The following is a 121,159-nucleotide window of genomic DNA, read 5'->3' on the forward strand; positions in this document are numbered from 1 at the left end:
CTGGTCTCTATTTGCTTCCTGTGTGCAGATGAAATGTGAACAGCCAGCATCCTGACTGTCAGCCAGCCTCACATACCTGCCTCCATGCCTTCTCTACCTTGACAGACTGTGTCCCCTAAAACTGGAAGTCAATATATAAACCCTCTCTTCTTCCCTAACTTACCTTTTGTGGGAGTATTTTTTTTTTAATCACAACAGGAAAGTTACTACTGCAATGTTCATATAGAAATGTAACCGCTTAGTTACAGAAAGCGAAGATTGAATATTTTCCTACCATTATTCTTCAACATGCAACATCCTTGTTAGATACCTTGCTGGGTGTGCTGGTGCAAGTCTGTAATCTCATCACTGAGGAGTCTGGGAATCAGGAAATCTGCCTTGAAATTTTATCTCAAAATATTACCACACCCCAGCATCGTGGCACATGCATTTAATCTCATTACTTGGGAGGCAGTGTGAGTTCCAGGACAGCCAGGGGTGTACATAGGACTTGGGCGGGCGGGGAGTGTTAAAGATGGTGTCTGAAGGGCGTGGTGAGCAGTGACCATTTGCTGTTTGCTAGTAAAGGGTGAATTTTAAGGAAAACTAATGTTCATCAGGAAGAAATAAGACAGGTTTGCCCATAAGCACCCAAGAACCACAGCTACTGAGTGCAGCCTTGGAACTGCTGTTGGTGGACAGCCAGCTCCCGAGGCTCTAATTTACGGGGACAGCATTCCCTAATCTGTTTCCCGGGTGGTCAGGCAGGCAGGAACCAACACTCTGATCTTTACCCAACATTCGGCTTTTGGAACAGTGCCACAAAGCAGGGATGCCAGGGGACAGGGCAGGACTTACGCTGTTTATGAGACCAGATAGCACAGCAAGGGTCCCTGTGTCTGGTGTAGCCTAATGTCCAGAAGCTGTGAACCAACTTCATAAAGAAAAAGAAATGTTGAGGATTCAATGAAAATATGCATCTTAGCCGGGTGTGGTGGCGTATGCCTTTAATCCCAGCACTCCGGAGGCAGAGGCAGGTGGATTGCTGTGAGTTTGAGGCCAGCCTGGTCTACAAAACGAGTCCAGGATGGCCAAGTCTACACAGGGAAACCCTGTTTCAAATAATAAAAAAAAGAAAATATTTATTATTTGTACAGTATTTTGCCTGCATGTGCCTGCACACCAGATCTCATTGTAGAGGGTTGTGAGTCACCATGTGGTTGCTGGGAATCTTTGGAAGAACACTGTGTTCTTAACCTCTGTGCCATCTCTCCAGATCTCATTTTTGCGTTTTTAAAATATTTATTTATTATTATGTATGCAGTGCTCTGCAGGCCAGAAGAGGGCATCAGATCACATTATAGATGGTTGTGAGTCACCATGTGGTTGCTAGAAATTGAACTCAGGATCTCTGGAGAAGCAGTCAGTGCCCTTAACCTCTGCGCCATCTCTCCAGCCCTATTTTTGCGTTTTAAAAAAGCACAATTTAGAGCAGGGTGTGGTGGCGCACACCTTTAATCCTAGTATTCAGGAGGCAGAGCCAGGAAGATCTCTGAGTTCCAGGCCAACCTGGTGTACAGAGGGAGTTCCAGGACAACCAAAGCTACACGGAGAAAAAACAGCAAACAACAACAAAAAGGAACAAACAAAGAAAGAAAAGATAAAGAAATGAAAGAAGAAAAAACCAAAACGAAACAAAAAAGGGAGTGGAGAGATGGCTCAGTGGTTAAGATCACTCGCTGTCCTTCCAAAGGACCCGGGTTCAATTCCCAGCACTGACATGGTGGGCCACAGCCTGTTGTAGCTCTGTAATAGATGCGTCTTATCATATTTAAGGTATTCCCATAACAAAAATAAAAGAATGAATGTGTTCATATTGGAGACTGAGTCTGAGAGAACAGAAGGGTAGTAACAGAATTTCCTGGAACGCAGGCGCGTACACAACTTCCACACAAAGAGAACATCTCTGGAAACCATTATATTCTGAAGAAATTAACAGGCAAACACCGCCTAGTGACAGGCGGGAGGGGCTAAATGGACACTAGGGAGGAACCAGGCTGGAGAAACTTGTAGGCTTGAGACTCAAGGCGGGGTCAATAGGTAAGCCCGGCAAATTAATGTCCTCCCCCATCGAGTACGTGCTAAGGTCCGTCAACGTCACTTCCGGTTTGGTGGTTGGCGCGGGAAACAAAAAGGAGACCGAGGACGCATGCGTTACGTTGGGTCCCGGATTCTGGTGGGTTCTTCCGCTCAGCCCTGGCCAAGCGCTTCCGGGTCGCCGCCGTCTGCCGGCTCTTGGCGCGGTAAGTGCGCAAACGAGACTATTGCCGTTTCTTTGCTCGTTCTTTTTTCCTGCTTCCAGAGAAACCCAGTTCCTTTGGCTCGCCTCTCCAGCAGCTCACTTCTCGCTCCTTTACTCTTAAAGACATCTGCTCATTGGGCTCTTCCTTGAGTTTAAGCCCCACCCATCACGCAAGTTCCGTCATTTATTGGTTTCACTTCCTGTCACCTAGTAGTTCTTTCAGTTAATTGGCTTCAGCCTGGCCGCGCGCATTTTGCGATTAGCATCCCTATATGGTCAAAATCCTGACGGAGACCCGCCCCTGCCTCCTTCCTGTTGGTCAAAGCTCATAGTCATTATCATAATGAGCAAAGAATGGGCAGTGGTGGGTAGGATTTTAGGATCCAGAATTTGTCTGTACTTTTGGGTTAAGGGTGCTCGCTGTTTACCAGTCACACGGCTCTCAGGAGCTTTGGTCTAGGGAGTGGTAGCGTCTGTTTCTGCGTGGGTCAATTTAAGTTAGACCAAAGCTAGAGTCGGGTGTGGTGGCTGGTGTACGCCTTTAATCCCAGCATTCGCGAGCTGAGGCATGCGGATCTCTGTGAGTTTGGGTCTAGCCTGGTCTATATAATGAGTTCCACGCCAGTCAGGGCTACATATTGAGACCCTATCTCATTTGGGGGAAAAAAAAACGGGGGAGACATCAATTCTGTTTTTCCTGGGCTCTTCCTACAGTGCTGGGCCAGGGTCCCTTATGTGTGTTCTTAACCCCAACCCAGTGTGTAAACGAAAGTCAAGCTGTATCTGTTACTGGGTTTGTGAACTGATGGATTTTAATTCAGCTTCTTGGTGACCTTGGTCAGCAGCTTCAGTCCACAAAGTTGATTTTATTTATTCTCTTACACGTTAGTTCATCATTCATTCTTCCATTTATTTGTTTATCAATTTATCCATGCCTCCTGGAGTATCTTATCCTTGGTCATGTGTAGTGCTGTTTGACTGGTTGTGAGAGAGGCGGTTCATGTTCAAAACATTTTTTGCACTGGTTGGATGGCATGAATCAAAAGAGCAAAAAATAAGTTTTATGGTGTGTATGTGTGTAAAGAGGATTTCACTAGATCTCTGCTATTACTTCTGTACTTTATCACAGTGCCACGTTCCATCTCTGGCTCCCAGTCTCTTCTCTCGATGAGCAGCATACAACTTTATCCATTATTTTATTTTGTTGTCAGAATAGCCTTGAGGATGATTTAATTGTAATTATCCCTGTTCTTACAGATGAGGAAACTGAGGCCCAGAGAGGTTAAGTGTATTGGCCAAAGTCAAACAGCTAGTAAGTGATGGAGCCAGGACTCAAGCTCAGGTCTGTCTGATTTCGAGGGGGAAGGGCAGATTCTCTGCTACCTCCCTCTTCCCCCTCCCCCCCCAAATCAAATTACAACTGCATCAAAACAAAGCAAACCATATTCACTTGACCCTTCCCCTCAGCTTAGGAGCCATGTCCACCTTGTTTCCTTCTCTCTTCCCTCGTGTGACTGAGACACTGTGGTTTAATCTGGACCGACCCTGTGTGGAGGAGACAGAGCTGCAGCAGCAGGAGCAGCAGCATCAGGCCTGGGTGAGTGAGGACCTAGCACAGCATGAAGCTGCAGCATCTGGGGCATGAGCATGACGGGACACCTGCTTAGAAGAGGCATTTTTCTCTGAGTTGGGAGTAATCCAGTTGGGTACTTGAGGGATAAAGCTCTCACCTTGTGGTAGCCTAACTTGCTAAAGGAACACAGGACTTCAGGCTAGATTAGATAGATGTCAAGCTTCTGACAGCCTATGTTCTAGAAGTCACAGGACTTAACCTCCTCCACACCCCCCACCCACACAGCCCTTGCTGTCCTGGAACTCTTTGTAGACCAGGCTGTCCTCGAACTAACAGATATCTGCCAGCCTCTGCCTCCCAAGTGCTGGGATTAAAGGCCAGGATTTAATTTTTTGTTTTGTTTTTCAAGAAAGGGTTTCTTTGTGTAGCTTTGGCTGTCAGGTGGACTTGCTCTGTAGATCAGGCTGTCCTTGAACTCACAGTGATCTGCCAGCCTCTGCCTCCCAAGTGCTGGGATTAAAGGCGTGCACCACCATGCCCAGCTTAATTTTAACTCTTAATAAGGACAAGATGCCACATTCTAGGTTGTGTCTCATTTTCACCCTCACTAGAATTATATGAAAAAGTTGACGCCAAAAGACTTTACATATGTCCATCAAATTTATAAGGAACCGATGACAGGAGAAAAGGGAACTGAATCTTCCTGAGAACTGGGGGGAAGAAGCTTTGTTTAAACATTTTGGGGGTAGAGTAAGTAGTCCCATGCCCCTGATCTGCTTTGCTTGGGCCTTGGCCCTGCTCTTCCCTGTACTCCTTTGCCCACAGCTCCAAAGCATCGCAGAGAAAGACAACAACCTGGTACCTATTGGCAAGCCTGCCTCAGAGGTGAGTGGCTCCTGAGGGCGGGGCCTATGTGACGCACAGTAGACCAAGGCTTTAACTTAATGCCCTTGCTTCTGGCTCAGAACAGCTGTGGTTTACAGCTTGGGTAAACAGCAAAGGTGGGAACCTGTGGGCTAAGGCCCTTCAGGTTATGCAGCAGCCTCCCAGACTCAAGGTGGGCAGGGCTGGGAAGGAGGAGGCTCCAGGTAGGCCAGCGCTTCACCTGGTCCAGGAGCTCTGAGGCCTACAGACTCTCTTTTGTCCCCCTAGCACTACGATGACGAGGAAGAAGAGGATGACGAAGATGATGAGGACAGTGAAGAGGATTCAGAAGATGATGAGGACATGCAGGACATGGATGAGATGAATGACTATAATGAGTCAGCTGATGACGGAGAGGTCAATGAGGTAGGCGGGGTGTAGGGGAGCCTTTGTTCCCAGGCTCCTGCCCCTGAGCTAATTGACGGCCCAGGGATACAGTAACCCTGGCTCTACCCAGGGGCAGGATCTGGGCTGAGGCTGGCTGAGGCCCCTCCCCACCCACACCCAGCCTCCTCTTCAGGTGGACATGGAAGGCAACGAACAGGATCAGGACCAGTGGATGATCTAGGTAGACAAGCCAAGGTGGCCTCAGGGTGATTCCAGGCCACCCCAACCTATTTTGCATCCACAGCCTCAGCCCCTCAACCTGAAGAACCAGCTTGTGGCTGTAGTGCCTAAAGCTTTGCCTTAGGCACTTTCTCAGCTGCTGCCAGGACAAGGCCTCCTTGGGCCCTTGCAGGCCATCAGTCTTCCCTTGAATCCCTAGAGCCTGAGCCCACCCCACCTTCCTGGCTGGTACCTCATTCCTTGGTTGCCAGGTGTGGTCCCTTTCTAACCCTCTTAATAAAGACACAGGAGTGACTCTTTCCCCCAATGTCTATTCCCTGTTTGTTGGTGGGACCCAGAGGCGTTCAGCATCTTCTCCTGGACTCTGGGAAGGGGTCAGGTGAGGGATCTCAAGCAAACCTAACGGGTCATGTGGCTAGGATGGAGCCCAGGCCTCTGTGCTTGATAATTCCTGTGGCCTCACTTCCACCCAGAAGTTCCTACAGGCCTCATTGTCTGCAGCTGCCTCTGACCCTATCTAGAAGCTGAGTCTCACAGCAGGGAGGCTCTGGGTTCTGCCAGCCAGGCGGCTGCTTTTTGTTTCATTTATCTTATACATATAGGTGTTTTGTCTGTCTGTGTGCATATCACACGTGAGCCTGTGCCATGTGAGTGCTGGGGACTGAACCCAGGTCCTTTAGATAGGGAGCAGCAGACAGTGCTTTGAGCTGTTGAGCCATCTCTCCAGCCCCTTCAGCCATCTGTGTTAGGCTGAGATAACAGACTGAGTCTTAAAGCACGGAAGGACTCACACGAGGCCGCAGGCAGTAACACCTACGTTGAGAAACAGGCGTCTTGCTTCTAGTTCCCGATTTTCTAGGGGATCATGTGGGACCAAGAAGGCTGATAGGATTTGACACTTTGGATCAGTATGGAGGTTGGAGGGGGACAAAGTTGAGAAGAAAGCCTCCCCAGACTGAGCCTAGCATGTGTTGGATACTAAACAGAAAGGGAAAAGGGATAAAATTCTGAGATCTGCTTGAGTGGGGTTGGGATTGTGTTAGTAAGTACCCCGGGTCCTGGACCTCAGCCAGGTCCAGTATAAGTGAGTTGGGCTATGCCATCCTTGATGGCAGGGAAGTCTGGGAGGCTGGTGTGGTGGAGGCGGCAGCGATAGCGACCACAGCTCTTGGTGTATTGTAGGAAGCGGGGTGCACCAGGAAAAAGCACATGGTCAGCCAATACAGTGGCACCATGTGGGAGCAGAGCGTGGGCCTCCAGTAGCTGCAGATCCCTTAAGTAATACCGAGGTCTGTGTGCCAGGAGCACCAGGTCTGCCCGATTCAGCTGGTGCTGAGCTCTTAGGCGTGGGATTACTTCCTCTGAGCTGCCTGCAATGAGCTCCACCTGTGGGGAAAGGCGTAGCTGGGGGTGAGGATCAAGACTGCTTTCCCCCTCCAGCCCCCAACAGGCTCTGGCTGATTTAATGCCAGTTACTACTCTAGACCCTCACAGGTGTCTCACATTTCCTCTGGCCTCAGAAATCCAGTAGTTAGCACCAGTACTGTAATTTCCACTATGTGCCCATGATGAAGCTGAGACTCAGAGGATGTGTGTTTCACCTGAGGTCCCACAGCAAACCAAAGAGTACCATTTAAACTCAGATTTGCTGGGCTATGGAGAGCTTCCTCTTAGCTGCTGTGTTTGTACTCCAGCAGGAAGTAAGTGCAAATGATTTGGGATGGGGGTGGGAGGCTACATGCCCTCCAGGATGCCAGGTGCCTGAGTGGAGCTGCTTCCTCGGGTGGGAGTCCCTCACAAGAGAGGCCTGGTCAGAGCAGTTCCTGGGGCAGTCGAGGAGAAAACAGCTTTGGGGAGATAGGGAGGCTGACCATTTGCTCATCGAAGCCAGCGAGCCGGATGAGTTTCTCAGCTACCGCTGCTGTACGTGGGTCCCGCTCCACAGTGAGAAGGCGACTCCCAGGGGGCAAGGCACGGGCAATGAACAGAGTAGAGTACCCGCAGTGTGTGCCCAGCTCCAGCACGCAAGCAGGGGCCTTCTCTTCCACCAGCCGCATCAGGATCTGACCTAGGGGGCAGGATGGCTGTTATAGAGGACATCAAAGCAGAATCAAACGTGCTGCGCTTTCTGCGTGTTGTATTTATGTATGAGGCTGACTTTGCCCTTTCCCACCCCTGTCTCCATCCACCTGGCCAACTTGAAACAAGCCTTCTAGACTCAGTTCAGACGTTCCTTCCTCCAGGAGGGCACAGGCAAAAGCATCCACCCTACCCTCCAGCTTCCTGAGACATTTGAGTTTCACACTTGAACTACTGTGCTCCATTATTGCTGGCTGTCCTTTTGATTTTGGAGTTGGATACATCGCTTAATGCTTTGAAGTACTTGTGCTGTCTTGGCAGATAGCTAATCTGAATTGGATGTGGGAGCCTCTTTGGTAGGGAAGAAAATCTAGAACAGACCCTGAGTTATGCTATCCCCCTGTGTTATGCTCTTTTTGACGCCAGCATTTGTGACTGGTTCACCCTCTGTGATCTCTGCCTCCTCCCTTAGCACCTGGCACAGAAGAGTGGCAATAAATGTTTGCTGGATAATTGAAAAACTTGGTCGAGACTCCTCATTTCTAAATGAGAGAAAAAAAAAAAGAAGTCATAAATACAATCACGAAGCTACCTAATTTACCCAGTTAAGCAGTGGCTGATGCTCAATGTTTCTTTACCATCTTGGGATTATTTCTCAAACAGAAGGCTAGGGAAAGGGACACTGACCTTTAACAGGGCCCATGTGGCTCAGGTACTCGCAGCAGCTGCTCCAGTGGTCTAGGGTGGTGAGGATGTGACTAGGGTCTCCAGGCAGGCCATGGGTGAGCACATAGCTGAAGGCCCGCTCCTCAATTCGCAGTCCTGACAGGCTATCCCGGAAGCTTCTTAGCAGGACTGTACGCACCAGTAGTCGGAAATGGTGTCGGTATCTCACCAGCAGTGTCACCACGAGTGGCAGGAATGCCAGTGCAATGGCAGGGGACATTGTCCCTACCTGGGTCCTAGGACAGAGGGGGGCTGGGAGGGAAACCTACATGTGCCATTTGCCTGTCATTTGTGCAGCTTTTATCAGTTGCAATGACCACGCCTATACAAGCCACGGCCGAGAGGCTGTTTTGCCAGAGACACAGCAGAACTGGGATTTGAATCCAGTCTGTGCACTTTACAACCTCGTGCCATTGGTAGCACCCAACCACAAACCATATCTCTTTCTAGTCCTGGCTCCAGATCAATTACTACATTGTTCCCTGTCCTAACATCACTCTTTGTCAGGACCGTTTTGTTTTGAGACAGGGTTTCTCTATGTAGCCTTAGCTGTCCTGGACTCGCTTTGTAGACCAGGCTGGCTTCGAACTCACAACGATCTACCTGCCTCTGCTTCCCAAGTGCTGGGATTAAAGGTGTGCGCCACCAGGCTTCCTCAGGACCTTTTTCATCAGTGACTTGAGGTGTCTTTCTCCCACCGTACTCTATCTGCCTGGACTCCTCTTATCCGTTATAGTGTAGCAAAAGAGAAAAGCTCTCTTGTCAACCCCCTTCACATCCTCACTGTGCTCTGCCTCAGTAAAAGGTAATTAAGACACTATACCTGGGGCTGGAGAGATTGCACAGTGGTTAAGAGCACTTGCTGCTCTTGTGGAGCACCTAGCTTCTCTTCCTAGCACTCATATGATGGGTCTCAACCATCTATCATCCCAGTTTTGGAAGATCCAACCCCCTCTTCTGACCTCCAGGGGCTCACACAGGTGGTGAACATGAGTGTAAGCAAAAACACTTATAAAATCTTAACAGCAGCAAACAAACAAGAAACAATTGAGAGATGCTCAGTGGTTAAGGGCACTGGCTGCTCTTCCAAAGGTCCTGGGTTTGATTCTTAGCACCCACATCTGGTTGCTCACAGGTCTGTAACTCCAGTCCCAGGGGTCCAGTGCCCTCTTCTCATCTCCACAGGCATTGAATGCACAGGGTGCATAGATGTACATACACCCATACATATAAAATAGAATTAAATAAAATATTGAAAACAATACGGTAGGCCGGGTGTGGTGGCACACACCTTTAATCCCAGCACTTGGAAGGCAGAGGCAGGCTGATTGATGTGCGTTTGAGGCCAGCCTGGGCTGCAAAGAAACCCTGTTTCAAAACAAACAAACAAACAAAAAATTTTAAAAAGGAAAAAAAGAAAAAACCAGTACCATCCATGGTATTTTGGTGCACATTTGAAATCCCATCATGAAGAAAGCCAAGGTAGAAGAATCCCAAGTTTGAAGCCAACCTTAACTACATTTGAGACCCTGTCTCAAAAATAAACTCACCCTCTATACCATGTAAGATTATTTTCTACCCAGTGACTTCCTGTCTGCTCTTCCGTGGAGGTGTGGGTCTCCTTGGTTCTACGTATTTTCTACAGCCCTATGTTTTTCTATTTGTCTTCCCCTCCACCAAGAATTCTCTTTCTAAGTGCAGACATGCACATACACACCCCACACTTCCTCACCATTCAGCTTTCTTCTCCAGACCCACTGTAGGGAATAGCTGTCCTTCCCTCCCCCCTGCCTGACTCCCCCAGACCTGAGCTTGGTGTGATGTTTTTGCAAGACCCCTTGGTTGGTGGGGAAGTGTATGCTAAAACTTAGAGTGTATGAACGGATGTGAGGCATTTGTGATGTGGCCATGAACTGGTGTGCTTGGGAACCCACAAGGCCCTGCTTACCTGGGCTGAAGGCTCCTAGGAAAGACCAGGGTACCGGAATGGGAAGTCCCTGAGAGGAATAACCCTGCAGGAGGAGGCTGGACAAGTTCAATTATTGATGCTGAGGCTGTTGTTACCTGAGACCTGCAGTTCAGGTTACCAGACGCAGGGGACAAACTCCAGCAGCCTCATATTCTTCAGAAACCTTAGAGAAACTAGGCAGAACTCTAGGGTCCTGATTTGGAGAACTAATAAAGACTGCTAGGCCTGGTGACTTCTCCAACCTCTTGGGATCAGGATACTGGGCAGGACACAAGCCAAAATAGTTGAGACTTATTTACTCAGTTCGAAATCCAAGTCTTTTGTAAGTTTTAGGGCATCAGTCACAGAGAGGAGTCAGACTCTGTCCCTTCTTCCTGTTACATTTGTTAGAAGAGATGAGCTCAGAAACACAACTGTAGGCTACACTGTGACCACCAACCTAGGGATTCCATGACCAGGACTTTAGGCAGTTCCCTGACCAGCTGCCTATCCAAATTCAGCATTGGAGTGGCACACTGTAGACAGAAAAGTGTTTGGGTCTTGTTTATGTTTTGGTTTACTTGGGTTTTTTTTGTGTGTGTTTGTTTTTTGTTTTTTTGAGACAGGGTTTCTTTGTGTAGCTTTTGCTGCCCTGGACTTGCTTTGTAGACCAGGATGGCCTTGAACTCACAGAGATATGCCTACCTTTGCCAGGACTAAAGGCGTGCACCCCCACACCTGTCCCAGTTATTTTTACTTACTTTATGTGTATGTGTGTTTGGTCTGCATGCCTACTTGTGCACCATATGTATACATGCTTGCTGCTAGAGGCCAGAAGAGGGCATCATTTCGCCTGGGACTGGAGTTACAGACGATTGGGAAGCGCCAAGTGGGTGCTAGGACTAGAACTTGGGTCCTCTGGAGGAGTAGCACCCAGTGCTCTTAGTCACTGAGTCGCCTCTAGCCCCAACATTTGCTAATTTAATACGTGAATGACAGCAGGGTGGTAGTGGCAGCTGCAGTGCAACGCCTTTAGTCCCAGCACTCGAGAGGCAGAGGCAGGTGAGTCTCTTAAGTTCAAGACCAGCCTGTCAGAGGAAGATGGATCGCTGTGAGTTCGAGGCCAGCCTGGTCTACAAAGGGAGTTCAGGATAGCAAGGCTACACAGAGAAACCCTGTCTCTGTCTCTCTCACACATACACACAGACTAACCTGGCTACATAGCCAAGCCTACACAGAGAAATGGTCTTGAAAAACCAAAAACCAGCCGGGAGTGGTGGCGCCTACCTTTAATCCCAGCACCTGGGGAGGCAGAGGCAGGCAGATCCCTGTGAGTTGAGGCCAGCCTGGTCTACAAAGTGAGTCCAGGACAGCCAAGATAACATAGAGAAACCCTGTCTCAAAAAAACAAAACCAAACAAGAAAAGGGAATGACATGGGATTAAGTAAAGAGATGGATATGCTCAAAACCGGATCAGAAAAGGGAAACAGGATGAAAAGTTTGTATTGAGACTTTGAAGACTGTAACCATGATTTGGAGGGAGGCGCGTCTGCTATCTGCCTGTACTGACAGAATTCACCTTCATCAGGAAACTGCCATAGTAGAGCAGTGGTAGCGCACCTGGCACTCAGGAGTCAGAGGCAGGGGGATCTCTGAGTTGGGGGCCAGCCTGGTCTACAGAGTAAGTTCCAGCACAGCCAGGCCACACAGAAACCCTGTCTCATAAATAAATAAATAAAATTTAAAAAGCTGAGAGCTGGGTGTGGTGGTATGCGCCTATAATCCCAGCACTTGGGGAGGCAGAGGCAGGTGGATCTCTGAGATCGAGGCCAGCCTGGTCTACAAAGGGAGTCCAGGACAGAAAGGCTACCCAGAGAAATCCTATTTCGAAAAACCAAAAATAAATAAAATAAAAATAAATTGCCAAATACAGGACTAGAGAGATGCCTCAGTGGCTAAAATGTGCCTGCTGGCAAAGCCTGACAACCTAACTTCAATTTCTAGGACCCATATAGTGGAAGCAAGTAACTCCCACAAGTCGTTTCATAACCTCCACATTCATACAGGTACTCAAATAAAACTACAATTTTGTTGGGTCTGGTGACATAAGCCTTTAATCCTAGGAAGGCAGAAGCAAGTATCTCTCTATATTCAAGGTCAGCCGGGTCTACACAGCGAATTCCAGGACAGCCAGACCTTGGACACACCACACACACACACACACACACAGAGCTCTGAGTGAGGCACATCTCCCTCCACTCCACGCTGCTACTCGCCCCTCGCGTGGTATTGGAGAGTTTATCTTTGTTTGTTTGTTTTTGGTTTTTCGAGACAGGGTCTCTCTGTGTTAGCTGTGGCTGTCCTGGACTCACTTTGTAGTCCAGGCTGGCCTTGAACTCACAGCGATCCGCCTGCCTCTACCTCCCGAGTGCTGGGATTAAAGGCGAGCGCCACCACGCCCGGCCAGGAGAGTTTATCTTGATGGGTCTCGGGCCCACAAAGGTGGCCTTGACACCACGTGTTCACACAACTCACACCGCTACGGCCACTAAGGCCAGAGGACGGATAGGATTCACGTCCAGAGACTAGAACAACAAAATCATGTGACTCGCCCCGCCTTCCTAGGATCACGTGCGCCGCGGCTTGTCACGTAGGACGCACTTTTCCATTGGGTAGCAATGGTCACGCGGCGGGGCGGGACCGGAAGCCGGGATTTGGCTGTGGTGCCCCAGCGGCTTTGGGACAGGCTGGGCTGGGGGAGGGGAGCGGGAGGCAAGCTGCGGGTCATGTGACCGGAAAGGCTCCTGACGGACGCCGTCCCTCCTCGGCGCCGCCTGAGCGCCCGGCCCGACCCCGCCATGGGGTGCTGCTACAGCAGCGAGAACGAAGACTCGGACCAGGTGCGGCCGCGGCAGACGGGGTTTGGGACTGTGGGCTACGACCGCGGGACTTGGGGCCCAGAAACAAGCCCGCAGCGTTGGGGAGTCGGACTGCAGGCTCACTAAGTACGGAGGCCTGAAGGGGACAGATTACAGAGAGGACGGCAAGCCGGGCTTCTACCCTCTTAAAGATCTTAGTCTTACTCCAGCCTGGGGTGACGCCGGCCGCCGCCTGACTCGGCCCCTCCCCTTCCACTTTCCAGGACCCTCGTCCTCTCAGCTTGAATCCTCAGACTGAGTACCTGGGAAGCATTCGCTTTCCCAGATTCCTTTGCTTTCACTGCAGCTTGTAGTAGTGGACTTTGCGTACCCATTGTATAGCTAGGTAGTTTGAGGCTCATAGTCTCCCGAGATAAATCAGGAAATTTATGTATGTTCGGTCACTGGTGTTGAGATGTAATGTCACAGCTGGCTTGGAGTCAGAAGGCCTCTGGAAGTTGGTGGCATTTGAGTTGGCCAGTGAAGAATTTAGTAGAGTGAGGACATTAGGACTTGGGGAAGGCGGTAGAGTTTTGCTTTGACCGATATAGAGGAAAGAGGGATTGGGACGCACACTTGGTTTATGAGTTTGGCTTGCTGTTGCCTGCCTGGTGTCCTAAGCTTCCTCTAGCTAGAGAGTACCTCGCTGAAGAATCTGTAGCTCTTACTCCTTTCAAGAGAGCCTTAGCTTGGAGAGACTTAGCGTGTTGTGTTTTGTTAGTTTACTTTTCCCCCTTGGAACATTCTCATTCTCCACAGTCCCTGCTCTGCCTGGCCACTTTGGAGAAAGGGGAGACTTTTGTAAGACTGGGTGTCAGCCTACTGGCCACACCTTTATAGTTGCCTCAGAATCTTTGAGTTCTGCTTTCTACACCCGGTAGGCACCGGGCCACAAAGGACAGTTTTCACCCCGTCTCGTGGAGGATACGGTCAAGAGAAGTGAGTGATGTCACTGTACTTAGGCAGCTGTTCTTTCCCCAGTTCTTTCTTTGTGTTAAGAACTGCAGTTTGCTCTGATATGAATTCTGGTGCCCCATATTTGACCACTTCCCCTTGATAGCAAGATGAGACTTGGTAGCCTATGACCATACGGTGGGGGAGGAGGGCCCCCTCGGTCATAGACATAGGGGAAGGGAATAGGGTGAAAGCGGGAGGGAGGAGCAGCAAGATACAAGTGATGGGATGACAGTTGAGATGTAATTGGATGGCTCACACCTTCAATCCTAGCACTCGGGAGGCAGAGGCAGGCGAATTGCTGTGAGGTCGAGGACAGCCAAGACTATACAGAGAGACCCTGTCTCGAAAAAACAAACAAACTGCAGTTCAGGAGGCAAAAGCAGGCAGATCACTGTGAGTTCGAGGCCAACCTGGGCTACAAAGTGAGTCCAGGATAGCCAAGGCTATACAGAGAAACCCTGTCTCTCTCAACAACAACAACAAACCCCTGTAGTTCAGGAGAGTGGTTGTGAGCCTGGAACACATTTATTCGTGACCTGAGTTTGACATGCCTTGTGGCAAGAATCATTCACTTTCATCCTGTTCCGCTACAGGAGAGAACAGCAAAACAAAAACAACAAGAACCAAAAAGGAGACTGTTTCAAGTTTGTGGCCAGTCTGGCTACAGAGTGAGAGTTGAGGGCCACTTTTAGGGTGCATAATGAGTTAGTCTTCAGCAGGCTTTTACATGTACCTTGACTCTTGCTGGCTGCCTGTGACATGAGAGGCAGGCATTGGAGGCCAGTCTGGTTTACAAAAGCAAGTCCAGGACAGCCAAGGCTAACACAGAGAGACTCTGTCTCAGAAAAAAAAAAATCCTCTCTCTCTCAAAACAAAACAAAAATCAACCAAACAACAACAACAACAAAAAAAAGTAGTTTAGCCTGAAATAAAAATAATAAAAAATTTTAAAGAGAATCCAGCCATAGATGACTCGGGGGTTTAGAGCACTAGCTGCTCTTCTAGAGGACCCAGGTTCAATTTCCGACACCTACACAGCAGCTCGCACCTGTCTCTAACTCCAGTTCCAGAGGATATAAAATCCTCACACAGACATGTAGGCAAACACCAATATAAAATAAAATAAAAAATCCCCACAAAACAAAACTACTCTAGCCAGGGTGTTCTAATAACAAGCTGGGCTTTATGTAATGGGAAGCTCTGAAGTAGTCTTGGGGGAGACACCATGTGTCACTGCTAAAGTAAATAGTGAAATCTTGACTCAGGATGTATTGGCTTGGGAGGCAAACTGCCCCCTCCCCAAATACACTCTGTGTAGCCCTGGCTGTCCTTGAACTCACTATGTAGACCAGGGTGGCCTGCAACTCAGAGACCTGCCTGCCTCTGCCTCTGAAGTGCTAGGATTAAAGGTGTGTGCTACCACTGCCCAGCTGGAAGGCAAGCTTTGATGTGACAATCTTATCTCTGTACCACTCACTTTTTGGGTGTCAGGTGATGTCATTAATTTTTTTTTTTTTTTTTTAGGTGGGGCGGTTTCACTATGTAGCCTTGACTGGCCTGGAATTTGCTTGTAGACCAGACTGGTTTCATCTCACAGAGATCTGCTTGCCTTCCCTGAATGCTGGGGTTAAAATTGTGCACAAGTCCTGGTGCAGCGTTTTGTTTTTGTTTTGGGGGTTGCTGGGCCTCTTCAGGGAATTAGAAAGACCAACTTGTTCTTGAACCCCTGCTGGGGGGAATGGGGGGTGAAGGAAGATGTCAGGAATGGGGGTGGGAAAAGGATAGGTAGACAGCAATATAGGTCTCATTATGAGCCAGTTTTCCTTATAGATCCTTTTACCTTTGGCAAAAAATTTCTCTTTCTAGCCTGTTAATACTGAGGATGGAGAAAGAGTGTTTGGGAACCTAGAGGTAATGGGGCAGACCACCATATCTGTTTTCTTTTGCCATAGTGAACTGGGTCAAATGGCTTGAGGATGGGCAATCTAGGCGTGAGAAGGAAGAGCAAGGTGGGAAGGCTGAGCCTTTCTTGGGTGGGGCAGACAAGGCAGGAGGAAGTATCCCTCTGTAGGGAGAGTTGTGGACACGGGCTCCTGAAACGGAAACTGGTGAGGACTGGGACAGGCTGGGAGGACAGTACTGAGACTGGCAGTTGGCCACTGGAAGTTGATGGCTCAGCATTGGCCAGCGTTCGTCTTTTACACACTATATTCCTTCAGAAGTGGCCTTGTCCTGAGCCTTCAGTGGCCTAAATAGACACCCAGCGGGTCTGCTGACGTAGATTGCACCTGACACAGAGCCAGCAGGGATCTGCTGTAGCTGATGGACTTGAGGCAGTGTTGAGCCTGGAAAGCAGTAGATTAGGAGAAGGGTCTGAACCAGGATGAGAGGAATACAGTTACAGAAGATGGAGTTTTAGTTTAATTCTCAATTGATTCTGGTGGTTGTGGTTGTCTGTGTAGGCTAATAGTAGCAGGGCTGCTGAACACTGAGGAGGCTGTGTTGGCGAAAGAGTTTAGTTTGTCATGTTCCTCTCAGGTTAGCATATACCAGGTACCAGGCCACAGGAAGGTGAACACCTGAGAGGATAAAGAACAGTCAGCATGGGGCTGGAGAGATGGCTCAGAGGTTAAGAGCACTGTCTGCTCTTCCAAAGGTCCCGAGTTCAATTCCCAGCAACCACATGGTGGCTCACAACCATCTGTAATAAGATCCAGTGCCTTCTTGTGGTGGGCAGGAGCACATGGCAGGCAGAACACTGTATAAATAACAACAACAACAACAAACTTAAAAAAAAAGGACACACAGCACATACCTGTAATCTCAGCCCTGGGGGAGGGGAGGGAGAGAACTGGTCAATTCCAGGCCAGCTGGGTTATGTAGTGGGTTATATAGTACCAGAGCAGCCTGGGGAATGAAGAAGGACTTGTCCTGAGTGCCCGTGTGTGTTATATTCTTGTGGTAGCTTTACAAAGATCCTGGAGACGAAGAAAAGAGTGGACATTGGTGGCCATGGGCTTGGAGTTTCTACACGAAGATAATGTGAGGAATGGCAACATACAGTGGGCCTGCTTCCTCTTAGGCCTCACCAGGCCTTACAGTATTGGGGCAGATGTCTTGGCTGGGGTGTACTTTAGCCACAGAACTGAAAGGATGCTCTTGGGCTTGACTTGCGCTGATTTTGCCTCTAGGCCCTTATCTTGGTATTTTCCCACTTGTCTGACTTCCAGCCTGTTTCCAATAGTGCTTGTCCAGCAGGTGTTTGATCAGGTCCCGAGGCTCAAGTCTGTACCTGAGTGCTGGCTTTGTTCCTCCTGGAATGCTGGTCAGGGTCTCTAGCTTCATCCTATACCCTGAGCTTGAGGCCAGGCAGAGAGTGAGTGAGCACTGACTTTCTATCCATCTGGACACTTTGGATCATCTTTATAAAAATACTTTTAGTATTTAAAGGTCAGAGCTGGTCTGAGGAGAGAACCTGAGAGATAGATGAAAGGAAGGTAAACTTACGGTCCTAGGGCTGACTTTTCTCTGCTGGCCCCTCCTAGGATCGGGAGGAGAGGAAGCTGTTGCTGGACCCCAGCACCCCTACCAAAGCCCTCAATGGAGCCGAACCCAACTACCATAGCTTACCTTCAGCTCGCACAGATGAGCAGGCCCTGCTTTCCTCCATCCTTGCCAAGACAGCTAGGTGAGTGTCACAGGACCAGGATGGGGCAGAGGCCGCCAAGTTTGGAACATAGGGCATGGGACAAGGTCACTAGAGTTTTGACCTGTTACAGTAAGCGGGCGGGAGTACAAGTGTAAGCCTTGGAATTGACACCTAGCACTTGTTCTGGTCTGTGCGTCTCTGAAGCATCTGTCATGTTTTTTCTGTCTCGTCTCTTCAAAGCAACATCATCGATGTGTCTGCTGCAGACTCCCAGGGCATGGAGCAGCATGAGTACATGGACCGGGCAAGGCAGTACAGGTAAGCACAGGGCCAAATCCTAGATATTCCTTCCCAGCTTTGGAGTCTGGTCCACTGTCCAGGCTGTTCATTTGGGTGCAACCCAGAAGACTGGCTACAGATCACTTAGGTGGCTCGGGCATTCAGGTCAGCCCTGTTTGCACAGTATGTTTGGTCAAGGTGATCAGGTTAAAGGAGTACAGTCAGAGTGAGTGTGTGATGGGCTGTACCCTGTCACCTTGGTCCCCTGGCCTGAGGGGTAAGGCTTGCCTGGGCAGGGCAGGGCAAGCTTTGTCTTAATTGTCTTTCCCTGTCTCTTCCCTCTTGGCCAGTACCCGCTTGGCTGTGCTTAGCAGCAGTCTGACCCATTGGAAGAAGCTGCCACCGCTGCCATCTCTCACCAGCCAGCCCCACCAGGTGCTGGCCAGCGAGCCTATTCCTTTCTCTGACTTGCAGCAGGTGAGCACTGCCGGCCTGTCCCACAGCAGGGAGGGAGCCTGGCATGTCCTGAGCCCTTAGTTTATATTGCCTTCTTAGTTCCTCCCCGTACCCTTCATTCTCCCAGCATCTGCCCTTGCTTCTGTCCTCTCTCCTACTTCCTTCCAGAGAGAAAACCCAGGACTTGGTGCATGCTAGGCAAGTGCTCTACCAGTAAGCTAACCTAACCCTTGGTTTTTGAGAGGAGGCTGTTTTTCTAAGATGTATTTTTATTATGTATACAATGTTCTGCCTGCATGTGTGCCTGGGCACCAGATCTCATTACAGATGCTTGTGAGCCACCATGTGGTTGCTGGGACTTGAACTCAGGGTCCCTGGAAGAGCAGCCAGTGCTCTTAACCTCTGAGTCATCCCTCCACCCTGAGGGAGTCACGGTTACAGCAGAGGCTGGTGTTGAACTTGTGACCCTTCTCAGGGGTGGGATTATAGGCAAAGGCAAGCACCACCACACCCAGCTCTTTGTGGCTTTCAGTCCTTCGTCATTCCTTCTTTCCTTTATTGCCATCCATCACCCACCTTCCCAGTTCTCCCTCTCATATGGCTGTTCTATTCCTCCTTGGCCTCTGTCTCAGGTCTCCAGGATAGCTGCTTATGCCTACAGTGCACTTTCTCAGATCCGTGTGGACGCGAAAGAAGAGCTGGTTGTACAGTTTGGGATCCCGTGAAGAGAGGGGTCCTGGGACAGCTCTTCCTCGTCTTCATCCCGTCTCCACCCCACCTCTTCTGGCCCCCAGCCTCACTGTGGCTTTCTACAGTACCTAACCTGCTATTAATCACGGAGAAGAATGTGGAGGAAAAGAATAAGGCTAGAAGCCGGAGCAGTGAGGACTGAGCAAGGGAAGGGAGAGCCCATTGCCATCGGCCTTCAAGCTCTGGCTAGAGTGAGGTTGGGGCCAAGAGGACGGGGCCTGGCAGATCTTCAGTCATTGGGAAAGTGCGGATACCACTGTAGGGGTGAACACTGGGAGACCTAGGCAATCCCCCGCCCAGCCTTTCTCTTGGCCTCCGGTTCACTCCTGTCCCCAGTCCCTGACTTGGTGCTCAGAGGCACCTCGTTAGGGATGATGACCAGGGTCTAGATGAGCTTGAGGCTGAAGTGAGTTTGTATCTCTAGCACCCTGGGTTTTTACATGTTTGGTCTTTTTGTTTTTGTTTGTCACCCCTCGATAAAGGAAATATATTCATTTGTGTTGTTGGTTCAACCCGCTGTGTCCTGCTCACCACTCCACTATTTACTTTTGGCTCTTCACGTTGGCAGGCAGTGAGATGCAGAGGGCTGTCTTCAGCAGCCGGAAAGAGGAATCCAGGAGGTAAAAGTTCAGGGTTCCCAGGTCTTAGCTGACAGTGTGGGATAACCCCAGGTAGCATGATTTACAATTGCCCCTAGATGTGGGAGGAGACCTACTCAGCGGATCATTCTTTTCAGAAAATTATTTCCCCCCTATTAAGACAGCATCTCACTATGTAGCCCTGGCTGTCCTGGAACTATGTAGACCAGGGTAGCCTTGAACTCACAGAGATCCTCTTGCCTCTGCCTGCCAAGGGATTAAAGGCGTGTGCCACCACTGCTCTGGCTAGGAAATGAGATCTTAACCAGAATCAAGCTGAGAGTAGAGCTACCCTGCTCTGATAGAAATAGATCACAGCTGTTCTCTGTGCCTACTCTAAAGGCTGAAGGCAGCTCCACACCCCCTTGGCACTTTATGAAGATTTCTCGTGAAGCTTAGCCAGCATTTAGGATGCTCAGGCAAGAGGATTGCTACAAGTTCAAGGCCAGTCTGAGCTACAGAATTAGAATCTCTTGGGGAAAAAATTAGCTGGGTGTGGTGGTGCACACCTTTAATCCCAGTACTAGGAAGGCAGAGGCAGGTGGGTCTCTGTGAGTTCAAGGCCAGCCTGGTTTACAAATAGAGTCTAGGACAGCCAGGGCTGTTACACAGAGAAAACCCTGTCTTGAAAAGCCTTTAAAAAAAAAAGTTGTTGGAAATTGCTGATCAGCTCTATTCCCATGGTATCCCATGAAGGCTAAAGAGTACAAAGAAAGGATAGAAGTTTCGTGTATGGTAAAACGAGGCTCCCGGGTCCTAGGCCAGCGGGCTGGTACCTCCACTGTCAAGTTTTACTGGTAGTTGTTGGGCGAGGAGAGCATCTTTACAAGGTACAGGTGACTTTTAATCTGCTGAACAGCTTAAATCATTTATTGTCAAATCAAGCAGATCATCCTCAGGGCATTAGATGTGCTGGGGTCCTGCAAGTCTCAGAGTACATCCTGCTTGACCCGGGCCTTCTTGGGCTTGATGTTCATGCGTTTCCAGACTTCGGCTGTGGTGCGGTCTGCCTTGGTGACTCCACTGAAGTCAAACGTGGTGACACGGGGCAGGTTGCACAGCACATACTGCCTGTGGGAAGACTTGGGCTGGGGGCTAGCCCCTGCACTAGAACTCCCTCCCCTCCCCAGTTGCTGCTGCCGCCTCTTGTGATAGTGAGGAATGGGGAGGGCTTTGACTGTGATTGGGAGACTAGGTTCATCCTGAGCGCAAGGGCGTGCTAAGAGTCTGCCACTTCCTCTGTGGCCCACAGGGGCCAGAAAAATGGCCTTGAACTTCTTGTTTCCTCTCCCCTTGTTCCTTAGGGATGCTCATTTGAACCCCAGCTCCAGGTACTTACCTGTACCCCTTTTCTTCCTCTATGGGGTTCCCGTGGAGGGTCAGGCTCCGGAGACGAGGGAGGGCAGATAGCTTGTTCACCTCCCCTAGGCGATGGATGCTGTTGCCATGAAGGTAGAGGACACTCAGGTTGAAGAATGTTGTTAGGACCTGTTAAGGCAGAGATCAAAAGACTGTGGGTCTCTGCTCAGGGTGGACTACTTAGCAGAGAAAGAAAAGATTGGAGAACAACTTGGCCCCCTGTCCAGTCCTCACAGCCACTCAATAGGACTCTAAGATGCTTTTATTTTATTTTTTGGTTTTTCGAGACAGGGTTTCTCTGTGTAGCCTTGGCTGTCCTGAACTCACTTTGTAGACCAGGCTGGCCTCGAACTCACAGCGATCCACCTGCCTCTGCCTCCCAAGTGCTGGGATTAAAGGCGTGCGCCAGCACTGCCCAGCTCTAATATGCTTTTGATAACTTTTAAAATTACCGGTTTTTTTAGCTGGACATGGTGCTGTATTACAGAGGGAGTTCCAGGGAAGCCAGGACTACACAAAGAACTCTGATTTGAAAAACAAAACAAAACAAAAAAGTGTGTGTATGTGTATGTATGTATAGGTATATGTATATGTATGTATGTATGTATATATGTATATATGTATATATACATATACATACACACACATAATTTTTACGGGTATTTTACCTGTATGTCTGTATGTAAGTAAGCCACATGCATGTCTAGAGGCTGTTGAACCCCCTATAACTGGAGTTAACAGTTTTGAGCGACCATGTGTAAAGTGGGAATTGGAGGGGCAGCTAGTGCTCTTAACTGCTGAGCCATCTCTATAGCCCTTATTTTATTTCATGTGCATTAGTGTTGGCCTGCATGTATGTCTATGCCCGCATAAGAGCCTATTGCCTGTGAAAGTCAGAAGAGGGCATCAGGTCCTCTGGAACTGGAGTTATATGGATGGTTGTGAACCTCCATGTATGTGCTGGGAACTGAACCTGGGTCTTCCTCTACAAGAACAACAAATGCTCTAAGCCATTTCTCTAGCCCCATCACTCAGTTATTCATAGATGTGTGTTCATTCATATATACACATACGTATGAGGAAATTAACCTTTAAGTTCCTTTTAGGGAGAAAACCTCAAAATAGAGCTGGCACCCATCCAGTTATCCATTTGACTGGTTGGTTAGGTGAGAGCTTTCCTGCTTCTCCTTGAGTCTTATTTGCCCTTTAAGGCCTTTCCAACTGTGATGACCTAAGATTCCATGTGCAGGGGAATATCAGCACAGAATATAGGCTTTAAAGATCCCAGCTGAGTTCATATCGTTGTATATGACAAGGTAACAGTCTCCAAATCGTGCCCCAAAACTTCTTTGTTTGCTTCTTTTCCCATCTTCTCTCCGCCCCACCCCCCACCTGCCTTTTTTTTTTTTTTTTTTTTCTTCTTCAAGACAATGTTTCTCTGTGTAACAGCCCTGGGTGTTCTGGACTCACTTTGTAGACCAGGCTGGCCTTGAACTCACAGAAATCCACCTGCCTCTGTCACCCAAGTGCTGGGATTAAAGGCGTGCTCCACCACACCTGGCCCTTCCCCTTTCTTTTTTTCTTTTCTTTTCTTTTTTTTTTTTGGTTTTTCCAGACAGGGTTTCTCTGTGTAGCCTTGGCTGTCCTGGACTCACTTTGTAGACCAGGCTGGCCTTGAACTCACAACGATCTGCCTGCCTCTGCCTCCCCGATTGCTGGGATTAAGAGTGTGTCACCATGCCAGGCCTTATACATTTTTAAAAAAAAAGATTTTTTACTTATTATATATACAGTGCCCTGTCTGCATATATACCTGCAGGGCAGAAGTGGACATTAGATCACATTATAGATGGTTGCTCGAACTTGAACTCAGGACCTCTAAAGAGCAGCTGGTGCTCTTAACCTCTGAGCCATCTCTCCAGCCCCAGCCAAACTGTTTTTAAAACATATTTCACAGAAAGTAACTGGTGGTGTTTGCTGTCCCCTCTTCCTCAGTAGAGCTCAGCACAAGACTGTTAAGTGCCTAATGATGACTGCCATGGTTTTTCTTTAGCCACTGACAGGCAAGTTGGTTCACATACATTTCATTTCATCCTTACAAAACCATGATAGTTACAGCATCTTATTCCCATTTAAAGGAAGGCTGAAGCTTTAAGAAACTGTAGCTTGTGAGACTCGGGAGGCAAAGGCGGGTGGATCTCTGTAAAGGCCAGCTTTGTCTATATAATGAGTTCTTAGACCAACCAAGGATACACAGTGAGACCCTGTCTCCAAAGAACGACCAGGTATGTACCTTGCTGACAGTCACATAATAAGGGGGAAACTCAAATTTGTGCCTACATCTATGTGTCTCTACAACTATGCCCTATGAACCGCACCATACTGCTTCTACGTCCCTGATGAGGGAGTAGAAAGGCTGTGAGCTGACACGCTGGCTTCAAGCTCCCCTTTGACTAGATGTCCAGGGCTAGGAACTCACAGGGTCAATGGAAGTCAGGTCATTGAAGGAGAGGTCAATCCAGGCCAGGTTCTCTGGGTGCTGTAGAAGCTGTGACACCACCTGGGTGAAGTCTTTGAGATCATTGAGGACATTGTTGTTGAGCCACAGGGACTGGGTCAGTGATTTTCCTGACTTTGAGTGCTTCACTGGTCGTAGGCCTGTCCTTGGCTCCTCGCTTACCAGATCTATGATGACAAAGTAAGACTTGTTTATTTGTATGAGTATTTTTCCTGTTATGTTTGTATGAGTGTACATGCCTGGTGTCTGCAGAACTCAGAAGAGTGTGTGAGATCCCCTAGAAGTGGGGTTAGGGGTGGTTGTGAGCCACTGTGTAGGTACTAGAGTTTAAGCCTGGTACTCTGTAGGAGTGACACATGCTCTAAACCTTCACGCCATCACTTCAGCACAAGGCTTGGGTTTATCATCTTTGTTTTTCTGCCTTTAGGGAGGTAGAAGGAAGAGCTAAAAAAATGAGCATACAAGTGCTACTTTGAGGGTTTGGCAGGGGCCCAGCACTAGAGTCTAGTGAGACCTTCCCTGTCTCGAGCTCCAAAGATCAGAGTAAGTTTAGAGTAGGCCAAAGCATTTTAGGTCAGATGGCCTCATGTCCGTTGCATTATTGGGCTCTTTGTATACCACCCCTGTGAGTGAAGCAGATCCTTTCCCATTTTACAGATAAAGAAAGTAGGAACCTTGAGGCTGATGTGTTGATTACTTTTGAGAACAAAGTAGTAAGCGTGTCTATTTGAATAGCTTCAAATAAAAAGAACACACTTTGTAGCCTCACAAAGGCGCATTTCCTGCAAGTTGCTTAGATCTTAAAACACAAATAAAATTGCATAAAACTGTATTTAAAAAAAAAAAGTAGGAACCAGTTGTTGGAGTAAGCGAAGATAGTATCACAAAATGCAGACTCCTATTTCAGTATTGCTTACAGAACTCACTTCAGTGGAACACATCCTTTCCGTCATTAATGACAAGCTGTGGAGATACACAATAGTAAACAGAGAGAATGTATAGGCTCTGGATAAGCAACAGGGTAGGGACGAAGCTGATGTGTGTATTGGAGGAATTTCTGTGGGCAGGATGGAAACAAACTGGCAGTGAGTTAATGTCATAGGCCACAGTTGTTTCAGCAAGGAAGAGGCCTTGGTGCACTGAGAGCACAGGGAAGGTGAGGCCTGAGCTGGGCTGGGTGGGCTAGGAGGTGTCAGCCAGCCAAAGAGGGGAGAAGGGTGAGAACAACATGAACAAAAGGCACAGGAAGAGAGCAGGATGGGGACACATGTCTGCCCACACCAAGCACATGGGCACAAGTAGAGAAAAGCAGAGCCAGTCCTTAGTCCTAAATGCTAGGCTAAGATCCCAGGCTTTGTCCTGTAAGTAATGGGAAGTCACTGCAGGGCTTGAAACAGACAATTCAGCTTTTCTCTTTAAAGAAAGCTTTGAAGTTTCTATATAGACAGGATTTAAAAGGCAGATAGCATTCAAGGATCACATCTGCTCTTGTTAGCACAAGACAAAAAAGAGAAAGAAAGTTGAATGAATAAACCTAACAGACAGATGCAGGAGAAAATGGTTTTATTTGTTTTGTTTTTTGAGACAGGGTTTCTTTGTGTAGCCTCGGCTGTCCTGGACTCACTTTGTAGACTAGGCTGGCCTCAAACTCACAGAGATCCACCCGCCTCTGCCTCTCTGAGTACTGGAATTACAGATGTGCACCACCGGGCCTGGCTGGTTTTATTTATTTTTAATGAAAATGTTATGTGTATGTGTGTTTTGCCTACATGTATGTGCGCCATGCTTTGTAAGGCTAGAAGAGGTCATCAGATCCCTGAGAACTAGAGTTCTAGATGGCTGTGAGCCGTGTGAGTGCTTGGACTCCTACCAGCTTCTTTGGGAGAGCAGCCAGAGTTCTGACTTAGCCAGTGCTAAGTCATCCCTCAAGCTCCTGAGAGGATAGTTTGAAGGTGTTGAGAGAGTCTGCAGAATAGGGAGGAGGATGTTCCAGGAAAGACAGGACTCAACACTGTCTTCCCTGGCACCTCAGAAGTTGGAGGGAAAATGAATAGGATGTGCAAGCAGGTAGCCTGAATACCCACACTGGAAAACAAGGGTGCTGTCTTCTTTTCTTTTTGGTTTTTCGAGACAGGATCTCTCTGTGTAGTCCTGGCTGTTGTAGACTCACTTTGTAGACTGGCTGGCCTCAAACTCACAGGGATCCACTTGCCTCTGCTGGGATTAAAGGTGTGTGCCACCACACCTGGTTGTGCTGTCTCCCCACCCCCACCCTCTGTTTTTCGAGACAGGGTTTCTCTGTGTGGCCTTAGCTGTCCCGGACTCACACTGTAGACCAGGCTGGCTTCAAATTCACAGAGATCCACCTGCCTCTGCTTCCCGAGTGCTGGGATTAAAGGCGTGTGCCACCACCGCCCGGCAGTGTTGTCTTTTTCAAATGAGATTCATAATGAGGGTGGGTGCGCTCTGCCCAAGCTGGCATTAGTGGGAGAACCAGAACCAGACTACAATTTAAAGTGGTTCCATTTCCCTACTGCCTCTAAGCCTTTAGTACATCTTAAGTAGCCTATAGGGAAAAGCACCTTAGCATTTGCAAAATCTAGCCAGCCTGTCCTCTCGCACTTCCACCCCAGCTGACAAGTTTCTCTCAGCTGCAGGTCAGACAGCATCCACCAGGTGGCTCTCTGCCTCAGTCTTGGAATGAACAGGGCCCAAGGTTGGGGCCTGCTGGGGTGTGTGTAGGGATAATGGAACAGTGCTTCTGTCCACGAGTAGGCTCCAAATCATGTATCCCTCTCATACCTTCCAGAAACTGTCAAATGATTTGACTTAGATGAATAGAAATATCAGAATAACTCCACATGAACCAGCATCTGTTCTAATAACGCATGTCACATACAAAGGCTGGTCCTAAGGTGTGAGGGAATCACTGAATAGAGTTACCTATGATATAAGGCAGCCTGAGCTCCTGTTACCTTGGGTAAAAAGGGTGAACCTAAAATTGCTATAGGTACCTGTCCCCTCAGGTTACACCAGGGTAGCAGATTACTTGAGCATGTGTTAAAAGGTTCCTAGTTTGAGCTGGGTGTGGTGGTACATGCCTGTAATCCCAGCACTCAGGAGGCAGAGGCAGGCAGATTTCTGTGGGTTCGAGGCCAGCCTGGTCTATAAGAGAGTCTAGGACAGCCAGGGCTCTGTAGCAGAGAAACCGTATCTTCAAAAACCAAAAACCAAGCTGGGCATAGTGGCATACGCCTTTCATCCCAGCATTAGGGAGGCAGAGGCAGGTGGATCACTGTGAGTTCAAGACCAGCCTGGCCTATAAAACGAGTCCAGGACAGCCAAGGCTACACAGAGAAACCCTGTCTCGGGGAAAAAGAAAAAGAAAAAAGAAAACCAACCAACCAAACAAAAATTGACAATTCCTGTGCTATAGTAGGAGTCCTTACACTCCACTCCCCAGTCACCTTCGCTTTCCTGCACAAAGCTATTGTTGTAACTAAAGCCCTTTTGAGATATGTACTACATGAGTCAGAAATAATGTAGAGCACAAGAAAGGTCACAGTAGGCGAGTGTGTGCTGGGGAGAGACAGACATGAGTTGCCAGTGTGGTGGATACTAACTGAAGTAGTGCCCGGAGCCAAAGCCCGGGCTGCTAACACTGAGCTGATGGATGGCTATCTGACAAAACCAAAAGCAGCTAATGTAGCTAGGTTAGTGAGTTTGTGAGTCATCACCAGAGGCAGGGGTGGCAGAACTGGCTGCTCCTTGAGCATATGGTCCTGTGAGAGCCTCGACATGAACCATGGAAGGGTGAGCTGCCTAGTTAGGAAGACATTAAACAGTAAGATGAGATTGCTTGTGGGCAGAGCTGGAACTGCACTGAGTGTTGGTGATGATGGAATACGTTTGGTATGTATGGAATGAATGGAAGAAGTTGGTCAAAAATTTTAACTGGAAACATACCAGTTTGTTGCTAAAAAGACCTCTTATGTTTTACCAATAAGCAGAATAGGCCCATGTTCCTAGATAAGAGACAGGGCTCTGCCAATGTGGGAGAAGCTGGCAACAGCCTATTTTTTTTTTTCTTCTGACTAGTTTTCTCCTCTTTTCAAGATAAGAACAGAGGACTAAGACTTCTTCCGGATAGGGTGATTGCTCTGTATTCTCCATGAATCTCCTGCTACAGCCTGGCTTCTTCTGAAGATGGGTCTACTACCATAAGAGATGCTCTGGTTCTTTCAGATTTGCTACTTGAAAACGCTAGAGGCGGGGGAGGCTCGGTGGTTAAGAGCACGTGCTGCTCACGGAAGTCCTCCTGGTGGCTCACAGTCATGCCTAGCTCCATTTCTAGGTATGCTCTTCTGACTTCCCTGGGCACTAGGCATGCATGTGGCTCATATACACATTCATTCAGGCAAAACACTCATAAACCTAGAAGAAATTAAAAAGAAAACTCTCAAGGGAGCTGGAAAGGATAGTACAGCAGTTAAGAGCATTGGCTGCTCTTCAAAGGACCTGGTTGAAATTTCAGACTCTCATAGAGGCTCACAGCCATCTGTAACTCCAGATTCCAGGGTTCCAATACCCACTTCTGGCCTCTGCCTGCACCAGATACAAGGGGTGCAGATATACATGGAGGCGAAACCGCATACATGTAAAGTTGAAAAAAAAATTTTATCTCAAGGCTGAGGATGAAGCCCAGATGTAGAGCATTTACTTTATATGTCAGAGGTCTTGTATTCACTCCCTAGCCCAGTAAAACAAAAAATTCTCACCCCACCCCTTCAAAGACAATCAGAAGTTGGGGGAAATCTGTTTAGGCTTTTTTTTTATTAATGCTTTTTTTAAAAAAAATGTTATACAGAGTTTATTAAATGAGCATGGGGGGAGGCAGAAAGGGGGGAGGGGTACCCCAGAGAGAATGAGAGAGAGTAGAGACAGAGTGAAGAGTAGAAAGACAGTGCTTTAAAAAAAAATAAAAAGGTAGATTTATTTATTTACTTATGTACATGAGTGCTCTATATGCCAGAAGAGGGCATCAGATCTTATTATAGATGGTTGTGAGCCACCATGTGTTTGTTGGGAATTAAACTCAGGACCTCTGGAAGAGCAGACAGTGCTCTTAATCTCTGAGCCATCTCTCCAGCCCCCTGTTAAGGCTCCCCGCCCCCCCATTGAGACAGGGTTTCTTTCTCTGTTTTAGCCCTGGCTGTCCTGGACTCACTTTGTAGACCAGGCTGGCCTCAAACTCACAGCAATCCACCTGCCTCTGTCTCTGGAGTGCTGGGATTAAAGGTATGCGCCGCCCCCACCACCTGGCTCTGTTTAGGCTTTTTAAAAAGCCTTAAGGATTTTTTTTTCTGTACCACACTGCCTGCTGTCATGATGTGTTGAGTACTGTGCTCTGTGGGCTGACCTTGGATCACGTGGATGCTTTTAAAGGAGTAGTCAAGAGGAGGCTCCTGTACCGAAGTGTTCATATAGTCCCGTTTGCTCATAGTTCAGGCCATCATTCATCAGGTGGAAGCCTGGACCCTGGGAGTCTGCGTTCAGCCTAGGAGGACAAAGAATGAATGTTCCAGATCTGGAGTGTCTACCCTCAGGATTCCCACAGCCCTCTACACTGCTTTCTGTTCACTAGAGCTCTAGGCCTACCTGGTTGCATTTCCACTTTAAGATACCGGTGCTTTCCTCGGGAGGCAGAGGCAAGCGAATCGCTGTGAGTTCGAGGCCAGCCTGGTCTACAAAGTAAGTCCAGGACAGCCAAGGCTACACAAAGAAACCCTGTCTCCAAAAAAAAAACCCAAACAAACAAACGAAGATACTGGTGCTTTCATGTAGTATACTTAGTACTTCTCAGAGCAACTTCATGACACTTTGAACTCATCCAACAGAGTACCACTTTCTTATTGGGGGGTTTTGTTTTATTGACACAGGGGCCAAGGTAGCCCAGGCTAGCCTCAAACTAATGATCCACCTGCCTCAGCCTCCTGATGCTGGGATTATGGGTATGCACCATCACATATGGCTATAGCACCCATTTCTATTTTCCAGACGAAGAAACTGAGACCCAAAGGGTAAAGGACTTGCCCAGAGTTAAGCCGAGTCAGTTGTGGATGGCAGACATAGTCTCTAGAATCCTACTCTGAGAGCCCTCTTGCTACTCCACAATAGTTACCATGGAGACTGTCCTGCTGCCTAGGCTCTGTTGACATCAGCTGCACTATTCTATTGCTTAACAAACCCTGGAAGGCCTTCGCTGGACCTGGTTGGTGTCTGAGTGCCCTTCACTTTCTGACACAGATTTGGTACCTTCTCTGGAAGCTCATCTATTAGCCCTTTCCGTCTGAGAGCCCTACTTCCTGTTACATCTTGGATGCAACATGTAGAAACAGAAAAGCAGAGTCTCCCTCACTCACCTGTCACTGAGGCCTGAAACTCCACCATTAGTGATTCATTCCTTTGGGTTCAGGGATTGTTCCCTGTTAAAATGGAAACACCCCAGAGAGAGGTGAACACAAAGTTATCAGTCATTTGTTGTGTGTGATGTGTCCTATCCAATCCTTTCCAATATGTTAGGTAAAGCAAAGCTGAGAACAGGTTTTTCCTGGAGAGGAGGAAGAGCCGTGGACTACTACTCACCTGGGATGAAAAAGAGCTGGGGCGTTTTGTTTTTGTTGTGTGTGAGTCATATAAACAAAGGGCAAGCCAACAAAAGGTATGTCTCCAGGCTAGAGTCCCTCAGTTCACTCTACTCACATATGTCACTTCCTCTGCCTTACTTCCTTGCTTTACAAAGGGATGAAGTTTACAGCATAACATGCTCATAAAGCAAGATGCTTTGTAGAGCAGTGCTGTAAGACAGTAAGTCACAAATGCAAGCCTCACATAGGATTTTCCAGATACATAATTTCAAGATTTTAGGAGCTAGCCAGATGGTGGTGGCATGTGCCTTTACTCCCGCACTTGGGAGGCAGAGGCAGGAGGATCTCTGAATTCAAGGCCAGCCTGGTGTACAAAGCGAGTCCAGGACAGCCAGAGAAACCTTGTCTGGAAAAACAAAGAAACAAACAAAAAAAGATTTTAGAAGCTATTTGGGCTAGTGAGATGGCTCAGCAGGTAAAGGCACTTGCTGCACAAGCCTGGCAACCTGAATTTGATCCCTGAAACACACATAACAGGAGAGAATCAACTCCATAAAATTGTATATGACCTCCATATACTGGTTCCCCCCAACCCCCCACCACCACACAAGTAAGTAAATAGATAATTTTAGGAGCTATAATTTCTTTTCTTTTGGTTTTTCGAGATGGGTTTTTCTTGTAGTCCTGGCTGTCCTAGACTGGTTGTTGTTGTTTTTTAAAGATTTATTATGTATACAGTGCACATTAGATCACATTATAGATGGTTGTAAGCCACCATGTGGTTGCTAGGGATTGAACTCAGGCCCTCTGTAACAGCAGCTGAGCCATCTCTCCAGCCCGCTGGACTGGCTTTGTAGATCAGGCTGGCCTTGATCTCACAGAGATCTGCCTGCCTCTGCCTCTTGAGTGCTGGGATTAAAGATGTGTGCCACCACGCCCGGCTAGGAGCTATACTTTTTATTTTTTCCGAGATAGGGTCTCTCTATGTAGCCTTGGCTGTCCTGGACCTGCTTTGTAGACCAGGCTGGCCTCGAACTCACAGAGATGCACCTGCCTCTGCCTCCTGACTGCTGGGATTACAGGTGTGAGCCACAGGAGCTATACTTTTAATAAAATGAAATGGGTGAAATTAATCCTAATATTTTACTTAACTAAGCATATTCAAATTATTGAACATGTAATAAGTATTAGGAATTATTGAGCTGTTTTGGAGCTCAACCCCAGATGAACCAGCTACGTGTTGAGTGAGGTGCTTAATTGCCACATGTGACTAATGGTTATCAAACTGGACAATGCTGACATAGAAAATTAAAAATGTGGGCTGGAGAGATGGCTTAGCAGTTAAGAGCACTATCTGCTCTTCCAGAGGTCCTGAGTTCAATTCCCAGTGACCACCTGGTGGCTCATAACCATCTATAATGAGATCTGGTGCCCTCTTCTGGTATACAGGCACACATGCAGGCAAGCACTGTATATGTAATAAATAAATCTTTTTAAAAAAACATTAAAAATGGAAGACAAAGGGCCAGGTGTGGTGGTGCATGCCTTTAATCTCAGCACTCGGGAGGCAGAGGCAGGTGGATCGCTGTGAGTTCGAGGCCAGCCTGGTCTACAAAGTGAGTCCAGGACAGTCAAGGCTACACAGAGAAACCCTGTCTTGAAAAACCAAAAAAAAAAAAAAAAAAAAAGGACAAAATCTGGGCATTGTGGTATGTGCTCTTAATCCCAGTGCTCACAAGGTAGAAGCAAGCTGATCTACAGGCCAAGTTACAGGATAGCCAAGCCTATATATACAGAGTAAAAACCAGGCTGGCTCGACTCACAGTGATCTGCCTGCCTCCCTGAGTGCTGGGACTAAAGGCGTGTGCTACCACGCCAGGCTAAAAGGGACTATCTTGAACACTCCTCCATTGTTGGTGGGAGTGCAAACTTGTGCACTTTGGAAATCAGTCTGTCCATATCTCAGAAAACTGGGAACAGTGCTACCACCACAAGACCTAGCTACAAGATATTAATCCCACTACTTGGGAGGCAGAGGCAGAGGCAGAGGGCAGCCTGGTCTACAAAGAGAGTTCCAGAACAGCCAGGGCTATTTTCTAAAAACAAAAACAAAACAAAACAAAACAAAACAAAACACCAACCCAAAAAACGCCAGCTATACCACTCCTGGACATACACCCAAAAGATCCTCCACCATACAGCAAGGACACTTGCTTAACTATGGTCATAGCAGCTTTATTTGTAATAGCCAGAATCTGGAAACAACCTAGATGTCCTTCAACCTCAGAATGGATAAAGAAGTAGAAAAAAACAGATATCTGAAGTAGATGGAGGGAGGGAACTGGGTGATAGAGGGGGTAGGGAGGGCAGCAAGGGGGGGGGAATCAGGAGGGGGGAAGTGGGAGAGGGCTGGGAGATCTAAAATCAGTAGAGGGGACATCTCTGGGAAGAGGGAGGCTCAGGGCGTCTATTTTGGTGACCTCAGCTGAGACTCCTAGCAGCAGGTGATAATGGAGCCTGAAGTGACCACTTCCTGTAGCCAGGCAGGACTTCCAGTGGAGGTAGGTGTACACCAACCCACACACAAGACCTTCAATCCAGCCAATCAGTGACTGGCTCAACTTGAGTTGCATGCCATGAGAGAGCCAACCATGGGCACTATTAATAATATTCTGTTCTTGCAGACAGAAGGTTAGCATAATAATCATCTCAGTGGCTTCTCCCAGCAGCTGATAAAAACAGATGTAGAGACGCACAGCAAAAGATTAGGCAGAGCTAGGGGAATCTTATGGAAGATGGGGGGGGAAAGATGAAAAGTCAGAAAGGTCAAGTACACAAGAAAACTTATGAAATTCAACCAACCTGGACCCATTGGGGTCACAGAGACTGAAGCACCAACCAGAGAGTATCCATGGGATGTTTCTAGGCTCCCCACACATGTCTAACAGATGTACAGCTTGGTCCTCATGTGGGACCTCTAACAGCAGGGGCTGCCTCTGACTGCTGCTTGTCTTTGTATCCCTTTTCCCTAACTGCACAGCCTTGTCCAGCCGCAATAGAAGATGGGCCCAGTTCTACTTGCTATGCCAAGGCAGGCTGATACCTATGCGAAGTCTCCCCTTCTCTGAGAAGAAAGGGAGGGGGACCACAGTGGGAAGGGAGGAGAGGTAAGAGGAAGGGACTGGAAGGAGAGAGGGGAAGGAATTTCCTACAGGGATGTAAAGTTAATTAACTAATTAATAATAAAAAAAAAAACACAGTATCTTAAGCCAGCCATAGTGGTGCATGCCTTTAGTCTTAGCACTCAGGAAGCATAGGCAAGTGGGTTTATATGGGTTTGAGGCCAGCCTGGTCTGCAAAGAGAGCTCCAGGACAGCCAGGAGAAACCTGTCTGGAAAGACAGGTGGGCGGATTAGCAGTCTCCCTGGGCATAGTGGCACACAGCTGTAACTCAGCACTTAGGAGGTAGAGGCGTGGTCATCAGGCACCAAAGTCACTCCTGATACACAGTAAGTTTGAGGGCAGACAGGGATACATGAGAGTCTCCAACATGAGACATAATGGTCTCAACTGACCTTTTGTCAAGTGTCAGCCTAAGCTACACAGCATCAGAATTCTGTCAAGTGTTTTGACAGTCCCCATGGACATGGACTGTTCATTAGGAATAGGGGTATGTGTGTGTGTGTGATACTGATTTTTATTGCAACCACTTTGTCTACTTTTGTTGGGACTTAGGCTCCCACATCACACTGCTCTGGCATGATCTGAATATGCGCATCACAGCAACAGACACACTTGGATAACAATTCATGGCCACACTGGTGAGATGGTTAGGAAAGAAATGGTGAAAATACTCTTATATTTATGAAAATAGCATCTATTTCAGTGTAGGTGGGGCCTAAATGAGATAGTGAATGTTCACTCTTCCGCATGCTGTGCCAAGCATTTTGTCAACCGTAGTGACATTGTCATGTGCCAGGTTCATGACTGAGAACCACATTACTAAAAGGAACAGCAATTGGGAGTTGCCATTTCCATTATTAGAGACAGACCATGGTGGGAAGACAAAGCCTAGTAAAACTAGGAGAAGAAACTTATAAAAGTCATGTTCAAGAGGGAAGAGTTTAGTTGAGCGTAGTGGTCTCCCTCCCACTTAGAGGGGAGGCTAAGACAAGATCTCAAGTTCAGGACCAACGTGGGCTACATAGTGAGATCCTTTCTTAAAACCAAAGTAGCTGTGGTAGCTTATGCTTGTAATCCTTGTACTTGGGAGGTGGAAGCAGAAAGATCAGGAGTTCAAAGTCACTCAGTTACAGAGCAAGTCTGAAGTAACCACTGGCCTACAGAAACTGTATCTAAAACTAGAAACAGATAAAAGGGGAGATCTGGAGCTGATGCTAGAGATGAAGACCCCCTAGGCAGCAGCAAAGTCCAGCTAGGAGGAACACATGGACAACATGCTGGGGTCCTCACTGTCCTGGTCGGCAGGTGTTTTTTCAGCCATGCTAGATAGATTTAGGCAGTTTTTTTTTTTTTAGGTTTATTTATTATTATGTATACAGTGTTGTGCCTGCACATACACCTGTAGGCTAGAGAGGGCATTGGATCACATTATAGATGGTTGTGAGCCACCATGTGGTTGCTAGGAATTAAACTCAGGACCTTTGAAAGAGCAGTCAGTGCTCTCAACCTCCGAGCCATCTCTCCAGCCCCAGTTTTCTTTTTTTTTTATAGTAAAAATGACTTTTTATTTGTTAATGTCACATAAGAAATTTAGGCATGTTACACTATCTTAAAAAAACAAAACTAGTATAAGCCAGGCAGTGGTGGCACATGCCTTTAATCCCAGCACTTGGGAAGCAGAGGCAGGTGGATCTCCGTGAGTTTGAGGCCAGCCTGGACTACAGAGTGAGTTCCAGGACAGCCAGAGCTGTTACACAGAGATACCCTGTCTTGAAAAACCAAAAAAAACCAACCAACCAAAAAAACAAAAACAAAAAACCAAACAAAACCAAACCAAAACAAAAAAACACACAACTAGCACATTTGAAGAGAGGCAGTTTCCTTTTGGTTTAGGAAAACCTATGGCATCCAACAACTCATTCTCCTGCGCTCCCTGTGGTGTTAGGAATAGCATGTACAGCCATTGCACATCCTGGGTGGGCGAGCCACATCTGCAACTTTGAGTCTTCTTTTGTAGAACTAGAGGAACCTAGCTTAGGCAGAAGCACAACCTACTTTAGCACCCACATTTTTGTTTGTTTAACAAATCTATGCGTATAAGCCAGGCATGGTGCACACCTATAATCCCAGCACTTAGGGAAGTAGGGGCAGGTGAATCATTGTGAGTTAAAAGCTAGCCTGGTCTACAAAGTGAGTCCTGGATAGCCAAGGCTACACAGAGAAACTGTCAGAAAAATGTGTATGATGCTTTGCCTACATGTATGTTTGTACATATGTTGGGCACTTACGTGTCTGGTGCCTAGAGAAGCCAGAGGTCAGATCCTCTGGGACTGGAGTTATAGACTGTTGTGAGTCATCATGAAGTGCTGGGAATTGAACCTGGGTCCTTTAGAAGAGCACCAGTGCTCCTGACTGCTGAGCCATCTTTCTAGCCCCTATTTTTGTTGTTTTTTGAGATAAAATCCCACATATCTCACCCACTGAGTAGCTATGGATAACCTTGAACTCCTGAGGCTCTTGCTTCTACTTCACGTGCTGAGAGTACGGGAGTGCACCAGACACCCCATTTTCCTACGATAGGTTTGATGCCTCTGAAGAGACTGAATCCTTATCCTCAGACTAAGGGCTAGATTGGAACCTGACTTCTGTACCATTGAACATGTATTTTAAAATACCAAAGAAAAGGTCTTTTACTGTCCTCTGATGACTAGAACCTTAGTGCAGAAAGGATTTTGTGTAGTACCAGCTTCCAGTCAATTTTTTTGAAGAAGTTAACACTGAAAGTGGAGCTCTGGGATGGTGGCTGACACGGCCTGTTGGTACCTGGTATTGTGTCTTATTCACCATCACTTGAAGAACGTGGCTTATAAGAGGAAGAAGAGGATGCCCAGTACATGGATTTCTGTTTGGGCAGAGTTGACACTGAGCTATTCTAACAGCTGGCTCCCAGGTCCAGCTGTTTAATTCTACAGCTCATTTCCAGTAAGGTATAAATTCAACACTGCAAGTATTTGCTGAGTGCCTGCTGCCCTGTGCCTGACCAAAAGGAATGAAAGCCAAGGAACAAATAATAGAGCCTTGTCAAGAGCACAGAGAGGCCTGCTGGGCTTCTGTTGGTTGTGGCAGAGCAATCTGTAGCCAGTCCCAACTTACAGTTGCCCATTTAGTGAATAGTGACTACTGTCGCACCAGCCTGGTGTACCTGTACCAGCACCTTCATTTCCTCCTTCCCTTTCCTTGCCTCCCTTGTGTTGGGATTAAAGGCTTGAACCACCACGACCTCTTAGTTTTTGTTTTGAAGATTTACTTATTTATTATTTATACAGTGTTCTGCCTGCATATATGCTTACACGACAAAGAGGGCACCAGATCATATTATAGATGGTTGTGAGCCACCATGTGGTTGCTAGGAATTGAACTCAGGACCTCTGGAAGAGCAGACAGTGCTCTTTTTTTGTTTTTGTTTATTGAGACAGAGTTTCTCTGTGTATCCTTGGCTGTTCTGGAATTCATGCTGTAGACCAGGCTGACTTCGAACTCACAGAGATCCACCTGCCTCTGCCTTTTGAGTGCTACAATGAAAGGTGTGCACAACTACCGTGGCCCCCTGTGCCTTCTTATATACATCTTTAAAGCTGTATATGTATGTATATTTAACATATTTAGATTATGTGTATGTGTCTGTATGAAGGTAGCCATGGATGCCAGAAGGTAGCATTAGATCCCCTGGAACTAGGCTTACAGGTCCTGTGAGTCACCCACTGAGCAAAGCTAGGAACCTAAATGCAGGCCCTGTTCAGGAGTAGTGCGTACACTTAAACACTGAGTCGTTTCTCTGGCCACACCAGCCCCATTTTGAGACCAGTTCTCATATAGCCTAGGCTGGCCTGGAACCCACTCTGTGGCCAAGGATGACTTGAATTCCTCATCCTGCCTGTACTTCCTAAGATTACAGGCAAGGGCCGCTGCAGGTGGTTTTTTTGTTTTTTTGGGGTTTTTTTGTTTTTTTTTTTGAGACAGGGTTTCTCTGTGTAACAACCTTGGCTGTCCTGGACTCACTCTGTAGACCAGGCTGGCCTCAAACTCACAGCAATCTGCCTGCCTCTGCCTCCTAAGTACTGGAATTAAAGGTGTGCACTAGCAGATGGCTTTATCAATTTATGCATTAAATCTGGAAAGATTAATGACTGCTCTTCAGTCTCTCCTGTATCCATCCCCTTTGAACTAAAATTTTATAGTTCCACCCTACTCTGATGCTGAGCTCAGCCTCTGAACCAGCCAGGGAGATGCTGATAAAATGAAGAAAAGAGAAGATTTAAGGTTTTGATTTGGGCCCTGAACTAAAGACTCTTTTAACTGCTAGGCCAGTGCTCTATCCTTGAGCTCCTTTTCCAGCCTGGAAGCAGGAGCTTTATAGGAAGACTTGCTCTCTCGCTCTCTGCCATGCCATGTGAGCTGGCCAGAGTGCTAGAGGGATGTGAGCCATATGCAGGAGGTAGAGGGGAAAAGGAGCTAATAACCTCAGCTGCGGCCAGCTTAGACTAGGCTGGGAGGGTCACCTAACCCACAAATTACTGCAGGCGGATGGATGAACTCAGCCAGGGTAAGAGCCATCCAGGTAACTCAGAGTCATCAAAGTAAGAATAAATACTGTTTTAAGCCACTGTGGTTTGGGGTGGTTTGACACACAGCAGTAGCTAACTGACCCATTCATTCCCCAGCTGCACTTCGGACAGAATTTTCTCATCGTGCTGTCTCACTTGTGAAATGCAGACAAGCCAGAAGAGCTGCTGGCTGGCCTGCAGCTGATGCTCAGTAAACCAAAGTAGCCATACTATCAGCCCTTTACTCTGTGTGCGTTCCTGGGGGCCTTGTGCATGCCAGGGCAAGTACTCTAGGAACTGAATTACACCTTTAGCCCTCCACACGCATTCCTTTATTATTTATTTAGTTTCTGTTTTCTCTCTGTAAACTTGAGGACAGGGACAAAAAGTTAGACTTCTATTTTGATTAAAAACTCCACGCTGAAGCCAGGCATGGTGGCGCACACCTTTAATCCCAGCATTCTGGAGGCAGAGGGAGGTGGATCTCTGAGTTCGAGGCCAGCCTGGTCTGCAGAGCAAGTCCAGGACAGCCAAGGCTACAGAGAGAAACCCTGTCCTGAAAAACCACCACCACCACCACCACCACCAACAACAACAACAAACTCCACACTGACCTTGACAAAGACTGGGAACTGGTTTGATGGATAAATGGAGTAATTGAAGAAAAAGAAGGAATAAAAGATGACTTAAGTGTGTCCCAGAGGCGGCCTGACTTGCAGTCCTGATGCTGCACCTTGGAGGCAGGCGCTTCCCCAGCTGCTCTTTTTTTTTTTTTTTTTTTTTTTTTTTTTTGGTTTTTCGAGACAGGGTTTCTCTGTGTAGCCTTGGCCATCCTGGACTCACTTTGTAGACCAGGCTGGCCTCGAACTCACAGCGATCCGCCTGCCTCTGCCTCCCGAGTGCTGGGATTAAAGGCATGCGCCATCACGCCCGGCTCCCCAGCTGCTCTTTTGAGAGAAGATTCCCCATATGGTAGTCATCTCACCAGGCCGATGACCCACCGAGCTGACCCGTGATAGGGCTAAGGCGACACTTGTTTTGAATTGAAATTTTTCTTTTCAAAACTTAAAAAAATTCTAAAAACTGTAGATATTGCCAGGCAGTGGTGGCGCACTGGTCTACAAGGTGAGTCCAGGACAGCCAAGGTGACACAGAGAAACCCTACGTCCAAAACCAAAAAAAGTGTAGCTGTTAATATGCTAGCTGACATCAAGTCAAACAACAGGAAGATGTACAAGCAGATGCAGGAACAAAGTCTTAGTTTCCATGAAGAGTTTAGTACCTTCTAGAATACATGTAAAAGAGACTTTTTTTTTTTTTGAGACATGGTTTCTCTGTGTCCTGGACTTGCTTTGAAGACCAGGCTGGTCTTGAACTCACAGCGATCCACTTGCCTCTGCCTTCTGAGTGCTGGGATTAAAGGCGTGTGCCACCACGCTCACTAAGAGACTAGATCTTTATAAATAAACCCTGTGTATTCCTTTGTAATTCAGTATTTTTTCTTTCTGCATATGTCTGCATATTTTCTTACTTTTTAAAATAGCTGCTAAGTGGTACATAGTATACATGGTATTTCTAACTTCATTGTTTTTTTGTTTTTGAGAGACAGGGTTTCTCTGTGTAGCATTGGCTGTCCTGGGCTGGCCTTGAACTCACAGAGATCTGCTTACTTCTGCCTCTCCGAGTCCTGGGATTACAGGCATGTGTCACCTACTTGATTATTTATTTAACCAATCCCAGGTTAACAAAACTTTTCCAGTTTAGAGAATTACTAAAAACTTGAATCTACTTCATTGATTGATGTTCTCTTTCAAGCGGGTTTTGACATGATGTTGTAGGGGGCTTGCAGCAATAGTAAGATGAGGAAAGCTGATAGGAGATTGAAAGCCTAGCTCAAAGAAGGTTTCTGTCTCTGGGCTGCAGGGGGAGGGGGAATCAACAGATGCCATAAAATATCAGCTACACAGCCAGTATCATCTGGAAGATTACATCCCCAGGTGCTAAGGAAAGCCAGAGGATAACTTGGCCCCTGTCTGCCGACTCGCATCTCCTCTTTATCTTCTCCATACTCTGCAGTCAGCCAAACCCAACACCGCACAGTCCGGTCCCTGTTCTCCCATGGGCCTCTCTGATTGGAGGAGTCCCTTTCCAGATTGATCTGCTTGGAATAAAGTTTCTTTCAACTTTTCCCTTGTTATTCGTGTTTTAGGAGTCAGCTCCAGTTTGAACTTTCCTGAGAAAAGAATTCCTTCTCCCCAAATCTGGATGTGGAATCTCTCTAGTTGGCTCTCATTGTACCCTATACTTATTGCCATGGTAGCACTCAGAACACTCTAATTATCGGCTCACTGTCATCTGACCAGAAACGCCAGCAGGTCGGGAACCATGTTCTTCTCATAGTTGGATGTCACAGTATACTCAACCACCTGCCTGCTACGACTGAATAAAATGATGGAGGACACAGGCACTATAATTGCGGGATCTGACCTGGCCATTTCTGAAGAAGTGACTGAGAGCCCTCTGAAAAGAGAAATACAGTTGAAAAGTAGAGAGTAACAAGAGGAAAAGATGAGCATTCCAGGGACTTGATTGTAGCATATGTGAGACGCCGGGTTTACTTTCACCACCCACTCCCCCCCCCCCAAAAGACAAGTACTACAGCTGAGGGAAAAGACCAAATCTCAATAAAGTGATATAAACTACAATGAAAAAGCAGGAGTACATATGGTTAAAGTATAGGCTGGAGAAGAGGTCAAAAGCTACCCAGGATGTTCCTTTATTCTAAAAGCAGCTGGAAGCCACAGGATAGAGAATATATATTGAACTGGAGGTAAGGTGAGTGAATAACAACAGATTTTCATTTTAAAAAAGTATTTAAAAAATTATTTTGGTTGAAGTATGTAAAATATCTTGACAGGAGTGCAGGAAGAATAGGATGGTAGCTAGGACAGAATAAAAATTATGTACAGGTAGGAGGCAGAGGCAGGATGATCGAAAAATTGAAGACAGCCTGGGCTATAAAGGAAGACTAAGTCTTTAAAAGAAAGTAAAAAACAACAAAAAACCAAAACAAAACAGAAAAAACAGTGGGGCTGGAGAGATGGCTCAGCAAAGAGCACTTGCTGCTGTTGCACAGGGTCTGAGCTCAGTTCCCAGCACCCTCACTGGTAGTTTACAACCACTCTAACTCCAGCGCCAGGGGACCAGATGCTCTCTTCTGGCCTGAGCACCCCTGATATATATATATCATACACACATTTTATTATTTTATGTGACACACAAAAAATATTTTTAAAAAGACATGTAAGCCGGTGGTGGTGGTAGCGGACGCCTTTAATCCTAGCACTTGGGAGGCAGAGGCAGGTGGGTCTCTGAGTTCGAGGCCACCCTGGTCTACGAAGTGAGTCTAGGACAGCCAAGGCTACACACAGAAACCCTGTGTAGACAAACCAAAAGAAAAATAAAAATCTCAAGTGGGTGTGGTGGTTCAGGCCTTTGATCCTAGCACTCAGGGAGGCAGGTGGAGCTCTGAGTTAGGGGCCAGCATGGTCTACAAAGGGAGTCCAGGACAGCCAAGACTATACATAGAAACCCTGACTCAAGAAACAAACAAACAAAAAAGAAACAAAAAAAAAAAAGGAACGGGAGTTATTAAGGTTAACAGTTGGGGGTTTGGCTTCTATACACCGTGGGAGTTCTGAGTGAGACCTAGGTTTGGTAGAGAGGGTTGGAATTCCTAAGAGAGATACTAAACTTGACATTCCTCATGTATATCCTGAAGGAGATGTCAAGGGCACAATTGTTTATATAGATATGGAACTTAAGAAATAAAGGCTTGGGGCTGGAGAGATGGCTCAGAGCTTAAGAGGACTGACTGCTGTTCCAGAGGTCCTGAGTTCAATTCCCAAAAACCACATGGTAGTTTACAGCCATCTATAATGTGATCTAATGCCCTCTTCTGGCCTGCAGAGCACTGTATACATAATAATAAATAAGTCTTTTTTCCCCCCTCTGATACAGGGTTTCTCTGTGTAGCCTTGGCTGTCCTGGATGCACTTTGTAGACCAGGCTGGCCTCGAACTCACAGTGATCTGCCTGCCTCTGCCTCCCCAGTGCTGGGATTAAAGGCGTGCGCCACCACACCCAGCAATAAATAAATGTTAAAAAATAAAAAGAAAGAAAGAATGGCTTGCCTGTAGACATGCAGGTGGCAAATAAAGGTATGTAGGTGCCAACGAGGACTAAGAGGATATAGTGAGGTGGGAAACAGAAGACAGCCCAGAAGAGTTTTTAGACAGTAAGTGGACAAATCAGGGCCAATGAATCATGGTAGCTTCAGACCTCAGGTTTCCTGTCAGCTGTTTTGTTTTGTTTTGTTTCTTTCTTTAAATGCGTTTGATTCTTCTTGCCTTCAGTCTCTAGTTTCCTTCATTAATAATTTCAAAGATGTTTTTGAAACTCACTCATGTTGAAGTGTACGTAACTCACAATGGTCCTACAGGTTCCTTATTCTTCATGCAGTTTAATGTAATCTTTAGGACAAGTACAGGGTACAGACGCAGCCAGGTCAAGCTGTCTCAGGAGGTGGTCTGACTTTAAAGAACTGGAATTTACTTCTAGCTTTTTCAATGGTGTGGTGTGTGGCCTTGGGCAAGTCACTTATCTCTGGGTTTCAGTTTTTCAATCTGTGAAATGGGGATAAATATCCATAACGCATAGAGCTGCTTTACTAGAACAAGAGAGGCTGTAAAGGAACTTGAGAAGTTACTAAATGGACTAAATCTTTTATGAGGAATGTAGAGGAAATGAAGATCTAAACTGTTAGCTTCCAGAAGCTGACGAGGCAAGATGTAGGAGGAAGAGGCGAATTTACAGACAACACTCACAAGCGTGTGGATAAGAGGAACCTGCTGATTCCCTGAAAAGGGTCTTCTTGCTTGGAAGAGTAAGCAAAGGGGGACTTTTAAGCCCTGTGACATTTTCTACATCTCTAGAAATGAAGGTCTGAATTACTCTGAGGTAATCAAGGAGTCCTAGTTCCTCGGAGGACAGCCAATACCATGCTCGAGGGCGGTTCTGATTTCCCAGGGGACTTGAGGCACCCATACTAGGAAAGCTTAAGTTGAGGCGCAAAACCCAAAGTCCTGAGATTTATCTTGAGTGTTGGGCTCACTGGTGAACAGGAATAAAGATTTGGGGAGAATCTCAGGTCTCCGTCCGCGAAAGTTCTTATACTTTTTATGGAGTTCCTCCCCTTTCAGAAAGCTCTAGTGTCCTACAATAGTTTTCCTGCCCAACTCACCCGCAGTGGCTTACCCTCCGGCTTCAGCGTCTCACTACTTGAGAGTTACTTAGCGCAACTCCATAGCAACTACCTTCGACTACGCCCTAGATGGCGCAGAGAACATGCTCGTGCTACCTTCCGGGACTTGTAGTTCTTCGGGGCAGGACGCTGAAGCCGCGCGGTTTGCTGGGATTTGTAGTTCTTGTTCCCTTCAAGGCAAGACCAGGATCCGGAAGTAGTAGTACCCCTTCTTCCTTTGGAGTGGCCTTCGTATTTCCTTTTCCCGGGTCCTCCAGGTTGCCCAGCTAACAACAGCCGGGGCCAATGAGAGGGCGGCGAGACGGGGCGGGACCATAATTTAAACTAATCGTGTCTTCATCGTGCGGGGCATCTATCTCGAGGTGAGGTGCGATCCGAAGGGCGCGTGGCGGAGCAGTGCGCGGCCAGGTAACCGGCGCGGGCCCTTGGCTGGGTGCGGCTAGGTGCTCATGGGATGGCCAGGCCCAGAGGGGGGGGTGCTGACCACGCCGGTGCGAAAGGAAGGCCTCCTTCGTAACCGAGGGAGAAAAAAGAACCTACAGGGGGCCAGTTTGTGGGAGCCGGCAATGTTCGAGGGGGTGGGTCTGTTTGGGGCTTTGCTAGTGGGATTACGGCTGACCACCGCGGGGCGTCTCGGGTTTGTGGATTGCTCAAAGGATTGTACCTGAGGGTCCTGTGACGCCAGGTGCTCGTTTATTGTTAACGATAGCAACAGTAGCATCATCTTCTTAGCCTCCATCCACTATGTTTCTGACATTGTGTTGCCGCTATAAGAGGATCATCGTTTTAAAGTTCCAGACAGCCTTATTCATGTTTTATAGGTGGGGACACTGAGGTTTATGGCTTACCTTGGCAAGGGTTGCACAGCTGTTGCGAGTTTTGGTATACTTGGGCACTGAGCGTAAATGGTGGCCAAAGGGCTGTGTTGGGAGGCCTTTTCCATGTAAACAATGAACTTTCCTGCCTTACCTACTACTTTTTGGTTTGGTGTGAGAGGCAAAGCAGAGAGTATGTCTGCGTAAGTACCTTTGAGAATACAAATTTAAGATTTTGTTGCTGCTGCTGCTGTTTTTGTGTTTTTCGAGACAGGCTTTCTCTTTTTAGCCCCGGATGGCCTGGAACCCGCTCTGTAGCTTGAACTCACAGAGATTCACCTGCCTCTGCAGGGACTTAAAGGTGTGCTCCACCATGCTGGGCTGGGCAACCCTCTTTGCTTACTTCTGCGGTCGCACTTGTCATCTGTATTATTTGAATCTCTTTCTGTATTTGTCTGCCCTTGTAGGTAGTAACTATGTATTTGTTACTATATCTTGATGGCTACTCAAGATTTAAGCATGGTTATGGCCATTACTGTACATCTTGGAATGTTGCTTTTTCTTTGGCTGGAGGGGGTTAAAAGCCTAGCTTACTCAACTTTTTCTTTTTTTCTTTTTTTGTTTGTTTTGGTGCATGCTAGGCAAGCACTCTATCACTGAACTATTTGTTAGTGCCCCCCCCTTTTATGGTGGTATTTGTCTTAAATTAAGCATAAAGTTATCCTTTGTTGTTGTTGAAATGAAACTGCCTCCTGAAAACATAATTTACCTGCTTGTTTTATTTTTTTCTTTTTATTTTTTTGCTTTACTTGTTTTTTGTTTGTTTTTCGAGACAAGGTTTCTCTGTGTTAGCCTTGGCTGTGCTGGACTCACTTTGTAGACCAGGCTGCTTTGAACTCACAGTGATCTGCCTGCCTCTGCCTCTCATGTGCTGGGATTGAAGGCTTAGAAGTTTCTTTGTAAGTTGTAGGATATGGGAGTGGATGAATGCCTTGAACTAAGAATTGTAGAATTGTTAGGATGCAAACACAGTTCTACCTAGGATGCTTAACCAGCTGAGTAAGGTTAGTTTTGATATCTGTGTCTAATTGCTAAGAACAGATGGTCAGAGCCTGGTGGTAGTGGCACACACCTTTAATCCCAGCACTTGGGAGGCAGAGGCAGGTGGATTGCTGTGAGTTCGAGGCCAGCCTGGTCTACAAAGTGAGTTTAGGACAGCCAAGGATATATAGAGAAACACTGTCTCGAAAAACCAAAAAAAAAAAAAAAAAAAGGGTGGGTGGGGAGCAGGGCTGGAGAGGTGACTTAGTGGTTAAGAGCTCTGGCTGCTCTTCCATAGGATGAAGGCTCAACTCCTAGCACCAACTCACAACTATTTACAACTCCAGTCCCAGGGGAATCTGATGGCCTCTGTGGGCACTGCATATATGAGATACATGTACATACAAGCAAGGCAAAACATTCATATACATAAATTGAAAATAAGAAATAAAAACAAGCCAGATGTGGTGGTGCACACCTTTATTTAGTTCCAGCACTCGGGAGGCAGAGGCAGGTGGATCTCTAAATTCAAGGCCAGACTGGTCTACAAAGTGAGTCCAGGACAGCCAGGGCTACTCAGAGAATCCCTGTCTTAAAAAAACAAAAATAAATAAATAAATAAATGAATAAATAAATGCAATAAAAAAAATGTCTACTTTTGTGCTTTGTGCCCAAGGAGGCCAAGAGAGGGTGTCAAGCTCTGGAACTGTTGTTAATGACAATTGTGAATCACAGTGTAAATGTTATCCCCACCCCCCCACCTCCCTCCCCTTTGGTTTTTTCGAGACAGGGTTTCTCTCAGGCATCTCTGGATGCCCTGGACTCACTTTGTAGATCAGGCTGGCCTCGAACTCATAACAATCTGCCTCCCGAGTACTGGGATTAAAGGTGTGTGCCACCATGCCTGGTTTAGAGGCAGTACTCTTAACTGCCAGCCACTTGCCCTACATTTCTGACACTACTAGATTGTTGTCACCCTCCCCTTTTTAACTTTTAAGTTAAACATTTAAGGGGCTGAAGAGATAGCTCAGCAGTTAAGAGCACTGCCTGCTCTTCCAGAGGACCTGAGTTTGATTCCAGTGCTCACGTGGCAGTCCACAGTTGCTGATAACTGCAGTTCCAGGGGTCCAGTACCTTCTTCTGGCCTCTGTCAGTTTATTTCTAACTCTGGAGTTTTCTTTTCTTTCTTTCTTGCCTTGCTTGCTTTTGCAGTAGTGGGTATTGAACCTAGGGTCGCTCACATGCTAGGCAAATACTCTGCAGTCCTTCCTTCTTCCCTCTCTTCCTTTTTTCTTTTTCTTTTTCTCCAGACAGGGTAGCCATGTGTAGCCTTGGCTGTCCTGGGTTCTCTTAGTAGACCAGGTTGGCCTTGAACTCGTAGTTCCAGCTGCCTCTGCCTCCTGAGCGCTGGGTCACCACCGCGCCTGGCTTCCTTCTCTTTCTTTCTTTCTTCCTTTTTTAAATTAATTATTATTATTATTATTTTTTTTTTGAGACAGAGTCCTTCTAGCCTTCCACAACTGGTTCCTTTCTTTCTTTTGAGCTCAGTTTATTTATATATGTGTCAGTTTTGGTCCAGTCAGCAAAACAGAAACCTCAGCAAAACAGAAACCACATGCCATTTCATTTAAGAGTGAACTCAATAAAGGATATAGTTTTGAGGCTTTGTTGGAGGGCTTAACTAGCCAAAAGGACTCTTAAGGAAAGTAGTTTTGGTATACTAACTGTATGAAGTGGTTTCCTCATCCAGAATTGAGAGCAAACAGAGGAAGATTATCAGACTCAAGAAGCCTGGAGGGCTATGGGACGGCTGCTGTAGCTGGATTCTCGAGGGGGTGTATGTTGCCTGGTTGCCAGTGGTTTCTTGGGAGCTCCCAGGAGGTCCTTGGAGAAACCAGTCTTAGTGCAAGCCTGCCCAGCTGGTAGGAAGGCCAGGGAGGGGCACTGCAAGGCTGGTGCCAGGAGTTTAGATAGAAACTGAGTAACTGATGGAACCAATTGCTGACATGAGGAAGAGCTTTGTATATTCCTTTTGTTTTTTATTTTCCCTTTAGCCGCCACTTGACAGAGTAGGAGCTAGCTGGAAAAGTGGAATGGAAAATGATGGTGTCCCAGCCCCATTATCAGAAAGCAGAGCCCAACAGGATGGTCATGGAACTGAGAGACAGTAATAAATGGCACAGTCTAGAATGATGCTCTTTCTAAACATTCAGACATGGTTAATGGTGTGAATGTGTTCTGCTCATTATATCAATTGAAATAGCAAGAGCTAACACTTTTTTCCCTCGCCTATCATGTGAACCAGGCACTATTCTAAGTACTTTATGTTAAAATTATTTGTACAAAATTGTGTTTGTTTCTCAGTTTCTCTTTTAATCCTGCTATCACCCATATAATTGAGACTCTATCATATTATTTGTTAAACAAGCTTTACAGCACAGTAACTGAGCTGTTAATACTCTAGTCTTAACCCTCTAAGCTAATCTGACTTCCTCCCAGGGTCCATCCCAGAGACACTTCTACTCTGTGCCTTTTCTGATCTAGCTCCTTTCACCTGATGTCACCTGGACATCTGCCTGTGGCTGAATCCCCTACTTCCTCCTCTATCTCCTCCTCTAACTCCTCCCCTGACCGACAAGAAGTCCAGCCCTATTCTTTCCTGCTCAGTGATTGGCTGTAAGCTGCTTTATTGACATATCAGGGAACAATTGGGGAGCAGTATTTACACAACATTGAGACAAGAGATTCTCAGAACAAGGATTACAACTATATATGGGGGGCGGGGCAGATACAGAAATCAGCATTTGAGTTATGCAACAATCTTATGCCTACAACTTTATATGAACTACTTTCTAAACGTATGTGAGGTATATTCTATTATTACTATTCCCCTTAAAAAAAAAAAGATTTACTTATTATTCTGCATGCATGTATACCTACATGCCAGAAGATCACATTGTAGATGGTTGTGAGCCACCATGTGGTTGCTGGGAATTGAACTCAGGACTTCTGGAAGAACAGTCAGTGCCCTTAACCTCTGAGCCATCTCTCCAGCCCACTGTTCCCTTTTATAAGGAAGGAAACTTGAGATATAGATAGATTAGGTCATCTGTTCAAAGCCACACAATATGTAAATAACGGAATTGCTTTCTTTCTTTCTTTCTTTCTTTCTTTCTTTTTTTTTTAACTTATTTTTATTTCATGTGCATTTGGTGTTCTTCCTGCGTTTATGTCTGTGTGAGAGTATTGGGTCCCCTGGAACTGGAGTTACAGACAGTTGTGAACCATCATGTGGGTGCTGGGAATTGAACCCAGGTCCTCTGGAAGAGTAGTCAATGCTCTTAACTGCTGAGCCACCTCTCCAGCCCCCTGGAGTTGGTTTCTTAATCGAACCATTCAGAGTTTGTTTCTATGGGCTGGAGAGATGGCTCAGTGGTTAAGAGCACCGCCTGCTCTTCTAAAAAAAGGTCCTGAGTTCAATTCCCAGCAACCACATGGTGGCTCATAACCATCTGGAACGTGATATGGCGCCCTCTTCTGGCTTGCAGGAGTACATGCAAGCAGAGCACTGTGTACAGAGTTTGTTTCTACTTTTAAAGCATTAAAAAAAAAAAATCTGGTCAGGTGTGGTGATGCACGCCTGTAATCCCAGCACTTGGGGGGCAGAGGCAGGCAGATCTCTGTGAGTTCCAGGACAGCCAGGTCTACAAAGCGAGTCCAGGACAGCCAAGTCTACAAAGCGAGTCCAGGACAGCCAAGTCTACACAGAGAAACCCTGTCTTGAAAAAAACAAAACAACAACAACACCCTTATATTTTTGTCTCTGTGTGTGTGTGTATACCATGAAGGCCAGAAAAGGGTGCTGGATCCCCCGAAAGTGGAGTTTCCGGCAGTTGTGAGCTGTGTGATAGTGCTGTAGTGCTAAGAACTGAAAGGTCCTCTGCAAGAGTAGTGTGTGTGTGTGTGTGCACGCTTGTGTGTGTAAGAGATGGAGACTGACTCACTAATTAGGCTTGCTTTCATGAGCATGGGGGTGTTATTTGCTTGAGCAAGAACAGTTTACTAGTAGCTACATCACTGAAGAACATGACCCTTTTTCCCCAGCAGCCGCCATTGCTTGTTAGCTCCTCAGGGAGGGGTGGAGCCTCCTGACTCCCTCAGTCATGATGGACTGCTGTTGGTGGGTCCCCTGTTTTCAACACTTACAGTGTGCTGAAAATTCTTCCCCATGTTAAAGCACAATCAGACTCCCTCCCCCCCCCCCAAGAGCTGAGGACTGAGCCCAGGGCCTTTCGCTTACTAAAGCAAGCGCTCTACCACTAAGCTAAATCCCTAGGCCCCCAATCAGACTTTCTATAACTGCCACTCTTCAGTTCAGGTTTTGTCTTCTCCTACTAGGGCCATAAAAATCGTCCTAGTCTTTTTTTTTTTTTTTTTTAAGATTTATGTATTTATTTAATGTATATGAGTGCATGTACGCCTGCAGGCCAGAAGAGGCCATTAAATCACATTATAGATGGTTGTGAGCCATCATGTGGTTGCTGGGAATTGAACTCAGGATCTCTGGTGCTCTTTACTGCTGAGCCATCTTTCCATCTGACTAGTTTTTTTTTTTTTTAAAGTCTTTTTCGAGACTGGTTTTCTCTGTGTAGCCTTGGCTGTCCTGAGCTCCCTTGGTAGACCAGGCTGGCCTCGAACTCTCAGAGCTCCGCTTCTGCCTCCTAGAGTGCTGAGGTTACAGCTGTGTGCTACTGTGTCCGACTTCTTTTTAGTCTTTTACAGGACAAGTAGTCTCTGTGTTTAACGTTGTATGTGTTTTATTTTTATTTGACTGTACATTATTTGTATACCATGTACACATAATGCTTATGGAGGCCAGGAGAGGACACTGGATTCCCTGGAACTGGAGATATATATGGCTAGCCACAGTATGGGTACTCGAAATCGAACGAGGATCCTATGAATGAACAGCCAGTGCTCTTAACTGACAGGGTTTCTCTGTGTAGTCTTGGCTGTTCTGGACTCGCTTTGTAGACCAGGCTGGCCTCGAACTCACAGTGATCTGCCTGCCTTTGTCTCCCAAGTGCTGGGATTAAAGGCATGTGCCACCACACCCAGTGAGTTTATTTTTGCTTTTCAAAGGTGGTATTGTTATGTTCTACTAAGTACTTTGAGACTGCCTGCATGTATTAGATAGATAGCTCAGTGTGCTAGTGATAGCCTTTCCATTAGGGCAGCATTTTTCTTACAGGCAGCCCTTTTCATATAAATGTAAATAGAATCTTCCATTTTGCATTTCATTTGTTTGACTTGTTATTTTATTCTAAATTACACATACACACATTTATACTTAATTTTGTTAAATATGCTTGTTATTTTGGTAACATCAAAATTTTTTTCTCTTTTTGGACGATTTAAAAAATTTATGTTGGTTTTTGCCTGCATGTATGTCTGTGTGAGGGTGTCAGATCTTGGAGCTACACACAGTAGTCAGCTGTCATGTGGTTGCTGGGACTTGAACGTGGGTCCTCTGGAAGAATAGCCATCTCTCCAGGGCACTTAAGTGATGTTTTGAGAGAGGGTTCACTTGGTAGCCCAACCTGGCCTGGACTTAAAAATTCTGCTTTAGCCTATCCCCAGGGTGCTGGGATAACATGTGTGAGCCACCATACCTGATTTAATATCCATCCCATCATATATAAAAGCATGCTATTGCCTCTCTTTATAGTTTTAAGAAATTATTTAAAATCAGGTTCTCATGTAGCCAAGCTGGCGTGGAACTTTCTCTGTAGCTGAAGGTGACTGTGAACCCTTCCTGATTTTCCTGCCTCCACCTCCCTAAATGCTGGACTATGGGCATTTTGGCACCACGCCTGTTTTATGCTGTGCAGCTTATTTATATTTGCTTTTTATTATTATTAGTTTGTTGTTGTTTGTAGCCTTGGCTGACCAGGAACTTGCTGTATAGATAGGTTGGTCACAGAGATCCTCCGGCCTCTGCCTAAAGTGCTGGGATCATAGGACATGTGTCAGTATTCCTCTCACACATAGTTTAATTCTATGGAAAGCAGATTTCATGTGTCTTCATTCTGTGTTTTTTAAATAAAAAAATTAAAAAGAAATTATGTATATAGGTGTTTTGTTTGCATAGAAGTCTATGTGCCACCTGTGTGTAGTGCTCTTGGTCAAAGAAGGGCATGAAATTTTCTGTGGACTTAAAGTTAGGGATGGTTGTCAGCTGCTGTGTGTGCACTGGAACTGCTGTGCCCTCTGGAGGAGCAGCTGGTGCTCTTAACTGTTGTATCGTCTCTCCAGACCCTCATGTGATTCTTTTTTTTTTTTTTTTTTTTTTTTTTTTTTTTGAGACATGGTCTTTCTGTGTTAGCCTTGGCTGTCCTGGACTCGCTTTGTAGACCAGGCTGGCCTTGAACTCACAGTGATCTATCCACCTGCCTCTGCCTCCCGAGTGCTGGGATTAAAGGAGTGTGCCACCATGCCTGGCTTCATTTTGATTTGTTAGTAAAATTTTAAGCATGGTATGTTTGAAAAGCAAGCTCTTTTGTACAGACTCCTATAGATAGCTATTACCCTAATTAATGGAGGTTTTTATCCTTTCTTCTGATAAACTGGGGGAAGAGCTATTTGGAAAAGCAGTATCTTGGCTGTCATTGATTGGCTGTTAGGTAGAGCCGCCCTAATAAGGGACCACTTGCAGAAGTAGAGTGATCCAATGGTGGTATAAAGAAGAGGGGCATTAGCGTGCTCCTGGATTGAGGCTCCTCTTGGCAGCTGCGTCATGCGCCTTTTCTCCCTGTCCTATTTAAGGGCCAGTTTCTTTGAAGTCAGTTCAGGAAATGGCAGTGACTCAGCCTTGCAGATTTCTCCTGCCTTTTTTCAGCTGAGGACTGGTTTGTCTGGTAAGGAGGAAGACAGCATATATTCTAGCACACTTACCTGACCACTGCAATGCCTTCCTGTGCCTTGCCGGAGATACTTGTTTTTCAGACTGTTAAGTTTTTGGTGCCCTGTGGCAAGGTGGATTCAGTCTTTAACATGTCTGTGGTATCCACGTCTGTAATCTTAGCACTTGGGAGGCTAAGGCAGGAGGATCATGAGTTTGAGACCAGTCTTGATTATTCAGCAAGTTCCGGGCTGCAGGCAGTATGGTCTCTCCCTCTCTCTCTCTCTCTCTCTCTCTCTCTCTCCCTCTCCTCTCCTCTCCTCTCCTCTCCTCTCTCTCTCTCTCTCTTCTTGACACAGGGTTTCTCTGTGTAGCCTTGGCTGTCCTAGACTCACTTTGTAGACCAGGCTGGCCTCTAACTCACAGAGATCCGCCTGCCTCTGCCTCCTCAGTGCTGGGGTTAAAGTCGTGCGCCACCACGCCCGGCTAGAGACACTATCGCAAAAGGCAAAGCAAGCAAAATGTAAGGATCAATTTAATCCCCACATTTAGGAGGCAGAGGCAGCAGGCAGCTGCATCTCTTTGGGTTGGAGGCCTGCCTGGTCTACAATGTGAGTCTAGCATAGCCAAGACTACACAGAGAAACCCTGTCTCAAAAAAAAAAATCAACTTGGAGGAACTATATACTTGGTGGTTTGTTAAGGAAGCTGAATCTAAAACACACAGAAGCAAAATACAATTTCTCAAGGCAGTGTGATTTGGTTGTGTTGTCTACTCTGAAACCCTATAGGAATTGTGAGATTCTTTCAGTAGCTCTTGGAATAACTAGGAAAAAACTTTGACAGGAAGATGGTGTTTGAGAAAGGGTCAGAGCTGGTCAGTAGTGGTGTATGCCTTTAATCCCAGCATTAGGAAGGCAGAGGCAGGAGGATGCTGTGAGTTCGAGGCCAGCCTGGTCTACAAAGCGAGTCCAGGATAGTCAAAGCTGCACAGAGAAACAAAAACAAAACAAAACAACCCCCAAAACAAACAAACAAACAAACAAAAAAAGAAAGAAAGAAAAAGAAAAGGGGTCAGAATTAGAGGCACGTAGATTATGGTTACTTAAGTAAGCTGTGATTTGGGTTACCCACCACACTATTTAGGCTTTATGTCATGAACTATGAATGATGGTTCTGTGGTATTCACACTTTCCTACTCTAATGGTACAGAATTTTTGCTTAGGCTTCATACAGGTCTAGAAACTGTTACCAGCATTGAGCCAGCTGCTTGACTTTGGAGAAGTTTCCTCACTTGCAAGACAGAAAGCCTACTGAAAGTTATTTAAGAGGTTATTGTGATGTGCACAGTAAAATATTGTATAAATAGTTGGCTATGCCTTAGAGGGGGTGGTGCTCCCTCATCTTGTCATATGACTTGCCTAATGCCTGAAGGGCTGTCTGTCCCCCTGGATAGCCGAAGGCATGAGAACGAGCCAGGCTAGAGTCACACACAGAGAAGTGAGCACAGTGGCTGCAAAATAAGGGCGAATAAGTAGCTGGAGGCCAGACAGTGAACTTGGAAACCCCAGCCAGAGAACTCAGATCTCGTGCTTAAGAAAAAACATTGCAAGGTTTTTGAGCCAGAGAGACACCTTTAAAAAGGAGAGTGGTGTAGAGACTCCTGAGGGACATTCTCTGGTTGAGACATAGGAATCCTCACAGGGTAGGGCCTCCCGAAGTCTGACCCAGTGGGTGTGGTTCGGCATTCTTGCCACAGGAGGCCAGTATTCCTGCCTAGCGCCTCTTCCTGCTTTGTCGTTGACTCACCTCATTGGCCTGGGCCTCACTGCTTCCCTTCTTGTTGCCTTCTGACCCACAGAGCTCCAGAGCTGCCCAGCAGTGGGTGGGGTGTGCAATAAACAGCAGCATTCTCATTCCTTCCCTTCTTCCCTGAGCAGAGCAAAGGTCACGTTAGCCGGCTGTGGCCTGCTGTGCAGGGTTACAGGGGCTGCCTACCGGGAGGCGAGTCAAGATGACTCCTGCCCTTTTCTCTGTTTTTGTATGGATTGGCTTTTTTTTTTCTTTCTCCCAAGTTTTCTGTTTCTTTTCCCCTGATCTAGGTTCGTCAAGATGTCAGTCAGGAAACAAAGAGGTTACTGTAGGAGGGGCAGATGTATAATATATATTTTTTCTAATTGTGGGGACAATGCCCAGAAGTTTTCTCTGGCCGCTGCTGTGGGGTAGTTTGTCCAGAATTCATGTGAGCCAGACGTTAAGTCTGTTGGAGTCACTGTAGAAAGGTTCTTGAAAGTACATTTCTCAGCTTCTGGGTTTTGGAGCCATTCTATGTGTGCTGTACTATCCTGTGTCAGCTCCCATCTCCCATCCCTTTGGCCCCAGAGGAAAAGGTAGTGAAAAGATGGAAAGGGGAAGCTGTGTGGATGAGCATGTGCTTGTTTTATGCAGGGAGCCATTATAACTGGGTTTTCATATTCTTTTTTTTTTTTTTTTTTCTCAAGACAAGGTCTCTCTGTGTTAGCCTTGGCTATCCTGGACTCATTTTGTAGATCAGGCTGGCCTCGAACTCACAGCAATCCGCCTGCCTCTGCCTCCCGAGTGCTGGGACTACAGGTATGCGCCACCACGCCCGGCTGGTTTTCATATTCTTGCTAATTAGTTGTGTGACCAGGCACCTAACTTCCTTGGAGTAGAATTTCCTTATATTTAAAAATGTACAGCTTGGATTGTGTAGTCTTGGAGAGTTTTTTCAGAGTAAATATTAAAAATATTAAAGTAAATTTGTTTGTTTGCTTTTTTGAGACAGGATTTCTGTGTTCTGGTTGTCCTAGATCAGGCTGGCCTGGAACTCAAAGCGATCCACCTGCCTCTGCCTACAAATTGCTTGCGCCACCATGCCCAGCTGTAAGTTTATTTTTTATGTGAAAAAATATTTAATATAGTTTTGACTGGACTCCTATATTTGTTGGCAAACATCCAGAGCATCATAACTAGGAGGCAGCCAAGCATACGCCTTCTTCTCTCCACCAGGCCTTCCCAGGGAGTAGACGTGGGCCACAACACTGTCAGAGAGTTTTCATAGCCTGTTTGATCTGCTGCTTGTTAGCCTTGATCTCCACAATGAACACAATCATGTTGTTGTCTTCTGTCTTCTTCATGGCTGACTCAGGGGTTGGGGTGAACTTGATGACAGGATAGTGCTCAAGCTTGGCCTGGATTGCTTTGTAAACCAGGCTGGCCTTGAACTCACAGAGATCCGCCTGCCTCTGCTTCCCAGCAAGTGCCACTGCACCTTGCTTTCCTTTGTAGACTCACAGCATTCCGCCCGCCTCTGCCTCTGGGATTAGAGGTGTGTGCCACCACACTCAGCTCTTTTCTTCTTTTTTAAAAGCAGTGCTCAGAATTGAACCCACAGCATGCTAGGCAAGCGCTTTACCACTGAACAACCTTCTAGCCCCAGAGGCAGTCTTTTGCGTATCCTCAGAGGTAGCAGTTTTTACTTGTGGTGGGTAGATTCAGTGTTTGGAAACCATCAAAAAATCTTTTGTGTCTAAGACTCAAGTTACTTATTTATGTGGGGGGAAAAAAAAGAGATGTGACTGACTATACAACATGTAATTTTTCTTTTTGCTTCTCACATGGAACAGTGTTTAAAAGTAGTTTTTCCAAAAAAAAATTGTAAATTGTTTAAGCAGTGATTAAAAATGTAGGAACACAACTCCAACAATTCCATCCATATAAATATATGTAATTAAAGTATTTGGTTACAATTTTCATGTGGTTTAATAAGATGGGGAAACATTTGAATAGAGTTGCTTTCCTGTATAATTTATATATATATATATTATATATATATATATCTTGTTTCAATGTCAAAGTGACTAGATAGTGAAGAAAGTCAGCCCTTTTTCTGGTAGGCTTCTGAAATCACAGGTGTTTTAAGGGTCAAAAGAAGGGTGGAACATGTACTTCTAGGAAGTTGTGGCTGTCGAGCTGAGGCAGGTGCATCTCTAGAAGAACCACCAAGAAGACTGAAGCATTTTCAGTCCGACTGCTGATGCTCACCAGCAGGCTGAAGGTAGCAAGATCCTCAGAGGGTGTGGCTGAAGCACAGAGTTGAGAGTGCCAGAGTATCGGAGGAGAATCACACTGATTTTTTTTCCTTCTTTCCTTCAGTAGTTGTAGGTTTGAAAGTGGGCTGGAAGGTTGGTGGGGCAAAGCAGAGGGCTGTAACTGAAGGTGTTCATGTATTCCAGTCATATACCTGATCCTCTGCTCCGGACAGTAGTTGAAATTGGTTAGTAAAATAAAGTTTGGCAGCGTGGCCAAATGAGTCTGTTGCCAAGTCATTGTATTAAATAAACATTTGGACTTCTCCTTCTTACTCTGTCTTGTTTTGTTTTGTTTTTTTCTCTCTCTCCGTTGTTGTGTTTTTCTCTTATCTTCCCCCCCCCCCAGCTTATGACTGAACCCAGGGCCTTGCACTTGCTACCACAGAGCTAAATGCCCAACCCCTTTTCTCTCATCTTTGTGTTGAGTATCAAGATGCTAAAACTTCTAGATCTAGGCAGTGGTGGCTCACGCCTTGGGAGGCGGAGGCAGGCAGATCTTTGTGAGTTCAAGACCAGCCTGCTGTATATACAGGACAGCCAAGGCTACACAGAAAAACCCTGTCTTGAAAAACAAACAAACAAACAAAACCCAAACAAAACAAAACCAAAACCAAAAAAAAGAAAAAAGAAAAAAACAAAAACAAAAAAATGTTCTAGATCTGAAAATCAGGTCTGAGGGCTTAGCTAGATGTGATGTAGTGTATCTATAATTCCAGCAATAGGAAGGTAAAGGCAAAGAGCATTGTCAGAGTTTAAGTTCAGTGTGCTCTGTAAAATGCGATCCAAGCAAGCCAGGGAAAGTAAGACCCTGTCAGAGAGGGAGGAGGGAGAGAGAGGAACCCAAGAAGGTTTGATGTAGGCATAAGGTTGTTGTGTACAAATCCGATTCCTGTACTCTTCCCCCAACACCCCCAATGTCTTGTTTTGAGACTCTCCAGTCTTAATGTTGTGTATACACTGCTCCCCAGTTGTTCCCTGATATGCCAGTAAGGCAGTTTATAGCCTACCGCTGAGCAGGGGAGAGAATAGGGCTGGACTTCCTGCCAGCCAGGGGAGGAGGAGTTAGAGGAGGAAGTAGGGAACTCCCAGAGAGCCATTTGCCTCAGTCTTCCCGAGTGCTAGGATTACAGGCATCTAATATATATTTCTTTTCTTTCTTTTTTTGGTTTCTCTGTGTAAGTGTGGCAGTCCTGGAGCTCATTCTGTAGACCAGGTTGGCCTCAGACTCACAGAGATCATCCTGCTGTGCCTCTCTGAGTGCTGAGATTATAGGTATACGCCACTTCGATGCCTAATGTGCATTTCTTAATTATTCTAAACAGTTGGTAATAGTAGCTTTGAAAAGAACTCGAAAGCCTGCCATGGTGGCGCACGCCTTCAATCCCAGCACTCAGGAGGCAGGTGGATGTTTGTGACTTCGAGTCCAGCCCGGTCTACTAAGTGACAAAGTGAGTCCAGGACAGCCAGGACTGTTATATAGAGAAACCTGTTTCAAAAAAAAATGTTTTAAGTAAATAAATAAATAAAGAAATAAGGAAAGAAAGAAAGAAGAAAAGTAAAGAACAAGAATTTAACATTGCATTTCTAAGAATCACATAGCTACAATACCTTATCATGTTGTAACCAACTATAATCTTTTATTTTTTATTTTTTTGAGGCAGGGTTTCTCTGTAGCCTTGGCTGTACTGGACTTGCTTTGTAGACCAGGCTGGCCTCAAATTCACATCAATCCACTTGCCTCTGAGTGCTGGGATTAAAGGCGTGTGCCACCATGCCCAGCTTCAACTATAATCTTAAATCTGTATTAATACACAAAGATTTATACCAATGTAAGATTTTTGGCTTATTAATGTTCTTTGGCCTAAAAGAAGATTTAATAATCTACCCTTTTACTTATCATTTCTATAACCAACCAATTTAAAAACAATCTCAAAACATCTGTCACCCCTAGAATGATCAAAAACGATCCACTCCTCTTGGGAATAGAGCATAGTTTTATTTCTTTAATTTTTTGGTGTGGCGTAGTAGTTTTTAAAAATTGCTTCCTGCAGATTTGGGATGTAGTTTTTCTTTTGAGGGGCCCAAGAAAATTAGGATATTGTCCAGTCTAAAGAAAACTAGCTATAACTTTGGGTGTTCAGTCTTTGAATGCTGAGAAAGTTCAGAGCTTAACTGAAGTCCTGTCTGGAACAGTCTGTGATGCTTGGATGATCTAGCTAGCTGTCTTAAAATTGTCCCAGATGCAGATTTCTGAGGAAACAGTTATTGGGGCCATCTGTGAGGTTGCATCACCTGAGTTTCTTGTCTTTTTTGGTGTCTGGTCCTCTTGGCTTTGCAAAATATTAACTTTCAAAGGTATGAAATATTTTTGTATTAATGTATGTATGGATTGTGCACCGAGCAGAGTTTAGTTAACGTTTGAAGAGGGAAAGTATCTGTACGAAGCTGCCCAAGAGCTGGGGTAGCAGGGGGTTTCACCCCTACATTACAGTGACAGTTCTACTTGCTGCTACGGTGGGTAATCAAACTCAAAGCAGCTGTTTAATGAGAAGCAGCCTCTGGGACTTCGCCCCTGAAACACAATCACAGGACGTGCTGGGGCTGGGAGAAGCCCTCCTTAGGACTATTGTCTGAAGAAGGTGGGGCGGCATTCATTAGAACATAGTGTAGATTTTGTGACATGAGCATCGGCAGGGCAGCCTTTTCTGCTGTTAACTCTGAGCCCTTCATGGAAGGAGTTCTTTGGCGCAGTAGGATTCATTTAGAGAAAAGGCCCCATGGACCCAGTTAGAGGTTAAATGCCCAAGAGCAGGGCTAGTTGCTAGAGAAACAACACAGCCCAACCAGTTGCTTTTCTATCCTTTTGACCTGTAGATAACCCCAAGAAATAAGCTCACAAGGCGCTCGCTTGGCTGGAGGATTGCAGCCAAATCTTCCTGTGTCTCCTCTTTCCCTCAGTGCCCTTTCCTTTTAGTCGTGATGGTGCAAACACACTGAGCTGGCAGTTCCCCTGAAGCTGCAGGCTCTTGGCATTTTTTTCTTGCTACCCATTCATGCTAGGTGCATGACTTACAATTACAGGAACTGTCCTGTTTGACTGGCTTTGCTGGCTGCATAATGAAGGAAATCACTAATTCCTTCAATTATCTGTCATTCTTCCAGGAAACATGAGCAGCTACCTTGTACAGGTGTTGTAGGGAGTGCTTTTTTTTTTTTTTTTTTTTTTTTTTTTTTTTGTCTTCTAGGATCTTAATTTGGATGAAGCAGATACACAGTTAGCATCCTTGTAGAGGAAGTGCAGTAAAGTATGTAGGGGAACAAGCGATAGGGGCTTCGTGGAAGGAAGAGCAACTGTTGCCTATTGTGGGAGGACTAGGAGAGCTGAAGAAAGAAGGCACAGAAGCTCCAGAGGTAGAGAGGACAGCGTGTTGCAGCAGAGTCCCACCATGGCCAATGACACAGAACCTAGGAGAGATCAGGCATGTTGGGGGAAATACACTTGAATTGGACAGTGTTTTCAGAGAATGAGCTGGACGTGAGTTTGGAAGGGAAACTGGAAAGTAGGACCTTAGAGAACTTGGAGGTTTTTGTTTGTTTTGTTTTTTGCTTTTTTTGAGACAGGGTTTCTCTGTGTAATAGCTCTGACTGGCCTTGAACTCACAGATATGCGCCAGCCTCCACCTCCCAAGTGCTGGGATTACAGGCATGCGCCACTACGCCTGGCCCGGTTTATTTTATTTTTTAGTGTAGGAACGTTTGCCTGCATGTATGTGCCAACAAAGGGCAGAAGAGAGGGTTGAATCCCCTGGAACTGGAATTATAAATGATTTTGAGCTGCCATTTGGGTGCTGGGAATCAAACCCAGATCTTCTGGAGGAATAAGTGCTTTAAACCACTCTCCAGCTCCAAATACGCTAAGGAAAATTTATTTTATTCTATATATGAGAGCGAGAGAAAGGGGAGGGATGGGGAGGGAAGGAGGGAGGGATAGTTTATCATGTCCCAATTCACTTAGGTCTTGGTCTTTTTTGTTGTTGTTGTTGTTGTTTTGTTTTTGTTTCTTCAAGACAGGGTCTCTTTATGTTAGCCTTGGCTGTCTTGGACTCACTTTGTAGACCAGGCTGGCTTCGAACTCACAGTGGTCCACCTGCCTCTGCCTCCCAAGGGCTGAGATTAAAGGTGTGCACTACCATGCTCTGCTTGCAAAATTTTAATGTCCCAGTGGTAAGAGGTAGTCTTTTGGCTTCATTTGTGTGTTTTGAAGTCTTTCTATCTATCTATCTATCTATCTATCTATCTATCTATTTGTTTATTTATTTATTTTTAGTATTTTGAAGTCTTTTTTTCAATATTGAATGCCAGACCTATGCTGTATTTAAATTCATGTGACAATGAGCCATATTACAGTATAGCTGGACTGTAGCCAGTTTGGCCTTTAGATGTTAAGTGTGGATTATTGTTATTTGTGCCTAGGAAGTATGTTAGACTTTCCAGGCCATGTGGTTATAGCTACTAACTGCTATTGGAGAAAAAATGCAGCCTTAAACAGTACAGAAATGAGTCGGTGTGGCTGTGTTTAGTCTTAGAGAAAGATTAGCTTGCATGTAGAAAGAAGTCTCTCATACTAGGGTTATCATCAGTGCAGTGTGCTTTGCATTGATGAGCTTGAATGTTCAGGCATAGCAAAATGGGAGAAGAAAGTTAAACATTCTAAGACTTTTCTCAAGGCTTTAAAAGTTGGGAATTTTTTCTATACTAACATGGAGATATATTAGAGACTTTCAGAGGGAGTGGTACTGGGAATTAAACTTGGGGCCATCCCTACAGGCATGTGCCACCGTGTTCATCTTTTTATACAGGTGTTTTGGGATCCAAACACAGGTCTTGCTGGGCGTGGTGGCACACGCCTTTAATCCCAGCACTAGGGAGGCAGAGGCAGGTGGATCTCCGTGAGTTCAAGGCCAGCCTGGTCTACAGAGTGAGTCCAGGACAGGCGAGGTTACACAGAGAAACCCTGTTTCAAAAACAACAACAACAAAACAAAAAACAAAAACCCAAACAGTGGTCTTCATGCTTGCACAGCAGGCACTCTACCAACTGAGCTGCTTCCCAGGGTCGCAGAGATAATTGTGTGTTCCAGTGTCTTTGAGTGTGTAATACCAGAGGCCTGTGTCTGGTGTTTCCATCTGTCACACACTCTCTTTTGAAAACTTATTTTTAATTATGTATGGGTATATATTGGTATATTCACATGAGTGCTGGTGGCTGTTTCGTATTTTATTATAGCTACTTCTGCATTATATTATTTTGCAGCAGTAATATATCTTTCTTGTGCAATTGTTCAGATAACTAAGCTGGTGGGCCTGTTTGTACTTGTCAGAATCAGGAGTGTGACAAAGTAGGATTATGTCCCCAAGCCAGATCTGTCTACATGAGTTGAGTTAGAAGCAGCTGCTGAGATTAGGACACAGGACCACATGTTGATGTGGAGGATGGGGTGGCACATGCAGGTAGCTAGGAGAGGAGGGTAAAATAGGTACTAACAGTAACTATCTTGTTTTCTTTCTTCCTTTTTCCTTTCTTTTTTCTTTTCTTTCTTTCTTTTTTTTTTTTTTTTTTTTTTTTGGATAGACTCTGTAATCTAAGCTTGTCTGGTCCAGACTTCACGTATGTCCTCTTTCAGCTGGCATTGAACTCAAAGAAATACTTCATCAGTCTCTAAGCAGGTGCAGGTGTGAGTCACCACACTTGGCTCCATGCCAGAGCTTAGCATCCTCCAAGTTGCTTTTTCTTTCCGTGATTATACTGGACTCTGGATAGTTCTGAGTATGGTAGGCAGAGTGTTTGGATATGGTTGGCATATTCTGGTAATTGTAGTAATCAGGAGAGTAAGGCAGGAAGATCATGAGTTTGGCCTGGCCTACACTAAAACAAACAAACAAACAACCAAGGTGGCTCACTAGTTAAGGCACTTCTGGTAAGCTTGACCATCAGTTTGGTCCTTAGTATCCATAAATTACAAGAAGAGAACTAATTCTTGAAATTGACCTTTGACTATACATGAATACTTCCCCCCCCACACTACATACAGTTTTTAAAAAAGCCAGATGTGGTACATGTCTTAGTTCCAGTGCTTGGGAAGTAAAGGCAGGAGGAGCAGGAGGAGCCAGGAATATAGAGAGTGTGAGGCCAGTGTGCGCTACATGAGGCTTCTCTCAAAAGAGCCAGGTATGGCTTGTCCCAGCCTGTTCCCTTAACACTTTGGAAGCCAGTGCACGAGGACCGAAGGTTAAGTTCAGTCTGGGTTACATAAGAAGACCATGGCTCAACAGCTCTGACCACCCAGAGAAATCCAAGAAACAAGACAAAGAAAGTTTGTAAAAATAGTTTTGTTTGTTTGTTTTATAAGTAGTATATACAAGCCAGGCAGAGATGGCACTCTCAGCACTCAGGAGGTGGATGCTGCCAGATCTCTAAGTCTGAGGCCGAGTGGTCCTCAGAATGAGTTCTAGGACAGCCAGAGCTATACGGAGAAATACTGTTTTGAAACACCCTCCCATCCCTCCCCCAAAAGTATATGAAAGAATTCTTTTTTAAAAGATTAATTTATTTATGTATATTATATGCATGGGTGTTTTATCTGTGTGTACATCTGCACACCAGAAGAAGGCATTGGATCTCATGGGACCACAGTTATAGCTGGTGGTAAGCCACTTATGAGTGCTGGGAATTCGATTTAGGACTTCTGGAAGAGCAGCTGTGCTCTTAACTGCTGGGCCATCTCTTCAGCCCCAGGAATTTTCATTGCTGTTTTGTTTTGTTTTGTTTTTAAAATGGTAACAAATTGTGTCACCAGGCATGGTTTCACATGCTTGTAGTCCTAGTTATTCAGGAGACTGTGGCCAGCTTGAATTCCTGGCTCAAAAGGAAAATAGCCATGCCTATCAATAAGAAAATAAGAAAACACACCATAATATTTGCTTTATATACAGCTTTAGAAACATAGGAGTTAGAGTTTTATTTACTGATACCTGAGTAGATAGATGACTGTCCTTGTGGCTGAAGAGATGGCTCAGTTGTTAAGAGCTCTTTCTGCTCGTACATGGATGAGGGTTTGATTCCCAGCCCCACATGGTGGTTGACAATTGCCAGAACTCCAGGGCCTTGTCTTACCTCTGAGGATGCCTGCAAGCGAGTGGTATACATCCATGCATCAGGCATACATATAAACAAGTTCTAATAAAAACTTTTTAAAAAATGTGCATGGCAAGGACTCTACTACTGAGCTACCTCCGTAATGCTTGGTGAATTATTAAGTGAGATAAACAGATTGCAAACCAAAGTATCAAAGTATAAAGTATAAACCTGGTATTCTAAAGATGGAAAACAACAAAATCCATATCTAATACGTTTATACTTATGTGTTTAGAGGGCATAGAAATATGTCACATTTCTCATCTTGGGGAGAACTTGGAGAGGAACAGAAGATTAATTTTTGCCTTATCCAACATTTTTTTAAAAGATAAAAATCCCCCCCCCCTTTTGTTTTGTTTTGGTTTTTTGAGACAGGGTTTCTCTGTGTAGTCTTGGCTGTCCTGGACTCACTTTGTAGACCAGGCTGGCCTCGAACTCAGTGATCCGCCTGCCTCTGCCTCCCGAGTGCTGGGATTAAAGATGTGCACCACCATGCCCTGCTCTTAATTGATTTTTACTAAATGAGTTAAAGTAAAAATAGACTTAACTATGCAGAACGTGTTTTGCGTTTTCAGGACCCATTCGGGAGGTAGACAGAATCATTAGTGAGGGAATCAGCATTGTAGTTCTCAGCTTTCCAGTATGTGGAGTTTAATTTAATGACCTTCTAACCTCACCTAAGAAACAAGAATTTGAGTGGGGCATGGTGACACATGCCTGTAAATCTAGCACTTGGGAGAAAAGGGTAGGGGGATCAGGCTTTCAAGGCTAGCTTTTGCAACAAAGCAAGTAAAGGTGAGCTTTGGTTACATGAGATCCTTTCTGAAAAAAACAAACAAAACCACTAGTTTGTATAAACAGGTAAATACTTCCCATGTCTGTGTTTTCAGAATGCTTCTTGAGATCCAAATAATGTATTTCATTTGAAAAATTTTAACACTAAACTGGGATACATTTTATTGGTAAATCTTTTTTTCGGGGGGGGGGCACTTTTTGAGACAGGGTTTCTCTGTGTAGCCCTGGCTGTCCTGGACTTGCTCTGTAGACCAGGCTGGCCACGAACTCAGAGATCCACCTGCCTCTGCCTCCCGAGTGCTGGGATTAAAGGCATGCGCTACCACGCCCAGCTATTATTGGTAAATCTTAAAACATTTTGTCACTTTTTTTCCCCTGCTTTTTGATCATTTCCCTTTGGTGGAGCCGCCTCACCAGGTCACAGGGGAAGAGGATGTGCTCAGTCCTGATATGACTTGGGAGGGCTGGGGGTGGGGCTCCCCTTTTCTAAGGAGTAAAGGAGGGGAAAGGGGAGAGAGGGAAGGAGGGGCTGGGAGGAGAGGAGAGGGGCTACGGTTGGGATGTAAAATGAATAAATTAATTAATTAAAAAAATTTCATACGCAGTCTTGTTATGTATCCCTGGCTATTCTTAAACTTGCTATATAGACCAGGCTGACCTCAAATACACAGAGGTCCATCTGTGCTGGAATTAAAGTCTTACACATGGCTTTTTATCACACTGTGTGTGTGTGTGTGTGTGTGTGTGTGTGTGTGTGTGTGTGTGTGTTTGAGAGAGAGAGACAGAGAAAGAAGAGAGGTCACGTGGCTGCTATGACACGTGTGGGGGTTACAGACAGCATCTGAGGATCTGACTCAGGTTGTCAGGCTTGGGCAAAGCCTTTACTCAGTGAGCTGTTTTGCCATACCTATTGACATTGCCCTTTTTTTTCCCCTCCAATATATATATTTTGGTTTTCAAGACAGGGGTTCTCTATGTAGCCCTGGCTGTCCTGGAACTTGCTCTGTAAACTAGCCAGGCTAACACTGGCCATTTTTATTACCTCAGAAATTGAGCCAGGCTTAGTGGCTTATGCCTGTAACTCAGTGCTCAGGAGACTGAAGCAGGGTTACAGTAAGTTTGAGGTCCAGCAGGCTACAGAGTGAGTTTCAGACTAGAGTTGAGAATATTTCAACAAAACAAAACAACAAAAATTGAAGTATTTAAGCAGTAATGATGCAGAATGGTTACGTTTTTCAGTGTCATTTTTTCCCCTCATTAGCTAAACTTGCCTCAGCTTCTTTGCCCTAATCTCACAGACTTCATTGATGTTACCAAGATATTCTGAATGGGAGAATTGGGCTCATAATTTGATGTTGTGTACTCTCATATGACTGGGAAATCTTATACGTACCTGCTGTTCAAGAAATTAGGTATGTGTAGTCCTGAGACATACAGCTTTAGTGTATCTGAGCTGTAATTACTATCTTAACTCTGTCCATTTCTTTGAATGAACAGTTTCTATTTGGTAAACTGAAAATAATACCTCTTTATAGAGCTGCTATGAGGAACACTGAAATACTTTGTAAATGTTGGACACATGATCAGGGAGTGATACAGAGCTATACCCAAGTACTGATTGATTGTTCTGGTGAGGGCAATAGGTTCCCAATGGTATGTGCTTTGGACCAAAAATGAGAGAGAATGAATGATGATCTTCAAATTTGTTTTCTTAACTACATGTACTGTCTTTATAGATAACACTCATTTGGTTGCTAGCTTTCTGGTAAATATTCCTAAATGAAAACACATTTCTCAAAGAAATTGTAGAAATTGGGAATTTCTCCTAACGTCCATAGTGAGATAGGCTCACTATGTAGCCCTGGCTGGCCTGAAACTCATGGACAAGCCTGCTTCTGACTCCTGAGTACTGGGATTAAAGGCATATGCCCTATGCCCAAATTCCCTTCCTTTTTTTTCTTTTTTTCTTTCTTCTTCTTCTTCTTTTATTTTAATTTATGTTTTTCTGAGACAGAGTTTCTCTGTGTAGTCCTGGCTGCCCTAGACTTGCTTTGTAGACCAGGCTGACCTTGAACTCACAGAGCTCCACATGCCCCTGCGTCTTTAGTGCTGGGATTAAAGGTGTGCGCCACCATGCCTGGCTCTTTTCTTTAAATTTTAAGTTTTTATTAGCATTAATTTATACATAGTAGTAGGTTTCATCCTGACATTTTCATACATGTACATGACTATTTTGATCATCTTTACCCTCTGTTATACTCTATTCTCACACTCCAACAATCCCCTTAGCTAGCTTTACCTATTTTAATGTTGTGTTTTATTTTGTTTTGTTTAAATGACACAGTGATTTTTCCTTAGGGTTGGTTTCAGCAACAAGGGCACCTTACCAGTGGCTATACCATCTAAAAAAATGTCTTCTTGGGCTGGAGAGATGGCTCAGTGGTTAAGAGCGCCGCCTGCTCTTCCAGAGGTCCTGAGTTCAATTCCTAGCAACCACATGGTGGCTCACAACCATCTGAGATCTGTACATGCAGAAAGAACACTGTATACATAATAAATAAATAAAGGTGCTTCAAAACCCATCTATAATGTGATCTGATGCCCTCTTCTGCAGATAAAGCACTCATATACAATAAATAAATCTTAAAAAAAAAAAAAAGAAGAAGAAGAAAATGTCTTCCACAGCCAGGCCTGGTGGCGCATGCCTTTAATCCAAGCACTTGGGAGGCAGAGGCAGGCAGATCACTGTGAGTTGGAGGCCAGCCTGGTCTACAGAGCGAGTCCAGGACAGCCAAGCCTACACAGAGAAACCCTGTCATGAAAAAACCAACCAACCAACACACAAAAACCCAAACCAAACCAAAACAACCGAAAGTCTTCCTCTTTCACCATTAGAGCTTATAGCCTATGAGATCCTCAGGGAGGGGTGGGTCTTCATCTCTCTTCTCCATTCCAGGATGCTGTCAGGCCTAGTATTGGATTGCTCTGTAATCACAGTTGCTGTGAATTCTAAAGTACAGTGGCCCCCAAGACAGCGATCTACCACACTCCACCCTTCTGACTCTTAGGTTGTTTCTGTCACCTTTTTCTGCAGTGTTCTTTGAACCTTTGGGGTGATACTTATTCTCAGGGTCTGATCAGTTATGAATCTATGTGTCCATGTGTCCACTGCAAAAAGAATCTATTTCCTTTCTTTTTCTTTTTTCTTTCTTTTTTCGAGACAGGGTTTCTCTGTGTAACCTTGGCTGTCCTGGACTCACTTAGTAGACCAGGCTGGCCTCCAACTCACAGCAATCCATGCCTGCCTCTGCCTCCTGAGTGCTGGGATTAAAGGCATGCGCCACCACGCCCGGCTCTATTTCCTTTCTTAATGCAGATACTACAGCTGTGTGAGACAAAGGCTTTGGAAGATGAATAAATTTCAATTATGGATTAATATACTAGCCTTTTATTTTTTAAGTAAGTGAGCATGATCATCCTATCTTAGACTTTCTAGTTATTGTCACTGTTTCAAATGGGACCCGAACCTGTGACTTCAGAACCAGAGTTTTCACTAGTTCTTGATTACTTGTAACTAAGAGACAACCCAGAGACCTAACTCTCAATCTGCTTGGTTTAGATGATGAACTTTGAAGTGAGACAGACTAGGGTTTAAATATTAATTCTATATGAGTCTCATGATAATTGGATTGTTGGTCAACATTTTAAAACCTCGTCAGTAAGGATAACAATATTAATGTTTGCTTGATAAAGTTAATACTATTCTCAGTGAAAAGGAATTGTTACTACTTTTACATACACATACTTTTTATTTTGTTTTGTTTTCCCTCTAGACAGGGTTTCTCAGTGTAGCGTTGGACTTGATTTGTTGACCAGGCTGGCCTTGTTTTTTGGTATCCATTCACAAGTTTAGAAATTTAAAAGTATTTCTAGAATTTTACTTTTCTCATTCTTATAAGTGATTGTCTAAACTTCTCAAGTAATTCTCAAAGTTGTCTCTTCTTTTTTATAGTCAGTTCTTTTGGACATGTGCCATTTCCTGTTTGGGACTGACAGTGATTTTATTTTATTTATTTGAGACAGGGTTTCCCTGTGAAGCCTAGGCTGTCTTGGACTTGCTTTGTAGACCAGGCTGGTCTCGAATTCACAGAAATCTGCTTGCCTTTGCCTCTCTGAGTGCTTGGATTACAGATGTGTACCACTGCGCCCTGCTTATAAGTCATTATATAAAGACTTTAAGAACCAGCTGGAAACAAAGGCACGGAGCTCCAAATATTTTTACATAAACCTTCTGCTTTTATGTGTATCCCACGGCTGTATATAAAGACTTCATTTAAGAAGGATTTACTTTTTCTTTACTTTCTATTTGATTGTTTATTTTTGAAACAGGAACTAATATAACTCTGGATGTTCTTGAACTTTAAACTCTCTGGTAGCCAAGGTTGGCTTTGAATACAACCTTGATCTTACTTGTTTCAGCTTCCCAAGTGCTGGGATTACAGTGTACTACCATGGCTGGCCAAGTCTGGAGAGCTGGTTCCCTGGTTGGCAGTTAAGTCTCTGTGAGCCCCTATGAGCCCAAGTTGGTTGATTCTGTGGATTTTTTTTGTGGTGGTGTTGACCCTTCTGGCTCCTACAATCCTTCCTCCCATCTTTCACAGGATTCCCCAAACTCCACCTAATGTTTGTCTGTGGGTGGTTGCATCTGTTTCCATCAGTTTCTGGGTGAAGCCTCTCTGATGACAATTGGGTAGGCACCAATCTGTGATTATAGCCGAATAGCATTAGGCATCATTTTATTAGCCAGTCACCTTTTCAAAAGCCCATGTAAGAACTGGCTAGGTAAGCTGGGCGTGGTGGCGCACGCCTTTAATCCCAGCACTCGGGAGGCAGAGGCAGGAGGATCTCTGTGAGTTCGAGGCCAGCCTGGTCTACAAAGTGAGTCCAGGACAGCCAAGGCTACACAGAGAAACCCTGTCTCGAACCCCCCCCCCAAAAAAAAAACCCAAAACCGAAACAAAACAAAAAACCTCAAAGAAGTGGGTGTGGTGGTTCAGTCCTTTGATCCTAGTGCTCAGGAAGTCAGGTGGAGCTGGCCAGGTAGCTGTTTTAGGTGAAGGGTGTCCTAGTCACTGTTCTATTGCAGTGAAGAGACTCCATGTCCAAGGCAACTCTTAGAAAAGGAAGCATTTAAATGAGGGATTTTTTACAGTTTAAGATGGGTGGTAGTGGCACATACCTTTAATCTCAGCATCCAGGAAGCAAAGGCAGTTGAATCTTTGTGAGTTTGAGGCCAACCTGGTCTACAGAGTGAGTTCCAGGACAGCCAAGACTAGGCAGCAAAATTCTGTCTCAAAAACCAAAAAAAAAAAAAAAACAAAACAAAAAAAAAAAACAAAAAAACCCAACAACAACAAAAAACCCAAACAAACCAATAACAGAGGTTTAGTCCATTATCTTCATGGTGGAGGTCATGGTGGGAGCATTGATGCACTCATGGTACTAGAGCAATAGCTGAAAGTTATATCCTGATCTGCAAGGAAAGGGAGAGAGTTTGAGCACACCTGGCCAGTTGTGGGCTTTGAAACCTCCAAGCCCATCTCCAGAGACACACGTCCTCCAACAAGGCCACACCTCCTAATTGTTGTTAAATAGTGACACTCCCTGACCATTAAGCTTTCTATGAGGGGCATTATTCAATTTACCACAAAGTGCTGGCCACCAAGCAATTAAAAGTCCACCTAGTACACTTCTCTCAGGCTTTTACATCCACCTCATCTCCACTGTGCCTCCTAGCCTGGCCAGTGCTCTCCCACTGCTTTCAGCCTCCTACAAATCTCTTTCTTTTTTGTTCTGTTTGTTATTTTGAGACAAAGTTTCTCTGTGTATCCTTGGCTGTCCTGGAACTCTCTCTGTAGACTAGGCTGGCCTCGAACTCACAGTGATCCACCTGCCTCTGTTCCTGAGTGCTGGGATTAAAAGTGTGCACCTATTCCTTTCTTTAGGCATGGGATCCATTATGATCACAAATACAGTGCCTGTTTCTGGGACAGTTATTTGGAAAGGAATCTCTAACAGTGATACTTTGTAGGAATTCTTAGAAAACTAGTTTTGTGGCCAGATTGGTGGCAGGAGGTATTGCGTCCTTTGAATAGAGTCATGGGCACTTTGGGGCGTGGAAGAACACTTTAGATAGACTGTCCAAATCTCATTTGTTCCAGAGACCCAAGCTAGGGACAGTGACTTGCACAAAGTCACATAGGTAGGAGGCGACCTGTCCAGAACGTACCTCCAAGGGCTTTCAACATCAAATACATGTTTTCTGCCACTGTGGATTGGAGGCTGTCTCTGGAACATATAGTCATATTTCTGCTGATTTGGTTTCTTTTGCACCTTTTTCATAATTCTGTGTTTATAAGTAAATACTGTGCCAGATATATTGCCTGTGGGGACATACAGGCACTGTGGCACTTAAACAGGGCAAACAGGTTCCTAGGAGTTTTATAGAAAAGCCTTTTTGAGGGAGAACTGACTGCAACCTCTTGGACTTACTGATCAGTCCTCTCTGGGTATTGCTTTGCCCTTGCTTTTCTCCCCAGGAAGCTCCAGGCTTTCCAACAGTGACTCATTAACCAGCCACTGCCCTCTGGAGAGAGAAGAGGGTGGTGGCAATGGCAGTCAGACCTCTGACACTACATCCCTCCAGCCAGCTCCTGTGACAGCTTTTCCTTTCGGCTCCCTTTTCTTCCCCTTCTAGTAGAAGGCTTTTCTTCAATGCTTGTTGCTTCTGATGAGTTTTGCTATATTTGTTTGTTTTTTTGAGACAGAGTCTCACTTTGTATCTCTGGGTGGCCTGGAACTCACAAAGATGGCCTTGAGCTCACTCACAAAGGTGCGTCTGCCTCTGCCTTCTGAGTGCTGGGATTAAAGGTGTGTGCCACCATACCTGGCTATGATTACTTTAAAAATATTTATCTTATATGGGTAAATATATAATATATAAAATACATATTCTATATGGGTAATTTTGCCTGCATATATGTCTGTGTAGCATGTGTGTGCCAGGTGCCTATAGAGACCAGAAGAGGCCATCAAATTTCCTAGAACTGGAATAACAGTTGTGAGCTGCTATGTAGGTGCTGGGAACTGAACCTAGGTCCTCTGGAAAAACAGCCAGTGCTCTTAACCACCAAGCCTTCTCTCCAGCCCTTAGTGATTATTTTTAAAGCTATGTGATTGTTTTGACTTAAAGACATGATTCTGAGAAGATAGATGTACACGTTCCTTTGAGCTGTTGATAATATACTATCTTATTTATTCAATGACTTTCTTCTCTCTCTCTTTTTTAAAGATTTATTCATTATTTATTAAGTATACAGTTTTTTTTTTTCCTGAATACAAACCTGCATTCCAGAAGAGGGGACCAGATCTCATTATAGATGGCTGTGAGCTACCATGTGGTTGCTGGGAATTGAACTCAGGACCTTTGGAAGAGCAGTCAGTGCTCTTAACCTCTGAGCCATCTCTCTATCCCCGACTTTCTTTTCTTGAGCAATAGAGAATAGTGCTGGGCATGGTAGATAACTCACTGCTTAAACGACTAGCTCATGTAAACAAGCCACCCAACCCCTGAACCTTAGATTTTCTGAACTTTTTTTGTTTTTTTGAGATAGGGTTTCTCTGTTTAGCCCTGTATATCCTGGAACTCACTGTAGACCAGGCCGTTCTTGAACTCACAGATATCCACCAGGCATGTGCCACCACCACCACCCACATAAACTTTATAACAACCACATGCAGTGTCTTCTGGTCTTTACTTTGCTACTTGCTATCCTGGCATAATAAATACCTAGACCATCATTGTTATTGCTGCTATTATTGTAATTAATAGCATGAGGCACTATACTAAACACTTGTCATATATATATATATATATATATATATATATATATATATATATATATATATATATATATATAAAATGTATTCGTCACATTAACTCAATGAGGTAAATACTTTGGTTATCTCTGTTTTAGAGAAAGTGCACCTGAAACTTGGAAAGATTAAATACCTTGTCTAAGGTAGCTAGTAAGTGTTAGAGCCAACAGTTTGGATGTAGAGCCCAGTTGCCTATGACCCGAGAGCCAGTCCTCTATACAAGACATCCCCACTAATCTGCAGAAAAAAAACCTATAACCTTAAAGACCTACCTGGCAGGATTGAGAGAGCTTGGGTAAGAGCATAAATGACCGGGAGGTACAACTGGAACCAGGTTGTAGAGGCCTTTACTTAGATTAAAATAATGCCAGTTCTGGGCTATCTCAGGGACTGACTTTCTTTGTGCCTTTACTTGTTTTCATTGCTAAGGGTCTAATCAGAGCCTCACATACCTCTAGCCTTTCCCTGCCATTTGTTTACACTGTAACAAAAGGATAATATGCATAAAGACTTTCCCCCCTGAGACAGAGTTTCTCTGTGTGATAGAACTCTGGCTGTCCTGGAGGTGCTCTGTAGGCCAGGCTGGCCTCAAACTCCCAGAGATCTGCCTCCTGAGTGCTGGGATTAAAGGCGTGCACCACCATGCCCTCACATTAAAACTTACAACACTGACTTTTTTCTTTTTTATCTTTTCAAGACAGGGTTTCTCTCTGTATCCTTGGCTGTCCCGGACTCGCTCTGTAGACCAGGCTGGTTCTAACTCACAGTGATCCGCCTGCCTCTGCTTCCCGAGTGATGGGATTAAAAGTGTGCACCACCATGGCCAGCTACAATACTGACATTTTAAAACAAGAATAATAAAAGGAACATTAAATGTTGTAGCCTACTGATTACAATGGGAGATGGAATATTGCCAGATCCTTGAATGCTTTTATCAGAACTCACTCCTGCATTGAGTTCCTCTTTAAATATTTTCAGCATTTCTATTCCCGCCCCCACACCCCCTTTTTTTTGGTTTGGTAATAAGTGGCTTGAAGAACCAGGCAGGAGCTAAGTGATATTTCCTGGCTGGGAATGTCTGAGGTAATTTTGTTCTGCACAGGAGAAGAGAGAGTAGTGGAGAAACTCGCTAAACTTCCTGGCTAGCCCATACGTTAGTTGGCCTAAAAGTTTAAGGACTTGGCAGAGAAATTCCTGAAGAGATTTCAAGCCTTTTAAGTCCATTCATCTGGAACCTGTTACCTTGTGTTTAGAGGCAAGATGGGGAGATAGAGTCTCACTTCTGTCTTGGCTGTGAAGTTTCAGGTCTGACAGTTCCAGATGGGGCTGCAGAGACTGGGTGGGGAGTTTAGCAGGCCTTTTATTTTCACCCCATACACTTTCTGGGATGCTGGTTGTGACAGTCTTTAATTATTTTTGCCACTTTCTTTTCTATAAACGGGAGCATTTGTATTTGTGGTAGTCCTTTGAATACAAGCTTTCTTTTCTACAAATAGCGGTTGCTAAGTCCAGACTGCAGAGGAATAGTGAGAAGAGGCTGTGGCCTCAGCAGGGCCTCCGAGGTGCTGGGCATGGATCTCACTAAACCTCATCTCCTCTACTCAGCACACGTTTCTATCGGTGGCCAGAGGTTGTGTTTGGAAAGCTGCCATCCAAATGTAGTTCAGTGGAACAGATTCAATGAGCCTTGGTAAGCTGGGGACTGTGGCTGCTCAGAGAGAGGGAAGTGGGGTATGTCCTTGAGGGATTGACATTCTAGATGGAAGATAAGACTTTTGTGCACATACATATAAGATCATATTTTGATCAGTGTACATGGCTGTTACAAATTTTAAATACTTTAAAAAAAACGTGTGTGTGTGTGTATGTGTGAAAGAACCTCTTCTACTGTGGGTTCCAGGACTTCAACCCAAGCCAGACATACCTGTTGATCCATCTTACCTTCCTGTACATGCTTATTAAAAATAGATCCTGCTGGTGTGGTGGCGCACGCCTTTAACCCCAGCACTCGGGAGGCAGAGGCAGGCGGATCGCTGTGAGTTCGAGGCCAGCCTGGTCTACAAAGCGAGTCCAGGACAGTCAAGGATACGCAGAGACCTTGTCTCGAAAAACAAAAACAAAAAACAATTAAAAAAAAAAAAGAAATCCAAACATAAAAACATGCAATGTCTTAGGAAGCAGAGGCAGGTGGATCACTGTGAGTTTGAGGCCAACTTGGTCTACAAAAGTGAGTCCATGACAGCCAGGACTGCTACACAGAGAAACCCTGTCTCGAAAAAGAAAAAAGCAAAACAAAACAAAACCAAAAAAACCATACAATGTAGTGATTGTCCCAATTATCTACTGTTAACTGTTGAATATCGGAGGAATTGAGATTTGAAGTGTCCTTATAAAGTAAGGCCTAAAAGGAGGACTGATGGAGAAAAGGCAGTCCTACTGGAGGTACCATCCCCTGTTTCATGAGGAACATCTCCAAATTTTTCAGCACTGCTGGGACACTCTGGTGACAGGAACCAACCTTTGTGAAGTACCCACTAGCAGCTTATGTGTTGAAAGTCAGTGTGCTGGCCACTTTGTAAATGTTACTGAGTTAATATTCATATTCCTAAAGCAGAGGAGATTGCTGGGCTTGGTGGCGCACGCCTTTAATTCCAGCACTTTGAGGCAGAGGCAGGTGGTCTCTGAGCTCGAGGCCAGGCTGGTGTACAGAGTGATTCCAGGACAGCCAAGGCTATATAGAGAAACCCTGTGTGTGTGTGTGTGTGTGTGTGTGTGTGTGTGTGTTTGGGGGGCGTGGTTGAAGCCTAATAAAATGTTACTCTTACGTCAGTAGAAGGTTTGGGGTGTATTAGTAGGTACTTAGTAAGCGTCAGCTACTTTCTTATATCCTTTCTCTCCTTCAGACCCTCATCACCTCACATTTGATTTCACATTTTCAATATATTTTCTTCCCCTGTACAGTTAGTTCCGTCAGGTTTTGTTTTGTTTGAGATAGGGTCTTACTTTTGTCCTGGTTGGCTTGGAACTTTGCTAGTAGCCCAGGCAGGCCTTGACCTTGCTTTCTGCCTGTCTCCTGATTGCTAGGGTTATAAGCATGCAGCAGCATGGTGGATTTGAGTCTCTGGCTTTTGTCAGCTTCTCTGTCTTCAGTGCTTTTCATTCCCCTTTTAGCTGTTGTCTTTTATTCTACCATCTGTGTCCTCAGTTCCTTTCCTACCTATTGGGTAGCCTCCTAACTCACATTGTCGTCAGAGAGCCATTTATCAGGTAAATACCGCTCACACCACAACTGTTTTAAAACACTCTAAACCCTTTTTATTTGCTTCCTTGAAGTTTAAGATTTTCCAGTTCTGACCTCAACTCACCCTGGGTACCTGCTCTTTCACTGCTACCCCACCTTTCTGTTTTCTCCTCCCTTTCCCTAGAGGAAAATTGTGCTTTTGTGCTTTGAGATCCAGATTAAAATATCATTTCAGTTTCCTAATCTAAACTGGCTAATTTCTTCTTGTCTTTTATATGCGTTAACATGTACCATCTTGGAATATAACCCTGCCTCAGATACTGGGTATAATTCTTAGGGGCATTCCCAGCAACCCTTAATAGCAATATGTTGCGTATAGTTCAATAGATGTTTCTACTTGGAAGGTTGAGGGGACTCCTTTTAACTCCCTGGTCGGCTTCCCCAGAGGCTTTGCCTGTCCAGTGGGTAGACACGCTGGTGGGGTTTTGTCTGAGTCAGACATCTTTTCTTTTAGTCGTGTATTTGCAGCAGACTCTGGGGATGAGTCCCTGTGCCTGTGGAGGGCTCCAGCCAGTGCCTGCCGTATTCAGAACTGTGCCTTGGCCCCTCAGCCCCTCCCCACAAATGCCCAGAGGAACTGGGGATTAGGTTCTGGCAGCACAGCTGGGATTTTGGCGGCCATTCCAGTCAACAATAGCGCAGCAGCAACCCGGACAGGACAGCGCAGGCCTGCGCTCCGCAGCTCGATTCGGCCTGGGCTGCGTGTTTGGGTGGCATGACACCCTGGCCTTGCTACGCAGAAGGTACTGGCGGAAGAGATTGCCGGCAGGGAACGGGCTCGGCTGCCAAGTCCTGGGGCAGGCGGCGCGGTGGAAGGAGGCCTGCGCTTTGTGTGCTGGGGAGCTGGCGGGCGGCTGTGAGTGTGCCTGCAGGCACGCCCCCGGCACGGGCGCCGCAGGAAGCGGCCCCTGTAAAAGGCCTGCGTTGTGCGGCTCCTTTGCGCTCGGCTCCCAGGCTTCCTCTGCGCCGGGCGCGTTTCCCGCCAGGGGCTGGCCTTAGGTCGGTGACTCTGGGCCTGCCCGCCCGGGCTGGTCTCAGAGGTGGACAGGCCATCACTGCTGCCTTAAGCCCTGGTGGAAAGCAGCGAAGGGGGAGTGTCTTGGCCATCTCAGGTTGGTGAGGCCGGCCTCGGTGGGTGCGCTTTGTCTGTGTACTCCACAGCTGGCCGCCCTTGCTGCGCGTGCTCGCTCTTAAGCAATGGTGCCTGCCGCCGTGCGCCCTGCCCCCACACGTTCTGCTGTGTTTTAGGGGACGGGCAGGCTTCGCCCGGGTCCTCCTGGCAGGCGCTCCCCCTCCCCCAGCGCTCTTGGCTTCGCTGTTGCTCCCAGACCGCGCGGAAGCTCGCTGTGCCTTTAAAGAAAGCAGACTCCTGGCTGTGACGCACTTCTGGCTGTCAGCCAGGAAGATTGCTTCTGCCTGGCGGACTGAGAAGAAACCCAACAACTTTTCTTTTGTGTGTGGGGTTACTTTCCACTGCCCCCCATGCTTCTGTCCTTTCAAGATTTAAATGCTAATGGAGGATTAAAACCTGTAGATACGTTTGGCTTTAGGAGTCCGGTAAGGCCCCGCAGCTCTAAGACTTTTTCTCCCTCACTCTTTCTCGTTTTGTTTTTTCAAAAATGGACGAGGGGGTGGGGTGGTTCATCCCCCTCACCTCCCTTTCCTGCGCCATCCTTAAAGGGGAGGGAGAGGAAAGGGAGAGCAAGCAAACACACTGAGAAACAGGCGCTGGCAGCAGAGCTTGCCAACATCCGGGAGTTGGCGCCTTTCTTTCCCCTCATAGATGTCAGCGTGTTTTTGTTTGGAGGGAGTAGTGTGTGCGCCTGCCTTAGAGCTGTAGCGACAGCCCAGTAGAGTTCTTCCCTGTTTCCTTTTGTAGTCCTAGGTGCGTTTGCGGCGTTGGACAATGAAAACGTGTCCGTTTTGTCAGCTGCCAGGGATCAGAGTGTGTGAATGTAGTAGCTGTGTGTGAGTGTGGTAGATGAACTGCCCCAGAGGGCTGTGTATGTGCGCCTGCGCGGGCACTTCACACATCTGTGCCTGTAGGCCGCCGTTGATGAACGCAGCCTTCCTGCTAACATCTTTCAGATGTTGACGTTACAGAAGATGGGGAAAGGAACAGGTATCAGTATTTATAGCTCCGGATCAAGCCAGGTGATGTTAGAGACCGACCTCAACACAAGCAGATTGTCCTTTAGTTAGAACAATGAAGGGCAGCAGTCTCTCGCGGGAGTGGAGACTGCAGAGATCCTGGGGCTCGGCTTTTATAGGGCAGAAAAGGGAACTTTTGGAGGTGGAAGATTCCATCTGCAGATCTGTTGGTCTTCAGTCTCAAAGTTATAATACCGAAGACGTTGGTGTCTTGTCTTTCTTGTCAGGAGCTTCCCAGTTCCTAGATGTTATTTGCTTGTCAACTTTACTTTTGGCAGTTTCTTAGTCACCCGAAGCTTTTAGGTCATTAACTCTTCAGGCATGATTCCCCTCCTCACCCGCCTCTTTTGAGACAAGGCCTTGCTATGAGGCCTTGCCTGCCCTCGAACTCAGAGCCACCCTCCTGCCTCAGCCTTTCCAAGTGCTCTAGAGGTGTGAGTCACCAAGGACAACTAATAAGCAACCTTTGAAGAAAGAAAGGAATGTGGGTTCTCCCTGAAGTCTTTTCTTCATTCCTGTCCAGAGCCTCAGGACTCTGAGCCAAAATCTAGCTTACAAAGAGGGTGGGCTGTGTGAAGAGGAAGAGGCCCGAGCTGAAAGTTAGTTCCTTAGAGCAAGTAGAGAATCCATCCAGCAGGCTGCTTTACTTCTGATTGCAGAAATGCAGAGGGACGCTTTATACTTGGTCCACATAGCCTACTCAGCACTCTCCCCCAAAACAGAGGAAAGACTGACTTTTTCATGGAGTAGTTGTTGGCCTTTTTTTAAAAAAAAGATTTATTATGATGATGATGATGATGTATGCAGTGTTCTGCCTGCATGTACACCTGCAGGCCAGAAGAGGGCATCAGATCACATTACAGCTGGCTGTGAACCACCATGTGGTTGCTGGGAATTGAACTCAGGACCTTTGGAAGAGCAGGTGGTGCTCTTAACCATTGAGCCATCTCTCCAGCTCGGCCTTTTGTTTTTTAAGCAGCCCCCCTCCCCCGCTACCATTGGGCCGGGTGGTGGTGGAGCACCCTCTTAAACTCAGCATTCAGATGCAGAGGCAAGCAGATCTCTGAGTTCCAAGGCCTCCCTGGTCTACAGAGCTAGTTCCAGGATAGCCAGAACTACACAGAGAAACTTTATCTTCAAAAAAACAAAAACCAACTCTATTTCTTTTCTTTTCTTTTCTTTTTTTAAGACAGAGGATACACAAACGAGACAGCTCCTTTTTGTTGCTTTTTTGAGACACAATTTCACTGTCCTGATTGTCCTGGAACTTGGTATGTGGACCAGACTGGCCTTGCCTTGAACTCACAAAGATGTGCCTGCCTCTGCTTCCTTAGGGCCGGGATTAAAAGTGTGCACCACTACACCTGGCCTTTTTTTTTTTTTTTTTTTTTAAAGACTGAATACTAGCAATCTTCCTGTCTCAGCCTCCCTTGTATGGTGAATAAACACTTTATCAGGGTACTTTGGCCTTTGCCAGGGTAAGGTCCAAATGGTTGTTTGCTTGTGGCTTTTGATGTATTCGTCCCAGAGGAGCTCCCAACCTCAGTGTTCAGTGGGTGCAGAAGTTGCTCAGGTGGAGGAGAGGGTAGCTCTTTAGGGCAAGGTGCAAGAGCCTGGAAGTTTTACGGCTATGGGCCAGGTGGCTTCCAGGGTAAGTGATGGTGAGTTTTGCTCCCGAGCTTGGGCGTATAGATAAGGCAGCCATTTTTTTAGCTGTGAGTCTCTGGGCCTTTGGAACCTTGAGTTGGCCTGGGCTGAGTTTGAGGAGTAACACCTTGAAGTGGAAGCCTCTGTGGCCTCAAAAATTCTGGGAGTCAGAGCAGTAAAAGAATGAGGGTTCAGCGGTGACAGGGGCCCATAAATTGAGAGTTAAGACAGGTGGTAGCTCTCTTAAGACTAAAGTTCACTTTGATGTCATCTTGAGGTGAGGTGGTGGTATTCAGGCAGTTGGCTGCTAAGAGAGAGCTGGAGCCCAGACCTGGGGTGGAGCATGGGAGGAATGCTGCTGTGCCGCAGACTTTCCGGCATCATTTGATTTCTCCTAAACCTACAGTTTTCTCAGAAGAGACCCCCAGAGCTCAGCAGCCTGACCCTCTGGTCTGCTCTAGCAGGTGGTTTAGATTAGCCTCAGCCCTTGTAGGAAACAATGGCTAGTCTTAAACTCCTGATCCAGACAGAGTGCAAACCAGATGGCAGTGTATTTCTTGAGTGTCACTCTCACATCTTTTGTGGAAACATAGGAGGTTTCTTTTGTTTTGTATTTCAAGACAGGCTTTCTCTGTGTAGCCCTGGCTGTCCTGGAACTCACTCTGTACACCAGGCTGCCCTCAAACTCACAAAGATCCCCCTGCCTCTGTCTCCCCAGCGCTGGGACTAAAGGTATGAGCCACCACTGCCCAGCTCATAGAGGAGTCCTTGTAAGTGTGGAAATTGGTCATAATATAGGGAATTATGGTATAGCTTAAAAAATGTAAAGCGGACAGAGGGGGAGCATACATTTACAGGGTCACTACTTCTTTTCTGTCTTCCTTGGAATGGGGAAAAGAGAGGGTAGGTACTTTATCAGCTTTGGGATGATGCCTCAGTTTTGAGTTGTGGATACATTTCATTTTCAAATAAATAGGTATGTGGGACCTGGCCTACCATCTGAATTTTGTTGTTTTTATTTCTGACATGCCCAGTCAGAGTGAGTGGGGGTGGGTCTCAGATCCTTCTGTGAAATGGTTCACAGAAGGCTACAATTGCAGGGAATCTGTTTTTCCATCACCATCACCCAGTCTTCTGGGTGGGGCCTGCCTCAGATTTCAGGGGGAGGGGAGGGACGATGGTGCTCTGGCTGAGAGCCCTTGGCTGCTACACCAAAGTCTGCTTAAAGCTATAGTCCCAGTGCTGAGCACTATCTACCCCTGGCTTCAATGTTGTTACTCACAGAAGCGAGCATTGCTAAACTGTGGCTATGCCTCCCCAAAGCTGTGCACCCTAGTGTCTTGAGGAAGTGCTCTTTGCTAGCTTTGATGACAAGAGCTTTCAGCAGTTTCTAGTGTGAGCACTAGATTCCTAAGGTCTGTGCCTGGGGACCTCAGAAAAGACATTTGACCTTAATGCAAGAGTTTTTGAGCAGTGAACTAGTTTTAGATAGGGTTTTCTGGGGAGGACACCAGGAATTGTAAATTTTGCCTCTGAGATGAAGAAAAGAGATTGCTTAAACCGCAGGTGATTTTTTTTTTTTTTAAAGCAGCACAGCTGTAGAATCTTTGAGTGGGCAAGATTTATTTCCTGTTGTAAATAAAGTGTCTGCATAGTGAGGGTTCCAGGGGCTCTTGTTACTGAAGATTGCAGAGACTTTTTTTCTTTACTCTAGTTCTGGGAGTTGAACCCAGGACCTTACACAGATTAAGTGAGCATTTCATACTGAGCTGTAACAACCCCAGTTGGCACCCCAGTTGAGTAGTTGACTATTGCCCCCTTCATCCTTCAGGCTAAGCCTGCTCTCTCCGCTGTAGGCTGGCCAGCTACACAAAACAAAGCCCAATTTCAGTGCACTGGTTGGTCTGGTCCCAAGAGTTGGGCACCCAGTCAGTGCCCACAGAGAAATCTTCCAGGACTGAGGAACACATGGGCCCCTTAGCATATCTGTCCTTCTGAGAAAACCTTAACTGTGTCCAAAGACCATATAAATTGGCTCATCTCTCAGTCTGTGTCACTGATACGACAGGTGGTAGTTATCATGTTGGGTTTTGCAGGGTCAGGAAGTAGTTAGTTGTAATTAGTGTTTACTTATAGTTAACATTTAATTATTTTTTTTTATTAGTGATTTAGGTATTTAATTTTATTCCTCACCCTCCTAAAAACCCCTCAAAGGCAGTGATGATGTCATTGTCTTCTGTTTCTCTTGTAGCTTTCAGGACAGGAAAAACAAGTAGGGACTAAAAAGAATTTCTTGGTTGGTTGGTGAGTAGAGATTCCAAGGGGTGAAGGGAAGTGGGTTACCAGTTTATGAATCTCTTCTTCATTACTTGACTGGGTGCCTTATTGTCAAAAAATGGTGTCTTTCTTTATTCCTTGTACTTTGTGTTCAGAAAGCACTAGGCAGCTGTTGGTTCTGCTGGCCTTAGGTTTTAGAGATGCTAATACTTTTGGTGCTGTGTAGGTGAAAGTCCTTTCTGTTCTTGCCACTCATAGAGTAGTGATATAGTGGGCAGTTGTTACAGGAGGTGGGAGAGGACAGTTGTGTTCTTGAAGATTTTGGGAATTATGGGGCTGATAGGTCCTGGGAAATACTTACACAATTCTGATTCTGTAATCCCATGGGTCTCTTGGCAGACAAGTGGCAGGTTCCCAGGGGCAAAGTGAATTGGGGGTAAGAATACTGGGACAAGTGCCTACTCTTACATTAAATGTCCCCTGGGGGTTATAGGTGTTGGCAAGATGGCTCAGTGGGTAAAGTTGTTGCTGCCCAAGCGTATGAACCTGAGCTCCTATCTTCAGTCCCCACCTAAAAGCTAGGTGCTATGGTTTTCTCTTTCATCTCAGTGCTGGGACGACAGAGACAGGAAGTCCATGGCTTGGTTATAAGCTAGAACCAGAAATTAACCTCTTCTATTTAAGAACAAAGGTCATATATATATATTGATTATCTATCATGTGCCAGGCACTGTGCTATTTGCATTACTACAGTAAGGCAGGGAGATTTATATGGATCCATTTTGCAGATGAAGAAACAAAGGAAAGGAGTTATATTAATTGTCTAAAGTCACATAAAGATGGTTCCATGGAATCAATATTCAGACCCTGATGGTTTACAAACCATGATTGTTCCTTGTTGAAGGCATCATGTACCAAAGAGCAGGACACAGACTAACCTTGAATGCTGTGTTTTCCACCAACTGGGAGATTATGAGCGTTTAGTTGAGTACAAGATTCTTTGTAGTCAGCCCTGACAATATAAGCTTTAGAGTAATTTATGCAGATGTGTATTCTGACGTTTCAAACTTTCTGTGTTGCCTTAGTGGATTGAATGCTAGTGGTTTGTTGATATGTTCAGAGCTGGTAAATGGAACTGCTTTTCTTCTCTTTATTGAACAGAGATCTCTAATTTATTAACCATGCTTTTTCTCTTGGGTTCCAGGTGTGTTGGAGTGACTGACTGGGATCACCAAGATGACACTCCATGCCACCCGGGCAGCCACGCTCCTCTCTTGGGTAAGTAGCTTTCTTTTTTTGCTGTACATCTTCAGGAAACTGCAGACATGCAACAGAACATTCTATAAGCCAGGGCTCTGCAAAGGCTTCTCATTTGCAGACTGGTTAACTTTTCATATTGCCAAAGATGCTGCTGCTGCTGCTGCTGACAACAATGACTTTGTAGCTCAGCGCAGGCTTCTCTGAGGTATTCCTTTGCTCATGGAACAGAACATTGGGACACCATGTGAACCCACTCTGATCTGTTCTGGGGTGTGTGTGTGTGTGTGTGTGTGTGTGTGTGTGTGTGTGTGTGTGTGTGTCACTCACTAGGTAGCTAGTCTTGCCTGGCCTGGAACTTAGAGAGCTCTGCCTCTTGAGTGCTAAGATCAAAGGTATGGACTACCACACCAAGCTGTGTATTTTTCTGACTAAAGGATTGACTGTGAACCTTGATGCCCATGTTGGCAGGAACTTTGGTCTTCAAAGAACTAATCTTCAAACAACATTGTCTTTATTATGTTTCTGTCTGGTTCCATTGTTCTGTTTCTTCCTCTTTCTCCTTTTAAAAACGAAGACGAATATTTTATGTATTTCTTACTGTGGTGCAAAGGTGTTGCTTCACTGAATAAAAATGACGGCAGCCAAACATAGCATATTGTAAAATTAAGACAGGATTGTCCTTCACCTGGCCCAGTACAATACATACTTTCTTGCACTCCCGGTGGGAAGGTCAGTAAATCTTTATCTAAATCCAGAATTGCATGTAAATGAGTTGTAATATTATGTGATACTTTTTTTTTTTTTTGGTAGACCAGGCAAGCCTCGAACTCACAGAGATCTGCCTACCTCTGCCTGTCTCCTGAGTGCTGGGATTAAAGGCATGTACCACCATGCCCTGCTCGAAATGCAGAACTTTTTAAAGGTTATCTTGGCTGTCCTGGACTCGCTTTGTAGTCCAGGCTGGCCTCGAACTCACAGCGATCCACCTGACTCTGCCTCCCGAGTGCTAGGATTAAAGGCATGTGCTGCCATGCTTGGTCAAAATGCAGAACTTTTACAACTACTTTTTATCATAGATAACTCAAAATATTTGAATACCGGAGTTTATAATAATCTAAATACCTAGTCTCTGGTTATTATGAAAATGATGTACATTGTGTTTATCTACAACCATTAGGCAGTTAAGGGAGATTTTTTTTTTCCAGTAGCAGTATTGAGAGTTTTCCATCAGTATTCCTAAATGTTATTTAAAGTCTCCTACCCACCATTAATTTAAGACAACAATGCAGAGCAAGTCACTTTGTAATAGTTTATTTAGGGGTGCCATGTTCAGTCCTCACTATAATTCACATATTTCTTTCCATTTCAGGGTCAGGAGCCTTATCAATTGAGCTATCCAGGCCTCCTTTATTCACATATTTCTCAATGTGTTTCTTTACTCATTTGTTCTTCCAGTTCTGAAAGGCTGCTCAGTGTTCTTGATCAGCCAGCCATATTCATAGCAGGATTTGTTGATGAGCCCTGGTGTTTCTGAAAATGCTTCATTGACTTTTCCCAATAGAGGAGAGTAGAGTTCACTGGCAGCTTTCACACCACCCAAAGTTAGTCTTGTTAGAGTGGATAGAAGACTAGGGTTTTTGTTTTTTGTTTTGTTTTAAGAATTATTTATAGGGGGTGGGGACATGGCTCAGCAGTTAAGAGCATTTGCTGCTGGTCTTGCAGAGGACGCAGGTTTGATTCTCAGTCGTCGCATGGTGGCTCACAACTGTTTATAACTCCAGTTCCAGAGGAGCCAACTTCTGGCCTTTTCATATGTACTGCATGCATTTGATGCACTTAAGTGCAAGGAGGCAAAATGTTCATGAATTAATTTTATGAAATAGCAGCTCAAAACAGTACTTTCATTATGTGAAGAGAATGCTATGAAATATACACATAATAGGGTTGGAGAGATGCGCAGTGGACAAAACATGAACATGAGGGCCTGAGTTTAGGTCCTCAGAACCCACTTAGAGTCAGGCATGGCAGCCTGTGCCTGTAGTCAGTGCTCCTGCGGCAAGATGTGAGGCAGAGACAAGGCTCCCCAAAGCTCAAAGGCCAGCTAGCCTGCTCTGTGTAGCTGAGAACAGTTATAACAGAAAAGATAGCCTGTCTCAAACAAGGTTGGTAAGGATTGATGCCAGAAGTTGCCTCTGACATTAATACATATACCATGTACTTTGTGCTCATGCACACACACATTCCATATGCACACACACATAGATCATATATGTAGTCACACACAAAATAAAATATATACATGTACTTGATAATTAAAACTATCTTTAAAAAATTACTCAGAGGGAAGTGGCTGGAAAACACTCACTCATTCCATTTGCAGAGGACCAGGGTTTGATCCTAGTACCCACATCAGGCAGCTTACAAATTGCTTATAAATTCAGTTCTAGGTGAAGGCATTTGCTGAACATAAACTTACGCAGGTATAATTATATACATAAATTAAAAATCTTTGTTTGTTTTTCGAACAGGGTTTCCCTGTGTAGTCTTGGCTGTTCTGGACTCGCTTTGTAGACCAGGCTGGCCTTGAACTCACAGTGATCCGCTTGCCTCTGCCTCCCAAGTGCTGGGATTAAAGTCGTGCACCACCATACCTGGCTATGAAACTATTTCTGGAATAGTAAAAAGCACAATTTTAGATTGAAACCTGTTTTGTGAGTTAACCTTTCTCTGCATGAAGTTTGTCATCGAGGTAAACCTTTCTATGAGTTTGCCCTTCTCATCAGGAGACTTAGTAGCTCTAGGGAAAACAAGGCCTGGTTTTTACATAAGAAACCAGATCAGTAATTGGCATCAGTAATTGTCCTCAGGTTTAGAGCCTTTTCATTTGAGAGACTCATAATTTAGACTTTCCCTTTGAAGTTTCTCAAATGTGAGCTCAACAGTGGTAGCACACGCCTTTAATCCCAACACTTGGGAGACAGATCTCTGAGTTCGAGACCAACTTGGTCTGCATAGTGAGTTCCAGGACAGCCAGGGCTTCACAGAGAAACTCTGTCTTGAAAAACAAAAAAAGCAAAAAACAAGAAACAAATGAGAGAGAGAGAGAGAGAGAGAGAGAGAGAGATCTCAAATTTATATCATTAGCTAGCATCATATACATCTTTTGCACCCAGAGTTACTGTAAAGCAAAATGTTTTTAAGGTGAGACAGACTTTCTAGCTATGATTTGGCAGCAGCAGCCTACAAGGAGGGGTTGGTTAAGGTTAGCTAAACTGATAACGATAGTGTGCACCACCATCATCATCACCATCACAGAAATCTGAGAAGGATAACTTTGAGTAGGGAATATAGACCAGATGTCCTCTGTGTCACTTTAGAATGACACAGATTTACTGGCTCCCCAGGGAGCCAGCCTGGGTTCTTCCTGGGGTCTTGACAGCTTTGTTAGGGGCAGAGGTCCCAGGGCTGCATCAGTCTTAGGCTGCCAGGCCCAGAACGTCGTAGAGACTTTCCTCCAGAGGACTTGAGAAACTGACCCACCTTGGTGAGGCAAAGAGGGGCAGTATACTTTTTCACACGTGTCTCAATTGCCCACAGTTTGGGCAGCTTCCTGGTGCCAGGTGAGGTGAGTGTTCATTGCAGCCACATTGAAGAAAGTTACAGGTGAAGTCTGCTGTCTCATCTTCTAAAGAAGACCTCAGTCAGGGCTGCCACTAGGAGCTGGCACTTCTGTCTATCATGAAAAGCCCTTTTTTCTTGAATACTTAAAATGCCATATTTAGCATTTTTTTAAAAGAATTTGAGAGCCATCATCTAATATATTAAGTATACTTGATTTTAAACAAATTTTGTTTCCTTTAAATTGTTTTAGGCTTAACTTGACAACATGGACAGAAGGTTTAAGCTTATCCTTGTAGATGAATTACGTTTGTACTTAGCATGATTACAAGCACAGTTCTGAGCACATTAAAAACTTTGATCATTTACAGAGTGACTGACCATTAACTTGTGTGTCTTAATTATTTTTAACAGACTGACAAGTTAGTACCTTTTAAAAGAGTAGGATTTTACAGTTTTATTCCTATTAAGTTTGAGCCTGAAAGATTTGAATTGAAGACCGGGCATGGTGGCACACACCTTTAATCCCAGGACTTGGGAGGCAGAGGCAGGCGGATCTCTGAGTTCAGACCTGGGTCTTCCCATTGTGTTTAGTGTGCTTCAGATGCTAGGGCCCCGGGAGAGCTCGGACAGTGGGCTCTTACTGGTAAAGCCTTCGGTGGCTATGTATGGGCACATTCACTGGGTGAGGAGGGACAGCTTAAAAATCTTGGTGGCCGGGCAAATGCTTGCAACCCCAGCATTTTGTAAGTAGAAGCTAGAGGGATTAAACATGTTTTGAAGCTGGGCGTGGTGGCGCACGCCTTTAACCCCAGCACTCGGGAAGCAGAGGCAGGTGGATCTCTGTGAGTTTGAGGCCAGTCTGGTTTACAAAGCGAGTCCGAGACAGCCAAGGCTACACAGAGAAACCCTGTCTCGAAACCTCCCCCCCCCCCAAATCTTTTTTTTTTTTTTTTGACAGCTTAGGGTAGAAGTGAAACTATTTTGAAAGAGAAAGGGGGCAAGGGTGTGGGGTGGGTGGGGGATCCTGGAATCACCTGCCCCTTTACTCCTATAGCTACAACTGTAGGCACTCACAGTGAGCACAGTGGTGCCAGCACCTAGGGGATGTTGTGAACTGCATGCTTCTGGCATTCTATGAAATCTCAGCCGACTCTTCCATTTGGCTTGCAGGTGAACAGTCTGCATGTTGCTGACCCCGTGGAGACAGTGCTGCAGCTCCAAGACTGTAGCGTCTTCATTAAGATTATCAACAGCATGTGAGTATGCTTTCCAGACCCCAGCTCTGAGCAGAAAGCCAGGTGGGATTGGGCTATTAGAAGAGTAAGTAGGCTCAAAGACTCACACCTTGACTTTGCCTTTCTAGTTTCTGGACCTCTCAGTGGGAGAGGATTCAGTCTTGTCCTATCCAGAGACTTTCTGACCGTGGCATGGAAGGCTCTTCAAGGCCCTATGCACAATTGGAAGAGACTACCCCAAGAACTTCCAATTTTCCTGTTTCAAAAGTAGTCTCCTGTGCCCCGCTTTTCACGATTCACCCTGCCTCACTATCTCATTGTTAGTGTGTCTATGTGTGATAACTGAATGTAGGTGCTTGTGTGCCACAGTGTTCATGAGGAGGTCGGAGGATAACTTTCAGGACTTGTTCTCTCCTCCCTATGGGTTCTAGGGATTAAACTCAGGTCATCAGTCTTGTGAGTCTATAGCTTTTTACCTGCTAAGTCTTCTCACTGGCCCAGAAGTGTGTTTAAGTGGGTAAGGATGAGTTGGAATTCTTTGTTGGCAAGTCAGGTGCTGATGAACAGCAGCCCAGGACAGATGTGCCTATTAGAATGGTAATGGTTTTATGTTATCCTTTGAACTTTGAGTGTGGGGTGGGAGGTTTCTTACAGGAATTTTCAACAACTTTTGGTTCCTTTGAAAGAAATCACCTTTGGCCCAAATGCTCCCATTTTCTTACCCAGCTATTGAGGCATGACAATTAAGCACTGTACTGACTTATGTTAGGTCACCACCCTCCTTCCTATAGTCCTTTCCATCCTCTTCCTCCTCCATTTTTGGTTTTTCAAGACAGAGTTTCTTTATGTAGCCCTGGCTGTCCTGGAACTTGCTCTGTAGACCAAGCTGGCCTCCGAGAAATGTACCCGACTGCCTGTGGGGTGCTGGGGTTGAAGCCCTTCACCACCACTGCCCGCTTTTTATTTTTAAAGAAAACAACTTCCTGTGCTTCATCCTGGACACCAGACCCTCAAGGCTTCACCGTTCTTCTTGTTGTAGTTTATGTCTATTTGTATAATGTCAGCATTATTTCTTAGTGGGGTGCAATGGTGCCCCAGCACTCAGGGAGGCAGACACAGGCAGAGCTCTGAGATCAAGGCCAGCCTGGTCTACAAAGCGAGTCCAGGACAGCTAAGGCTACACAGAGAAATTCTATCTCGAAAAACCAAGGGGGAAAAAAGACTATTTCTTAAATCTACTTTGTAGTACTCCCTTGGTAGCAAATCAAAATTTAAAATTGTATTTTGTGGTTTGTTGTTGTTGTTGAGACAGAGTTTCATGTAGCTCTGGCTAACCTCAAACTGACTGTATTGAAGGATGATCCTGATCTTGTTTCCCAGGTGCTAGGATTGTAGACAGTTGTCACCATAGCCAACTAAAATCATTGACCTGGGTGTGGCGGCATGTTCTGTAGTTGTAGCTGCTTGGGAAGGGGAAGCAGGAGAATTGCTGGTGCGTATGAGCAACACAGTGAAAAGTCCTCTAAGCAGGGCATGGTGGTTTAACCCTTTAATCCCAGCATCAGGAGGAAGAGGCAGGTGGAGCTCTGTGAGGTCCAGCCTGGTGTGCGTAGTCCCAGGACAGGCAGAGCTCCCTCCCTCCTCCCCTCACAAAATCTTTTGTCAGTAGCCTAGTTTATTTTTTCTCATTGAATTTGTTTCCTCCTTTTTTCTTCCTCATCCCATTGTTTTATTCCTGTAGAAAGCACTAACTCCAGGTTTTCTTCATTGTCTTGAATTTAGACTAGACCCAGAATTTTTTGCTTCTGGAAAAATTAATTTCTGGGTTGGAGTCATCTCAGCAGCTAAAGCACTGGTTGGTGGTTGATCTTCCAGAGGAACTGGGTTCAATTCCTACCACCCACATGGTGGCTCACATGTTCTGTAACTCCAGTTCCAGAAGATTTATATATATATATATATAATGACTTCCATGGGCATGACCTCCATGGGCATAGCATACATGCAGTCAAAACACCCACACATAGAAAAGTCTTTTATTTTATTTTTTAGAAGAAAAGATGAATTTCCTCCACTTGATTACAGAAGCAGTAGGGTGGTCCATGTTGCATAACTGCTCCTGGGGATGCACAGAAGTGATGGAGCACCACATACGGGTGCTGGCAGCAGACACAGGAGCGATTCTCCCCGTCTACTGTGCTGGCTCACGCGTGTGTTACCTACAGGGCACGGGGGACTCAGGCAGCTGCACCCCAAAAAGTTGATGCTAGACAGCTCAGCAAAAGAATGTTTGAGTACAGTTTGGCAGCACCTTCAGGAAAGTTTCTTTTACATATATCTATACACATATAATTTAAAGATTAGGTTGGCCTTGAATGCCTAATCCTTGTGCCTCTACCTCAGATGCTGGGATTGTTTTAGGTGGGAAGTGCCACACCTAGCTTCACTTGATTTAAACAAGTCTTTTCTGCGAACATTTGGGTAGAGAAATCTCTTACTTTAGGTTACTGAATCTCCAAGTGTGGGTAGGTAGGGAAGTTTTTTGTTGTTATTATTTTTTGTTTTGTTTTGTTTTTTAAAGGAGTCAGATTAGTACTTTTCAAGACTGTAGGAGTCAACACTTATTTGCTAGCAGCCCCAACACCTCTTGATTGGAATGGGGAGGGGCTTTACCTGGAAGAAGTCTCTTTGTGCCCAGGAAAAGGTGAGGTAACTCATGGTCATGGTATAAGTGCACCTGGGTTTGCAAGGATGTCTCTTGCACCGGAAGGTTCTCAGGCCAGCCCTTCTCTCCAGAAACGTGGCTGATATCTGAGGATTGAGGTCTTGAGGTGTCTGGACATCTTTGATGGTTAGTATTCCCAGCTACACCTAGAGATAACTTAGTCTTCTAACATAAGGTGGAGAAGCAAAGTCACCTCAGAAAATGAAGCTGCCTGGCTGTGTGGGAGCACTCCCAGCTGCCTGGCTGTGTGGGAGCACTCCCAGCTGCCTGGCTGTGTGGGAGCACTCCCAGCTGCCTGCCTCCCTTGCTTGTTTCTCTGTTCTTTGTGCTGGCTGTTGGGACAGTTGGGGGAAGGCAAGGGTGTCCATGAAGAATGACTGCTTCTTGTCATGACCTCTTGGAGTCGTCAGTCTTCAGCCATTTCTTCCTGTGCCTAGTGTGGAGTGTGGGAACTTTGCCCTGTCACTTCAGAGCCTTGTGGTCACCCAGTTTTTCAGATCTTGGCCCTGTTTTCTCTTCCTACGGGCCTCTCTCACTTTACTTTTGCCATGTTTCCTGACGTGTTAGACTTGAGCCACTCCTGGCTGTTTAATGTAGCTTCTCGTTCATTTTTGCCATCTCTTCCCAGCTCCTTCCTATAAAACTTTCTTGCACTACAAATGGGTGGGCAGAGTGTCATGGTTTATAGAAGGACCCCACGCTTCAAGTCTCCATTTCTCACCCACCACACATTTTCATCAGAATAAAGTAGCGTTCTTGAATCTTCTTTATTGCCTCCAGGCCTAGAACAGACTGGGCCTGAAGGGGAAGGGGGGCTGTAGGTAGGCAGTAAGGCAAAGATGGGTAACTGTCCTGTGTTAAGCTTGCTCTTTTTGTTTGTTTTTTGTTTTAGCCACAACACTGAAGAGGGGCAACAAATCCTGCAGCAGCCACTGCCAGAAAGACTAGACTTTGTTTGCAGTTTTCTACAGAGTAAGTAGACTAACTAGCTGGACAGCTCTGAGCTCCTGGGACTTAGGAACCAGAGGACTCGGTCATAGATGTTTGGCCAAAAAAAGGTTCAGGACACCTTACTCTAGCAAAAAGACAAACAGCTGCATCAGCCTCCCGGAATCTGGAGATGCCTCCACCACCAGCTTATGTTAAGAAAAATGTCTCAAAAAAAGAAGAATGTCTCTTTAGTCCCAGAATCCATGTCAGGTCCAGATAGACCCGAGGGTTGATATCACTTTGGTCTTGTGTTCTCCGTACTTTGAAGAGAAGGGAGAAAGGGTTTCACATACCCTTGTAAGAAAACTCCTTTTCCTTGTAGGAAAAATAGTTTTCTTGGGTAGTTGCTTAGTAGGTAAAGGGCAGAGGCCAGGTTTTTAGATATAGATTCTCTCTGTGTTCTGTGGAAATAATGATAATCAAGTAAATGGGAGGATTAAATAAAAAATGTTAGTGAAACTTGGGGCACGGAGCATTGTCACACCCCTTCCCTGGTCATCCGTGTATCTCAGAATCTGTCATCTGGAGCTGCTGGCTGCCATTTCTACTTCAAGAGAATTGATGGGCAGGTGAGATTCTGTCCCTATGTGAAATGTTCTAGCAGCATAAGGGCACAGTGTCACCTAACTGCACTCAGCTGTAGACCTCCTCTGCAGCCTTAGTTGGAGTAGGACTACAGAATGATCTCATAGCTCTGGCTCCTTCTGTGATGCTCAGGGGAGGAAGTGATGAGCTGCCAGGTAAGTGTGGGTCTTGGCCTAGAGTTACTGCTAATGCCCTGGCAGCTTTAGTCTACTACTGTCCATGGAGCCCTTGGGCTGCCCAAGGTAGAACTGACTTCAGGCGAGAGAGAACATTAGGAATAAGGGGTCCTTCGTCTTGTCTCCTCGGAAGTTGTGCTTCTGTTTCTGAAGTTGAGGCATTTTGAGAGCTCAGTGTCTGCTGCATGGTTATCATTGCAGAAAACTGGAAGCATCCCTCATCTTCACAATGCCTGGTGTCTGTGCAGAAAGTGATGGAGGGGTCCGAGATGGAACTGGCCAAGGTACCTGTGGGATACCAGACTTGGGTGGCAGGGACCTGGGAAATCTGCAAGGCCTTTTCTGGACCTGATGGAGGAGTGCTGAGAATTTTGTTTCTGGGACTCTTCAGATGTGGAGGCAAGGCCAGCAAGGTGGCTTTGTTAGAGGTCATTTTTTGTCTGAGAATTCCATGGTCTTTGACAAAGAACGTCACTTGCCCAACATTAATGCCCATGATGGAGGCTTGCAGGAGTCATCATATTTCTCTCCAGGCTCAGGTGGCTTCATTTTCTCTGCCTGGTGTTGGTAGCTTACGCTCATGATTCCACAAGTCAAGAGAGTCAGCTGCGTGAAAATCTGACTCTCGTCTTCTGCTCTGTGAGCGTTGAGCCCTTGGATGGATGGATTGATTGATTGATTGTTGTTGTTGTTGATTTTTTTCCCCCTCTCCAAGACAACATTTCTCTGTGTAGCTCTGGCTGTCCTGAACTCACTCTGTAGACCAGGTTGGCTTCAAACTCAGAGATCTGCTGCCTCTGCCTCCTGAATACTGGGATTAAAAGCGTATGCCACCACTGCCTGGTGAGCCCTTCGATTTATTTTGGAAAACAAGTTATCTCTTGGGATTTTTTTTTTTAAGGTTTACTTTTATGCACATTTGGTGTTTTGCCTACATGTATGTCTGTGTGAGGGTACCATCCCCTGGAACATGAGTTACAGACAGGTGTGAGCTGCCATGTGGGTCCTGAGAATTGAACCCTGGTCCTCTAGAAGAGTGCTTTTAATCGTTGAGCCATCTTGCCTCCTGGGACTATTAAGGATGGTGACTTGGGACTGCTAATTATAGAAATTCTGAAAGAGAATAGCTCAGAGTCCTCAAAACAGCTCTCGAGTGGGAACTAGGATGAAACCTATCTCGCTCAGTGACTGTACCTCTTTCTTTGGCTTCTAGATGGTAATGCTGTTTTTGTATCACTCCACCATGAGCTCCAGAAATCCCCGGGACTGGGAGCAAATTGAATATAGGGTTCAGGTAGGCTCTTGTGCTGTCACCCCACTTGCCAGCCCAGTCTGAGCTTCCTTTGCCTCTTCCTTTCTCTCTTTCTTAAAAGACTTACTTATTATGTATACAGTGCTCTGCCTGCATGTAGGCTTGCATGACAAAAGAGGGCACCAGATCTCATAATAGATGGTTGTGAGCCACTATGTCGTTGCTAGGAATTGAACTCAGGCCCTTTTGAAGAGCAACCAGTGCTCTTAACCTCTGAGCCATCTCTCCAGCCTCTAATCATTTCTCATTAAATAAAAATTATTTTTCTCTAAAAATTTAATATTTGTAGTAATGACAGCCATTCATTGTTTTAAAAAGCAGAAAATGTTGAAGTACAAAGAAGGAAATGATACTGCCAGTACTCTCATTTGCAAGCACAGCTGTTAGCTTTTTAAGAGATTAACTTCTGAGGCCTTTTTCACATGCATGTTTTTAGTTGTCTTCTCTCTTATTTGGAAAACATGTAGAAATGACGTCATTTTCCTCTGGTGTCCCTGTGTGTGTACTTGTTACTCCACTGATTTTTTGTTCCGGTAGAGGTTATTTGCAAGATGTCATTAAAGTTATGTTTAAAAGTTTTCTGGTAGGGGATGAACAGGTAGAGCTGATGTGTTGTGGGTCAGGCCGTGGAGCTTCAGCATTATGGGAAAAAGAAGGGTCCAGCATGCCCTGGGGTTTGAGCACTGCGGGGATAAGTGCTGAGTCTCCCTTCAGTGGCATGCCTAGCACCTTTCTCTCCCCGTGGCACAGGCTGAGTTAGCTGTCATCCTGAAGTTTATGCTGGATCGCGAGGATTCCCTGAACCTTACTGAGGATGTAGAGAAGTTCTTGGAGAAAGGTGAGTAGGGCCACTTGTGTGGACCCCCCCCCCCCCCTTTTCCCCTTTCTCTCTCTCTGAGCAGAGGAGTTCTGGGATCCTCTGAGCCATTCACTAACATCTCAGACCATCTGGAGTGGCTCCCTGCTGCCTGCGAGAAATTCAGCAGGTGCTTGGAACTGACCTCATCTGCATTAGGGTGATACTGACTTCCACTTCTCACATTGTTTTGTTTTGCTTTTTGCGTGATTTATTTTATTTTATCTTATATGTATGGGTGTTTTTATTGCATGTATGTCATGCAGTCACACACCATGTGTGTGCTGGGTGCCCACAGAGGCTGGATCCCCTGGAACTGGAGTAACAGCTCCTAGTTGTAAGCTGTTGTGCAGAAGATGGAAACTGACCATGGATCTGCTTGACCTGCTCAGCCATCTCTGTCCCCTTGCCTTTGTCTTTTCAACTGTAGGCTTAGAAGCTGGAGTTAAACACATTTTAGAAACCTTGGAAAAGGTTTCCCTTCATGCAGCTCGCTGTAGATGGGAGTCAGGTACATAAAACCAGTAAACCTGGTAAGGGGATTAAGTGTAGACATACCAAGTACCTCACGAAGTGAGAGTGTCCACCTCTCATGAAGAGGTCAGCTGCTGCTCCTGGGACTGAGCCAAATTCTCTTCTGGCTATTGAAGATTCTTCATGTTCATGGTTATGTTAGAACGGGAGTCTAAAATGTAAGAAAGTTCTCTGAGTCAGATACAAATTTGCAGGTCAGCTTGTCTGCCATTGAAGCTGCTGGCACTGTGGGCAGAGCAAAGAGGGCAAGAGGGAGAAGGGGGTGATTAGAGATAATGTAGTCCTGAGAAAGTGGTCGTGGGAACCAAGAGGAGAGTATTTTACACTTTGGTGATATAAGAGCTAGATGTGCAAGTGTTTCACAGAGGCTGGCACCAACATAGGGTCTGTGGGCAGCATGATGCCTCTGCAGTGCTGACATGAGGGCTTGTTCAGTTTCTGACTATGAGGGGAGCTGTGTCACGCCACCATGCTCTTTTGAATACTTTGCTCTGAGGAAGTAGAAGCCTTGCACTTATCTTTTAAAACACCTTGAACTCATTGGTCAGGTTCTGCCTCTTCAGTTTATGTGTGTCTGCAAAGTCACCCTCCTCAGGTAGTGTTGTCCTGCTCTGCTCACCTCTTGCTAACCACTGTTGGTCTGTCTGCTTCCTGCCCTAGTTCCTTACACCTACTCCAGCACACTCTCTGAAGAGCTTTCTCCACCCAGCCACCAGGCCAAAAGGAAGATTCGCTTCCTAGAAATACAGAGGATCGCTTCATCTTCCAGCGAGAACAAGTATGTCCTGGGCCTGTCTCCACACCCATCTAGTCAGTTCTTGGGTACTGGAGGCTAAGCTGTTGGCCAGCCTTTTACACCATTAAGTGCTTTGAGAGTGTGTAGACTGGGGATCTGTTGTGAGTTAGCCTGCCCCCAAAAGTAGTTCCCTTCTTCCTTGGAAAATATACATCTCCAATTCTTCAGCCAGGAAATTAAGGCATAGAGGAGGAGAAGAAAAGGTTCTGCAGGCTCTCCCCGGAACGTGAGGCTGCCTTGCAGACAGACCCAGGCACAGTGGCTTCCTAACCCGTGGTCATTACAGTCATTGGAGCTGCACCACCCTAGCTGCTGCTGCTCACTTCAGACCTAACCCTCACCCTGGCATCTTTGCCATCTCCTTCCTTAGCTTCCTCTCAGGCTCTCCATCCTCCCCTATGGGCGACATCCTGCAGACCCCACAGTTCCAGATGAGACGGCTGAAGAAACAGCTGGCAGACGAGAGGACCAACAGGGATGAGCTGGAGCTGGAGCTGTCTGAGAGCCTGAAGCGCCTCACGGAGAAGGGTAGGAACCTGACAGTGTGTGGGTGCTGGTAGATGGGAGCATTTGGGATTTCACCTAGGGAAGCCTTGGTGACAGCTCTGTGTACCATCTTGTCCCTTGTGCTGACAGTGGAGCTGTGAGCTCATTTCTGGCATAAGTGTCAGTCTGGCCTGTTAGATATTGGGCTTTGTTCCGGCACCATGTCCCTTTTCTGTGGAATGGATACCATGTGCCTCCTTTGCACTTTTCGTGTCCCCTGTATCTTTGCTGATTCTCGTATCCTCCCCTGCCTTGGGCAGATGCACAGATAGCCATGATGCAACAGCGCATTGACCACCTTGCTCTGCTGAACGAGAAGCAGGCAGCCAGCTCCCAGGAGCCTGGGGAGCTGGAGGAGCTCCGCAGCAAGAATGAGAGGTATGGCTCTCCCTGCCCCTGATGGCATCCCGCCCTGCTGGCCCAGGTAGGGACCACACTAGTCTCATGCTCCCCTTCCTGGCAGCCTCACCATGCGGCTGCATGAGACGTTGAAGCAGTGTCAGAACCTGAAGACAGAGAAGAACCAGATGGATCGAAAGATTAGCCAGCTCTCTGAGGAGAACGGAGACCTTTCCTTTAAGGTGAGGGGGACTGGCCGGCTCAAGTAGTTGGGAGGTTTCCCCGAGAGGGCTGAGAGGGCTGTCTAGTACCGGGCTTGGACCTCAGTCACTTTTTCTTGTTACTGGTTCCTGCAAGGGTGCTCCAGCAGCTCTAAGTGATGATGGATGGTCCTGAATGAGAGATCTGATTGGTTGTGATTGGATTCAGGTTGGGGATGGATGGTCCTGAATGAGAGATCTGGATTCAGGGTGGGGAAGGATCACTGGAGTCCCCAGGGCCTGGGCTTCAAGGAATAGCTAGAGCTGGGTACCAGCCCTCACCCTGCTCATGTCTCAGGTGCGAGAGTTTGCAAGCCACTTGCAGCAACTTCAAGGTGCATTCAACGACCTGATAGAGGAACACAGCACGGCTTCTCAGGAGTGGGCAGAGAAACAGGCTCGTCTGGAAAATGAGCTCAGCACAGCCCTCCAGGATAAGGTAACCCTCTTCTGGGGAGCTGGCCACACTTTGTACATATAGCTCATCACTCTGCCGAGTCCTGGAGTGATGAGCTGCTTCATCAGGGTTTTTAGTAGAGGGAATAAATAGGTTGAGTGCAGTGTAGCTGTAAACTCTGAAGTGTGGATCTTGGAAACGTTAATCAGTCTCTAAGGGGACTGATCCTGTTAGCTATTGTGAGATTGAAGAGCAGCTGGTAAACTCTTAGTGAATTAGTTGTGATTTTAGGTTGGGTATTCTTTGCTCAAATGTTTGGTATCATAAATGTATCAGAGAGGTTTTCTCATTTTGGAACATTTGCATAGATAATATAAATTGCTCGTCCCTTAATCTAAAGAAGTCTGAACCTTTTCTTTTTTCTTTTTTTAATTTACAGCAGCCTAGCTCTGTAGCCTAAACTGGCTTTGGAATCTGTCCTCTAGTCCTTATCCCCTGTAAAGCAGAGTTACAGGATTCTACCTCAGTGATTTGTTCAAAATCCAAAACTTTTTTGGGCATCTTGTTGGAGCTCAGAAAATTTTGGATTTGGGGTCGTTTTGGATTCCAGACTCCAGATGAGGGATGTACAATCTGTGCAACTGTTGCTGTTCCTAAGAGCCCAGCTCTGCCTCTTCACAACCCAAGTAGCTCTTGGGCATAGCACTTAGAATCTGGGAAACAGGAGCGTCCACTGTAAGAGAGACAGTAACTGTGCCTCAGCCTGTGGGTAGATTTGGAGCTCAGAGGCAAATCCATCATGCTGCTTTGTCCCCACACTCGAGGGGAAGCAGATGTGGGCCAGACGAGGCTCGGCTGGTGTAGATGCCCAGGCCATTCCTGAAGCATTTGGGCAGGGTGCGAGTCACAGCTTGTGTTAGGAAGGCTACATGGTAAGGAGACTGGAAGTAAGCTTTGCCCATTTTGACTTCATTCGTCCGTGGAATTGGCAGTAGAAAGTCAGGTTCTTAGAAGTTCCAGACCCATGTTTTCTTTTTTGTTGATGATGCTTTGAGACAGTGTCTTGGGGCCCATCTTGGTCTTTTAACTCTTGATCCTTATTCTCTGTCTCTATAGTTTTGGGAGAACCATTACCCCTGCTCAGACCCGTGGTTTCTGAGGGTTTCCTCCTGAGCCAGGGCAAAGGGAGAGCTAGGTAACAAGGTGATCAAGTCTTATACTTGGTGATGTGTGTGAGATGAGGGCCCGTGCAGTAGTTGGGTGACTGTTCCATTTCTCTGTTTTCACACGTCTCTTGTTCACTCCAAGAAATGTCTTGAAGAGAAGAATGAAATCCTTCAGGGAAAGCTTTCCCAGCTGGAAGAACGAGCAGCTCAGCTGGGGGAGAGCCCAGCCCAGGAGAAGGGTGAGGTGCTGGGGGACGCCTTGCAGGTAAGAATAGACAGAAGCAGCCAGTAAGGCAATGGGCTGGGCTTGGTTCCTGGTGTTCTGTTGATCCCCATTTGTCTCTTTATCCCAACAGCTGGAAACCCTGAAGGAAGAGGCAGCCAGACTTGCTGCAGACAACACCCAGCTCCAAGCCCGTATAGAGACGCTGGTGTGTGAACGTGGCCAGCAGGAAGCCCAGTTGCTTGCTGAGCGCGGCCACTTTGAAGAAGAAAAGCAGCAACTGGCCAGCTTGATTGCTGACCTGCAGAGCTCCATCTCCAACCTCAGCCAGGCCAAGGAGGAACTAGAGCAGGCCTCCCAGGCCCAGGGGGCTCAGCTCACTGCCCATGTGGCCTCTCTGACAGCACTCAATGCCACCCTGCAGGAGCAGGATCAGAAACTGGCCAGCCTAAAAGAACAGGCCCAAAAGGAACAGGCTCAGATGCTACAGACCTTGCAAGAGCAAGAACAGGCTGCCCAGGGCCTCCGCCAGCAGGTGGAGCAGCTGAGCAGCAGCCTGAAGCAGAAGGAGCAGCAATTGGAAGAGGCAGCCAAGGAACAGGAGGCAGCCAGGCAGGATCACGCCCAGCAACTGGCCACCATTGTTGAGGCTCAAGAGGCCTCTCTAAGGGAACGGGACACTGTTCGCCAGCAGCTGGAAACATTGGAGAAGGAGAGGGCTGCCAAGCTAGAGAGTCTGCAGCAGCAACTTCAGGCTTCTAATGAAGCTAGGGACAGTGCGCAAACCTCAGTCACACAAGCCCAGCAGGAAAAGGCAGAGCTGAGCCGAAAGATTGAAGAACTCCGCGCCTGCATTGAAGCTGCCCACCAGGAACAGCATCAGGCCCAAGCTCAGGTGACAGAGCTGGAGGCCCAGCTGAAGGCTGAGCAGCAAAAAGCAACTGAGAGAGAAAAAGTGGTCCAAGAGAAGGCCCAGCTCCAAGAGCAGCTGCAGGCCCTTGAGGAGACTTTGAAGATTACCGAGGGCAGCCTTGAGCAGGAGAAGCGCAGGGCTGCAGATGCCCTGGAGGAGCAGCAGCGCTGTGTCGCCAAGATGGAGGCAGAGTCCCGCAGCCTGATGGAGCAGCATGAGCAGGAACGGAAGGAGCTAGACCAAGAGAAGGCTGGACGAAAGGGGTTGGAGGCCCAGTTACAGCAGCTGGAGGGGGCTCATCAGGCTGAGACTGCAGCCTTGCGGCGTGAGCTGGCAGAGAGCACCGCCTCCCAGAGCAGAGCTAAGAGCGAGCGTGACCAGCTCCTTGGGGAGCTTGAGAGCTGGCAGAAGCGGTTTGAAGCTAGGCAACAAGAGGAGGCAAGATACAGCGCCATGTTCCAGGAGCAGCTAGTGGCTCTGAAGGCTGGCCAGGAGGTGCAGGAGGAGGCAGAGGACATCCACAGTGAGGGCCAGCAGCCGAGTCAGCTGGCCCAGCTTCATGCTAGCCTGGCCAAAGCCCTCCAGCAGATCCAAGAGAAAGAAGTCAGAGCACAGAAGCTGGCAGATGATATGTCCACTCTGCAGGAGAAGATGGCTGCCACTAATAAGGAGGTGGCCTGCCTGAGGGCCTTGGTGCTCAGGGCAGGTGAGCAGCAAGAAACAGCCTCACTTGAACTGCTCAAAGAGCCCCCGAGGGCTGAAAACAGAGACTCTGACTGGCTGGAAGAGCAGCAGGGACGGCCGTTCTCCACTACACAAGCAGCGCTGAAGGCGATGGAGCGCGAAGCTGAGCAAGTGGGCAGTGAACTGAAGAGGCTGAGGGCAGCCCTGATGGAGAGCCAGGGACAGCAGCAAGAGGAACGCGGCCAGCAAGAGAGGGAAGTAGCTCGGCTGACCCAGGAGCGGGGCCAGGCCCAAGCTGACCTGGCTCAGGAGCGGGCAGCCAAGGCAGAGCTTGAGGTGCGGCTGCAGAACACCCTCAATGAGCAGCGCGTGGAGCTTGCTGCCCTACAAGACGCGCTGGCCCATGCCCGAACGGAAAAGGAAGGCAAAGATCAGGAGCTTGCCAAACTTCGTGGGCAAGAGGCAGCTCAAAGAGCAGAGCTGAAGGACCTTCAGCAGACTTTGGAACAGCTGAAAACCCAGTTAGTCAAGAAAGAAAAAGAGCACTCTGCAGGGAGTACCGCTGGAGAAGATGCTTCTGGCCCGGAAACCCACTTGGAGACAGCTGGAAAGACAGAGGCACCAAGCCCCGAGTTGGAGGCGCTTCGGGCAGCGGTCAGCAAACTAGAGCAACAGTGTCAGCAGCGGCAGCAGCAGGTTGAAGGCCTGACACACAGCCTGGAGTCTGAGCGTGCTTCCCGGGCTGAGCAGGACAAAGCCCTGGAGACATTGCAGGGCCAGTTAGAGGAGAAGGCTCGGGAGCTAGGGCACAGCCAAGCTGCCTCAGCCTCAGCTCAAAGAGAGCTGACAGCGCTCCGTGCCAAAGCCCAGGACCATAGCAAAGCTGAGGAAGAGTGGAAAGCCCAGGTGGCGCGTGGCCAGCAGGAGGCTGAGAGAAAAAGCAGTCTTATCAGCAGCTTGGAAGAAGAGGTATCCATCCTCAACCGCCAGGTTCTAGAGAAGGAGGGGGAGAGCAAGGAGTTGAAGCGCCTGGTTGTAGCTGAATCGGAGAAGAGCCAGAAGCTGGAAGAGAGGCTGCGCCTACTTCAGGTGGAAACAGCCAGCAATAGTGCCAGAGCAGCAGAGCGCAGCTCAGCTCTACGCGAAGAGGTACAGAGCCTCCGGGAGGAGGTGGAAAAACAGCGTGTAGTTTCGGAGAACTTGAGGCAGGAGCTGGCCTCACAGGCAGAGCGAGCGGAGGAACTGGGCCAGGAATTGAAGACCTGGCAGGAAAAGTTCTTCCAAAAGGAGCAAGCTCTTTCTGCCCTGCAGCTGGAGCATACCAGCACACAGGCCCTGGTAAGCGAGCTGCTGCCTGCCAAGCACCTTTGCCAGCAGCTGCAGGCTGAGCAGGCAGCCACTGAGAAGCGCCACCGGGAGGAGATAGAGCAGAGCAGGCAGGCATCTGGTGGGCTGCGGGCAGAGCTGACGCGGGCACAGCGGGAGCTTGGAGAGCTTGGGTCTTTGCGGCAGAAGGTTGTTGAGCAGGAGCGAGCAGCCCAGCAGCTTCGGGCAGAGAAGGCCAGCTATGCAGAGCAGCTGAGCATGCTGAAGAAGGCTCACGGCCTGCTGGCAGAGGAGAACCGGGGGCTGGGAGAGCGGGCCAACCTCGGCCGGCAGTTTCTGGAAGTAGAGCTTGACCAAGCCCGGGAGAAGTATGTGCAGGAGCTGGCAGCCGTGCGCACTGATGCTGAGACCCATCTGGCTGAGATGCGACAAGAAGCACAGAGCACTACCCGGGAGTTGGAGGTGATGACTGCCAAGTACGAAAGTGCCAAGGTGAAGGTTCTAGAGGAAAGGCAGAGGTTCCAAGAGGAGAGGCAGAAACTCACCGCCCAGGTAAAGTGTCCGTTCACTCTACGTCCTCTACACTCTGTAGCCCTTTGCTCACCCCTTAGCCAGGTCTGTACTGCAGTAGCCCGCTGCCTTCATTCACTGGGTAGCACAAAAAGAAAGCAGACTCCCAAGTTTGTCCTAAAGAGAATGTTAACGACAGCCTGTGGTAGTGCACGCCTGGAATCTCAGCACTGGGGGGGCTAAGTCAGGAGGAGCATCATGGATTTGAGGCCTCCTGGGGTTATAGCCACCCCCACCCTCACCCCCACCCCAGTAAGGACAATATCTATGGCCTCCTTTTCTTTGAAAGCTGATTCTGAAGAGGCAAACTGAAGCAGGCAAACTGACTAGTGTTTTAAGACGGTCTAATGTAACTCATCCTAGCCTTGAACTTAGTATATAGCTAAAGATGGCCTTGAACTCTTCATCTTCCTGCCTTCACCTCCCAAGTGTTGTGATCACAGGCATAATGTATCCTGTTACCTGGCTCCAGCAGCCCCGCCCTTCTCTCTCCCTCCCACCTTCTCATCGTCATTCCCCTGGTTGCCCATGCTGACCACACACACTCTTTGGAAGAAGTATCAGAGCCCAGTGAGGTCGGCTTGGCAGTAGCCTCATCTCACTGTCTCCATTGCTTCTCCCCCGTGCACAGGTGGAGGAACTAGAGGTATTTCAAAGAGAGCAGACTAAGCAGGTAATGCCTGGGCTTCTCCATAAATGCTGGCTGCTTAAGCGGTGACCAGTCTCGGTGCATGACCCCCGGCTGCAGCTTGCTCCGCCAGCTCCTGTTGTGAACTGTTTGTGAAAGGCAGGGTCAAGCCATGGAATCCAGGCCCAGGCTGCCCCGGAGTACAGTGTTACAGGCCCTCTCTTGGGCCTCAGCCTGCCCATCCCAGGTCGGCCTCTCCCCCTCTGCGCTTTCTTTCACAAGAGGTAACAGAGCTTCATCTTTCCCAGGTGCACTGGCAACAAATCCAATTCTTGTGATTACTGCATTTCTCTGCTCCAGAGTGTGGGATGCCAAGTATGAAGGTGACAAGTGAGGCACCCCTTGGAGGGCAGAGAACCTAACGAGCTCAGAGTATGTAGCCAACACTCTGTGCGGCCTTATCCCAGAGCCTCACTCACAGAGAGCCTTCTGAAGCAGGGAGCTAAGACTGAGAGGAGTAGAAAGGGTCTTCCCCAGGTGGGCCATGTGGTCTCCCTCCCTCCCTAGATCCTTCCCTCCCTCCCTCCCTCCCTCCCTTCCTCCCTCCCTCCATCCCTCCCAGGCATCTCTGTCCTCCCTCCGTATTTAGCGAGAACACTTTCTCCACTCCCTTCCTAGTCACTGTAGATATTCTAAGGAAATGGGGCATGATCAAATTGGAAAGCAAGCAGTTAGCACTGGAGCCTGTTGCTTCTTCCTCTGCTGCTTGTTCATGCTTCAGCTCCCAGAATGCCTGGAGGAAGCAGGGGTGCTTGGGGCTGCTGTGATCCCCCTTTGCTCTTTCTCTTTGTGGTAGTTGGGGGGAGGGGCTTGGGTGTGCACTGCTCTGCTCTGGTCTTCCAGCATTCTCCTCTTCCAATGCTAACCACAGCGGCCATGCTGCTATCATCTTTCTAACAGCCCTTGGAGATTGGAAAGAGGTCCGGGAGCATTGCTTTGGCTGTTTGGGGGAGGAGGGAGAAATGAGTGAATGCACTTTGACAACCTCTGTTAGAAGAGCAGAGTGGTTGTCCTGTTCGTTTCTATTTTTAAAAAGGTGTGTGTGTGTGTGTATGTGTGTTTGTGTGTGTATACATCATGCCTGGTGCCATCTGGGACCGGAAGAGGGGGTCAGGTCCTCTGGAACTGGAATAATAGTCCATTTTGAGCTGGTATGTGGGAGCTGGGAACCAAACCTGGGTCTTTTATAAGAACTTCAAGTGCTTGTAACCACTTAGTCATCTCTCCAAGCTCAGGTGCTCTGTTCTTGCCCAACCTTTCTAGGTTAGCCTTGGAGACTAGAACACTGTAGGAGATGGAGAGATGGCAACTCTAAAGAGTCAGGTATTGATTTTGGTGGCTGGATACTAGAAATAGAATGAGGTTGGGCAGGTGGCCCTGGCAGCATTCTTTTAGGGTCACCTCAGGCCACGACAACCTCTGGGCAGCAAGCTGTTACCTACGTAGAAGCCAGAGAAAGGGCTGAGGATAATGATGGTTGGGGTAAACCCTCTGATTAGTCTAGACATCTAGTATTTTATCAGAGGAACAGAACTGATGATACACACACACACACACACACACACACACACACACACACACACACACACACACACGTACGTATATATATCAAAAGGAGACTTCTTAGAGTAGTTTAGAGGCTATGGTCTGGCAAGTTCAACAGTGACTGTCTCCTGGGAAGGAAACAGAATCTGTAGGTTGTTCAGTCCATGAGGCTGATGTTTGGGCTGGTCTTTAGTCTGCATTGGAGTCCCAAAGAACCAGGTTCTCATACCAACAGAGGAACGTGTCAGCAGCAGGGCAGATAAACCTGCCAGCAAGATTGAGGGCAAGCAGGCAAAGAGCAAAAGTTTTTTTCTTTGTCTTTTTATGTAGTGTGGCCGATTTAAGGCGGGTCTTCCCACCTCAGATGATCCAATCAAGGAAAACCCCTCATAGATATGCCTGGCTGCTTGGGTTTTCCTTGGTTGTAGATGTGGTCAAGCTGAAAACTAAGACTGGCCATTACGTAGAGGTCTACCTCTTGTAACCTTGATCCACGAGCATATCACCTTATCCATGCTTAATTTCCAAATGAAAATAACTAGGTCATAATTTATGACCCAAAGGCTATAACTATCCCATGTACAACTGGGAATGCATTATATATTCTAGAGTAGATAGTGTCCCTTGAGGGACGTTCTTTTAGTGTCTCATAATTTAAAAAAACCTCTGATATTATCTCATTTGATGTCGCATTACATGACAGAAAAATTGAAAGAAAAGACAAATATCTGTTTAATATATGTTTATATATACACAAACATTTTTTTGTTTGTTTTTGTTTTTGATTTTCAAGATAGTGTTTCTCTGTATACCAGCTCTGGCTGTCCTGGAACTCGCTCTATAGACCAGGCTGGCCTCAAACTCACAGAGATCCGCCTGCCTCTGCCTCCCAAGTCCTGGGATTAAAGGTGTGCACCACCACTGCCTGTCCACAAACACATTTTAAACAAAATATGAAAGAAACATTCCTAGTTTCTGGTCATGTGGCCTTAGCTCAGCGGCTCTGCAGCCGAGACCCCTTTGGGAGCTGAGCAACCCTTCACAGAGGTTGCACTCGGATCAGATATTGGCATTCATAACAGTAGCAAATTTATATTTATGAAGTAGCAACGAAAATAATTTTATGGTTGGAGTCACCACAATATAAGGAACTATATTAGAGGGTCGTAGCATTAGGAAGGTTGAGAACCACTGCCTTAGCTGGTTTTCTTAACTGTATAACAATATTACCCTATATTGCACACTGATTCAAAGGCATATACTGCCCTGTCCTAAGCCTCCAGACAATGTAACTGGGTCTCCACTGGGCCGTTCCATCATTCTGTCAGGCTGGACACTTCAGGTTAATGGAGAATATGCTGATACCGGGGGTTCCATGGGCGTGGCCACTGTCACACTTCTCTGGCTGCAAAGTGAGTTCCTTGGTTAGAAGCAATACTGTGTGGAATACCATTTCCATGTATAAGGCATTCTGTAAGTTCATGATGGTAGTTTTGGCACAAGTATTATGTGCAGGAAAGGCAAATCAATAACCAGAAAAAGTATCTACTCCAGTAAGGACAAAGCTCAGTGTTGATCTCTGCTGCTGGTAGATCTAGCATCTTCAGTGTCTATAGCCAAGTCAGCCTCTGGGATGGAGGTCTGTGGTGCTGAGCTCATAGTCCATCTCTGCAGGGTGACCACGCTGTTCATGGACCTTTTAGGCAACGACAGGAATGGCTGGGGAAGGAGGCTGATTGTCCTGTCTACTTGATTATTGAACTCCTCCGCTGAAGTCACCTTTTGATTAGCATTTACGTAGGACACAAGTATCTTCGTGTTCTTTGCCTGTTTGGAGAGGTCTCTCCATGTGCTTCTTCCCAGATGTCTTTCCCAGCAGTTTTCCTCTCGCTCCTTCCAAGTCCCTGACCATCCAGCCAATTGACTGGCTATAGCTCATGGATCTGAATAGTTTGTACACCTGGCCGTTTCTCCTAAACAAAATGTGTGACCACGTGTACTGCCCAAAGTTCTGCCCATGGCGAAGCTTTCTCTTTACCTGCAGTTTTTCAGAGTTGTCCTAGAAAAGGCTTTTAATGCTGCAGTTGTCCATTTCTGGGTGCTGCCTCCATATTATGCAGAACCGTCAGCAAACCAGGCCCTGGTTTTCTCTTCCTCCGTCAGTTGATCATAGGACACCCCTGTGGTTTTGTAGGTGCATGCTGAGGAGCAGAAGGCATTTTGATGGGAGTAAATACCATAGGCATTTGGACAACTTCTTCATGTAACTTGCTTGTGCCTTCAGGACCTACTCGGGACTGGTCACATACATGTGTACCACTTCCATTTGATAATAGATTGCTGCTGTGCATATCCTATTGTATGGCTTGGTGAGCAGCTCAGGTCTCATGGTAACTTGGTGTCTCTTTGTCAGGTGTTCAGTTTCCACAGCTGTTTCTCAAAGGGAGAATACTGGTCTGTAGATAATGATAGAACTTTTCGTTCAAAATCTCAAAGGTGAATCCTCAGTAATTCACCTATAGGCTCAAACAGCATCCCTGTCTACCACTGACACCTCGAGTACCATTGCATGTGCTGGATCCTATGGTCCATGTGGTAGACAGCAGTCAGCACAGCCGCCTGGACCTGTTGAGGAACCTTCTTATGATCCAGGCCCTACTCAAAGCTAGCAACTTTCTGAAGTCACTTGATGTAAGGCCCACTAAATGTTTTTTGCTTCTTTCTTGGTGGTGGGAGGGGCCAGAAGCAATAACTCTGCATGCCCCACCACTGGACTCCTAAGAATTTCACTGAGGTAGAAGGCCATTTAATTTTGGATTTATTCCTGATCCTCTGATGCTCATAGGTGTTACCAACAAGTCCAAAATAGTTGCTAGTTCCTGCTCACTTGATCCAATCAGCATAATGTTAACATAGTGGACCAGTATTATGTTTTGTGGAAGAGACAGATGACCAAAATCTCTTCAAAGTGAGTTATCACACAAGTTAAAACTGTAAAGGTGTACTGCTTTACAACTCACTTGGTGAGCTGAAAGAAAATTGCTTCTTGTGGACCTTAGGGACAGGTAATGAGAAAAAGGCATTTGCCAGATCACTAGCTGCATACTATGTACCAGGAGATGTGTTAATCTGCTCAGGTAAGGACACCACATTTGGTACAGAACTGCATTTGAAGTCACTACTTAAATCTGCAGTAATCATAGGTTATTCTCCATGATCCGTCTTCTGTCTTCCGCACTGGCCAGATAGAGCTAAAGGGAGATGTGGTAGGAAACATCACCTCTGCATCTTCCAAGTCCTTGATGGCGGCACTAGTTTCTGTAATTCCTCCAGGGATGTGGCAGTGCTTTTGGTTCACTGTTTTCCCTGGTAGAGGCAACTCTACTAGCTTCCGCTTGGCCTTCGCAACCATAATAGCCCTCACTCCACAGGTGAGGGAAGCACTATAGGAATTCTGCCAACTTCTAAATATATCTAACGCAATTATACATTCTGGACTGGAAAAACAACCACAGGATGAGTTCGGGGACAAACTGGAACCAATGTGAGTCGGACTTCAGCCCAAACTCCATTAATCACCTGACCTCCATAAGCCTCTACTGTAACTAGAGGGCCACAGAGTTTCCCGGGATCTCCTGGAATTAGCATCCTTCAGAAGCAGTATCTAATAGACCCGGGGAAGCCTGATTGTTTCCTTTCCCCAGTCTACAGTTACCTTTGTAAAGGCTGTAGGTCCCTCTGGGGGAAGACTGGAGAAAGGCTAACAGCAAGGTTCTTCCTCAGGGGATCTGGCCATCCCTTCATTCAAGGGATTGTGTCTGCACATGGGCTCAAGTCTGGTTCACTGGCCAAGATTCTTGAAAATGTAGTAGGCTTCATATATATGTGTATATATCCGTTTACAAGGTAACTGGGGAAAGGAAACAATCAGATTGGAAAGTCTATTGGGGTACTGATTTCTAAATTAATGCTGATTCCAGGAGATTCCCAAGAACATGAAATATATTTAAGGGGATCCCTGGAAAACACCGTGACTGATTATTAGCCAGTACAAGTTCCATACAAGTTATGCCACCATAGAAATAATTTTGCCTGCGCTGCCGGCCTGTTAGGACGACTGTGATCACCTTGCCTTTGTCAGCTCAGTGCTGCCACCTGGTCTTCTGCTTCTGGGCCCAGTTAAACCCACAGCATTTAATTTATCCAATTGAGCAACAGCATCTCTGACTCTTAGGATCTTGCACAAGTAAAGCTCTTCCAAATGCTATTGCCCTGCTCACCATTTTGCATCTCACAGCATTCGTGAAGGGCATTAGTGAATGGGCCTGTCCATTGTAGAGGGTTTGGTTTTTCACAGTGCACCCCCTCAAGCATTGCAGTTTCCCTGAGCTCTATCTCATATGTCCATCAGCATCAATCCAGGGAGATCAGGCATCTACAGCTCCTGTTTAAAAATGCTTTTTGACAAATACTTCACCAAATTTTGACACCTTCTTCCCTGCAACTGTGCAAGCTTTCATATTCAGTCTAGAGTTTCTACTCCATTGGCCCATATCAGTAAGCTCAGCTTGAAGCAGCTTAATGTTCCTTCCATTATCCATACTCTTAAAACCCATCACCACACAAATCCCCCAGACTTAATACTTGAATGAGTTAGCAAAGTCATTTAGCTCCTTAGTGGGGTAGTGCACCTCCTGATGGATGACACTTTGTGTTGATTCTGTAGGAGCCTTACGTCTGGCTATATGTTATTGGTGGGCCCTGAGAAACAGCAGTGTTGTCTTGCCTGGCAAGCCACTGCTGGTTTGTCAGACAATGAAGGCAAAGGCAGAGAGGGCTATATTGCAGGAGGCTAAGCTATTGGGAGATGGCTACTTCAGGTGAGACAAACTGTTCAGAATCTGAGGTTTTGAAATCCTCAGCCTCAAGTAGAGTCATCCCATACATCTCCATCCCAAATTACAGGATCTCATTCCTTAACCAATAAATGCCCTTAATTTATAACTGTTGATACCTTCTGAGTCTGGGACTTGAATTTTGGTTTTCATTCTTCCAGGGCACACATAGAAACCTTTAGACTGGTTATCCACACCGGGAACCAGAGAGTGGGGACAAACAGGCAAAGAGCAAAAACCTCCTTCCGTGGTCCTTTACGTGGGCTGCCACCAGAAGGCGCGGCCCAGACTTGGCATGGGGTTTCCGCCTTAAATGATCCAATGAAGAAAACTCCCTCATAGGTGCACTCAGCTGCTTGGGTTTTAGCTGTTTGCAGAAGTGGCCAAGTTCAAAACCAAGATTAGCTGTTGCATTCAGGGAATCTTCAACCTTTTGTGTGTTCTCTGTCTCCTACCCCTCAGGTGGAAGAACTGAGTAAGAAGCTGACGGAGTATGACCAAGCCAGCAAGGCACAGCAAGAGAAGCTAAAGGTGGGGCGGACGTGTGACAGGCTTGTCCCCTGCCTCAGGATGAGAGAGGGTGGAGCGCATTCTTCTCTAAGCCTTTGGGATATGTTAGTGTCCGGCCAGACAGGAGCAGCCTAGGGGCCTAGTTGCCCAGGAAGCCATCCTGGGTCTCAGAAACTTTGTCTTTAGGGAACTCTCACAGAAAGGCCTTTTATTACATCCACCTATGCTTTTCAGTTCAATAAATAAATAAATCCAAGGCATAGGTATAGCTTAATGGTAGAACACCTACTTGGTGCAAGGAAAGCCCTCAGTTCAGTTTCCATCACCTCAAAAAAGGGGGTGGGGCAGTTTGTTGGTCAATTACTCTAGCCACATTCCCAGTCAGGAGGTGTGCGGCTGGTTACAGGACAGTGCGACAGACCCCACCACCCCAGAACAGCATCCTTCTAAGTAGTTTGGGTTCAAGGGCTGAGAATGTCAACAATAATCTTTTTTAAAAATTTTATTTATTTATTATGTATACAGCAGTCTGCCTGCATGTATACCTGCAGTTCACATTATAGATGGTTGTGAGCCACCATGTGGTTGCTGGGAACTGAACTCAGGACCTCTGGAAGAACAGGCGCTGCTCTTGACCTCTGAGCCATCTCTCCAGCTCCCAACAATACTCATTCTTAGAATGCATTTCTTTTTTTCTTTAAACAATATTTTTGAAGTTTGGGGGAGGGGGGAGACAGGGTCTCGTCACGCAGCCCAGAGTTACTGGGATCACTAGGTAGGTACCATAATGACTAATTTTGTTTTTGTTTTTGTTTTTGGAGACAGGTTTCTCTGTGTATCCTTGGCTGTCCTGGAACTCGATCTGTAGTCCAGGCAGGCTGTAAATTTACAGAGATTTACCTGCCTCTGCCTCCCAAGTGCTGGGATTAAAGGTGCATGCCACCACTGCCCAGCCTCAATTAAAACTCTAATTATGTTACCTTTTTTGTTCCAGTGTTTGCTATTTGTAGCTCTAAGCTTCCCATGCTTTAGTTAAGGGCAAAGGACTAGGCACCAGAGCCATTGGGACTTGTGTAGCACATGGTGGGTCTCAGCTTAAGGAGCTTGGGGCTTCAGTTTTCCTACTCAGCTTCTTTGTACATTATCTGTCATGAACAAATAAGCAGGTTTATCATGTTTCTTTTTAGGGGTTGTTAGGAGCTAACAGAGGTATTGGGATGCATCCACCTAGTACCAGTAGCAAATCAAGCTGGTATTGCAGGGAATGGAATCAGCTGCTCGTCTGCTCTTGAGGACTTGGGGTCCCTATAGGATGCAGTCCTGGCATCATCAATGAGCCAGCCCCCCACAGGCTTTAGAGTTAGGTCAACCAAGTTCAGGTCTTACTGTACTGTACTCAGTGTGACCTTGTTCAGTTTGCCTAAATCTCTGAACTCTTTTCATCTCTAAAAGAAGGCTAAAAGTCATTTCTCAGAGTGGAGACATGCGTTCCTGTCATCGAGCATGCATGTGCAGTTGTCTCTCACTGTGCTCTACACCAGGGTGTTCTCTGAAGATCAGTTTCTGTTCCCTTGGGAGCTAATGTACTTGCACAGGGGTAAGATCCTTGGTGCCTGGCCTCACGGATGGCAGGCAGACCTGTGAGAAGTGTTAGAGCCAGCAGATGATCAGCAAAGTGTCCATAGGAGGGCCTGGGAAGAAGAATGGATTTGTTTTGTAGGCTACAGGTGGGGGAGGGGGGATGTCTGTGTTGGGCTGAGGGATCTTAAGTGTCCTGAGAGAATTTATTAGAGAACTCTAAAGTATCTGTGGAGCCTGCGCAGCAAGAGCAGGCCAGTGGGTTTGGGTGGAGTAACCAGAGCTTCCTTTTTTTGATTGACTTCTCAGGCTTTCCAGGCTCAGGGAGGTGAGAGCCAGCAGGAGGTCCAGCGTCTCCAGGCCCAGCTGAATGAGCTGCAGGCCCAGTTGAGCCAGAAGGAGCAGGCAGCTGAGCATTACAAACTACAGGTGAGGGGCCAGGAGTTGGCCTGCTCTCTCCTCCTTCCTGGCACTGGATGCTGCCACACCCACCCACCCTGCCTGTCTCCCCAGATGGAGAAAGCCAAGACCCATTATGATGCCAAGAAGCAGCAGAACCAAGAGCTGCAGGAGCAGCTGCAGGACCTGGAGCAGCTGCAGAAGGAGAACAAGGAGCTGCGCGCTGAGTCTGATCGCCTGGGTCGTGAGCTGCAGCAGGCGGGGCTGAAGACCAAGGAGGCTGAACAGGCCTGCCGCCACCTGACTGCCCAGGTGCGCAGCCTGGAGGCACAGGTAAGCAGCTACTTAGACAGAGGCACCTCAGCCCTGCACGGCTGCGCTCCGTAGCCTCCTCTCCAAGTCCACCCCTACTCTAGGCTTCGCTCTTTCTTCCCAGGTTGCCCATGCCGACCAGCAGCTTCGAGACTTGGGCAAATTCCAGGTGGCAACTGATGCCTTAAAGAGCCGTGAGCCTCAAGTGAAACCCCAGCTGGACTTAAGTATTGACAGCCTGGATCTGAGCTTGGAGGAGGGAACCCCATGCAGTGTCGCCAGGTCAGGGGACATGCCTCTTTACCCGGTGCCTGTTGACTGAGTGCACGCTGTTTTAGCCTGTGGTTCTGGTATGTGCTTAGGGCACAGCAGAAGTGAAGAAGAAGTGGAACAGTGAGGAAAGCATTGGAGGAAGCTTCTTTGAGCTCTGATGCTTGTGTGTGCAGAGGACCTGAGCCTAGAGTCTGACGGACTTGATCCTAAAGACTGATGAGCTTTGAAAGTGCTCAAACTGAGGACTACAAGGTTGGATTTGCATCTTGGAGCTTCCTGACAGCACTGAAGTCAGGGTTAGAAGTACAGTTACTGTTTCTATTAACATTCATAGTGCACTAACTGCCAGTGTTGTGAGTAGTTAGAATAGTCACGACTTCATTTCCCCCAGCAGCCAGCTTATGTAGGTTATATTCATTGTATCTCCTTAAACAGATAGGACTGGGGTTTAGAGGGGCAGGCATTGGCCTAGGCTTCCACAGTGATGGAGCTTAGGTTTGAGCCTGGCAGCCTGGCCTGAGTCCTTGCTTGTCACCACTCTGTAGCATCTCTCATGCTACAGTCTAGGTGAGGTGAGCTGAGGCTGACCAGGGAGAGGTGTGCAGCTAGCAGAGCCCCTTAAAATGTTGACTGTAATTGAATGCGGTAGAAGAGGTCGGATTATAGCCGTGCTTATTGCCGGCGGCCTGTGAAGATGCCATGCTTAAGTAAGCTAGGAGGTAGAGGGGGAGGCACGGCAGAGGGGTTTGCAGTGGGCTCTGTTGGCTGTGGAGTTGTGGCATCTTGGGGAGGTCTGGGCCCATGACTGTCTGGCGTAGAGAGCAGGATATGGGCTAAGAGCTGCCAGTACGAAAGGGTTAGAAGCAGCTGAGTGTGGACTGCACAGGCCCCACTCAAGGCCCCCCTTTGGTATCCTTGAAAGATCAGTGGTAGTGTGCTTTACTACATTTACCTGACATAAGTGTAAGAAACAGTCACTTCAAGGCAAGGGGACAGACATAATAATGTCTCTTAACCCAGGATCTGCATCTCAGCAAATTGCTTTTCTACAGCAAGCTGCCTCGTACCCAGCCAGATGGCACCAGTGTCCCTGGAGAGCCAGCCTCACCCATCTCCCAGCGCCTGCCCCCCAAAGTGGAATCCCTCGAGAGTCTTTACTTCACCCCCATTCCACCTCGGGGTCAGGCCCCCTTGGAGAGCAGCCTGGACTCTCTCGGGGATGCCTTCCCTGACTCTGGCCGTAAGACCCGCTCTGCTCGCCGGCGTACCACACAAATCATCAACATTACCATGACCAAGGTTAGTCTACTGGGTGTAGGGCTGCAAGATATTAATGTCACTTCCTATCCAGGAGCCATCAGTCAGTCAGGAACACTCAGGGATGACCAACAAACCATAAGGTACAGACGGGAATGCTGAGGTCTTAAAAAGGGCATTAGCTTGTTTCGGGCCTTTTTCTGACAGGAAGGCAGAGCAGAATATAGGAAAAATCAGCTAATCCTGAGCTTCTGGTCTCCCCATGCAGCCCGCATGTAGCTTGGCGTCGTCCTCAATGGACTACTGCTTCTGGACGTGGGTGGTTTTCCTCCCCCACCCCCTCTCTTTTACCCTCTGTCCCTAGGGTGCTGGCGAGCAGAGGGAAAGGTGCTTTTGTGCCCTCCAGTACTGAGAACCAGGAGAGAATGTAGAATAATGTTAAGACCCCAGGAACCTTGGGTACAGGAATAGCAGAGGCTGTGGGCTGAGTGAGTTCTGCCTCTTAGCCTAGCCACTTGCTGGCTGTGTGCCTGGAGGGTATGCACCTTGCCTCTGACCCCAGAGACAGGCTGACAGTGCCTCCTTCAAGACAGCGTGAGCAGCAGTCTTGGCAACCTCAGCATTGTTCAAGAGCGTCTGTCTATGGCCTGTTTACACACGTGCAGCCTAACTGCCTTTTTAAAGCAGCGTGGAAACAGTACATGCTGTGGCGTGGGGCAGAGGAAGGTGGGGCTGCTATAGAGCATGACTGCAATGATTTGTTCTTCCAGAAACTAGATATGGAAGAGGCAGACAGCGCCAACTCCTCCTTCTATAGCACGCAGTCGGCCCCTGCTTCCCAAGCCAACTTGCGAGCCACCTCTTCCACCCAGTCTCTGGCTCGCTTGGGCTCCCCTGATGATGGCAACTTGGCTCTGCTTAGCCTGCCTGGCTACCGGCCTACTACTCGAAGCTCTGCTCGTCGCTCCCAGGCCAGGATGTCCAGTGGGGCCCCGCAAGGTGAGGCTACTGCAGGAACTTACCACAATCCCAATCTAGAGTGGAAGTGGATCTTGGCATAGCGGAAAGGCAAGCTTTCAAAAGCTCAAGGCCTTGCTGCCTTCCTGTACCAGAACTGCTGCCCCTCACTTGCCCTTGTCATCTCAGGGCCTTGTCTGTCCTAGGGCTGCAAAGGAGCAGTCTGACCCAGGGATGCTCGAGCTCCAGGCGCTTAAGAGTCCCCGTGTAAGCCGACCCTCTTGGGAGTCCTCCAGATGCTTTCTGGGAAATAGTGGGCTTTGGGAGTCAGGCTGCCCAGCAAGTTCTTGGAAGTTGCCCATAGGTTCTAGGGACCTCCCTGGGTATCAATTCATGACCCTCAGTTTCTCCTGGTGTGGGGTACCAAGCCTTGGTAGGTGAATAAGATGCTACAGCCTCTGCTTAGGACCTCTTCTGCCCTCCCACAAGAGAATATGCCTCCCTGAGACAAATATTTGGATGGGGTGCCCCTTGTGGTCTACAACATCTGCACGCAACAGGACTTGCGTATCCAGCCTGAAGCCCACTCAGGAAGATGGAAGGGAACAGTGGCCGCAAAACTCTGGCCAGATTAGTAGACAGCGTGTGACCGCAGCTGCGTGTGCTCTGACTCTGCCCTCCATAGGAAGGAACAGCTTCTACATGGGCACCTGCCAGGACGAGCCTGAGCAGCTGGACGACTGGAACCGCATCGCAGAGTTGCAGCAGCGCAACCGAGTATGCCCCCCGCACCTCAAGACCTGCTACCCTCTGGAGTCCAGGGTGAGATGTGGGGTCGCCTCAGGACCGCTAGCCTGAATGTATGGCCTGGGTCTGTGGTCTACTGGGAAGGCCACTGTCATGTTCCACATGGAATAGCTAGCAGCGGTCACTCAGGAAGGAAGTGATATGACTGTGTGGGACCGTTGACTGTTCATCAAGGTATAGGTGGATAACAGGAACAGCAGGAGGAAGGAGCTTTAAGATCCAGCCCTAGTTCCTGCTTCACACAACGGGGGCCCATTGACTGCTGCCTCTTGTCCCGTGCAGCCTTCCCTGAGCCTGGCCACCATCACTGATGAGGAGATGAAAACCGGAGACCCCCGGGAAACCTTGCGCCGAGCCAGCATGCAGCCAACCCAGATCGCTGAGGGCGCTGGCATCACTACCCGGCAGCAGCGCAAACGCGTCTCCTCAGAGACTCACCAGGGCCCTGGCACTCCTGAGGTAGGCGATGTGTGCGTCTGTGTTTGGTTCTTTTTGGCACTGCATCCAGCTGTGAACCAGCTGCCGAGTCTTAGTAGTGAAGTGGAGGGAAGCCTCTCTTAAGGGCAGATGTGCAGACTGTTGGAAGGGCCTCTGCCAGAGTTGGAGAGGGCATGTCCTTTTGCCATTTTCTGCCCATTTGTCTGTCCTCTGCCTCACAGTCCAAGAAAGCTACCAGCTGCTTCCCACGTCCCATGACTCCCAGGGACCGGCACGAAGGACGGAAGCAGAGCAGCACTGCTGACGCCCAGAAGAAAGCAGCGCCAGTTCTTAAACAGGTTAGTCTGGGACTGGAGGGGAAGAAGGCAGGCCAAGTGAGGCCTTGCTGCCAGAGCCCCAAAGTAGCAGGTTGACAGGCCTTCTCCCACAGGCGGACCGGCGCCAGTCAATGGCCTTCAGCATCCTTAACACACCCAAGAAGCTGGGAAATAGTCTTCTCCGGCGAGGAGCGTCAAAGAAGACCCCAGCAAAGGTCTCCCCCAATACTCGCAGCGGAACCCGCCGCTCTCCACGCATTGCGACTACCACCACTGGCGCTGCTGCTGCTGCTGCTGCTGCCGCTGCCCCTCGGGCCAAGGGCAAGGTAACACAGTAAAAGGAACACTCTCCTAGACTATAAGGCAGCATTCAAGGCAGGGCCAAGCTAAACCAGTGGAGGGGGGCGGCTCAAAAAGAGACACCTTTTGTCATTCTTAACTGAGGGCCACCTTTCTTAGATGTGGCTGGAGACCAGTAACCTCAAGATAGGTGTTTATGGGATGCACAAAGGGATGGGTCCCAGCCAGGGGTTTTCTGAATTAGTCAGTAGAGGTTGAGGTTGACAACACAAGACTTAATCTGGCCAAGTCTCTCTCTCTCTTTTTCAGGCAAAGCATTAAAGAGTCTACACCAGTGCGTGGCCGTACCTGTGTCCTCAGCACTGACCTTGCCTGGTCCTTTTCCTTCTACTGTCCCTCTCAGTGCCTTCTTTCAGCTCCCAGGCCAATGGTGGCCAGCCCCTCTTACCCCCCACAGACGGCGATGCTTGCCTGAACCCTGGCCTGGTACCTGGACCTTCACTAGGACCTTCAGAGCTGGCCCAGGAGGCTTGGAGCTTGGACAGTGTGGTCTTCTCCCTATCTTGCCTCCTGATTTGTTATTATTTTTCCTTCTTGGAGAAAAGTCCACTTCTCCATCATAACTAGATTTGAGGCTGGATCCTTGAGCCCAGACAGTCTTCCTTAGTTTCTGGACCTAGAAGGGACCATTGGAGAAGCAGGCTCTGCTTTCCTGCTGTTCCTGGTGGCTGGGCCTAGCAAGGCTTTTGCTCTTGAAGCCCAGCATTGGGCATGACCTGGTAGGAGCCTCTGCTCTTACCTACTCCCATCTACACAAGGACACAGCTGCCTGGAGGATGCTCTTTTCCAGGACAGATGGGTCCTGGGTCTCAGGGGTGGGATAGTGGACAGCCTTCAGTGGTAGCTCACACTTCACCTTCCCCAGACTTGCACTGGGGTGGGATATGGAACGATGGGAAGGTTTTTAAGGGCCGGGGATGGATCTTTTCTAAATGTTATTACTTGTAAATAAAGTCTATTTTTCTCCCTTGAGTGCTGAGCTCTTTGGGTCAGTATGGAAAAAAAGAGCCTGTGTTTGGCCCTGCGGAGTCTTCAGATGACCACCCTTTTCTCACCTTCCTTCTCAGGACCACATTTTCCAGGATCTTCCTACATTCTGTTTCTGGCCCCCGTTCCAAACTAGTATTATGGGCTGCTAAATTTTAGAGGTTCCTGTTAATACTGAATTTCTAATAGGAATGAGACAGTGCCTGCTCCTGCCTGAGATGGGCAGAGTCCCTGCAGACAGTAGTAGGGCATAAAAAAATAAAACAAAGATCAGAGGTTGAAAAGTTGCAGCTTTATGAGGAGTCATTGTGGGTCCTGCTGAGACTGACAGATAAAAATTGTGATCTGAAGCAGCCATTGCCCCATCCCTTCATTGATACAGTACTCTGGGGGCAAACAAGGAAAACAAAACTGCTTATAAGGAAGGAATCAAGTCCATGCTGAGTGTGGATATTGCCCAAGTTACATCTAAACCAGGCTTCAGGGTTCACCTGTTAGATTGTATGGAATGTGAGAAAGCTGCCATGCCGCTGAAAGTCATGGTGAGTGTAGGCAGAGCAAGGCGCCATCAGTCATCAGAAGACCAGTGGGGCAAATAAGACATTAGAGACGTGAACAGGATGGGTGGACAGAAGGAATGGAATTCTAAGGTAGAAATGAAGCTTAAGCTCAGCTACCCGCAGGTGAACGCAGCCTATGGTGGAGACTTCACCCTCCAGGTTGATGAGATCCAGGCTCCAGTCAAGGCCATGCTGTGGCTGGCTTCATGCTGTCCTCTGGCCCTGATGGTGTGGGTCCTGGGCTGTGACTCGAGAGGGTGTCTTGAGAAGGGGACCGGACTGTCTTCAACCCATCCTGGGGATGTAAAGGTCAGAGCTAAGGAAGAGTTCTTGCCCCTCCTGTCACTGCAGTCCTAAATTCCTCGCCTCCCCCTGACTGACCTCAGAACAGTCACTAGCTTACAGGCCGCCCCAGAGAGCAGAGTGCCTCCCATCCCTGGATGCCTGCCTTCACGTTCCTTACCCAGAGCTGGGACAGAACAACGTGGTACTGGGCCACCTGTCCAGGATCCACAAACAAACAGGAGAAGTTGGTGCTCCGTAGGCTGGGGCTCAGTTCCTCCAGCACCAAGGCCCTCTGCAGCCAGGTGCTTGTATTCCTGTGCTCCCGACTGGAGGAGCAGAAGGAAATCATGAGAGGCTGGGGGGGGGGGGGGGCGGTATCCTCCCTTCTGCCAGCTTGACTGCTATGACCCTCACCTTGTGTGACCCTCCCTCAGCCGGCCTGGGAGGTGCTCAATGAAGGAACCATTGCCCAGCCAGTAGAGGATGCTGAAGTAGGGGAAGCGGCTGCAGGCAGTACAGGACAAGGTCAACGTTCCATCTAGGAGCACATATGACTGTTCGTTAATCTATAAAACAGAGGCCCCTACCCTGCCAGCACCCCTTAGCCGTGAGGCAGAAATCTATACTAACCTGTGCCCAACCCACATAAGAAAATGTTAAAGGAAAACCAGGCATAATCCCTAGGCCTGGGGGAATGTCCCAAATTCATGTGATTCATCCACTTCTGTGCCTCCTTCCATGGGAGGGTTTCTCAAACAGCACCCAGTATCTAAAATTGGATGCCAGGTTCAGTAGGGTTATGCTAGTATGCTGATGGTCCTCTGAAATGGCCAGAAGGTAGGCTGGCTCTGGACAGGGGCCATGCCCTGGAGTACCTTGCAACCAAGGCCTGTGGAGGTCTACATGCCTCTTCTATAGGAACCATCTTGGGAGCTGGGCAGTAGAAAATGGTAGAAGCTGGCCTGACTGGTGCTTCTTGGCAGTGGGGAGGTGTTACACTTCCAAGTCAACCCAACCCCTGAACCCTGTGTTCACAGCCTGGCTCTGACAAGCTGTATCTTCTTGGGCTCCCATGACACCTGCTCCTTACTCAGTGGCACTTCATCCTCTGGCCAGGTGACATCCAGTGCTGGCTTTGTTGACACTTCTGGAGACCAGTCGGAACATGGGTCCTCTGAGCTCCCAGTTAAGACAGGGGCAGTTGTCAGAGGTTCAGATGTGGCTCTGGCCAGAATGACAACACGGACATACAGAAGCAGGACCCACCAAGAACTGGGATTTGAGGAACAGACGGTTGCAGAGGTAAAGCTCAGCATCCTAGCACCTGTTTTGGTCAGAGACAAGTTGCTACTTGGGTTAAGACAGGACCCTTCCCAGATATTCCTAGGCTCTCACCCGAGTCAGTGGGTGGAGACCCCTTAGACGCCCACCCCCCACCCCAACGTGGTACAAGGGAGCCTTGAAATGGATGGAGCCAGAGCCAACAAGGCTATAGAAAATCATAGAGCAATGCTAGAGTTGGATGAAACTTCTTGCAGGTGATGGTCATTAGCCACACAAGCCCTGTTCTTTTAGAATGACCGTACAAAGCCCCATGTCCCACCTGCTGTCCAGCAGTGTCTCCTCATGATGAATGTATCAGGAGCTAGCAAGTCTGGTATCTATTTGTGACTTCCTCTGGAAAAAGGTGAGTAAAGGTCAGCCAGCCCCACATCTCAGTTCTTTTCCTCAGCCAGTGTTACTGACATCCACTTGTACTGGTACTTCAAAGGGCAGGGCCTCTAGCCACAAGCTGGGCTATGGGCACTTAGGACATTGCTATTGTTACTTAGTGACAATTTCCTCTCATACCAGTCCCAAATTTCATTTATATAAAGGCTCCCGAATCCAGTCTTAACCCGTAAGGCAGAAGGCACTAAGTGCCAGGGACTTACCTAGGAAGCAACACTCTCCGTAGCAGCCCTCTTTGTGTGAAGGGCAGGCTTGTAGTCAGCTTCTGGGAAAACTCTCAACCATGATTTCACTTTCATTTTCACTCTAACTAGGAATCCCAATCCCAAACAGGCGGCTCCACCCCTTGACCCAAAGCCCACATTAGACAGGATGCCCAGGCCCCCTTCCCAAACTCTCAGTGGGATTTTCTGTCTACCTCACCCCACTAAGGCCACCTAAGGGGTGAGACAGATCAGTCTCCCATGGATCATTACTGTCTTGCCAAGGGTCAGGATTGTAGGGCCCCTTCCACCATTCACAGCTAAGTTTCAAAGGGCCAAGCCTTCTTCAGAACTGTGTCCAAGGAGACAATTTCCATTGGTACTGGGGACCCCAAATTCAATCACTGACCTTTTTTTACACTCAATGCCACACTGGCCCATTGACACCCTAGCCTCTGACAGGCTCCCCCCAGCCCCAAGGTCAGCTGTATCACTTTACACCCACCCTTCACACGCAGCCACTGGTGTGGGTCCACTGCGAAGTGTAGATCTCCCTACCTGGCTTCAGGGACCTCCAAGGCTCAGTGTGGCTGCCTGGTCTGGAAAATCCCACCACAGGAAATAGCAATTTCCCTACCTGGCTGCTGTACAAAACTCTCAGCTAAGCAGAGAGCTGACCCCAAACAGCCAGGAAGCAACTTTCCCAACACTGGATCCAGGAGCTCAGGGGCTGGCCCTTGGCAGGAACAAAATTAGAATTGGACAAAATCCTGAAGCTATGCTCCCTGAATGTCATGCCGGATCCTCTGGGAGCAGAAAGAACGGCCAGTGAGCCTGTGGGTGGTGCTGTGGTCAGAGGGGAAGCTGGTGACAATCAGGTTTGGAGGATTCCACAAGGAATAAAGATGTATAGCTGGTTCAGACGCAGGAGGTTAAAAGCCATCTCTGTCACATTCACATCTCTTCTGAGCAACTCTATCCACCCTCTACCA

The 121,159-nt window shown here is 46.8% G+C and overlaps 6 protein-coding genes across 27 annotated transcripts; 3 read left to right on the forward strand and 3 right to left on the reverse strand.

Moving 5' to 3' along the window:
* Positions 1-2,192: 2,192 nt before the first annotated feature.
* On the forward strand, positions 2,193-5,652 carry ANAPC15 (anaphase promoting complex subunit 15). 7 transcript variants are annotated; one of them, XM_084802021.1, is made up of 6 exons: positions 2,193-2,282; positions 3,539-3,623; positions 3,749-3,878; positions 4,680-4,739; positions 5,007-5,144; positions 5,299-5,652. In XM_084802021.1, the coding sequence occupies exons 2-6, from the start codon at positions 3,601-3,603 to the stop codon at positions 5,344-5,346; spliced, it is 399 nt and encodes a 132-aa protein (XP_084658147.1). In that variant the 5' UTR covers positions 2,193-2,282; positions 3,539-3,600; the 3' UTR covers positions 5,347-5,652. The 7 variants fall into 7 exon arrangements, with proteins under 7 accessions (XP_084658147.1, XP_084658153.1, XP_084658149.1 ...); XM_084802023.1 differs by lacking the exon at positions 2,193-2,282 and adding an exon at positions 2,623-2,645; XM_084802022.1 differs by lacking the exon at positions 2,193-2,282 and adding an exon at positions 2,652-2,861.
* A 132-nt stretch (positions 5,653-5,784) lies between these two features.
* Positions 5,785-8,428, reverse strand: LOC311609207 (transmembrane O-methyltransferase homolog). Its single transcript, XM_084802112.1, has 3 exons — positions 8,112-8,428; positions 7,217-7,413; positions 5,785-6,731 (listed from the first exon to the last, which is right to left on the reverse strand). The coding sequence occupies exons 1-3, from the start codon at positions 8,368-8,370 to the stop codon at positions 6,411-6,413; spliced, it is 777 nt and encodes a 258-aa protein (XP_084658238.1). The 5' UTR covers positions 8,371-8,428; the 3' UTR covers positions 5,785-6,410.
* A 4,411-nt stretch (positions 8,429-12,839) lies between these two features.
* On the forward strand, positions 12,840-19,620 carry LAMTOR1 (late endosomal/lysosomal adaptor, MAPK and MTOR activator 1). The gene is made up of 5 exons (XM_084802011.1): positions 12,840-12,999; positions 17,520-17,662; positions 17,864-17,941; positions 18,253-18,379; positions 18,991-19,620. Exons 1-5 carry the CDS (start codon positions 12,958-12,960, stop codon positions 19,081-19,083), a joined length of 483 nt encoding a protein of 160 aa, XP_084658137.1. The 5' UTR covers positions 12,840-12,957; the 3' UTR covers positions 19,084-19,620.
* Positions 16,394-43,499, reverse strand: LRRC51 (leucine rich repeat containing 51). Of its 9 annotated transcripts, none has more exons than XM_084801938.1 (6): positions 43,374-43,499; positions 30,046-30,108; positions 29,043-29,180; positions 23,585-23,790; positions 21,086-21,234; positions 20,596-20,817 (listed from the first exon to the last, which is right to left on the reverse strand). In XM_084801938.1, exons 3-6 carry the CDS (start codon positions 29,122-29,124, stop codon positions 20,676-20,678), a joined length of 579 nt encoding a protein of 192 aa, XP_084658064.1. In that variant the 5' UTR covers positions 29,125-29,180; positions 30,046-30,108; positions 43,374-43,499; the 3' UTR covers positions 20,596-20,675. The 9 variants fall into 9 exon arrangements, with proteins under 9 accessions (XP_084658070.1, XP_084658064.1, XP_084658063.1 ...); XM_084801937.1 differs by having other exon boundaries at positions 43,360-43,465; XM_084801939.1 differs by lacking the exon at positions 43,374-43,499 and adding an exon at positions 30,269-30,401.
* Positions 43,500-43,607: 108 nt separating this feature from the next.
* NUMA1 (nuclear mitotic apparatus protein 1) lies at positions 43,608-117,373 on the forward strand. 7 transcript variants are annotated; one of them, XM_084801631.1, is made up of 26 exons: positions 43,608-43,742; positions 82,756-82,829; positions 87,603-87,688; positions 91,285-91,364; positions 92,345-92,427; positions 93,357-93,437; positions 94,206-94,293; positions 95,506-95,623; positions 96,012-96,169; positions 96,448-96,565; positions 96,651-96,768; positions 97,085-97,225; positions 98,492-98,614; positions 98,706-102,047; positions 102,697-102,738; positions 109,656-109,724; positions 111,591-111,710; positions 111,795-112,013; positions 112,117-112,274; positions 113,318-113,564; positions 114,293-114,521; positions 115,165-115,301; positions 115,569-115,745; positions 115,946-116,062; positions 116,155-116,367; positions 116,651-117,373. In XM_084801631.1, exons 2-26 carry the CDS (start codon positions 82,788-82,790, stop codon positions 116,660-116,662), a joined length of 6,318 nt encoding a protein of 2,105 aa, XP_084657757.1. In that variant the 5' UTR covers positions 43,608-43,742; positions 82,756-82,787; the 3' UTR covers positions 116,663-117,373. The 7 variants fall into 7 exon arrangements, with proteins under 7 accessions (XP_084657757.1, XP_084657753.1, XP_084657759.1 ...); XM_084801627.1 differs by having other exon boundaries at positions 43,620-43,788; XM_084801630.1 differs by lacking the exon at positions 43,608-43,742 and adding an exon at positions 76,079-76,219.
* Positions 117,374-117,658: 285 nt separating this feature from the next.
* Positions 117,659-120,863, reverse strand: IL18BP (interleukin 18 binding protein). 2 transcript variants are annotated; one of them, XM_084801917.1, is made up of 6 exons: positions 120,726-120,863; positions 119,837-119,910; positions 119,324-119,557; positions 118,648-118,771; positions 118,412-118,559; positions 117,659-118,243 (listed from the first exon to the last, which is right to left on the reverse strand). In XM_084801917.1, the coding sequence occupies exons 2-6, from the start codon at positions 119,859-119,861 to the stop codon at positions 118,130-118,132; spliced, it is 645 nt and encodes a 214-aa protein (XP_084658043.1). In that variant the 5' UTR covers positions 119,862-119,910; positions 120,726-120,863; the 3' UTR covers positions 117,659-118,129. The 2 variants fall into 2 exon arrangements, with proteins under 2 accessions (XP_084658043.1, XP_084658042.1); XM_084801916.1 differs by lacking the exon at positions 120,726-120,863 and adding an exon at positions 120,168-120,308.
* Positions 120,864-121,159: the final 296 nt, after the last annotated feature.

This window comes from Acomys minous (assembly GCF_964271855.1).
Source record: "Acomys minous genome assembly, chromosome: 2".
Taxonomy (NCBI): domain Eukaryota; kingdom Metazoa; phylum Chordata; class Mammalia; order Rodentia; family Muridae; genus Acomys; species Acomys minous.

Coding starts and splice junctions, on each gene's coding strand:
- ANAPC15 (XM_084802021.1), top strand. CDS start 3,601: ATGGAGCCAGGACTCAAGCTCAG. Junction 3,624..3,748: donor GAGCCAGGACTCAAGCTCAG/GTCTGTCTGATT, acceptor CCTTCCCCTCAG/CTTAGGAGCCATGTCCACCT. Junction 5,145..5,298: donor ATGACGGAGAGGTCAATGAG/GTAGGCGGGGTG, acceptor CCTCCTCTTCAG/GTGGACATGGAAGGCAACGA.
- LOC311609207 (XM_084802112.1), bottom strand. CDS start 8,370: ATGTCCCCTGCCATTGCACTGGCATTCCTGCCACTCGTGGTGACACTG. Junction 7,414..8,111: donor CCACATGGGCCCTGTTAAAG/GTCAGTGTCCCT, acceptor CCTGCCCCCTAG/GTCAGATCCTGATGCGGCTG. Junction 6,732..7,216: donor CTGGCTTCGATGAGCAAATG/GTCAGCCTCCCT, acceptor CTTTCCCCACAG/GTGGAGCTCATTGCAGGCAG.
- LAMTOR1 (XM_084802011.1), top strand. CDS start 12,958: ATGGGGTGCTGCTACAGCAGCGAGAACGAAGACTCGGACCAG. Junction 13,000..17,519: donor AGAACGAAGACTCGGACCAG/GTGCGGCCGCGG, acceptor GGCCCCTCCTAG/GATCGGGAGGAGAGGAAGCT. Junction 17,942..18,252: donor GACCGGGCAAGGCAGTACAG/GTAAGCACAGGG, acceptor CCTCTTGGCCAG/TACCCGCTTGGCTGTGCTTA.
- LRRC51 (XM_084801941.1), bottom strand. CDS start 29,124: ATGAGCAAACGGGACTATATGAACACTTCGGTACAGGAGCCTCCTCTT. Junction 23,791..29,042: donor AAGCATCCACGTGATCCAAG/GTCAGCCCACAG, acceptor TTGTCATCATAG/ATCTGGTAAGCGAGGAGCCA. Junction 21,235..23,584: donor ACCTGACTTCCATTGACCCT/GTGAGTTCCTAG, acceptor CTGCCTTAACAG/GTCCTAACAACATTCTTCAA.
- NUMA1 (XM_084801631.1), top strand. CDS start 82,788: ATGACACTCCATGCCACCCGGGCAGCCACGCTCCTCTCTTGG. Junction 113,565..114,292: donor TCAACATTACCATGACCAAG/GTTAGTCTACTG, acceptor TTGTTCTTCCAG/AAACTAGATATGGAAGAGGC. Junction 114,522..115,164: donor GTCCAGTGGGGCCCCGCAAG/GTGAGGCTACTG, acceptor TGCCCTCCATAG/GAAGGAACAGCTTCTACATG.
- IL18BP (XM_084801917.1), bottom strand. CDS start 119,861: ATGAGGAGACACTGCTGGACAGCAG. Junction 118,772..119,323: donor AGAGGATGAAGTGCCACTGA/GTAAGGAGCAGG, acceptor ATGTGCTCCTAG/ATGGAACGTTGACCTTGTCC. Junction 118,244..118,411: donor TTGTTCTGTCCCAGCTCTGG/GTAAGGAACGTG, acceptor TTACATCCCCAG/GATGGGTTGAAGACAGTCCG.